Source organism: Polypterus senegalus, chromosome 8, assembly GCF_016835505.1.
Source record: "Polypterus senegalus isolate Bchr_013 chromosome 8, ASM1683550v1, whole genome shotgun sequence".
In the NCBI taxonomy this organism is placed as follows: domain Eukaryota; kingdom Metazoa; phylum Chordata; class Cladistia; order Polypteriformes; family Polypteridae; genus Polypterus; species Polypterus senegalus.
Window position 1 is genome coordinate 176,047,320 of NC_053161.1, and position 138,279 is coordinate 176,185,598.

Consider the following 138,279-nt stretch of genomic DNA (forward strand, 5'->3'; position numbering starts at 1 on the left):
AAAGGGAAGGTCTAAAGGATGGTAGTGAGACCAGCTATGTTATATGGGTTGGAGACGGTGGCACTGACCAAAAAGCAGGAGACAGAACTGGCGGTGGCAGAGTTAAAGATGCTAAGATTTGCACTGGGTGTGACGAGAATGGACAGGATTAGAAATGAGGACATTAGAGGGTCAGCTCAAGATGGACGGTTGGGAGACAAAGTCAGAGAGGCGAGATTGCGTTGGTTTGGACAGGTGCAGAGGAGAGATGCTGGGTATATTGGATGAAGGATGTTAAAGATAGAGCTGCCAGGAAAGAGGAAAAGAGGAAGGCCTAAGAGAAGGTTTATAGATGTGGTGAGAGAGGACATGAAGGTGAGGAGTGTGACAGAGTAAGATGCAGAGAACTGAAAGATATGGAAGAAGATGATCCGCTGTGGCAACCTCTAACGGGAGCAGCCGAAAGAAGAAGAAGAAGATTACAGCCTTTATTTCCAGTTGGTGTACCAAAACTGGTCCAGCTGGGCAACGGAATTTAAAAAGACTGGAACCCAAGAGCAATTTGGAAGATTCCTGGGCAATCTACCTAAACATGGCTTTGTTTTTAGTCATTATTCACCATATACGAAAATAGATGGATGGATATTATTTCTGTTACCTAATATAATTTAGTCTGCTAGTTAATAAATAGTTAATTACTGTAAACTACATCTGATGTTTGACTCTGCTATTGACACTATATTAACGTTGAAAAGGTATAATCCTTTATTTCTACGGTCACACACTGGAAATTCAGCCTCTGAGGTTCACAGACTGAAAACTCATAATTGGCGAGTATTTAGTCTTTGAATTAAATGTAACATATGCTAAGTTAAGCTGCCCAGCCCCTGAGGCTTTCACCTGAAACAGATGGTAACAAATGACACTTAAGCCTCTAAGGTTGCATATGCAATATCGTTCTCGTAGCACTCGCTAAGAGAGATACGTAACTTGTGAAGTTTCATTATCAAGCACACGCTAGTTAAGCAGAGCTTAACCTCCAAGGTTACATATAAAAGGCTATTACCTCGTACTTTCTAAGTGTGAATATCCTAAAGCTTTACAGACAATGGTAGACCAAAACCAATTCAAAAACTACATTAATTTATAATTCATTTTTGACTTACGGCAAAAACAATCTTTAAATATTATTTATAAATTTAAGATAGATTAAGAGCTCTGCCCCCTTATTCCATCATTGAGTAAGTGGTCTTGCAGTTGAAGATTAAACAGTAGGTTGAAAAACAATCATAAATACCTAATTAATAAATGCATACATTAATATTGTGTTAAAAATGCCTACATGTGCATGCAGCAGTTTTCTTGTTTTGGTGTCCACTTTGTGGCCAGTCTATGATTCCAAAGCCAAATGTAAAGGAAAAAGGATTGCCAGTTGATTTACGGCTTCAGTGTTGTTGTGCACCGTTACAGAACTCCTAGAGTTTTCTTTGTTTTCCACATGTTGTGTTTGCCAGCTGTTTGCCGTAGTGCCTTATGATTTAGATCTGTAGAGTTTCATATGCTCTGTAAAGCTTTATGTCAACCATAAAGAAAAAGTTAGTGAATATTTGAGTATTCAGTTGATTTCAAGTGTCAATGTTCAACCCAGGACCGAGGCTATTGAGTATAATGCTTTGTGGGTTGAATGCTATACAGAAAGAGAGTGGCGAGAACGGGTCTCCTTGGAATATTTCTCGTCTGTTATTTTTATCTTGTGATTATGATCCAGCCTTTGTCATGGTGAAGCTGCAAGGTGAGAAGCAAATTATGGAACAGTAGATCTTTGGTGCTTCAGTTCACGCTGATGTTAGAAGAAGGAATATTACTAAAGTGACGAACCATTATGGCCTTATCTTCAGAGGCTTCATGAAAATGTTTTTACACTTTTACATATTCTGGTGGAATTCTGTGTGTTTTTTTGAGATAGAAGTTGGGTACGCCGCTTGGACCGGGAGTCTTCCAGTTAGCAGCCTGGTTGCGGTTTCTTCACTTGAGTCCGTTCCATCCCTGTAATTTCTGTGCTTTCTTTGTCTCTCTGTAATTTAATTAACCAGTCTGCTTCTTTATCGTGTTCTTGACCATCCTCATAGATATATTCCTCTAAAATATTTCCGTTTCTTTTTTGTCGGGTGGTGAGGTTATTTTTAGGTTGACTCCATGTAATATTCAGTAGAATCTTTCAGCGTTATCCTTGAATAATTAGGTTCTGCGTCTTCTCTTTGTGGTTTTGATCATGTTTTTTGACTCTTGACTCATGAAATCTTTATTTTCTTACAGAGTGACTTTTGCACTGCTACTCTACTGTGATTATTCTCTTACATTCCCTGCCTGGGCTCAGCATAGTATTTGTATGGTCCCCAATAGTGTTTCCTTTTGTCATTTGTATGGAGTGATGGTGATTGGTAGGATGTTGAGATGGCCTGATATTAAAATAAATATATATATAAATATATATATATATATAAATATATTATATATATAAATATATTATATATATATATATATATATATATAAGGTCTGATGATCCCAGCACCACAAGCACAATCTAGGTAATTGTATTCTCAGTTTGCATTTCTTGATATCCATTTCTCCATTTTTAGTACAGAGTAATCACTTGGGACTGAGACATCAATGATCCATGCTTTATCTGATGGTTTCTCTTTGACTACTATGTCTGTTTTCCTAGCATTTCTCTTTCTGTCCGCTGGTGTTGGAATGTCCCAAGTGACAAACATCTCATTTTCTGCTATTCAGTCTGGAGTGTGGTCACAGTGCATCTGTGCTACTGGCAAATTGTATTTCTTGCATAGTTTCCAGTACTGTAGTCTAGTAACTTTGTGTCTCTGTGTGTAAAAGCCTTCTGCCATCAACACCTCACAAATGGTAACCAGATGAGTGACTGTCTCCATCTCTGTTTAGCAGAATCTGCACTTCTCTGTTTTTCCATTGTTGCCTTGAACCACCTTGTGTGCAGGCCACTGTCCTGTGCAGCCATTATTAACTACTCAGTCTTTGAGTTTAACTCACTTCTTCTAAACCATCCATGGGTTAGTCGTTGGTCTACATGGGCTGGAGCATGAGGTCTTCGTATTTTCCACTACAGTCTTTCCAATTGCTCTTCCCCTTCTGTTGGTCAATCCTTTTGTATTCTTGTTTTGGTGGTCTAGCCATCTGCACCATTACTATCTGCGCACAAAGTGGCAGTATCTCTGCCATGCCTTTGTTTCTTCTGAATGTTTGGCTCAGCTTATTAATTGAGGTTGTTTTAGGCTTGTTTACTTCATACTGAAGTACCATCTGTATGTAGTAGTCTGGTAAGTAGATGATGTATGTCTGATGTCCGATGACTGTAGCCCTGTATATGTATAAGTAATCTATTTTAATAAGGCCCATGGCTCAATGTATAATCTGGGGATGTACTGATCCTCATATATTGACTGATGTGCATAGAGTAGTTTTCATGTTTTATGTCCAGTATGTGCAAGTTGTTCTATGGCCAGTCAATGAAACCAAAGCTATAAGACAGGATGGGAATTGCTAGCTGGTTTGTCGCCCATGTTTTATTGCATGCTGTTAGGGAAGTTCAGAGCCTTTGTTTGACAAATGTATGCTTTGCCTTTTCTCTGCTGTAATTCCTTGTGGTTAGGTTTTGCACTTTCATTTACTCCTAATTATTACGGCTTCTCCCCAGTGTGAATTCTAATGTGTCTCTGAAGACCACTCCTTTCAGAGAACTGTTTGCCACATTCATTACAGCAATACGGCTTCTCTCCAGTGTGAATTCTTGTGTGTTTCTGCAGAGTACTCCTGTCAGAAAATTGTTTGTCACATTCATTACAGCAATACGGCTTCTCTCCACTGTGAATTCTTTTGTGTTTCTGAAGAGCACTCCCAGCAGAAAATGGTTTGCCACATTCCAAGCAGCAATACGGCTTCTCCCCAGTGTGAACACTTTTGTGGCGCTGAAGAGCACTCCTGTACCAGAACTGTTTGCCACACTCAGAACAGCAGTGTGGCTTTTCTCCTGTGTGAATTTTTTTGTGGCTCTGGAGATGGCTTGCTTGTGAGAATTGTTTGCCACAATCATTACAGCAATAAGGCTTTTCCCTAGTGTGAATTCTTTTATGGCTCTGAAGATGACTCTTGAGAAAAAAGTGTTTACCACATTCAGAACAGCAATATGGTTTCTCTCCAGTGTGAATTCTAATATGGCTCTGAAGATTGCTTCCATCCGAGAATTGCTTGCCACATTTGGTACAGTAATACGGCTTCTCCCCAGTGTGAATTCTAATGTGTCTCTGAAGACCACTCCTTTCAGAGAATTGTTTGCCACATTCAAAACAGCAGTGTGGCTTTTCTCCTGTGTGAGTTCTTTTGTGGCTCTGGAGATGGCTAGTTTGTGAGAACTGTTTGTCACATTCATTACAGCAATACGGCTTCTCTCCACTGTGAATTCTTTTGTGTTTCTGAAGAGCACTCCTGGCAGAAAATTGTTTGTCACATTCCAAGCAGCAATACGGCTTCTCCCCAGTGTGAACACTTTCGTGGCGCTGAAGAGCACTCCTGTACAAGAATTGTTTGCCACACTCAGGACAGCAGTGTGGCTTTTCTCCTGTGTGAATTTGTTTGTGGCTCTGGAGATGGCTTGCTTGTGAGAATTGTTTGCCACAATCATTACAGCAATAAGGCTTTTCCCTAGTGTGAATTCTTTTATGGCTCTGAAGATGACTCTTGAGAAAAAAGTGTTTACCACATTCAGAACAGCAATATGGTTTCTCTCCAGTGTGAATTCTAACATGGCTCTGAAGATTGCTTCCATCCGAGAATTGCTTGCCACATTTGGTACAGTAATACGGCTTCTCCCCAGTGTGAATTCTGTTGTGTCTCTGAAGACCACTCCTTTCAGAGAATTGTTTGCCACATTCAAAACAGCAGTGTGGCTTTTCTCCAGTGTGAGTTCTTTTGTGGCTCTGGAGATGGCTAGTTTGTGAGAACTGTTTGTCACATTCATTACAGCAATATGGCTTCTCTCCACTGTGAATTCTTTTGTGTTTCTGAAGAGCACTCCTGGCAGAAAATTGTTTGTCACATTCCAAGCAGCAATACGGCTTCTCCCCAGTGTGAACACTTTTGTGGCGCTGAAGAGCACTCCTGTACCAGAACTGTTTGCCACACTCAGAACAGCAGTGAGGTTTGTTTCCTGAAAAGTAAAATAAAAGATTACTCTTTCAAACCATAATGTCAGTAATAGGACTAGGTCAAAACATTGAATACTGTAAATGCTGGTTGAAAGTATAGACAAACTTTTTAAAACTATAAGGAACTGCCATACTTAAGTTACATGTAGAAAGACACTCAACTTGTTAATGTTACCTTCTGTATTACAGGTACTCAATGCATGAGCTAAGAAATTGAAACTGTAAACTAAATATAAACATGTCACAGAATCAACTGACAAGACACATTTTTAAAGGATGCATTAAGTATTTAAGTTTGATTTCACATTGTGATACAAGTACCCTTCACCTAAGTCATAAAACTCAGGATCGGGCTAAGTATTTTTTGAAACATATAAAACACTTCACTTTAGAGCACAATTTCATGTGGCAAATTAATATATAGCATAACAGTGAAGAAATAATTTTAATTTGAAACAACTGAACGATAAAGAGATGGTGGACATAGATAGATAGATAGATAGATAGATAGATAGATAGATAGATAGATAGATAGATAGATAGATAGATAGATAGATAGATAGATAGATAGATAGATAGATAGATAGATAGATAGATAGATAGATAGATAGATAGATAGATAGATAGATAGATAGATAGATAGATAGGGCCTTTTCGTACCTAAAAAGGGCACATTTGTAAGCTGTAGGGAACATCTGTAACATGAGTCAGGCACTTTTGTTACATGCCAAAAAAGGGGCATCTTTGTATCCTGAAATGATGACATTTAATCAAATGTTTAGCTTTACAGTTTTGTTGTCAGACCATAATCATACATTTATTTAAGCCCATTGTTCCCACAGTAGGCTGCAGCTCCCAATACCTTCATACTTGACAAAGACGTCTCATGTAATAAATGGATTGGTGCTTAAGGATAAATTCATACAGTATAGAATTACATTAAACCGCTCTAATAACTGACAATATGTATTTTGATTGTTTTTTTTATTCTACTTTTATTATTTCTATTTGATGTATTCTCTATGCCAGTGCTCCGCAACCTTTTCTCACCTACGACACACCAAAGTTCTTCCTAGAATTCCGCGGCACATCAAAAGCTAAAGTATATAGCAGTGGTGTAGCTAGGGCGGGGTGTGGGGGTTTTTGTCCGCTCAGAGCGCCAGCTATTTAGGGGCGTTCAAACTACGGTAGTTTCCTTTTTTTTGTTCCTTGAGGAGGCGCAAAAAAAAATTTCTTTCAGCTTTGGGGCGTCAAATTTTTCACCGCCCCGGACAACATGAACTCCAATTTATTTTTCAGCTTTAGGGCGTCAAATTTTTCACCACCCCGGGCAACATGATCTCCAGATATTACTGCGCTTGTTTCAATGAACACAAAAGTTTTATATTCGGCTCAATATTTGACAGCGCAACCCGAAGTTCTTGGTCAAGATCTTTTAAGCATGACCGCTTATCATTTTTAATTAACACAAGAGTTGAGAAACTTTGCTCACATGAATATGTCGTCGAAAATGGAAGTAGTGTTAGGATGGCCTTGTCGGAAATGCGAGAATATTCTCTTAATGGAAAACCAGAAAACATCTAATGGAACTTCGCCGAAATAAAGTTTTAACGTCCCGTCATTACTTAATTCTAGAAATTCCTCTCGAATTTGCAGTGACAGTGCTTCCGTAGAATTTATTGCATTAGTTGCAAAAGGATTTCGAATCCAATCGTATTGTTCCGTATTAATAAAATAAAAATAGTGATCAAATTTCTGCTGAAGCATAATTAAATGTTGTTGGGCCAAATCCACAATTAATTGCTTGTTTTCAATCATACTATGGTTGGTCCTTTGGTACATTCCTAAACATCCTTTTTGCAACTCTTCCTGCCAAAGTTCGAGTTTTTTTGGGAACCCTTGTAATTTATCGGAGCACGTCAATATATTCTCATTCCATCCTTGCATTTTCTTATTAAGTTCATTCAGATGCTCGAATATATATCAGCCATGTATGCTAGTTTGGCTATCCAGTAATCTTCATCGAGGCGCTGATATATTTCAGACATATTTTGATCTAAAAGAAACTCACGCACCTCGTAGCAAAGCTCAAACAATCTAGCCAAAACTTTGCCTCGGGATAGCCAACGAACTTCAGTATAAAACAATAAGGATTCATATTCGGCTCCCATTTCTGCACAGAGTATTCCAAAGATTCGTGAATTTAGGGCTCTCGATTTAATTATGTTTATGATTTTAATGCATTCATCGTGTTCAAAAGTTCCTCTGGCAAATTCTTGAACATCAGTGCTTCTCGGTGTATGCAGCAGTGTGTAATTTGTATTATCAGATTTTTTTGTTTTACACAAGAGACAAAACCTTTTTTACTACCCGTCATTGCTGCAGCACCTTCCGTGCAAATAGCAATGCAATTGCTCCATTGAATATTATATATTTTGAAGAAATCATTGGTTACTCGGAAAATTTCTTCACCGGTAGTTCACTCTGGAACCTCCTTACAAAATAAATAATGTTCTTTAATAAAGTCCTCATCAACGAAACGTACAATAGCTATCAGTTGTGCTTTATTTTTAATATCGGTTGATTCGTCGATTTGAAGCGCAAATTTTTCAGCCAATATCAGTTTTCTAATCAGTGTTCCTAAAATATCGCTTGACATGTCGTGAATACGTCTTTTAACAGTATCGGCAGACAACGAAACTTTATTCACTTCCTTAACTTCATTGGGCCCAAGCATAAGTCGAACAATTTCCATGCATGCTGGTTTAATAAGTGTTTCGATGATAGTATGTGGTCTTTTCTGACGTGTAATTAATTTTGCAACATGGTAGCTAGCTTCTAAGGCCTTTTCAGAAACCGCAACGGCCGATTTCATAAATTGCTTCTGTTTTTGATTTTGTTCTAAGCGCCTCTGAAAATATTGTTTGTCTTTTTTGGCGTAACTGGGATGGTTTGAATTTAGATGGCGATTTAGTTTACTGGGTGCCATTGCCTCGTTTGATAGCTGATCGCCGCAAATGATGCATTGTGGCTTTGGAGCCGTTTCGTCACCACACCACGAGAACCCATATTGAATGTAGTCTTCGTTGTACTTCCTTTTCACAATCTTCTTTGTTTTTTTTTGTAACACTTGTGGTGGGTTCTTCATCATCTGTACGTGAAGACGAATCTTCTCCATGTAAAAATGTATCCATATTCACAGGGGTATAAACTAAATATGAATCACACGAAGAACGTTAACCATACACAATTCAGCAACACAACTAATAGTAATGAATGATAACTACTGTCGCAAGATGAGTGAATGCGACGTAGCACGACTAATACGTCGGCTTGATTTGAATCTAGGTGAGGGCACGGAGCGCTCTGCCTATCAAAGCATACTACGCAGTTGTCTGGCGACTACGTACGGCCTACGACATAGGCACCAGGTGATGGGATTTATTATTTCAGAGAAATGACACATAAAATTATGAAACCTTTAAAAGGCTATTTATGCAAATATTTCATTGCACGTATTCTCGTTATTGTGTTTCTAAGGAGGACCGTTCAAATATTATTTAGTTAGAAAATTGTCTTATTTGACCATGTCACACCTGTATCGGCTCAAGGCACACCAGTGGCGGAGCACTGCTCTATGCCTGTACAGTACTCTATATGATGTTTGTTCATTTAATGTTTTAATGTTTTTGTTTTTTTATATTGCGCACATTAGTCATTTAGGTCTGTTGTGAAGTTGTACTCAGTCCTGTATTGTTGCTGCATGTTTATTTAGCAGTAGATCATTAATTTTAATCTTTTTCATTGTATTTTAAGGCATAGTGATAGTAGATTAAATGAAAGAACTGCACAGGGTTGCCCAGCTGACATTGGACTGTAAGAAGCAAGCCCCCAGTGAGAGTGGAAGCAGACTTGATGAGGTTCTCACTACCAACTGAGTATTGTTACATGTTACTGCACTTAAAAGAAACTCACAGGCCAAGGCCTTCCTAGTCAATGTGATATTTATTTAGAAAAATCAATAATCAGAAGACAGAAATGCAAGTAGAATATCACAGACCACTGACCAAACACTACTGTTGTGGTCCAGCATTCTGACAGACTGTCAGTGGCCCACTTTGACCATTTATTCCTAAACGTTTGCAGGGATTTGATTGTCTCTGTCACGTTTTCATGTCCCCCATATGTCTGTATGGTTTTTTTTATACCACATTGCTGTGACATGCCGGTCATTTTAAGTGTCCCTTCAAATGGGAACAAGACATCTGACAGCAGGTGTAGTCTTGCCTGCCCTGTCTGTGACTGCTGAATGAACTGATTCTAGTGCTTTTGATGCGGAGTGGGAGGGAATAAACAGGACAAAAATAATTACACTAAATACACTAATAATTATTCACAATGCATTAACTAAAATGCTGAATTTTTCTTGAATTTAAAGTGAGAAGCATCTTTTGATGCGATTTACACATGAAGTGCTGACACACCCAGACCATCTTCCACAAAGATTGTTTTTTTAAAACAGGAACATATTTGCTAGTTTCTAATTCCATATTTTGGGATGAACTTGTCCTGTGTAAATGTTTTTAAAGCAGCTCCACTGCTCCTTGTCTTCACACCTAAAAGCTTATTCCTTTTTATACTCTGTCACATCTGTTTCTTCTCACTCTTCCAGAACACTGAGAATTGTATGATATGCTGGTCACCTGACCCCAGTGGTCCAATCACACCCTCAATTCTATCCTGATTGTTACAAAATTCAAACTGCACACAGGCTCCCCCCTCACTGATGGGTTATTAAACATTCACTAATTACGTAAAAAAACTCCCGTTCTGCAATCTGCTATTTGCAACGTTAGCCCAGTTAATATTTGGATACATAAAGTCTTTCATGACTAGAAAATCCTCCTGTAAACTTGCTATTTTAATTTTAGTATATTAAATTGCTGTCTGCATTGGGGGGTCTATAACACACTCCTAAAATAAGGCCTAATCCCAGAATGCTTTCCAGAGATATCCAGACGACCTCACTAAGGTGGACTCATCGTCCAAATGAACAGGCCTTGAGTTTAATTTCTGTTTGACAAAAGAAGCAACACCCCCCTCCGGCCCCCTTTTCAGCTCTGTCTGCCTTTCCATGTTCTGCTCATCCCCATCACGTTTCTGTTATTGCTGTAATATCATGATTATTTAGCTACATATTATTACAATTTATTGATAGCATTCAAGTAGCATTTTAATGTGCTGCTTATTTGAGTTTTGCACTTTAACCTTGGGTTAGAATTTACGTTACTATGCATTCTTATTTCACTACTGTTTATGTTAGAGAATTTAAATACAATATGACATCATAAACCTTCTGAAATACAACAAACAGATTTCCATGTGCGACACAATCATTTAGATTCCAAGTTAAGGCTGCACACTCTATACAGTAATCCCTCCTCGATCGCGGGGGTTGCGTTCCAGAACCCCCCGCGATAGGTGAAAATCCGCGAAGTAGAGACCATATGTTTGTATGGTTATTTTTATATATTTTAAGCTCTTAGAAACTCTCCCACACGGTTTATAAATATTCTCTTCACAGTTATACAGTAAACCCTCGTTTATAGCGGTTGATCCGCTCCAGCCAGATAAATGGATTTCCAAGAAGTAGGATTCTTTATTTATAAATCTAATATTTTCGCAGTTAGAGCATTGAAAACCTGTTTACGACCTTCTGAATACATTTTTTAACATTATTAGAGCCCTCTAGACATGAAGTAACACCCTTTAGTCAAACGTTTAAACTGTGCTCCATGACAAGACAGAGATGACAGTTCTTTCTCACAGTTAAAAGAATGCAAACATATCTTCCTCTTCAAGGTGCGCATCAGGAGCAAAGAATGTCAGAGAGAGAGAAAAGCAAACAATCAAAAATCAATAGGGCTGTTGCGCTTTTAAGTATGCAAGCACCGCAATAAAGCAGCGCAATGAAGGGATCAATGTGAAGGTAGCCTTTCAGCATTTTTTTTTACAGACGTGTCCGTATCTTCGAAGCAAACAGCCCCTCTGCTCACACCCCCTCCGTCAGAAGCAGATAATGGGGCCAATCATACGTCTCCCTGATGGTACTGCATGATGGATACGTATCTGCCTGTATTTCTCACAGAGAGTGAGAGACAGAGAAAAGCAAACAATGAAAAATCAATACGGGCTGTTAGAGCTTTTAAGTGTGCGAAGCAGCGCGCGGCAAGCATATCGTATATCATTGAGGAGTTTTATTTAATATGTAATACGTGCTCTGATTGGGTAGCTTCTAAGCCATCTGCCAATAGCGTCCCTTGTATGAAATCAACTGGGCAAACAAACTGAGGAAAAGCATGTACCATAAATTAAAAGACCCATTGTCCGCAGAAATCCGCGAACCAGCGAAAAATCCGTAATATTTAGATATGCTTACATTTAAAATGTGAAGCCGCGAAATAGACTTAAACACACCTGTTTGTTATTAAACGAATACAAATCGTTGTAAAGCAGTTTTCAAAATGATCACGTTGTGTACATTGGTAACCTCATTATAAAACAATTATACTAATAACTTAAAAAATGTAAAATGAAATTCAATGCCGGTTGGAAGACTGAAGCATACCAATATTCTGTACAAACTGTGAAAAAAGATCAAAGCAATCGGTTGCGTTGATCACGATATTTTAATATATAATTTAAACACCTCCAAGGAAGTGCACTTTGGGTGACGGGTTGATCAGAAGGCTAAGACCTTGCAGGGCATTTGTTGGAGGAACGCGATCGGCAATTTTAAAGGTTGTTGACTTATTAGATAATTATTTATCATTTAATAATTGCATGCCTTCCACTAGATAATTGCAATTTTTAATAGATAGATAGAAGGAAAAGGCACTATTAGATAGATAGATGGATAGATGGATAGATACCAAAGGATCTCTCAGAGCTATCTAAGTTGTGATGGTGGAAGAAGGGAGAAAGGCTTGCAGGATCACCACGGACACCAAACACCACACTTGTCATAAGGTGCCTCCTGCAACAGAGCAGACCATAAGGGTGAGCTGTAGAATACGTAGAAACAGAAGGACACACTGAGACTCGAGACTTTTTTAAGGAAAGATTCTGACAGACAGACAAACAGATTTACAGATACCAAGCATATTATGAACTGTCTAAGTCAGTAATTTCGTGAAAAACTGTTGCCACTATTAAAAGTATCATACATCACTATAAAGTTTCAAATAAAAATCACACAAGATTACCTCCTTCAATGGCCCACAATTCCAATCCTAAAACTAACAAGTATTTTTACTTCACACTTACTTTCCTCAGACTGCTGTGTAGGTGATGGCTGTTCTTCTTGAGTTCTAACAGATGAAATTTCTTCAGTGCTCTTTGTGCCAGACTGTAATGATTCGGACGTCACCTTGAGCTCAGTACTTTCCATATTTTTTTGTCTGTATGTTCCAATGCTGAAAGACATCTCCCCAGCTTCTTCTTTAATGCCCACAGTTACCAGGTCATAATCCTCATCCTTAATGCAGAGACTCTCCTTGTTAGGATTGACAGACTCCCTTTCACTGTCCTCCTCGGCCTTTATATTTACAGTCATTATCTTCATGGCATTTGTGTCAGCCTCACACGTCTCCTCTTTCACATCCATCTTGGTGTCACAGTAAACAACAGCTCCTCCTTCTATGCTGCTGAAAAAACAAAATTGGAATTCCGTCATAACTGCACCAATTAGGTATACACATATTTCAGTTTCTTTTATGGCACTCTCTCGGTTAGAGATATTGTCAAGTGAGAAATCACAGTGCAGCATATTGAGAGTAACTCCTCACTGTTGTGACAAAACCACTAGGGGGCGTGCCAGCCACCCAAACCCAACACAGACAGATGCAGGAGGCACACATAGAAAACACACACATTTTATTTCTGCTTTCTTCACTTGTGGGCAACACCTTCCCCATTCCAACAAGTGTAAGACACAGTCCCAAGCACAATATTGCTCTTTTCTCCTCCACCCGACTCTGGCTCACCGATCACGGTCTGTTGGCCCCTTACATAAGGCACCCGGCCTGGAAGTGCTTCAAGTGCTCGTTGCCCCACTTCCGGCAGCACCTCTGGGTGTGGCAGAACCACCGCCCACACAGGCTCAGGGACAGCTGCAGTGCCCCCTGGCAGCACCTCTGGATCCCAACAAGGCTGTAGACAACTCCATTTCCCATGAAGCCCTGGGGGACAGTGAGGCACTGCTGCAAGCCACAGGAGCTGCCATCTAGCATCCCAGGGGAGGTAACATCCTGACCAGGCTTTTTCCCCCCCAATCCTTCCCAGGCAGAGGTGTCCCAACAAGGGTCCCAGCCATCCACGATACTGTTTAGATCATATTATTAATAAGTGCAAAGTGAAGGTCCAACCAGCCTGAGAAGGACCATCTCACACAGATGTGACCCACCAGTATTTACTTCTTGGCTTACATGTGTCACGTTTAAAAGTCTATTTGTTGAATGGCAGGCCACAGGATTTGCTTCATGTATTATTTTAGCTTAAGAACCGTGTAATGAATTTCTATGACAATTTAGTGGAAATAAAGTAAGGGATATATTAAGGTAAATTTATACGTGAAAATCAAGCAGATTTTAATGTGAAAGCGCAGCACATCTTACTTTAAATAGCAACACTGACAGCAGGCGCCATTATTAAAGAGTATAATACAGGGTGCAACACAACTGACCAGTACAATAAAATCAAAGCAGCAAATATAAACAACTCAACAAAAGCAGACATGAAGTGAAGTTAAAATTCTACTTCAAAGATTTAAACAACAATCAATCCATTGAGTTTTACATATCAAGCCATTAGAGGAAATGTTGAATGACATTAGATTAGTTCCAGGGCTGCTCACCAGTTACATGAGGTTTCCTGCTACTGTTGTGTGCTCCTGTAATGGAGATCGAGACACCTAGATATGAGTAAAGGGATACACACTTTAATAAACCGACACCGGACTGTACACCCGATCGCTTCTTATCGATGATGTTCTGAGCAAACGTTTTGTATCCTGCATCACTGAACTTATAACAGCAGCTTCTTAAATGTGACATGATTTCATAATACCAAAAATAGGACTTCTATTTATGAATATTTTCCTCCTTAAATCCAAGAACTAAAATATCCAGCATCCTGCTTTGTAAAAGTACAGTAAAATACCCAGAAAAGCAGCATAACTTGAATGGACTTTGAATGAACGTTCTCCAACTCAGTTCAATTATTTTCTACTATGAATGGTTTGTGTTCACAGCCATAACAGGAATTTAGACTGTCTAAAATCACTTTTTTTAGACTCAAGAAAGGTTATGTAAAACAGTGGTATATCAATAGAAGGTATAAAAATAAAACCGAAAAACAAAGAAAAAAGCTTAACGAAGGAGGACTGCAGCTAAATTACAGGAATCTTAATGAATACCGGTAGACATTTCTTTAAAATCTCTAAACAAAAACATCAGCTACATTTTCAACAGTCAACAAAAAATGAGGGATGTCAGTGGAATGGCGAGGGAGGATGGAGGGAGTAGATTTGGCGAAGGTGGAGGAGTTTAAATACTTGGGATCCACAGTATAGAGTAACGGGGATTTTGGAAGAGAGGTGAAATAGAGTGTAACAACAACATTTATTTCTATAGCACATTTGCATACAAATAATGCAGCTCAAAGTGCTTTACATGATGAAAAAATACAAAATAAATAAGAATTAAAATAAGGGAACACTAATTAACATAGAATAAAGGTAAGGGAAGGTCAGGAAGTAAGTAAGTAAATAAAGGTAAATCGTGTCATAAAATGATTTCTTCAAAACGTCAAATGTTATTTATTTGGCACGGACACGCTCAAAAAATACATGTGTAATGCCACAAAAAGTGCATGCAAACATGTCCGTGCCAAATAAATAACATGTGACATTTTGAAGAAATCATTTTATGACACGATTTACCTTTATGTATTTACTTACTTCCTAAAGCCTAAAGTCACAAGTAGTGTGCAGAGGGCATGCTCAAAAATGTGTGTAATGCCACGAAAAGTGCCTGCTGACACTTTAATATGCAAGCAATGGTATGTGCATTCTTGCTCTGATGTAGAAGGGAGCCGATTTTACGTCTGTTACAGCGCGTCTCTGTGAAAACAGCAGTGTCAGATGGGAAATGGGGGGGATGGGAGCTTTGGGAAGGATCCTGAATGCGACTGATAGGATGAAAAGTGAATTAAAAAAACCAAAGCTAACCTTTACAAGTATCATAAATTACACCGGCTGTCTGTTACAGACAGAAATCAAATGTATGTTTTTATTCTAAAATAGTAAGACTAAGAGCAGTTAACTTCTGAAAAAGGAGTGGTGCAGGATCGAACTCGCAACCTTTTGCTTCCCAGGCGGGAGCTGATTCTATTGCACCACAGAGGCATTCATAATAAACACTTGTCAATGTCGCATGTGAAGGCGGCTTTTTGTTTCTGCAGTTATATTTTTGAATAAAAACGCAATTGTTGTGTTAGATTTGTACCTTCTGTGAAAATATTTCTTTGAAATTTGGACTTCAGGCTTCATACATTATATAGTTTATGCCTACATTTTGTCATCTACCACTGTACTGTACTGTACTGTAGAATATAAAAAACATTTCTGTTTTAACAATGTGTTTACACAGATTACTGTAGAAACAGAACAGACATGAAATGTGTGTGTTCCAAACAACGATCTATTATTTCCACTCTATAACTCCACTTCACTCCCAGAAAATCAATCTAAGGCATGAGCTGGGAGAATTTTGTGCACGTTCTAAGTCGATGGGGGGATGGAATAGCCGCTGCTTACAGCCTGATTTTTATCAGCACATTTAGATGACAAAAGACGCTGGTGGAGAGCTGTGAACGATTTTAAGAAGCGATTTAAGGTGGGACGGATTTACGAGTTTTTTCGTAGGCTCTGGTAATTCTAGTGTTAAAGTCACTTCTAAATGACACAGGTAACCAGTGTATTGACGCTTAGACTGGGGTGATGCGCTCGGATTTTCTTTTTCTAGTTAAGATTCTAGCAGCTGCATTCACCACTCATTGCAATCGATTGATGTCTTTTTTGAGGAGTGCGTTACAGTAATCTAGTCGACTGAAAACAAAAGCATGAACTAATTTCTCAGCATCTTGCAACGTTGTAAGAGGTCTAACTTTTGCTGTATTTCTTAAGTGAAAAATGCTGTCCTAGTGATCTGATTAATAAGTGAAAGGGTAGGCCTACAGGACGGTAGTGAGACCAGCTCTGTTATATGGGTTGGAGACGGTGGTACTGACCAGACAGCAGGAGACAGAGCCAGAGATGGCAGAGTTAAAGATGCTAAGATTTGTATTGGATGTGACGAGGATGGACAGGATTAGAAATGAGAACATTAGAGGGTCAGTTCAAGTTGGACGGTTGGGAGACAAAGTCAGAGAGTCAAGGTTGCGTTGGTTTGGATATGTGCAGAGGAGAGATACTGAGCATATTGGGAGAAGAATGTTAACGATGGAGCTGCCAGGCAAAAGGAAAAGAGGAAGGCCTAAGAGGAGGTTTATGGATGTGGTGAGACAGGACATGAAAGTAATGGGTGTAACATAAGATGCAGAGGACAGAAAGATATGGAACAAGAGCAGCTGAAAGAAGAAGAACAAAAAAGGTTTTGTGTTTACCAATTTCATCTTGCACAACTAAATGCCTCACACCATCACAGAAAATCTTAACTCATGTTCTATTTAGGATAGTTATGAACACCCCCTTAATACTGCTATCTAGACATGTGTAATAAACTGGGTGATCTGGTATACCAGCTAACATTCTCCTTGTTCTATCAATTAAAGAAACAACATGTTAAGCTTACTGGCCCAGAGTTGCTTGGATCAGTCAGATCACCGATTTTATAAAACAGGATAACATTTTCCTATCTTTCGGTCTTTATGAATTTCCTCAGTGCAAAGTGACTTTTGAAAAAAATGCACCAAGGGTTTATATACGAGGGATTTTCAAAAATTTTCCGCACTTTTATATTTTTGTTGGAACTGGTGAAGGCGGGAGGGAGGAGTAGTAATTGGTCGTGTTTGAGAGTGTAATGTGAGGAGTTCTGTCTGGCAGAGCCGGCTGCCCTTGCAGTTTAGCATAAGAGTTGTCACCCTGTGGTGAAGATGACTGCGAAACTTACAAATTGCACCAAAGAGGAACAGTGTTCTGTCATACGCTTTATTTGTGGGTAGAAGGTATGCCGAGAGCATATGGAGGAATATTTCGGACAAAATAAAATAAATAAATAAATAAATGCGCAAATAAACAAAAGTACTGTGAAATGAGAGCATAAATAAATAAATGTGTCACAAAATATGTTTTTGTTGCTTATTTATTTCATTTTGTCCGTAACATTCCTCCAAACCATCATGAAATACGACTTGAAATAAAACTGTCACTTTCACTCGTCAATGTTGAGGGGGTGGGCTCTAACACGCCCTCTCGTTACTGATTGGTGAATCGATAGCACAAGAATTAATTAGAAAAATGCTTACTACTGCCGATGAAATGGATTCTGGCGAAGATATTACGTAGTTCAGAGAGAGAATTGAAGATTTATCGGAAGAAATTACAATGTTGGCGGCCCTTTTAGATTCCGATTTAGATTAAACTATTTTTGAAAATATCCAAGAACTGGTGGGACGGACTCGACTACACTCCAGTTCAGGTGACGCAGTTCCCTGCCGTGGACGTCCATCCTTTGACATTCCAGCCGAGTCAATAGAACACCTTCTGTTATGCGGTTTAAAAGTATGACAGATTGCAGATCTATATGGTGTATTGGGGAGGTTCATATTCTCATAATATTGACTTCTAAAATAAACATTGTTATATATGCTTTAGACTAGTAATTCATATTTAATGAAACTTTCGCGATTTTGTTGGCGCATTTTAATCGGCGCCATTTTGTCGGCGCGCATATGTCGGGTCACAATTGGGGAAGACGATCACAAGGCGAATGAGCCAGTTTGATATACGGCTGTATTAGTTTAGGTACTTTGACATGGAATGCCCAAAGCAGCTCCAACTAATATTTTGAACTGAGTATCTGACCCTTGTTTTACGAGTATAAAGTCAGGTGCATATTCGCAGCTACTTTTTCAAAAAACTTTACAACTCTGATCAGTGGCAAACATTGTAACAACATTGCAATTTCTTCCGATAAATCTTCAATTCTCTCTCTGAAATACAAAATATCTTCGGCAGAATCCATTTCATCGGCAGTAGTAAGCATTTTTCAAATTAATTCTTGTGCTATCGATTCACCAATCAGTAACTAGAGGGTGTGTTAGAGCCCACCCCCTCAACTTTGACGAGTGAAAGTGACAGTTTTATTTCAAGTCGAATTTCATGATGGCTTGGAGGAATGTTACGGACAAAATGAAATAAATAAATAAGCAACAAAAAACATTTTGTGACACATTTATTTATTTATGCTCTTATTTCATGACATATTTATTTATTTAGGCACTCATTTCATTACACATTTATTTATTTATGCTCACATTTCACAGTACTTTTATTTATTTGCGCATTTATTTATTTATTTAATTTTGTGCAAAATATTCCTGCATATGAGCAGAAATTCATCTCCGCATGTGTGCTCAGTACGAGGATGAAGTGCTCTCTCGTAGAGTCATCTATGAGTGGATTGAAATGTTCAAAAATGGCCGTATCAGTGCGACTCCGGACGTCCAGCTACTGCCATGATGATGTGAAAACAGCGGTGCATCAGTGGCTACCTGCTCAACCAAAAACACTTTTTAGCTGATAGCATTAAAAAAGTTGGTATGACGCTGGGAAAATGTCATCACAAAGGAAGGAGACTATGTAGAAAAGTGATGGAATTTGTTTTTGAAATTCTTAATAACTGCAGTGGGGTTTGTTTCCTGCCTTGCGCCCTGTGTTGGCTGGGATTGGCTCCAGCAGACCTCCCGTGACTCTGTAGTTAGGATATAGAGGGTTGGATAATGGATGGATGGAAATTCTCAATAAATAGAGTTTTAAAAAGTGTGGAAACTTTTTGAACGTCTCTCGTATGTACTTACTGTATTAAACTCATTAGACACTTGGTGATAAAGGTTATTTGGCAATTTCTTTGATTTTATTATTTCTAAAATAAAGAAAGACTATATTATCTTATTTCCCAATATTTCTCTCCAACTCCTTTTAGTTTCCCTAATATCCTTTTTACACATTTCATTCATGATCTCATATGCCCTACAGTTGTAGATATTTGTCTTACACAACTTGTCTTTTTTTTTTGCAGCATCTTTTTAATATTTTTATTTACCCATTGTGGAGTTTTCTTCAATTCCTTAATGCTTTGACATTTCAGGATGAATGTACCCTGCATGAGATTTAAAACACTTTCACGTCTGCTCCATTGCTGTTCGGCTGTCTCCACGCATACAATCATATCCCAGCTTCTCTCTTTTCATATATCTTTCATCTGCTCAAAATATGCCCTACTAAAGATAAATTTAACAGTTATGTTCTTCCATGGCTTATGGCACGTGATGAAGTTTTGCAAAAAGTGTCTAATACAGCAGTAAAGCTGTCAGTATGCTATGTGCAACACTGGAGAAAAAAATTACACACATTCCTTTGATGGGAGATTTATGGATGCGATTCAAAAATGTGCATCAGCATTTAAACGCAGCTGTAGTCTCTTCATATGGACCCAATATAAAAAAAAAATAAAAGTCTCATTCAGTGCTAAGCTGTACACTCCATCAGTCCTTCCAGCTTCACCATAGAACAATCTTAGATGTGCGTCAGTATCTTCATGTGGCACAAGCAAAGTAAGCAGGCTGTTTATTCTTGCATTCGTATACATCGTCGGGTCTGCCTTGTCCATGCGAACGTTGTGAGTGAGTCGCCTTCTACTGCTGTGCTCATGACTAAATTGCTCCAGCCGTCTGGAGTTTGTTTTTTTTTTTGTCCACCCTGGCCATCAGACCTCACTTATTCCATGTTAATTAATGTTGACTTATTTTATTTTCTTACTGTGTCTTATTTTTCTGTTCTTCATTATGTAAAGCACTTTGAGATGCATTTTTTGTATGAAAATGTGCTATATAAATAAATGTTGTTGTTGCAAAGACTCGCTCCATCCACAACGTGCCATGTGACGTGTTTTCCTTCCACAAGTCAAATTAATGTTGACTGTATATTGTGTATTTTTGGTTGTGTGAAAAACATTGCAACGCCATCTGACGAGAGTTCATATAGGTTTTGCACATGAATTAACGTAACAGGAACACTGGCAGTTTTCCAGATTTGTCAATTACACGTAGTGAAGCAACGTGAGTGATTATAAGCACGGCATGTTTTCAGCGATTATTTTCTAGTTGTCTGCATTAGAAAGACAGCAATTTACACTTGGAAAGCAATGTCCAGAAATATCAAAAACAGTGGTAGGTGATGATGAGGTGAAGAGGATATGCAAGTGTGATCAAGGTTCTTTTTAATTTCATAAAGAACAAGAAGCCTCCAAGTTAAAAAAAAAAAGCGTGCCTAAAAAACAGAATATCAGATGAAGGACTTAATGCCGTTGAATCCCTCACACCCAACCAAACTATTAAAATTAGATTAATAAATAGTAAATGGATCTGCGTACCCAATTTCATTTTTCATAAAGTTGGTAGGTTACCATAACCCTGCAAATCAGTTACTATAAAATGGATTGTTCTATATTAAATAAAGTTTTGATGAGTTGAATTTTACTTTTACAGACACAGTTATTATTCTCCAATTTTTTTTTTTTTTAATCTGAGGCAATGAACATATCAGCCATGAGACAAGATTGCTATTATTAGGTAAATGATTTAATAATAATTTATTGGTTCACCGGTTAAGCTATAAGAATCATCATATGATGGCATATTCCGACTTTTGATAAGAACTTGGAAATCTCACTTTAATAAAAGAGAATGTAATAATTCTTTTATATTTATAGAGCACTTTTCTTACTACTCAAAGCGCTCAGCAATTGCAGGTTAAGGGTCTTGCTCAAGGGCCCTCTTGGCATTTATGGGAGTTGAACCGGAAACCTTCCGATTGCCAGTGCAGATCCCAAACCCAGATGATTTTTGTCTTTTCTTCTTTCTCTTTCTTTCTTAATCACACAACTGGACATTTGTTTGTTAAACAGTTCATCATCTATAAATGCTGCTAACATAATGGAGAAGTAGTATAATAACTTCATAGTTCTTAAAAATGTGTTCATTCTAAAAATGGTTCCTCCAGTAACATTTTAATTGTCAATTTAACAAAGGAAAAACTGCCACTCAATTAGTAGCTTAAACTTATATTTTTATTTGTTCCTTTAAAGAACATAATGAGATAATTGATTTGTAAAACATTACACATGTGTTAATCCGTTAATAAAGAAAAACGTTGCAAGGTCTTTGATGCAAGCAAAGATTGTGTGTTCTCCAAATGCGCTGCAAAATCTGTTGGTTGTTTATTAATTTGTATTATTTATTTGTCAGCTCTTTCTGGAAAGACCCTTCCTTAGAGTTCAATAGATCATTGCTAGCTGGATCCCTCTTAGTTTTACTTCACACTATTATATTTTCACAATGCATCACTTTTAACGATAATACAACATAAAACGTTATAAGGCTTTCACGTGGATGTCATCATTAATGTAGTTTGTGTGCCCCGATTTATTAAGTAACTCAACAACACTAACAAGTCCATGAGGCCACTAAAACACACATTTAAGAAAAGCCGGTAGCTCGTTAAGACTTTTCAAAATGCGTTAAAAAAAAAAACTACATTTAAGAACTATTAGTATCCCATGTTCAATGCTTTTTGATTTTTTTTATACTTTGTGTCAACCCTTGTTACATATTCATGTAATGCGCAAATCTCTCTCTCTCTATATATATATATATATATATATATATATATATATATATATATACACACACTACACCACTACGTGGCTTGTACACAAATTAATCTTGTTTAATTGGAAAAATAAGTATTAATTTTAACTAGGAAAAACATTACATTGCCTTTCCGACGAATGTTTTAACAAAACGGGTGTACTTTAACTTAACTGTGTGTTACTATAGCCGTTTTACTCTGTTAAAAAAGAAATAAAGAACTCCGATGGTTATTTCGGGCTGGTGTTGCCGCCTTGTCAAATCCGAAGTATAAGGCGCTCGCCATAGGACACGACTGAAAGACTTAACGGAATAAAACGAATAGAAATTGGCAGCGGCTTGTCTGGGCGCTTTAAGGTAGAAATGAGAGTCGCAGTCAGTGAGTGGCCAGCCAGACGCGACATATAGACATTCACTCGCCACAAGACGCTTCTTGCCCAGTTCAAAAGTCGCGTAATACTGAATAGAGTGAATACGAATTCCGACTTACCTTATGCCTCTAAGAGATGGGGTAAAGGCCGTACTCCATACTCCCCACATCCACTGCTCAAGTTTCTAAGCACAAAACGCGCGCGCCGACTTCAGTGTTCGTCGCATTTGATTACGTAACAAGCCGTCTTCGTGCTCGCGCATTCGCTGGCTCTCGTATACTGTATACGAGTCTGCGCGTCGCCGCCAGTGCTTTCCCTCTCTGTTTCACTCTAAAACTATGAATTCATGATTGCACTCATCTGTAAAATGTCGTGGGTGGCATAGAGTGTAATCTGTGTGGACATTTTATGTTACTTTAAAATATCGGACTATTTGCAGACCGCCGTAGAATAGGCGGAGTTGAACTGATCTATCTGTGACATCATCTTAGGCGACGAAAACGAAACTTTTAGAATAGTAAAGTAAGCTGGAGGCCGCAGACGAGAAGTTAAGCTGTTGTTGCTCAGTGGATCGAATTTGAAAAAGAATCCTATCGCCCAGTGGCAGAGGTAAGTGATGTACGTTTGAGCTTTATGAACTTGTTATTATTATTAACTTATGAACTTTATGAAAGTTGGATTTTTTTTAAATTAAATTTTGAATCTGTTATCCTATACTTGAGTCTTTCATCTGCAGCTCATTTCACTTCATGTTGTCGTGTCCCGTTCCTACCTCAGTGCTCCCGGGAACCCTTCCATTCCTTGCTGTGTATTTCTTCATTTAGTGTTCCCGTGAAATATATTTCTTATAGTTTTAGGAAGAGGTGATATCGCATAGAAGCTTACTTGAGTCAAAGATGCGCACGTGAAAGCGGTACGACCATTCCGTTCACAAAAAATCCATCCAGTAAAATGAGATCGCACACAACCTCCATGTGCTACTACATCAGAGAGCAACATGACAAATCAAGACAAAACAAGGTAGAACGGGAAATGCGAGTTAGCAGTCAACGTTCCGCTTCCTCGTGTCAGTTAAGACAGCAGTAACAGTCAAGCGGATACCTGGCTGGCTGTTGTACGGTAACATGAATTAATTCCTGTCAAATTCTACAAAACTCTTGAGCAGCTACTCGGAGAGACAATTTCCTATTTTTTTCCCAGTTTCAGATAAGAGATTTCCCCATTAAGGTATGAGATTGATTTCTTCTAATTAAATGAGTATGAGGCATGTATTGTAGGACAGTTTATTTTTTTTTATTACATATGTTGCACTTTTCAGGAATTTATAATATAAACAATGCTATATAGCTACCATCTGAGCATTATTTACAGGATTAAAAAGGAAGGGCATAAGCATAAAATGTTGAACACCTTTTTCCTCAGCAGATCACCTGTCTCTATCAGTCACTGTCCTTTACATCATTTTCTGCCTTCATGTCCTCCCTCACCACCTCCATAAACCTCTTTGGCTTTACTCATGTCCTTTTGCCTGGCGGTTTCATCCGCCATATTCTTTTCCTGATGTACCCCTCATGTCTCTTCTGCACATGCCCAAACCATCTCAATCTCACCCCTGTCATGTGGTTACCAAGCAGTCACACCTGTGTTGTCCCACTAATATACTCATTCCATAATCCCGTCTACCCTCATTACTCTGAGTGAAAATTGTAGCATCTTCAACTTTGCCAGTTTCAGCTCTTCCTCTTATCTTTGCTTAATTACCACCATCTCCAAATCATACAACATTGCTGGTCTCGCTATTGCTTTATAGAACCTTTCATTTCTCTATTGCAGTTACTCTTCTATCGCAACTCATTCCTGTCTCGCTGCTTGTTGAATTCTAATAGTTCTATTAAATTACATTTAAATTAGCTACACTGGATTTGACTTGAAGTATTATTAACTTAACATTTTCTTAGGCTGCGATCACAGACTTAGTTGAGGAATAATCTGAATTATTATGTACAGTATAAATAAAATATCAGTCTTATAGATGTAACATTTAGTTAATACTATATAATTATATTGTGTTTATCAGACCTAAAGGAGGCATTCCTAGAACGTAACATTAAAATGGGATATCCCTAAAATTATTTTCATGCTGTTCAAAAAAAATCTTTCTGTAAAGAGTTGACAAATACAAAATGGGAAAAAATATCAGTACATAGAATAGAAAATTCAGCCCCTTTACAAAACATACAATTATCACAGGACTTGCATAATGTTTTATTAACTTTGTAGTATCTGTGCAATGTATTGCACAGCACCAGTTTCATTTTGATTTTGATAAGGCTTAGATTGAGTTGACGGCAATTCCTTTGTTGAGATGGCCATTGAAATGTCACTGAAGAGTATTTTCTGTTTAATAAGTGCTATATACACTTATTATTACAACTCATATCCAAAATGTTAACTTCATTTCTACATAATAAACTGTCTAACAAAAACATTTCTACAGTGGTGTGGTTGCCTTTACATTTATGGCATACACACAGGTCATTTTGGCCATGTCTGGTGAATGGACCAGAACCAGGCGCTATACAAATTACTATGGTGAAAATGACCAGAAAGTTGGAAGATGCAAAGAGGGGCACCAAGAAAAACTGGACAAAACAAATCAAGGTGGATTTGAAGAGCTGTTGACTAAGCCTCCAGGGCTCCATAGCCATCACTTTGGACTGCCCAGCATGGAGAAACATCATTAGTGAAATTCAAAATCTTGTGCCACCCGCAGCTGTGTACAGTCTACAGAGGAAACCATTACCAGATTGGGGAACAAAGACAAAGAAGAAGGCACACTGTTCACATACAAGTCTGTACACAGACACCACAGTCGAACATTTTCATACAGATAGATAGATATAATAGTCACTTAAAACAAAAAAGGGTTCAAGCTGGCTGGGACGTTACAATACTTTATAGAATTTTACTTTCATTTTCTTTACCTTTCTCTGCATGTGTATCGCTCCATCGTTTCTTTGAGCCTTTCGAAGTCCACTGCTTTCATGATCTCTTATCTGCCTTTTTTCTCTCCAACGCTTTTGGGTCTCTTTCTTCTTTGCTTAGTCGTTGACGTTTCATCTAGAACGTATTGTCCTTATACGCTTTATATGTACTGAGAGCACAGGATCTGTGTGTGCTACGTGCCTTCTGTCTGTCTGTCTGCCTTCTCTCTCTCTCTCTCTCTCTCTCTCTCTCTCTCTCTCTATATATATATATAGATATATATAGTATATATATATATATATATATATAGATATATATATATATATATATATAGATATATATATATAGATATAGATATAGATATATATATATATAGATATATATAGATATATATATAGATATATAGATAGAGATAGATATAATCATCATGTAGCAGATCCCTTGTGAAAGGCGCTTGACGACCGCTGTGTTATAGAAATTCCATTTTCTATGCAATCCTGCAAATTTCTGCCTGACAACCTTGCACTGAGTACTGCTGCAATAAATTATTTCATCGAAGTGAAACATGTTTAATAACGTGCTTTAACTCCTATCATCATGAAAATGACATCACGTATACATCTCAGTATTTTAGTTATTCAGAGAGCTGTAATATCACGAATGTAATGGACTCTGTGTCCAGTTGGAGGAAGAGAGCCGGTTTAAGAAGCAAGTAGTGATTCATACACATAGAGCACATAGAAAATCAAATACAAAACAAAGCATTTAACGTGCTACTTTAATTACGATGTGATTTAAGAAACTGGTTAATTAAACGATTTTAAGATGAATTTTATGATGTTCTACTTTAATGACAAAATAAACTACGTGATTAAAGTGGAAATGTCGAGATTGAAGTTGACATTTCGTGCTTTTTCCCACCGTGTGCCTTTTTTCTCTTTACCCTAATAAACTTTCATATGACACTCAGACAGTGGGCTACAACTCGGCTTTCCACGGCGACTTTGATATGTGACTTCTTTTTTATTTCCGGCACTGTGCGATTTTGTGGATGTGAGCTTTCATGTTTCTCCAACACGCTATGCCACTCGATCAACTTCCTTTTGTTGATTATACCACGGTTTATTTGAACAAATAGTATGTTTTTCCTTTGCTTCCACTTGGTATTCGCTGAAATTCTTATATTTTCCCCGTGCTTTTCCCATTGTCTTTTCACAGAAGGCTGCGCTTAAGGGCGATTTATATTGATTTGCATATTCAAATAGGCGTAATTCTGGGAGGATTTGGGGCGTTACATAATGCGCGTGCACGGCGTTAGTTTTCACGCTGATCGGGATTTATGTAGCGGAAGAACGTGGTAGTTGGAGTACGCACAGATTCCTGCATCTGGATTTTTCTGTGCGTAAACACATTTCGGCTTTTGTGCTTACGCCATGTTATAGTGCGAGTTCTACGCACGGCGTTATACATGAGGCCCCTGGACATCACCAGATGCTGGGTTTCCTCCTTTTTAATGCTCTGCCAGGGCTTTACTGCAGCGGCTCTCATTTGCTGTTTGTTTGTGGGCCTTTCTGTCTGAAGTTTAGTCTTCAACAAGTGAAATGCATGCTCAGTTTGGTTAAGATCAGGTGACTGACTTGGCCATTCAAGAATTTTCCACTTCTTTGCTTTAATAAACTCCTGGGTTGCTTTGTTGTATGTTTTGGGTCATTGTCCATCTGTATCATGAAACGTCGCCCAATCAATTTGACGTCATTTAGCTGGATTTGAGCAGACAGCATGTCTCTGAACACCTCAGAATTAATTCGGCTGCTTCTGTTCTTTGTCACATCATCAATAAGCACTAGTGTCCCAGTGCCACTGGCAGCCATGCACGCCCAAGCCATCACACTGCCTGACTCCACCGTGTTTTACAGATGATGTGCTATGCTTTGGATAATGAGCTGTTCCACGCCTTCTCCATACTTTTTTCTTGCCATCATTCTGGTTGAGGTTGATCTTGGTTTCATCTGTCCAAAGAATGTTTTTCCAGAACTGTGCTGGCTTTTTTAGATGTTCTTTAGCAAAGTCCAATCTAGCCTTTCTATTCTTGAGGCTTATGAGTGGCTTGCACCTTGCAGTGCACCCTCTGTATTTACTTTCATGCAGTCTTCTCTTCATGGTAGACTTGGATATTGATACGCCTACCCCCTGGAGAGTGTTGTCCACTTGGTTGGCTGTTGTGAAGGGGTTTCTCTTGACCATTAGAATGATTCTGCGATCATCCAGCACTGTCGTCTTCCATGGAGATTCAGGTCTTTTTGCGTTGCTGAGTTCACCAGTGCTTGCGTTCTTTCTCAGGATGTACCAAACTGTAGATTTTTGTAGGAATTTCTCAGATGGGTTTTTTCTGTTTTCACAGCTTTAGAATGGCTTGTTTCACCTGCATGGAGAGCTCCTTTGACCGCATGTTGTCTGTTCACAGCAAAATCTTCCACATGCAAGCATCACACCTCAAATCAACTCCAGACCTTTTATCTGCTTAATTAATAATGACATAACAACAGACTTGCCCACACCTGCCCATTAAACAGCCTTTGAGTCAATTGTCCAATTACTTTTGAGCCCCTGAAATGAAGGGATTGTGTTAAAAAAAAATACTTTAGTTCCCTCACATTTTTATGCAATCTTTTTGTTCAACCCACTGAATTAAAGCTGAAAGTCTGCACTTCAACTGCATCTGAGTTGTTTAATTTAAAATTTATTGTGGTAATGTACAGAACCAAAATGAGAAAAGAGTTGTCTCTGTCCAAATATTTATGGATCTAACTGTATATGTATACAGTATGTGTGTGTGTGTGTATATATATATATATATATATATATATATATATATATATATATATATATATATATATATATATAATGTGTTGTGACAGACAGGGTGCGCTATCTCTCCCTTGAACCCTCAGACTTGATTCCAGGCACCAGATAAAAGTCCAATAAGTTGACTTTATTATTAATAACAGTGCACAAAGCACCCTCCTCTCCACAATACTCATAAATCCACACAAATAAACAATAATCAATAATCCTCCACACTCACAGACGCGTTGCCACCCTTCCACCCAGCTCAGCTCAACGCTCTGGTGTTTCTTAGTCTCTTTTATAGTCCCTGACCCAGAAGTGTTTCCAATCCCTTAGTCCATGTGATCTCCTATCACTTCCTGGTCAGATAAAAATCCTCTTCTTCATCCCGGAAGTACGTCATTCCTCTTGTCTATGTGACTCGGACGTACTTCTCGGGCGTAAGGCAAATAATCGCTGTTCCTCCCTGCAGCACCTTCTAGCGGCCTCCACGGTATCCAGCAGGGCTGTGAATAAATCCAGCATATGCAAACTTAATAAGAACTTATTCATAATAAACAAGACTCTACACCCAATAACCGTAAGTTATTGCTATATATTGCCTTTGATTCTTGTAAGTCTAAGCATTATCCTCTGATGAAGACCCCTGGTAGGGGTTGAAAGCTCAGGAATAAAAACTACTTTATGATACGTGATTCATTTTCTCCCTTTGTGGATCTCCTGCTGCAAATATGGAAACCGTACCACAGACCTTCTCTTCTATATATATATATATATATATATATATATGTATGTATATGTGTGTATATATATATATGTATATGTGTGTGTGTGTGTGTATGTGTGTGTGTTTGTGTGTATGTATATGTATCATTCATTGTATTTTGTTTAATTTTTTACAGACTTTTTTTTTTGGTATGGAAATAGAATGGAAAGAGGAAGTATGTTATGTGATTCTGAACATGGCAAGACTTTTAATCTGCTAATGTAAACTAGTAGTGCTAAAAGCACTTTTAACTTGAAGTTTTTTGCTGAGGAATGACGTATCTTGTGAGTTGAAGAGCGTAGGATTTCCTGTATAGTAGCCATTAGAGAAAGAAGCTCCATAAAGAAACGAAGACCTTTTGAAATGTACAGGATATAATGTAGTATAAGAAGTAGAAATATAGTTGGAATTTTGAAATAAGTCTGCATGATAGTATTACAGCTCTACAAGAATTAATAGTGACTGATTACTGTGACTTTTTTCCTCAAGAATTCCGGGAAGTAAATGGGGTGGGGGGAAAGTTCAAAGCAAGCCACGTGGTGTCTAGTGTTTGTACTCACCAACTTTGAGTGAATAGTTAATGATAATCGAGTCAATTCTGCTGTTCTTGTCGTGGAAAAGAGAGTTTTATATTTGAAATGAATGTGTTTTTAATTTACACTTAGTTATTACATTTTTTGCATATTTTCATGAGTATTGATAGTAAAACTTTTTAAATGTGCGTAAAATTTTTTTCCATTATGTGATACCGATTAGAAGTCCAAAGGAAATATAAATGAGAAATGGAAGTACTGATTATTGTAATTGTACTGCAGATAGTGTTTTTTTTTTTTTTTTGTCTGCCTGGATTTCAGCTGGATGCTTCTTTAATTTTGCGTGTCGACTTCGCGTCTGAATTCCGGATCATTCCTGACAGCGAGTTGCTCGACTCATCGGGGAACACCTAAGCGAGAAGGTTGAGCGTTTTAGCTGGTTAAATCATTGTCACATGGTTTTGCACTTTTGTGTTGTAACCGGGTGAATCTCATTGTAACGAAACTCTATGACCATAAAAAATATTTCGTTATACTGAAATTTGGTATTAACGAATATGGAGAAAGTATATTTTAAAAACAGTGCTTCTTTAACTGCAAAAAAAAAAAAAAAAAAACTTTTGTTTGAAAATGAGTAGTCACTTTTTTCTTAAAAACTTTGAGAAGTACTATGAAACAAGCTCAACCTGTATTTTTACAACCGCGCGGACATTGGATGGAGCATTAATTCGGAATTTGCCAATGTGCATGATGTCACGTGTAGAGTTTGACACGGAAATGAAACAAGGCGCTCTCTCTCCCTTTGTTTTATATACATTATACTATTACAATACTGGTAACAAAATATATAAAGTAAAAAACATTCAAAGTATAACATAATGCCAGGGAAATGTTTTCATACATAACATATTTAAGCTCATGTACTATTTACATAAATACATTTATATTTGGAAAACAAATTTAACACCTTGCTTTACTTTTTATATTTTATGATAGAGTATATGTGTGTGTGTGTGTTTGTATGTGTGTATATATATATATATATATATATATACTAGCTAGAATACCCGTGCTTCATGGAGGAGAAGTAGTGTGTTAAAGAAGTTTTGAAAAAGAAAAGCAAACATTTTAAAAATAACGTAAGATGATTGTTAATGTAATTGTTTTGTCATTGATATGAGTGTTGTCATATCTATCTATCTCTATATATATATATATATATATATATATATATATATATATATATATATATATATATATAGCAAAATACCTAAGCTTGCAGCGGAGAAGTAAAAGAAAAGGAAACATTTTAATAATAACGTAACATGATTGACAATGTAATTGTTTTGTCATTGTAATGAGTGTTGCTGGCATATATATATATATATATATATATATATATATATATATATATACACATACTGTATATATACACACACACATATATACATACTGTATATACAACATATATATACAAATCTACATATATATATCTATATATATATATATATATATATATATATATAGGGTGGGACTCGATTAAAAAAATTAATCCAATTAATTAGAGGCTGTGTAAGAATTAATCTTGATTAATCGTATGTAATCGCACACGTAAATTTGCCCCAACTCGCAAATGTTTTTTTTTTTTTTTAATTTAAAAGGGTTTTAGTGGGCGACAGAATCAAATAATAGACATGGACATGAATACTGTAAACTGAAGCTGTTTTAATTTCTGAAAAAAAAAGCACATTTTCAGAATAGTATTGTGTTTAAATAATAATAACCAAAATTTCACCATAAAGTGCAGTTTTTCTTCTTAAAAAATAAGTCAGAAACATAAAAGGTAATTTGACCAGCTTACTCTTTAAACTCTGAGTAACATTAGCCAAAATTATTTTGTACATTAGGCTAAAACAGTGTGATCATTGAACATTTTGTAATTAGATGTAATTAGAATTACTAACGGTCACGGAAGTCCAATGATCCCCAGTAAGAGCCACAAAGTCCGCTTTCTGTAATGCATCTAATTTTGCTTGCTTTTCAGTGTGCACAAAACCATGCTTTTATCAAGGCTTCGCTCGGGTAGTCGAAATGATCAGTCGTAGGAACGCGCTTTATTCCGACTCTAACATTTTTGTAGCTGTGATGTGTGCATCAGTGTAATGGATGTACCAGGAAATCATGCATTGACAAAAGTTCCGTTTGCTTGGAATTGAAAGTGTGATTAAATCGTTATTTTTAGCGCGTTATGGAGTACATGCATCGAAGCTTCTCAGCTGTGCTTGTGCTAAGAAAGGGAAAATTTTAAAAATAGCGTAACATGATTCTGCGTTAACCTAATATTTTTCATACGTCCCAAACCAAGGAGATCGAAGGTAAAATGAATCGGTAGCGCGTACATAGTCAGTACATCCCTCTCGGGAATCGAACCTCGAATGTCGGCGTTAGAGGCTTAAGACTCTACAATTAGCCACAGCGTGTGGCTTGTCTATGCTAAAGTATGTATTGTAGATAGGGGTATATATATACATTTATATATATACCCGTGTATCGCAGTGGAATTAGAAGTTATGAAAAGAAAAGGGAACATTTTAAAAATAACGTAACATGATTGTCAATATACAGTAATTGTTTTGTGAGTGTTATTGAATGTTGCTGTCATCAAGGATTTGATTATCATTATTTCTTTCAATCAGGCTCGTATTTGTAGGATGTGTTCAAGTTACATTCCGTGTTTGTCAATCGTTGTAAAGATAAGAGGTTTCATTCATCGATTAGTTCCTTACTGCATCAATAAACAGCTCGTCTTCCTTTTTCTGTGATGTGACAAACTGCATGCACGGGTTTTTTTACACTGTCTTCCTTTAGCAGGACATTCACTTTTTCCACCGTGTGCTTTGTTTCCGCAGTAGCTGCACTTATGAATATGATTGTATGTATAAGGCGCTTCATATTTTTTGCTGCCTTCTCAATTGTGTAATTCGGTTTTGTTCAGCACTCTTTGGAACTGTTGCTTTTGTCTGTGCACTCGTCAGTTCACGTGAGCAGCTTGGTGTTCTTGCATCGAAGGTTCCCAGCTGTGCTGGTGCCATCTCGTGTAATGTCAGCTAAGACCCGGCACTTAAAAGTTTCTCTCGCAGTTTCAATGAGTTTGTGCCAAACACCACCCTGACCATCTCATCTTCCTCTGCATAAGCACAGTCCTTCACCCGTGAACATTTACCGGCAGTGTTTGTATTGGATTGCGCTGATGGGCGGCCTTATATGGGCAGGCACTAAATTACAAGCGCTAGTGGCAGCCTGTCTATGAACTTAATTTAATATAAACTTACGGTTCACGCCGTGCTTTGTTTCCGCAGTAGCTGTACTTATGAATATGCTTGTATGCATCATTTGCTTCATAATGTTTTTCTGCCTTCTCAATTGTGAAATGGCGTTTTGTGCTCATCGCTGTTTGGAGTTCTTCCTTGTTCTCTACGTACTTACGTAGGAGGCGTGATGATGTCACACGAAACTCCCCCCGCGGCCATCTCCAACTCAAGACTCCATTACATTATATGGGAAAAATAGCTTCCAGTTATGACCCTTATGCGTAGAATTTGAAATGAAACCTGCCCAACTTTTGTAAGTAAGCTGTGAGGAATAAGCCTGCCAAATTTCAGCCTTCTACCTACACGGGAAGTTGGAGAATTAGTGATGAGGAGTGAGTGAGGGAGGGAGGGAGGGAGGGAGGGCTTTGCCTTTTATTAGTATAGATTCTGAAAAGTTTGTTATTTTAGTGTTCGCTAAAAAGAGATTTGACCCGTGTATGTGTGTATATTATATATCTATATATAATATACAGTGTATAATTTTTGTTTTATTTTCAAACATTTTATTTGTTTTATTAAATCCGCCAAACGTTTCGTGGTGAATAGGGGTTGATGTGATGGCAAGAACATCTTGTGTGGCCCTCCTCATCCACTAAGAAATGGCTACACATTCATGGATTGTCAGGTTTTATGATAGATTGTGTTTTCTAATTAAATGTGGCTGCAATTTTTTGTGTACAATAAACATTTTATTTTAAAATGGAGCTAAAGTCTTGCTTTGGAAACTTAACTCTGCCAACGTTAATTAAGACCTTCATCAGGTGGTTGCTGCTGTTCTGTTGTTGCTGTGTTGTTTTTTATTTTTTTCTTCCAAGTTTTATTTGTAAACCTTCTGTAGATGCAGAATCTATGCATGTATGTATGGCCCTCCATGAGACTTCAAACTGTGTGGTTAAAATTTGTGAAATTGCTACGGACAGAAGGTGTTCATATCAGAAAGGACTAGAATTAACAGGGTTGGAAACCATTGCATTTATTAATTAAAAGTCTGCACTGGCACCATGTTTCTGATTATTTTGCAGCACATGTTCACTAAGCAAGAGATTGTATATTGTATTTCTTTGATTTAAGGAACACTAGATGGCTTTGCCCACTGCTCGCTTCGCTCGCCAATGCCTAAAAGACAGACAGCGCTATGCGCCATTTTGAACAGGGGGGTTGAACGCACCGCAAGGTGACGCAGCCGCTCCTCCGAAACCCCCTCTTAAACGGCGATACAATGGGAAACAACTACAATTTTTTTTTACCTCCTCTTTGCTCAATCAGCTACTGGCTTGCTGCTGCTGCCATGCCACGTGATTTGCATTTCATGCAGCGCTTTGAACATTTAAAAGCCTGTACAGCAGATGTCCTTTTGTCTCTCTCTCTTGTCCCCCAGACATACTCAAACAATATGCGATCTCTTTTTAAGTCTTGTCGCAGGAAAAAATTCTCGTTGCAAGGATTTTTTTTTTTTATAATGGAGAGATAATATTTAGAAACGTACAATTTAAAAAAAAATTATTACAACGCTATTTCACTTTTTAAAAGGTCCAGTCAGGCTGTTTGGTGAGGCAGGGCTCCACAGCTTAACAAAAGGCAGCCGGGTGTCAGATTACTAAAGCACATATCCCATTAGTCATATCTAAATATTTTGGACTCCATAACCGCAACACACGCACATATTGTTGAAGCTCTGCAAAGTATCCTACCATCTTAATGGAGTTGAAACCCTACAGTTTTCCAAAATGTCCTCTGAAGTGGTTGATGTGTAAAGCCAATCTTGGTGCTTGCTGTTTAAATTTGTGAGGCAGAATTTCAACTCGCCTTGATGTTTGCCTTTGTTGCTTTTTTCCCCATTTGCTGCTTTAATTTTATTTCAGCCTAAAGCACATTAAGGCTGTCCTCCTAGCATTACAAGCAATCTTTGCTTCCATTTGGGAGACTGGCATCATCCCAACTGACTGGAAAGCAGGACTTGTCGTCCCTATCTGGAAAGGGAAGGGTGATCGCCTGGATTGCAGCAGCTACAGGGGATAACACTGCTCTCGGTGCCAGGTAAGGTCCTTGCTGGGGTTGTCCTCAACAGGATCCGTGATCACTCTCTCACCTTCCAGTGACCGGAGCAGTCTGGTTTTATGCCTAAGAAGTCCACCATCGACCGCATCCTGGCACTGAGGGTTTTCATGGAGTGCAAACGTGAATATTGGCAGAGTTTCTTTGCAGCCTTTGTCAATTTTCATAAAGCGTTTGACTCAGATTTACCAATGTTGTTACTTGTCCTAGTGTGTATATAAACACAGGGAACTCCAGTTTCTGTATTCCATCTTGCCTGAAGAAGGGACCTGAGTTGACTCGAAAGCTTGCGTATTGCAATCTTTTTAGTTAACTAATAAAAGGTGTAATTTTTCTTGATTTCTCGCTACAAACACAATGAGTGTAAGCCAAGTAGTTCTGGTGGGCCAATCTGTGTGAGGATGTCCTACTCAAGTCTGTTGATTCTTCACTCAGCACTTTTGTTTTACGCCTGATAATTTAATTTGTATTAAGAGTGATGATCTGCCATCAGTATGCTGTAGTGTGATTTCTCTAAACTATACAACTTAGCTGTTGGGATGGTATAACAAATCTTTAGACCTGAACTGATGTAGTTTTAATGGATTTAAATTCTGTTCTTTCAACAGCAAGGAAAAAGCAGCAGCCATTTACTTCCATTCCAAGATGGCTGTGAAACAGGAGATGTGTGAGGTTGACCTAAATACCATGGCGCTAACAACTGCAGCTGTTAAGGAGGAGAACTGTGAATGGGAGTCTGTCCACCCTAAGCAGGAGAATCTCACTATTAAGGATGAAGATCATGAAGTGAGGTCAGTGGCCATTAAAGAAGAGGCCGAGGAGAAGTGCGTAAATATTGAGACGCACAAACATGAAAGTGTGGAGCACGACAACCTCAAGGTGAGGGCCGAGTCAGTGCAGTCTGAGACAAACGGGTCTCAGACCCTCCATGAGTCTTCAAACTGTGAGGTCAAGGAGAGGACTGAGGAAACATCAGCTGTTACAACTCCGAAAGATCAACCAGCACCTTCAATCTCTGCTGATATAAGTAAGTGTAAAACAACATTCTATTTTAAGTTTTAGGGCCAGCAGTTATGAGCATTAAAAAGGCAGTCTAGCACTTTTTATGTAAAATTTGTCAATTTAGTAAGGTTTAATATATGAGGGTGAAAAGCGTTGTGCTCCATAAAGTTTGTATGGGTTCAGTCCTAAGTAGTGGAGGTGATGGTTTTGGGCTCTTTTTTAGGTAAATTGGCCTCCATTTTGTTGGTCCTAAACTCTAAGGTGTAATTTTTCAAGTGCTGTTGTGTTCAAGGAGAACACCGCTGGTGACTGTGGGAGCCCTGCCATTTTTATAAAAGCTTCTTTTCTTATATAAAGGCCATGTCCACCCTCTTGTGACGCCAGTAGTCAAGTACATGTGTCCTTATTTTTACGTTCACTCCCACACCCTGAACATTCCAAGATAGGAGTTTAAGGTTAGAGAAGAATCAGAAGAGAGAAGCAATAAAGTTGAGTATGAAGATGTGTAGTCCAAAGAGGATCCAGAGGCACTTGTGAATTGGAAAAGTAGAGCTACCCAAGTTGGCATATTGGGGGAGCTTAGGAAAGTTGGACCGAGCCAATGGACAACGAGGGAAGACGTAAATAGGAGAATGAGTCAAACTGTCGAGAAAAGGACAGGAATCAGTTGGTACACATGCTTGATATTGTCACGATCTGTTTTTGCCCATCAAATTGAAATAACCATTTTTTTCCTGTATGTTTTAATGTAGTTTTAGTGTTCATGGTGGTTCATTTTGTAAGGGTAGGCAATACAACATTGTTGCATTACACAGTCGTCTTGCTCTTTACAAACATAATGCCTTCCTGGAAATCCCCTCATAAGACAAAATTTTATATGGAAAAAAATCATAACCCCATTAGCATGTTCCTCCCATTGTTTTCACCCATATTTCTTAAATGTGAAATTCCATTAAAATCAACACAGTCACTCGTAAAAGAGTCTTACGAGAGGACTTTTCCAAACACTATAATACTATAATACAGCCTCCGTTAAGCTTGTTTGTAGTTGTGGCTAGGGCTGCAATGATTAGTCGACGTAATCGACGTCGTCGACTACAAAAAATCATCGACGCAGATTTTTTATTGTTGACGTGTCATAAACAGAACCTTCAATAGAGGCTTCTGTCACAAAGAATCACATTGGTTTTTGTAACTGCAATGCACTACATGACCGCCTGGGGGCCGTATCTTCTGTTATTGTTGTCAAGACTGCACACAATCCTACCAATGAAGAACAACGTCTGAGGAGAAGAAGAATGTACAGGAAAATAAATGTGGTTGCAATGGCGAGTCGGATAGAGGAGGGGGAGAAGTTGAATGCAGATTATGCAAAGAGGAGGTTTCTTTTCACGGCAGCACCACCGCGATGCATGAGCATCTGAAACGCAAGCATCCTGGAGCTGTGATGCCGCCATCTCTTGAGAATTTATGCTGGCGCTGTTAGTTAGTTAGCGTCAGATCAGGAGGGGAGAGAGAGCGTGAACGAGACTGAGAAAATAAAAGTGAAAAAAGCTAACTATTACAAGTAACAAATTTACACCCGATCTGTTCATTTTCAAATAATACTACATTAGTGTGATGATGTTTTCTGATTGGTACTATTCAGGTCAACTATGATTTTTTCAAAATGTCACATATATTTGTCTCTTTCTTTTTTTTTTCCCCCCCCCGATGCTGCACGCTGACACCAGAAGGCGTGAGCTTATTCAGTGCTAGCAGGAGCATGCAAGTGGCCGGTTGCTTGTGCTATAACAAGCTTGACCTGGTGGCAATCAAAGCACATGTACTTTGCCAGGCATGTACGGGGTCCACTGAGAACAGAAGAGCGTTCATGGCTCACCTTGCAGAGGAACGTTCTTTCCTGTGCATGTCCTGGAGTCCTTTGCAGACTGGGCAAGATCGGGGGAGAAAAAAAAAACGCGGTCACTGTTGCATCCGTGCCACAATGATTTCCGAAATGTACTATAAGGTCATAAAATGAATAATTCCAAATATCATATGTACCTCTGTCTCTGTTTTTTGTCAGTGCGGCTTTGACATCACGGGCCATAAGGCGCATGCTAATTCAGCATAAGCAGGAACACTCAATAAAACTGAGTAAAAAAATCAAGTGACAATGAGATACAAAGAAGGCAGATTCACCAGCGTTTGTGTGTCAGCTTTTATCCCTCCAGATCAGAGAATTTCCAATTCGATTCTCAAAACACCACTCACATCTACAGTTACTCCCAGTTTCAGATAAAAAGTAACCGCATCAAATCCCTAGGGGGGAGGTGGTAGTATGTATCGTGATCGTGACTGAGAGAATAAAAGTAAAAAAAAAAAAACTTAACTTTTACAGGTACTATACATTTACAGTGGCTGTTACAGACGCAAATCAAATGTATTTGTTTATTGTATAATATTAACAACAAGAGCAACTCACTACTCAAAACGGTAAATATAGGAGGCAGTCAGGATTGAACGGGGGACTCTTGATTACAAGTCAGCAATTTCTACCGCTGCACCCTGGAAGCTATTGTATCATCTTGAACCTTTTGTGAAAGTGTTTATTTGGTCTTCACACTTCAGGCTTTACACATTATACAGCAGTTTATGCCTACATCTTGTCATTTATTACTAAAATATGAAACACGTTTCAGTTTTAACAATGTATTTTTTAGTTAAGTTAAATGCAATTTTCTTGTTTAAAGACTACGCGCACTTTAGTTTGTATTGTTTAATGTATTTCTTTTTTATTGTGATGGTCACACTAATATAAAAACATCTGATTATATTCAGATTCATATGTTTCATTGGTTGTTTTAATTTGATTGTTATTAATTTTAATCATGTTAATGCAGAGACATCAGGGTGACATTCACAGGTTGACAGACGTGAGCAGATGAGGTAAGACATGCACTGGAGCCCAGAACAGGATGTGCAACCACAGGTCGCAGGCATCAAAATAGTCAGGCATGAAATAATCGTGACTAATCGAACAATAAATTGAACGATTAGTCGACTACTAAAATAATCATTAGTTGCAGCCCTTGTTGTGGCATTATACATTTTGTCACATGCATGCAACTCAAGAGCGTAGATAATTGTAATCTTCCACCAGAACACCAGAGGACACTGTTGACTGATGCCTTTTATCATTCCTGTCTTTGCAGATCGGGAAGATTGATAACTATATCTCTGGTGTCACTTCCGGTGTTCTCCTGCCTGGGATGACAGAGAGACTATAAATCTTTGGGGCAACAGAAGTCAATCCCTATATGTTATAAACCCTATATAGGCCCTTAACCTGTAGTTGCTCCGTCCTGGGTATGACGTTAATCTGCATCCAGCCCTGCATGTAGGCCCTTCAACCTGCAGGGAGAACTTGGGGGTTGGTGGCAGAATCGGCACTCCGGCCACCATAAAAAAACCTCACACTATTCCCACTCCATGTGAACTGGTGTGGTGCTGATGTGTCACCCATTGCATGGCTGCACTCGTGTCCTAATCTGGATCCTGAGTTGGTTTATCATGTGGTGGGTGCAGCAATGCGCTGTATCAGCACCTGCTCCTAACCTCCTCCTCATAGAATGAAGAAAACAGGAGTTCACATACATTGAAAAAACAAATGTTGTAAAGACGTGAGTCTGTAAAACAGACTGCACAAGATGGCGGAATATCTGGTCCTACGGACTCCTGGGAAGAAGAGGAAGGTCTAGGCAGGGGGACAGCAGAAATGACGTTAGATGTTCTGGTCATCAGTCTTCCAATTTGCGGAGAAGGGAAGAGAAAATCATCAGTCAACCGTGTTCTGAGAGGAAATTACATTTATCTAAACCCTTATGCCAAGGGTATAAAACTCTGGTACTGGAGGACCGCAGTGGCTGCAGGTTTTCATTCTAACCATCTTCTTCATTAGTGACCAGTTTTTGCTGCTAATTAATGTCTTTTGCCTTAGTTTTAATTGACTTGACTCAGCCCCCTTAATTAGCAGCCAAACAATAATGAGACACAAAACAAGCCGCCATGTGACCAGCTCTCCTGTGCCCATCATACAATATCTGAAATTAAAGAAAGGTGAAGGTCTCAATAAGGATGATCTCTCAATTCAGTCTTTTGACAGTGTTCTTAGAAACAAAAACAGAAAATCAACAGCTTTGGAAATGTCTGCTGTGGTAGAATGAGAGCAGCAACAAGCTGTGGAATTCAACTTGTTATTTAACAGGAAGAATTGGCTTCTAATTAAGAAACTGGTTGATGTTTGAAGCCCCAGTTTAGCTGATCATCTGTCAGCTTCTTTCACGTCTCATTTCTGTTTGGCTGTCATTTAACGATGAAAAGAATCAATTCAGAGGACTGAATCCTTACAAGCAGGGCTATTAAAATGACGGGAAAAGGGGTAAATTAGCAGTGAAAACTGGTCACTAATCAGGAAAAGGGTTAGAATGAAAACCTGCAGCCACTGTGGCCCACCAGGCCCGGAGTTCGACACCCCTGCCTTAAACTGCCCTGCATGTGTGTGACAGTGTACACTTGAATTGCAAACTAAACACACACATAAAACTCATTGCTTATGTGCGCAATGTTTTCACTTTCAACAAAACAGTAACTGTGCAGTCTAGACTACTAAGAAATAGCTCTGTCAATATATCAGTCACTGAGCAAACTGAGAAACAGTTTGGGACAGTTTATTATTGTGACAATGAGTGAGAAGGGGAAGAGTGAAAATGAAGATGCATTGAGTTCTTCAGACTTAGTTTCTAGATCATCCATATCTTCTGCCTTGTTGGCTGCATTCCCCAACCAAGAATAACGCTGTGCAGCATCTGTCCCAAACAAGAATAATACGTAGATGTCCAAATGAGAATGGTGACACGTTGCATCCAACATAGAAAATTACTGTGCTAAAATACCACACTGATTCTTGTAACTGTGAAGATGATGGCACGTAACTTGAAAGAACATGTTAAATTAAACACTGTCACAAAAACTCTCTTAAGGTTGAACTGTTCTATTTTTGAACGTCCATAATTGTGACTTTGTGCAAGACGTTTTAGTTATTTCACCTGAAATTTACTAGTAATCTTACTTGTAGGTCTAAGGGCCGGTTTATGCTTCACGCTCTGAACACGTACGTACTTGCAATCATGGCCACCACGCAATCCCAGTGTTTATTTGACGCGTCCTCTGAGCTCGTGCTCAGAAATTAATGCAGCGCCTGCATCAGTTGCAGTACCAGCAAAACGTCGAGGGCACAGTGCGATAAAAGTCGGACTGTGACATCAGACTCACAGCGACAGAAAGCCGTTTTGTGGATCATACGGGATTATTGTGCGTGCTTCGATGTTTGATGAATGGTCCGATGTGGTGAAGCAAAATGCCGACATACAGATGCATTCGTGGTGCTTTTATATTTAAGCGTCGTATATTCCCCATCATAATGACACGATGCCGTCTTTTTTTTTTTTTTTCTTCTCAAACCTTCACAACGGCATCAGAATGTACGGCGGCTAATTTGAGCCAGAGATAAAAAAAAAAAAGGGACACAGTGAAAAGGTGTATTTTGTGATTAAAGTGGAAATTTCGGCATAAATCTCGAAATGTCCACTTCAGTCCTGTAGTTTATGATGGTCTACTTCATTGATAATATAAACGTCCTTTGAAAACCGACTCCGTTGTTAATCGCTATGAGATTCTGGGGCTTCCTCCTCAACGGACGGCAGCAATCGCCACACAGAACGAGTTACATTTATGATATTCCAGCTCTCTGCACATTTAAAATCCTTAGATTTATACTGGATATCACTTTCATGATGAAATGCATTAAAGTATGTATGTTACATTTTACAGATAAGTAATTAACCTCATTTAAATAAAAAATATTGTTAATAATTACACATGTGGGGGGCGGTACGGTGGCAGAGTGGTAGCGCTGCAGCCTCGCAGGAAATCGCGTCCTTGGTGTTCCCTGCCTGGAGTTTGCATGTTTTCCTGGTGGGTTTCCACAGTGTGCTTTGGTTATCTTCCAAAGACATGAAGCTTTGGGGATTTGGTGACGCTAAAATGACACCTGTGTGAGTGCTTGTATTCATCTTGCAATGAGCTGATGTCGCGTCAGGGGTTTGTTTCTGTCTCTCGCCCCTGATGCTTGCCGGAATGGGCGCATTCCTGGATTGATGGATGTAATTATTAAACATCCTTTTCAGTGATATTGTGGCAAGGTGTCCTCGGAATTTAGCCGAATGTTTTGTCACCGTGATGATATCTCGCACTGCCACCTAGTGGAGTCTTACAGATTTCTGTAAAGTGTGCACGTAAGTATAAACAGTGCAACACTTGTGTAGCAGTAGCATCTACTGGTGGCATAAAGTACAAACCCGGCCTAACACTGTTGTAGCCGCAGCCTTGTAGAGTTTGGTGTCATGTCTGGTCTACTTGCTATTATTGTTCATTATCAGGATACAATTGCAATTACAAATCTAATCTCAATCCCTCTGATTTTCAGTAATCTAAGTCTCCTCTCTCTCTATAAACTACCATTCCTAGCTAAAATTTTAGAAAAGATAGTCAAATCACAGCCAACTGCTTTTCTTAATAAATATCAGATTTTAGATTCATTTCAGTGTGGCATTTCGGAAACAACCTTCTACAGAAACAGTGGTTCTTAAGGTGGCTAATGACCTTCTGATGCCTGCTGATGTGCGGGAGTGTTCAGTCCTTGTTTTTTATGACCTTAGTGCAGCATTTGATACTGCAAGATCAGTGTTTCCCAACCTCGGTCCTGTGGCCCCCTGTGATTGCAGGTTTTTGTTCCAACCAGATTCCTAATTAGTGACCACACCTGATAGCACTCATCTCATTTAATTTACTCGTACTTTTTTTTCTCTTATTCTACATTCAGAAAAGCACAGCAGGATGAATTTTACATTTATAAGACATTTAGAAATATTGCTGGTTTTGCTCTAGATTTAAATGTTTCTCTCTTTTGTTCATTTCGTTATACTTTACCCTTTCCCTCTGCAGTTTTCCCCTTTGTTGTATCTTATTAATGACAATTAAAAATGAGCAGAGCAGACACCCAGGCAAACAACATGGAATAATTAAAGGCTGCAACTACAACTAGTGTCAGACCCACTAATTAGTAAGTAATGGATTAATGAAACAATTAGAACAGCTAGAAAAGTAGAATGAAAATCAAGATGAAAATATTGTTAAAAACAAAAAAAATACATTATTCCCATATAACTTCTTGGTAGATTTATATACTCGGCAAAAAAAGAAACGTCCTCTGACTTTCAACTGTTTTTACTTTTAGTAAACTTAATGTGTAAATATTTTGTATGAACACTAAAAGAGTCAACACCATAAGACATAAACTAAAAATGTTTCACAATGTGTCCCTGAATGAAGGGAGGCTCAAAATCAAAAGTACCAGTCAGTATCTGGTGTGGCCACCAGCTGCTTGAAGTACTGCAGTGCATCTCCTCCTCATGGACTGGACCAGATTTGTCAGTTCTTGCTGTGAGATGTTACCCCACTCTTCCACCAAGGAGGGAATGGCCCTAGCCCTCACCCTGCGATCCAACAGGTCCCAGACGTGCTCAATTCCTTCGACGATAAACACAAATCCGTCCATCACCCCTGGTGAGACAAAACCGTGACTCATCAGTGAAGAGCACTTTTTGCCACTCCTGTCTGGTCCAGCGAAGGTGGGTTTGTGCCCATAGGCGGCGTTTTTGCTGGTGATGTCTGGTAAGGACCATGCCTTACAACAGGCCTACAAGCCCTCAGTCCAGCCTCTCTCAGCCTATTGCGGACAGTCTGAGCACTGATGGAGGGATTGTGTGTTCCTGGTGTGACTCGGGCAGTTGTTGTGGCCATCCTGTACCTGTCACGCAGGTGTGATATTCGGATGTACCGATCCTGTGCAGGTGTTGTTACACGTGGTCTTCCACTGCGAGGATGATCAGCTGTCCTTCCTGTCTCCTGTAGCGCTGTCTTAGGCGTCTCACAGTGCGGACATGGCAATTTATTGCCGTAGCCACATCAGCAGTCCTCATGCCTCCTGCAGCATGCCTAATGCACGTTCACGCAGATGAGCAGGGACCCTGGGCATCTTTCACAGTCGGTAGACAAGTCTCTTTAGTGTCCTGCGTTTTTAGAACTGTGACCTTAAATGCCTACTTTCTGTAAGCTGTTAAGGTCTTAACGACCATTCCACAGGTGCATGTTAATTAATTGATTATGGTTAATTGAACATGCATGGAAAACATTGTTTAAACCCTTTACAATGAAGATCTGTAAAGTTATTTGGATTTTAAAACATTATTGTTGAAATACACAGTCCTGAAAAGAGACGTTTTTTTTTTGCTGAGTGTGTATATATATATATATATATATATATATATATATATATATATATATATATATATATATATATATATATATATATATATATATATATATATATATATATATATTTCTAATGTCTATATTGTTCCCAAAACACAGAATTTGGGAAGTAACGGTTCACATAATTAGCCAAGGGGTCCAATTAAAAACTGAAGCTGCTTGGAATAAAAACCTGCAGCCACAGGGGAGCCACAGGACCGAGGTTGGGAAGCACTGCTCTAGACCATACTGTATGTTTTTGAGATTAAATCATTGCTCGAGTATCTCTAGGACTGCCTTAGGTTGGTTTACTTCTTATTTGGCAGAAAGGAGATTCTCGGTTAACGTGGGCGAATACGTCAGCCCCAGTATGTTTGTCGTGTGGAGTGCCGCAGGATATTTGTTTTTGGGCCAGTGTTATCTTCTTTGTACATTTTTCCTTTTGCTCTTATTTTAAGCTCATTTAAAGATATTTCATATCACATTTATGTTAACAACATTCAGCGTTCATGCTCTTCAAAAACCACAACTCCACCATAAGTTTAACTGTTCTGGTCGAAGGCCTGAGCGAAATTAATAAATAGCTAGCTGCTAATTTTTTGCAACTCAGTTCTTTAAAAACTGACGTTTTTGTTATTGCCCTTTTAAATTTAAACGCAGAGATCAGCCCTCAAGTTTTCGGCTGTTTCACTCAACTTTAAATCTTCTTGTGCCCAGAACCTGGGTGTTCTGTTTGACCCATCACTAAATCTTCATGCTTATCTCGTTCTTGTTGTTATCATCTGAGGATTAGATCAAACCTAAGAACAATATCGAGGGCTCAAATGGACATAATAATGCATGCTTTTATTTTTTCATGTCCGGATGAATGTATTTCTTATTTAAATGTTTAAACAATATGCCACTGCTGCATCTTCAGTCTACCGTATATACTCACGGATAAGTCGGGACTTGATTTTACAGTATAATTTCTTGTATTTTATAATGTCGCTCGTATAAGTCGAATGCGGAAAACTCGTACTATTGGTCCAAGCAATTACGATATGCTAATTCCCACTTGAGAGAGTAACCACGGAGCACACAGCCTTTATTTCTATGGGGGTGCGGCAATGTGCTGTATCAGCGTGTGCTCCTAACTTCTCTCTATCGTGCCTACATGATCACACGGTAATACCCAAACTTTTCCAAAGCAACGTTTGCACTGATTTGTGTTTTTTGTATCTCACATCCTCATACACCTTTATCGTAAGAGCATCCCTTATCTATGATGGAGCGTCTGATCAGAAGAAAATATGAAACTGGTTTTAAATTAAACGTTGAAGTAGCGAAAGAAATTGGTAACTGCTCTGCTGCAACAAAATTCGATGTGTCTGAGAAAGTGATTGGAGGAAGTAAGAAGATGTAAAAAAATAAAAAAAATTAAATGTATTTTTGAACGGGCATACAAGTCGGGGTCTGATTTTATGATTGATTTTTTTTTGGATTTCAAGACCCGACTTATACGTGAGTATATGCAATATTCAAAATGCTACTGCAAGATTGTTAACCCGCTCCAATACGTTTTCTTGCATTCCTTCGATTTTACTTTCTCTTTTTTGGAATTTAGAATCTGTTTTATAATTTTAGTAATCTCACCTATAGAGCAGAGCATGGTCAAACATCAGAATATATTTCAGATTTTTTTACATTATATTACAAGTCACCCATTTAGGTCATCAAACCAGGGCTTCCTTATTGTTCCACTTACTCGGCTGTTTGTAACTCTGCATCTTAATTGTTTTTATGGTGTTACAGCACTTTGCGACCATGTCTGCGAAAGGTGCTTTTTAAATAAAAAAAAAAAAAAAACGAAAAAATTCTCCAAAATGGAACTTTGTAGGGAAATAATAAAATTTGTTAAGCAGGTGACAAATAATTAAAGTGTAAATTTCACACTTCTCCCCTTTTTTGAATGCATAAGACAATAAAATTAATTAACAGTGTTTTGAGATGAAAATCATGAGAGACTCTAGTCCAGGTTGAGGTTGCTTATCAGACGTTCGACATCCCTGTGCCCTTTTCAGTTCAGTCCTCCGTGGCATTCTTTGCACGGAAATGCTTTCTCTTAGAAGCTTTTATTTTAAAGTGATTTGTTTGGCAGTCATGCCTTTGTAATGATGTTACACATTTTAGGTTCTATTTATGTGTAGTCTGTCTCCTGACTCCTTATACTGTGTCCATCTAACAACATGATGTAGGGGATACAAGAAATGGCCAATGTTCCTTTGAGTTTTGAATTGTTGCAGTGTCGTGGGGTCCCCTTTTTTTTTTTTCTTTTTTGCTAGTTTCTGTTCCTGATGTCCATCTCTTTTAACTAACTGCAATATAGTTTGGAGCCAATTGGGGCAGGCCTCTTATTGGTCAGTGGACCTCAGGTGTTGCTCCCCTTTTTTTAGAGTAGCCCCCATTGAACTTCTCCTAACTATTCCTCTAGTTCCGATATCGCCGGCAGTGACATTTCTGGAAATGACTTCAAGTCGACCAAAACTCACTTTGAGTGAGGTTTTGCAGGCTATCTCTGAAGACAGTGATAAAGACCTGGCTGATTTTGAGTCCAACACAGACAGCAATTCAGAAGACCGTGATAAAGAGCTGGCTGGTTTAGAGTCTGACACAGACAACACTTCAGAAGAAGAGCTTCCTGAGTAAGTAAACTTGCTAAACTGTTACTCGGTGCAATTCTTATTTAGTTTCATTTGATCGGTATAGATCGTTGCTACTTGAAATTATTATACAATAAGTAATGTTATATTGACAATGGCACCAATCAATCAGCCATAATGTACATTTTATAATATATAATTCATTCACTTCCTGGCCATTTTATTAGGCACACCTTACTAGTACTGGGTTGGACCCCCTTTTGTATTTAGAAGTGCCATAATTCCTCATGGCATAGATTCAACAAGGTGCTGGAAACATTCCTCAGGGGTTTTAGTTCATATTGACAATATGGCAGTTGCTGCAGATTTGATACGAATCTCCCATTCCACCACATCCCAAAGGTGCTTTGTTGTATTGAGGTCTGGGCTGTCATGTATAACGCCATGTGTAGAATTCACACTATAACATGGCGTACAAACAAAAACAGAAATGTGAGCATGCACAAATAAATTCAGATGGGTAAAGCTCCACACAGTTTCCCTTTTATAAATCCCCATTGATGCTAATTTTAACTAACATGCATGCACCTACAGCCCCACCCCGACTCCTCCCAGAATTTTACCTATTTGAATATGCAAATAAATATAAATAGCCCCTTCTGTTCAGTGTGTTGCTAAAAGACAATAGCAAAAGCACCTGTAAAAAAAAAAAAATTTCAGCGAATGCGAAATGGAAGTCCTGCTCAGTGAAGTGGAGACAATGAAAAACATACTATTTTGGTGGCTTAAGAAGTGGTATAAGCAACAAAAGGAAACTGATGGAATGGCACAACTAGGTGCAAGCACTCATATGTTTAAGTTCAGAAAGTTGCACAATGCCTGAAATAATAAATAGTAATCACATGTCAAAGATGATGTGAAAAGGTGAGTTGCAGCCCACTGTCTTGGGGGTTTGGAAGGTCTATGTTGAGATTAAAGTCGAAATGCCGACTTTAATCTCAATGTTTCCACTTTAATTTTGGGCTTTATTTTGTCGTTAAAGTGGAACATTGTAAACTTTATTTTATAAATGATGTTTAATTTACTGGAGTTTCTCACACCCCATTGTATCTAAAGTAGCATGTGAAATGCTTCATATTCTAAGTGTTTCCCGTCCCAGTCGTTAATTACTATATGCTTCTTAAACAGGCTTTCTCTTATGCTGATAGGAGCACATAGGCAGTAATCACCACACAGAATACATTACATTCATGATATTACAGCTCTCTGAAAATTTTTAGAATACGAAGATGTATAATTTTCATGATGAAATCCACTAAAGCATGTATTAAGCATGTGGAGGCACTATGGTGCAGTGGTGCCAATGAGCTAGGGATTGTTCCTGCCTCAAGTACTATGCTTGCTGGCACTGGAACGATCCTGGATGAATGGAATAATTAAACATGTATAACAAAGATTTTTCAGTGTTCCTTAAAAGTTTTGAAGAATCGGCATTCTAAGCCTACGGCTGGTTTTATATTTGTTACAGACTCTTATTTTGTGGAATTTGGTTATGTGCTGAAAGAAAGTGGAAGGACAGGAATTGGGGGTTGGTACATGTGACAGAGACAGTACTTCTACTCTAAATTATTCCATCTAGGGTCGCACCCATCCCAGCAAGCATTGTCTGCAAGGCAGGAACAATCCTTAGACGGGGTACTAGCTCATCGGTACTACTGTGCCACCCCGCCCCTACATATTTGTTTAGTACCATACATTATTTAAATAAAGTTAATAAGTTATCTTTTAAAATGTAATGTACATACTTTAATGCTTTTTTATCATAGAAATGATATCAAGTATACATCCTAGTATTCTCACAGCACACAGCTGTAAGAGGATAGCTCTAAATCGACTTAGAAGCCAGTCATCATCACCTCTAAATATGCACTCTTTTCTAATTCTTCCATTTGTGATGTCTTCTAACAATGCTACAGCAGCCATGGTTGTTATAACAGTTTGGCCATTTAATGCACCATTACATTGTTACAGAATGATTACAATCAAGTGCCTTAAATTTGTAAGCAATATACAATTAAATTTGGTGTATTTGATAAAGCCGCGTCATGGTTGTGAATCTAAAAAAGAAAGGGAAACAGCACAGAATCAGTAAAGTTGCCTTGACGTGTGGTGCCGCCAGTTTGCAAAACTGAGCAGAAATGTGTGTACGCAAGGTGGATGGCTGCCGTGAAAATGTAAGTGACTTTCCCCCAAGTTTAGTTTTTATACATCTCGAAAGGAGCGTGGAAACGGGCATATGCAACATTTTTGTGCATGCACACCGTTTACACATGAGGCCACTGGTGACCATGGAGGTCATTTCAGTAAAGTGAACCCGTTGTTATGCTCAAGAAACCAGTTTGAGATAATCTGAGCTTTATGACATCATATGTTATCCTGTGGAAGTCGCCATCAGAAGGTGTGTACACTGCATACATGATCAGCAACAATACTCGGGTAGGCTGAGGCATTTAAACAATGCTCAGTTGGCACTAAGGGGCCCAAAGTGTGTCATAAAAAAGTCACATAATTAATAACATAAGAACCCACTGTGACACAGGTGTCACCTTGACTTTAAATGTCCTGGAAACTTTCTCACACAACATTATCCTTGATTTTACCTCATTAGGCCCCAAAGTGACAAGTTCGTAACTTCCTGGTGCAGTCACATGACACTCTGTGAATTTGGGTACATGTAACACCATTTTCAAGATGGCCGTGTGCAGGGCAACCACACCTGACCAAATCATCGAATTTCAAACATCTTATTCTTGGTAACTAAAGGTATGTTTCAATCAATTTAACAATTCTCATACTTAAGTAAGACATCAAATATTACATTTAATATGTTCTGACAACATTTTCTGAAGAAAGTGTGATATAAAACAAGTTACGACAACATTGTGGTAACACTAATGTCACATTGGGCATTTAACCTTAACATAGTCGTGGAAAATATGATGTGATGTATTTGTCACAATAAGAAAAATTTTTCAATTCAAAGCATATTTAAACAAATATAGCAAAGTCAAATGTATAAAATAATTAATAATATATGTTACAAAATAATTTTTAAATATCTGTAAGCAAAACAAACAATTTTACGGTAGTCCTAATTTAATTCAATGTAATTCTATTAATTTGTTTGTAGTATGGCTAAACGCTGCAGCGTTCGGAATTCACTAGACATCATCTTTGGAGATGACAGTGACTTTGAGGGATTTGAAGATAGCTCAGATGAAGACCCAGATTACACTCTCAGCAAAAAAGACTTGGAGAGTGATGAGTCAAGTTAGTGTGGTGATTCAAACAGTCAGTCAAATGATTTAGATGAAGTACCACAAACAAACATGAACCCAGGGCAGCAAAATACTGACCAAGGAACTGTACAAGAAACTGACCAAGGAAAAAGACTATTTTCTTGGAGAAAAAAAACTTTTGAAACCCCTGAGTGCACATTCAAAGGCCAAAGTGTCACACCTCCAGATGATCTTTCCACTCCCCTGGAGTATTTCAGAAAGTTCATAACACCAGAAATGCTTGACTTACTGAAGGAGCAAACAAATTTGTACAGTGTACAAAAATCAGATCACCACAACAACATTACCACTGTGAAAGAACTGGAAATACTGATTGGCATCTACCTGCGAATGGGTCTATGGCCAACTACCAGGAAATCGTGCATACTGGGAGAATGACACAAGGTGTCCCACGTGGCTGACAACATGTCACGTAACCGTTTTGAGACCCTGGTGAGAACTCTACATTTCACTGACAACACTGATCATTCAAACAGGCAAGATGAGGATAAGTGTTGGGAGATCCGTCCATGGCTAGATATGTTTCGCAAACAATGCCTGGATATCACCCCAGAGGAGTACAACTCTGTTGGTAAACAAATTGTGCCCTTCAGAGGGACACGCAGCCCAATAAGGCAGTATGTGAAGGACAAACTCTACCCATGGGGACTGAAAATTTTCGTCCGCTGCTCTTCGTCAGGAATCCTCTGTGATTTTGTGGTTTATGAAGGTGGCACTGGGAAAAAAACTGTTCTGGGCATGGGAGGTGACGTTGTGGTCAAGCTGTGTGAAACTCTCCCACCAAACCAAAACTACAAAGTCTTTGCAGACATTTTTTTTTCTCAGAACCACTGGTTCTTAAACTCCTTGAGCAACAGATCTGCTTTATAGGGACACTCCGTAGCAATCGCTTGGCTGGTTGTATGCTTGAGGATGACAAAAGGCTTGCCAAGAGAGGCAGAGGATCTGTTGATGCCAGGGTGGAGAAAGGGGGAGGTATGGTCATTGTGAAGTGGTACGACAACAAATCTGTTACCCTGATCTCATCCAACTGTGCAACTGAGCCTCAGGACAAAGCTCGACGCTGGAGCAAATCTGACAAAGCATTTGTGGAGGTCAACAGGCCTCGCATTGTGAAGGAGTACAACACATTCAAGGAGGTGGATAGACCTCCTTGATGCATGTGTTGCAAGGTACAAGTACCACATGAGGTCACGGAGCATGTGTGATTTGTAGCCTCAGTGGCCACTTCTTAGCTGACAGGAGTGGCACCCGGTGTGGTCTCCTGGTGCTGTAGCCCATCTGCTTCAAGGTTTGACATGTTGTGTGTTCAGAAATACTCTTCGGCATTCCTCGGTTGTAACGAGTGCTTATTTGAGTTACTGTTGCCTTTCTTTCAGCTCAGACCACTCTGGCCATTCTCCTCAGACATATGGCATCAACAAGGTGTTCTCGCAAAGAGAACTGCCACTCACTGGCACTGCTTGTGCATGAAAATTCCAGTAGATCAGCAGTGTCTTTAATATTCGGACCAGCCCATCTGGCGCACACAACCATGCCACGTTCAAAGTAACTTAAATCACCTCTTGTCCCCATTTTGATGCTTCGGCAGATCGTCTTTGAAAATGTCTACACATTGAAATGAATTGAGTTGCTGCCATGTGATTTACTGGTTAGTTATTTGCATTAACAAGCAGTTGAACAGGTGTACCAAATAGAGTGACCGATGAGTGTATAAATCATATGTAATGTGTATGTGTATTGAAATGTATATACTGTAACTGCATCTCTGTTTTGTTAGTGTTACATGAAATATCTACAGAAAGGCATTTATTTATTTATTTATATATATATATATATATATATATATATATATATATATATATATATATATATATATATATAAACTATATATATAAACTATATATACAGTGGGTATAGGAAAGAATCGCCCCTTCAAAATATTCCTCTTTTTTTTTTTTGCTTTACAGACTTAAATGCAAACACACAAACCAATATTTTTTCCAGTTTTACTTGCTCAATGCAATCTATAAATCAAAGTGAAAGATATCACAGCTACAGTTCAGAAGAATTTGAAAAAATTAAAAACAAGAAATACTGAGACTAATAAAGGATCCCCCCCCAAACAATATTTGTAAACTCAATCAGGTTTAAGTACCCACCATTTCCATTGCAAACCATGTGATCAATTGTAATCCGTGTGATTTGTGAAGCTGTTCCTAGAGCATTCATTCCCTTGCTTGGTAGTGCAACTGACAGCAAACAGCTGACTATGGGTGTCAAGCCACTTTCAAAAGATCTCAGGGATAGAGTTGTGGACAGACATATGGCAGGAGACAGAGACAAAGCAATCTCAAAGGCTTTATCAATCCCAAGGAGCACAGTAAAGTCCATCATAAAGAAGTGGCGAGTGTTTGGTACTACTAGGACCCTCCGTGGATCCGGCCGTCTCTCCAAACTGGTTGGATGAGCAAAGAGGAAACTGGTAAGAGAGGCTACCTAGAGACCAATGGCATCTTTGAAGGAGTTACAGGATTTGATGGAACAGAGTGGTCATTAATGGTGTGAATGTGACAACAATTTCATAAGCACTCAACAATTGTGGCTTGTTCGGGAGGGTTGCAAGGAAAAAGCCACTTTTCAAGAAAGGCCACATTAAGTCTCGTTTTTAGCTTTGCCAGAATGCACCTTGAAGATTCCGGTGCTAAGTGGGAAAAAGTCTTATGGTCAGATGAGACCAAAATCGAATAGTACACCTGGCGGTAAACCAATGCAGCTCACTATCCATAACACACCATACCTACAGTAAAAGCATGGAGTGGGCAGCATCCTGTGGTGGAGGTGTTTCTCTGCCACAGTACCTGGGGCACTCATTTGGGTAGAAGGAAAAATGGATCGCGCAGAATACCGTCAAATTCTTGAAGAAAACCTGCTACGTTCTGCCAGTAAGTTGAAGATGGGCAGAATATTCACCTTTCAACACGACAACAACCCCGAAGCACACAGCAAAATTGACCACACAGTGGCTGAAGGAGAAAAAAGTGAATGTCCTGGTGTGGCCAGTCAGAGCTCAGACCTAAATCCCATTGAAAATCTGTGGAAAGATTTGAAGATAGCAGACCACCAACGCTCACCATCCAATGTGACCGAACTTGAACAGTTCAACTGTAAGGAATAGTGGGAGGCAAATATTAAGTAGGCTCAATCTAGGTGTGCAAAGCTGATAGAGAAGACTCAACAGACTCAAGGCTGTCATTGCCACTAGAATTACCAGAGCCTACGAGAAAACTCGTAAGTCTGGCCCACCTTAAATCTGTTCACACCTCTCCATCAGCGTCTTTTGTCCTGTACATGTGCCGATTAAGACAACCAGAAAGCAGCCTGCTATTCCATCCCCCACCGTCGCAGAACGTTCACTAACTTCTCCCAGCTCATGCCTTGTTTGATTATCTGGGAGTGAACTGCTGGAGTTTTAGAGTGGAAATAGATCGTTATTTGGAACACATGAATTTCATGTGTGTTCCGCTTCTGCAGTAATCTGTGTAAATACATTGTTAAAACAGAAACTTTTTCATATTTTAGTAATAAATGTTAAAAAAATGTAAGCATAAAACTATAGAATGTGTGAAGCCTGAAGTCCAAAGATCAAATAAACACTTTCACAAAAGGTTCAAGGACGATACAACAGCTTCCGTGGCATAGCAGTGAGATTTGCTGACTTTTAATGAAGAGTCCCCGATTCGATCCTAACTGTCTCCTATATTTACTATTTTCAGTAGTGAGCTGCTCTTATTGTTAATATTATACAGTACAGGCAGAGTGGTGGCTCTGTGGCTAAGGATCTGCACTGGCAATTGGAAGGTTGCCGGTTCGAATCCCGTAAATGCCATTAGGGACTCTGTTCTGTTGGGCCCTTGAGCAAGGCCCTTAACCTACAAATGCTGAGCACTTTGAGTAGTGAGAAAAGCGCTATATAAATGCAAAGAATTATATATTTTTTTTTTTACACATATACATTTGGTTTGCGTCTGTAACAGACCATGTACATTTATAGTACTGTACTTGTAAAAGTTACCTTTTTTTCCCACTTTTATTCTCTCATTCACGATCACGATGCATACTTCCGCCCTAGGGATCGGACGATGTTAGTTTTTATTTGAAACTGGGAATAACTGTAGATGTGAGTAGTGCTTTTAGGCAGTGGAACTGGACATTCTCTGATCTGGAGGGATAAAAGCTGACACACAAACGCTGGTGAATCTGCCTTCTTCGTATCGCACCGTCATTTTATTTTTTTATATTCAGTTTTATTGAGTGTTCCTGCTCACGCAGAATTAGTATGGACCTAATGGTGCATGATTCAAAAAAAAAAAACCAGAGACATAGGTATATATGATATTTGGAATTATTCATTTTATGACCGTTTATGAGGTCAGTTCAGCGCTATATGCAATCATCAAATTCAAATGTTAACAGTTCACACACACACAAGGACATTCCCCCCTACATTTACGTGTACCTGTTGCAATGCGCACACTTCTGTCAATGCTGTGGTTTCTATTACACACCTGAAAGAAAGAGACAATATATGTGACATTTTGAAGAAATCATTTTATGACCTAAATAGTACCAATCAGAAAACATTACTAATGTAATATTATTTGAAAACGTACAGCGTCTGATCGGGTGTGAATTTATGTTGGCGCTGTTACTTAGAGTCATATCTGGAAAGGCGCCCTTTGTTGGGCAGTGGGGTGTTCGATTTTGATCATGATTTACAGAATAAAATAAAACCAAGTCCAGCTTTTACAAGTACTATAAATTTATACCCAATGTCCCATATATTTGTTTCTTTCTTTGTTTTCCTGTGTGCTGCAAGAACCGTCTTTACTACATTTACGACGTGTGTACCTTTTGCAATGCGCACACTTTTCTCTATGTTGTGGTTTCTATTATATTGCAAGGGCACTTGACACTGACTCAGTTTACTTTCCTGGGGAAGCGGCTATCTTGGAACAGAAGCTTGTCGATGTTTTCTTTTTCCATCGTCTTTTCTAGTAAGATGCAACAACAAAGTTCCTCTGCAATATGAGCCATGAACACTCTTCTTTTCCCATGGCAACCATGCATGCCTTACACAGTACATGTGCGTTGATCCTGCTGCACTGAATAAGCTCACACCTTCTGGTGCACGATGTCGACACAGCACGGAGAAAAAAAAAAAAGAGACAAATATATGGGACATTGGGTATAAATTTATGGTACTTGTAAAAGTTAGCTTTTTTCAGTTTTATTCTCTCAATGACGATCACGCCCTAACACCCCCAATCCTCTCCTGATCTAAGTAACAGCGCCAGTGTAGATTCACACCTGATCTGACGCTGTTCGTTTTCAAATAATATTGCATTAGTTCGATGATGTTTTCTGATTGGTACTATTCAGGTCATAAAATTATTTCTCCAAAATATCATATATACCTACGTCTTTTTTACCATAAGGTGCATACTAATTGTGCGTGAGCAGGAACACTGAATAAAAAAAATAAAGTGACGGTGAGATACGAAGAAGGCAGATTCACCAGCTTTTGTGTGTGTTTTTATCCGTCGAGATCAGAGAATTTCCAGTTCCATTGTCTCAAAACACTACTCACATCTACAGTTATTCCCAGTTTCAAATAAAAACTAACAGCGTCAGATCCCTAGGGTGGTAGAATGTATCGTGATCGTGAGTGAGAGAATAAAAGTGAAAAAAAAAAAAGTTAACTTTTACAAGTACAGTACTATAAATGTACATGGTCCGTTACAAACACAAACCAAATGTATGTGTGTTCTGTAAAATATTAACAATAAGAGCAGCTCACTACTGAAAACAGTAAATATAGGAGGCAGTCAGGATCGAACCCGGGGCCTCTGTTGTATCGTCCTTGAACCTTTTCCACACAGGGAGGAACTGGGAAGCGAGCCCACAATCTCCTTACTGCAAAGCAGCAGCACTACCACTGCGCCACCTGTGAGGACGTATCAATGTAACTTCTTATCACCCAGGCCAATTGGATTGCTTGCAGCTCCCAGGTATCATGCTAGATGAATATGATTAAACTGGACATCTTTTACATACAGTACACGAACACACAAATTAAAGCGTATTTCAGTTTGATTGACCTAAATAACGATAGCACATCCATGACCGTAATAATGGAGAGTGTCTATGAGACTAACGTGTCACAGAGCTGAGCCGTCCTCGCTATGCCTGCCTCTCCCAGACCTCCAGAGTGGACCCAAATAACGGCGCCAAGACTTCGTTTCTGCTCCTTTTTTCTCCCAGACCCCTGGAGCTCCTCTATGCCCGTACACTGACGTTACTTTTGTTATTTTTTTTGTTTCGCTTTGATGATTAAATAAGCCATTATCACTAATGCTTTGGATTTCAGTGGCTTTACTCCAAGGTCCCATTCACTGTTGAGCTTTTTCAAGCTTTTCAATTCTTTTTTTTCCCCCTCACACAATTTTCAAGTGTTATTTTTTTAAGGCTTTTTTGCAGACATATTTCGGAAGTTTTTCATTTCATTGAAGTCACACAACATTCCATACAAATGAATCAATTTTTACAAAATTAAGATCGAAAACAAATCAACCCCCACCCCTGAGAAAGACAGCATGGACAGCAGAGTAAAACTAAAAGCTAGTAAAAATAAGTAAATAGATGAATAAATAAGTGAATAAAGATAAACGGAGAAGAAAAGAAAAAGGAAAGGGGAGAGAATCTGCTTCCTCAGTGCTTTAAAAGCTTTTTCTAAAATGTTATTGATCAGATCCTGCCAGGTTTTGAAAAAGTTCTGCACAGATCCTCTGACTGAGAATTTGATTTTTTTCTAATTTCATTATAATATATAACAGTCTTGCCCAGAGGAGACTGGGCGGTCTCGTGGTCTGGAACCCCTGCAGATTTTATTTTCTTTTCTCCAGCTTTTGGAGTTTTTTTTTTGTTTTTTCTGTCCACCCTGGCCATCGGACCTTACTTATTCTATGTTAATTAATGTTGACTTATTTTTATTTTTTATTGTGTCTTCTATTTTTCTATTCTTCATTTTGTAAAGCACTTTGAGCTACATTTTGTTGTATGAATATGTGCTATATAAATAAATGTTGATTGATTGAACATCAGTTACTCGCTGACTTAAAAGAGCAGAGTTAGGATTCTTCCAGTATTTTAGAAGTTTTTTTTTCAGCCGATTTTCAAACAAGTGTTTTGCGTGGAGAAATATGATTGACATTTGCATTTTGTAGGTTGTGTGATGTTGTCATTTTGTGAGGCGATTGTTGTGTTTCTCCAGGATGTCTTTGATGACTTTAACGCCTGACGATCACGGTATTGAAAAGCAGTCGTGATCGTGCATATCGGGTTCACCCTGTTCCGCAGCAAAGGGAGCTGAGAGGACGATGCTGGACTCTCTGTGAAGCAGGCAGCATTGTGAATAATTCCAGGATTACACACAAGTAGTGATGTTTGGCACAAAAAAAACAAAAAAACAAACTGCGTTACCTCACAAAAAAGCAGTTGTCTGCCGTTGTCGGTTCAACATCATGCAAGTGTGTGATTTGGTCGTCTGGTAACTACAAGTGAGGAAAAGGTTAGGCAGTAGTCAACTCAAAAGAACTGAACAAAAGATCATATTTAAATAACCATATTTACTTAATCCTGTGTGTACTGAGAGGTACGTTTCATCTGTAAGTGAATTTTGCAGGAGCATTGGGTCAGTCAGTTATTCTCTAATCCGTTTATTGTTGAACAAGTTCACGGGAACCTGCTGGAGCCCATCCCAGTTAGCATAGGGTGAAAGGCCTGGAACAAACCCTGGACAGGGTGCCGGTCCATCACAGAGTGAACACACCCACACACAGGCCACTTCAGAATCGGCAGTTCACCTAACCAGCAAGTTTTTGGACTGTGGAAGGAAACCAGAGCACCTGGAGGAAGCCCCCAGACACACACCTGGAGAACATGCCAACTCCACGTAGGGAGCCTCCTTACCGTGACGCGGCAGCGCAACTACTGCACTATTGTGCCACTCAGCAGCATTGTGTGAAACGTAAAAAGCAAATTTGCATTAAGGTGCACCAGTCCTTGTCAGGGATTAGTCGCACCGCCAAGCAGACAAGAGTGTGCTGCTTTCAATCCAGCAACAGAATCCTAAGTATCTGTTATTTTCAGTTCACTTATTTGCTAAATATTTTTTTTGAAACAATGATTTGTGGGTGCAGCAGTTACTCTTCAGCCAGGGTTTCAGATTCGGGATGGAAAAAGGGGGCAGATGTTATTCACTACGTAAAGGACTAAACATATTATCTTAACTGAAAAATATTACTGACACATTTCCAGTATTTATTGTTATAACAGGTAATAGTACTCTGTTAAACACTCCTAAAGTAGCGATCAATACACCAATAGTTTGGTATTTGGTACACTGTATTAATCCCCGAGGGGAAATGATTTTGTCTTTTTCATGTGGCTTTTTGTAGGGTCAGGGAACAGGGTGAGCCATTTTCAGGTCAAGTGCCCAACAGAGTAGGATCCCTCCTAGCAATAGGAGAATTTGAACTGGCAACCTTCCAGGTACCATCACAGATCCTTAGCTTCAAAGCCATCACTCCACTCAAGGAGAGAACATGCAAAGCCCATACAGCTGGACCCGTAAAGAAGGCATTTTAGCAGTCTGCTGCTTTATGTGCCGAACTTCAACATGATTAAAATTAAATGTATACTTTGGACTATTGTTGAGTTCCTGTTGCCTGATTTCAAGATACTTGACCTCTTCCCTCATTTGCTGTACCTTCCATGATGACACTTGCTTTTTGTCAGTGATCTGCTTCTCTTCTGGCTTATCCAGTAGAGGCAGCGACTTCCTGTAAAAATGCTTCAAAAATGTGTTTTTTAAAGCCAGTGTTTTATTGGAACACTGGAACAAATGTTTGGTTAAAAATGGTTGAAAACTGTTGCGTGTAGAAATTTTTCTAAACCCTGTGCTGCGAAAATGCTTTGGTGTGAATAGTGTCATTGAAAATAATGACAAGTAACTTTTCAAGCAGTTAAGAGTTGTTCTGGTGCAGCGCTGAAATGCTAGGAAAACACTTAGGCGTGAGTGGGCCCTAAATGGAGGAACGTCAGGGCACATTCTGATTATTGAAAAAAGCGTTTCACATTTGGACATGGCGCTGTGTTTTACAAATGAAATGCTCTTCTTTACACCATTTTTCCTCCTTAATTGAATAAACTATGAGCAACATGTAATTTTCAATAATATTTTGAGACTATGATGGTAAAATGATTATACAGTTCTGTAATATAGCTATCAAAATGGGGCCTATTGGGTCTATCACACGTGATCTATGCTTTTTACAATTTCAACTTATCTATGGTAATTGTGTTAATATGTTACTGTTTCAGTGATATACAGTCATATGAAAATGTTTGAGAACCCCTCTCAGCCTGCATAATAATTTACTCTACTTTGAACAAAAAAGATAACAGTGGTATGTCTTTCATTTCCTAGGAACATCTGAGCACTGCGGTGTTTTCTGAACAAAGATTTTTAGTGAAGCAGTATTTAGTTGTATGAAATTAAATCAAATGTGAAAAACTGGCTGTGCACAAATGTGGGTCCCCTTGTCACTGTGCTGATTTGAATGCCTGCCACTGCTCAATGCTGATTACTTTGCTGGATGAGCTCATTAAACTTGAACTTCATAGGCCGGTGTGTCCAATCACGACTGGTAAAAGGTATTTAAGTTGGTCAATCGCAAGTTGTGCTTCCCTTTGACTCTCCTCTGAAGAGTGACAGACAGCATGGGATCCTCAAAGCAACTCTCAAAAGATCTGAAAACAAAGATTGTTGAGTCTCCTGGTTTAGGGGAAGGCTACAAAATGCTCTCTCAGAGGTTTAAACTGTCAGTTTCAACTGTAAGGAATGGAATCAGGAAATGGAAGGCCACAGGCACAGTTGCTGTTAAACCCAGCAGGTCTGGCAGGCCAAGAAAAATACAGGAGCGGCATATGCGCAGGATTGTGAGAATGGTGACAGACAACCCACAGATCACCTCCAAAGACCTGCAAGAACATCTCGCTGCAGATGGTGCATCTGTAAATTGTTCTACAATTTAGTGCAATTTGCACAAAGAACATCTGTATGGCAGGGTGATGAGAAAGAAACCCTTTCTGCACTCACACCACAAACAGAGTCGCTTGTTGTATGCAAATGCTCATTTATACAAGCCAGATTCACTTTGGAACAAAGTGCTTTGGACTGATGAGGCGAAAATGGAGTTATTTGGTCAAAACAAAAAGCACTTTGCATGGCGGAAGAAGAACACCTGCTACCTACTGTCAAATTTGTGGAGGTTACGTCATGCTGAGGGGCTGTGTGGCCAGTTCATGGACTGGGGCCCTTGTGAAAGTCGAGGGTCGGATGAATTCACCCAATATCAACAAATTCTTCAGGATAATGTTCAAGAATCAGTCACAAAGATGAAGTCAGGGGTTGGATATTCCAACAAGACAATGACCCAAAACACAGTTGGAAATCTACAAAGGCCTTCATGCAGAGGGAGAAGTAGAATGTTCTGGAATGGCCATCACAGTCCCCTGACTTAAATATCATTGAAAATCTATGAGATGATTTGAAGCAGGCTGTCCATGCTCGGCAGCCATCAAATTGAACTGAACAGGAGAGATTTTGTATGGAAGAATGGTCAAAAATCCCTCCATCCAGAATCCAGACACTCTATAGGAGGCTATAGGAGGACAGCGTCTAGAGGCTGTTATATTTGTAAAAGGAGGCTCAACTAAGTATTGATGTCATATCTCTGTTGGGGTGCCCACATTTATTAACCTGTCTAATTTTGTTATGATGCATATTGCATATTTTCTGTTTTAATGTCACTGCTGAAATCCTACTGTTTCCATAAGGCATGTCAGATATTAAAAGGAAGTTGCTACTCGGACCGTACTCTTATTCTATGTTAATTAGTGTTGTCTTATTCTAATTCTTACTTTGTATTTTATTTCTCTTTTCTTCATCATGTAAAGCACTTTGAGCTGCATTATTTGTATGAAAATGTGCTATAGAAAGAAATGTTGTTGTTGTACTTTGAAAGCTCAGCCAATGATAAACCAAAATCCAAAGAATTAAGAGGGGTTCCCAAACTTTTTCATATGACTGTATGTGATTATTTATAGTTCAGATTTTATGTATGATGTTAATCTTAATTTTTATAGTAGTATGTGAATGCCATATTTGTTAACTTCTTCTGTAAAAAGTTTATCTGGAACAAATATAGCTTAAATTAAAAAAAAGTGCCCATGCGTAATTGTAATACAGAAGGCTGAATTATCACTTGAGTGTTTTCTCACATGTGTATTATTTGTGCTATGAAAAATGTTGTTGTTTGTGTTGTTGCTGAATATCAATTATAGGGCATTGGATTGACAATAAGATTTTTTTTCCCCTTTTCAACTTTATACAGGAGATAAACCTTTCTGTTGTTCTGAATGTGGCAGACGATTTTCGCATTTAAGGAAGCTTCGACGTCACATGAGAATTCACACTGGGAAGAGTCCATACCGCTGTTCTGAATGTGGGAAACAATTCTGTAGCGGGAAAAGTCTCAACAAACACACTAGACTGCACACCGGAGAGAAGCTGCATTGCTGTTCTGAATGTGGCAAAAGATTCTTAGATAGCGCAGATCTTCAAAAACATGCAAGAACTCACACTGGAGAGAAGCCGTATTGCTGTTCAGAATGTGGGAAACACTTTTCCTGGAAGAGCAGCCTTCAGATCCATACAAGGATTCACACCGGAGAGAGGCCGTATTCCTGTTCTGAATGTGGCAAACGATATCGGGACAGGGGTTCCCTCAGGCACCACGCAAAGAGTCACACCCAAAGGGAGATGTATTGCTGTTCTGAGTGTGGCAAACAGTTTTCAAAAAGAAACACTCTTCAGAGCCACAAACGAATTCACACTGCAGAGAAGTCCCATTGCTGTTCTGATTGTGGCAAAGAGTTTTCACAAAAGAGCAATCTTCAAAACCACAAAAGAATTCACACAGGAGAGAAGCCGTATTGCTGTTCTGAGTGTGGCAAGCAGTTCTCACAAAAGAACAATCTTAGGAGGCACAAAAGAATTCATACGGGAGAAAAGCCATATTGCTGTTCAGAATGTGGGAAGCAGTTTTCACTGAAGTTTAATCTGCGGAGCCACGAAAAGATTCACACAAAAGAGAAGTCATGCTGACTTACTTGACAACGGACACGGTTATGCTTTTTAATGTTCTGTGTTTAAGTTCCCTTTTCATGTCTTAATTTGTTTTAATTTCAAGTATTTTTTATGTGTTATTATACAGTATGTATGTTAGGTGTATAATTTTTCATTTATTATGTAGTTTTATTTCTGTGTGTGTGTTTCTGTTCTGATATGTCCCTTGTATTTTTTGGGCAGTTCCCCCGGCAGGCAGGGCCACCTCTCTTCCTCCATGTTGAATTGCACTAGCTCTGTTAATCCAGAGGAGACCCACTGGTCAAATGTGGTCCGTCCATTTGTTCCTGTTGTTGGCGAGTTCTCTTATGTTTTTTTTAGAATAGTATTGTTTTATGTGATTCACTAGATTTCTGATGTCTGGACTGTTTTTGACCATGTGTCAAAATCATATAATGTATATATGTATGTATATGTGTATACAGTACATATAATATATGGGGATATCCATTTGTGCTTTTGAGCATTTTATATTTGCAGAACATTTTTAAAATAAATATTTTACTGTTATACAGATTCTCTGACTGCCCTTTATCATGGTTTACAGGTGTCCCTCTCCCTCTAAGGGCATTTGCTAGTGCATTTTGGGAGTTGCAGTTTTTGTGACTAGTTTCCCATTTTAAGGGCCTGATCCTCCCCTTTAGAAGCCAGCAAGTCTCCCCTGGTTACTGGCCGAGTCAAGTGCTTTCACTGGTGCCCTCTACACAAGACATACAACCATGATAACAAACAAAAAAGTTCTAACATTTAAATCATTATTGTACAAAAGTGATGGCAGTTACCCTTATCTGTGGGTAAATGGCAGAACTGAGTTTTGTACAACCTGGATAGACTTCTGGTAAGACCACAAATACAGGAGGTGCCTTACCGCTGCCTCCCCACAAAGACCTGGAGCTTAGTGTTTGTGTTTTCCATCAATCCATCCATTATCCGACCTGGTATATCCTAACTACAGGGTCACGGGGGTTTGCTGGAGACAATCCCAGCCAGGGGGCACATGGCGGAAGGCAGGAAACGAACCCCGGGCAGGGCGCCAGCCCACTGCAGTCTGAGTAGACATGCCAGTAAGAATTTCATTGTTCTGACGCACCCTGTATAGTCATAGAGTGATTGGGACTCGCTTGATTCCTTATTGGTGGGCCTGCTGGTGCACACCTAAGGCTTATCTCGCACATACAAGCTCACTTAAGCCCTGACTACGAGTCTCTAGCAGAGGTAAAGCAAACCAAGCAGGTGTCCACAAGACAATGGAGGCCGGTGTGCTTTACTGTCACTTACCAGCAGTGACGTTCTCTTTCCTGCACTGCTCATTGTCGGAGGTGTCCCTCCTCAGCCACTTACCCTTTAGAAGAGAAGTGAAGACAGTCTGCCCACACCAGGGGCCTCATGTATAACGCCGTGCGTAGAACTCACATTATAACATGGCGTACGCACAAAAGCCGAAACGTGCTAACGCACAGAAAAATCCAGATGCAAGAATCTGTGCGTACTCCACCTTCCACGTTCTTCTGCTACATAAATCCTGATCAGTGTGAAAAGTAACGCTCGTGCATGCGCTTTATGTAACGCGCCAAATCCTCCCAGAATTACGCCTCTTTGAATATGCAAATCAATATAAATCGCCCTTAAGCTCAGCCTTCTGTGAAAAGACAATGGAAAAAGCACGGGGGAAAATATAAGAATTTCAGCGAATACCAAGTGGAGGCAAAGGAAAAACATACTATTTGTTCAAATAAACCGTGGTATAATCAACAAAAGGAAGTTGATCGAGTGACATAGCGTGTTGGAGAAACTTGAGAGCTCACGTTCACAAAATCGCACAGTGCCGGAAATAAAAAAGAAGTCACATATCAAAGTCGCTGTGAAAAGGCAAGTTGTAAGCCCACTGTTTGAGTGTCATATGAAAGCTTATTAGGGTACAGAGAAAAAAAGGCACACAGTGGGGAAAAAGCACGAAATGTCCACTTCAATCTCGACATTTCCACTTTAATCACGTAGTTTATTTTGTCATTAAAGTAGAACATCATAAACTTCATCTTAAAATCGTTTAATTAACCAGTTTCCTAAATCACATCGTAATTAAAGTAGCACGTTAAATGCTTTGTTTTGTATTTGATCTTCTACTCGTATGTGATCTATGTGTGTGAATCACTACTTGGTTCTTAAACCGGCTCTCTTCCTCCAACTGGACACAGAGTCCATTACATTCGTGATATTACAGCTCTCTGAATAACTAAAATACTGAGATGTATACGTGATGTCATTTTCATGATGATAGTTAAAGCACGTTATTAAACATGAGCTTCCTGGTGGCGCAGTGATTATGTGCGACCTTCGATGAAATAATTTATTGCAGCAGTACTCGAGGGCGGCTCTAGGCTTGTGGTGGCACTGGGCAGAGGAAGAATCGGTGGCTCCTTCGCCCGCCAATGTCAGTGAGGTAGCTTATGCACGGCGGATGGCCACGTCCGTTGCAGACACTGCATAGCCGCCTCGTGCTCATGACACAAGCATTTCACTTTTGCTGAAATTTGTCGCTGTGTTTTTAGCTGTTTTGTTATTTTCTCTTTCTGTTTTATATTCAATATATATTGGAGTAGCCGCCACTACAGTCCTTGCTTTTCTTTCTCCAAGTAACCGATCGCCACACAATCAGCTCTGTAATGGACGTTAAGCCATCTGTAAGCTTACAGCGCCGATTCTTCAAATCGTTTAAGGAACATTGAAATATCTTCGTAGTACATGTTTAATTATTCTATCCTTCATGACAGTCCCAGTGAAGAATATAGATTATTTAAATGAAGTTAAAGTTTTATCTGTATAATTTAATAAACATATTTTGCTGCATTTCATCTTATAAATGATATCGTCATCATATGTAAATACGCGCTTTATAAAGTGGCTCAGGTTGTGAGATATTATAACTGTAGTGCAAGTTTACAGTGGGGTGATTGTACTTATAAGTACAAACCGTTCTACAAGGAGCAATTGATTGAGTGCATTTAAAGCTCTTGGGATGAAACTGTGTCTGAACCGCGAGGTCCGTACAGGAAAGGCTTTGAAATGTTTTGCAGTGGCAGAGACAGCGTGTCCTTGAAGCTGTATACCAATAATTCTCTTTCCGATCAGCTGCTGCTGTGATTCACACTCAGATACAGTGATATAAATACTCTGAGTGGTGCAGTGAGAGTAAAGAAGGTGCAGTGAAAGTAACAACGCTAAAGCAGTTATGGTATTTGGAATACTATGGCTGTTCCCTGGACCATTATATTGTTACAAGTTAATTACAATCAGATGCATTACACTAATAAACAATATGCGGTTAGTTTCAGTGTATTTATAAAGCCGCATCAGGAAAATAAGGTGTAACCACACAGGAATAGTAGCATTGCTTTGACGCTGGGTGCCGCCAGTTTGCAAAACTGAGCGGAGAACTTGCGTACGACAAGACATGAGGTACCGTGGAAAAGTCGTGGCTTTACGCCAAGTGTAGGTTTTATACATGCGATTTGAACGTGGAAAAGTTCTTACGCAACATTTCTGTGCGTACGCACCGTTTATACATGAGGCCCCTGGTGCCCTGTGCTTATTTCAGTCACGCAAGATGTTCAGTCAATGTGTGGAGGTTTTTAAAATGTGACAAGATGACTGGGGCCCTTACCTGCCCTGGATGCCATTGTGAAGGAAAGACTGGGGGAGCATGTGCACAAGACATTGCCTCCCCAGGAACACTAGATGGCTACCCCCGGGTTTCAGCTGCATCTTGGATTAACACAGGACCGCAATGGGAGTTGGAGTTTGGCGCAGCCCTTTTGGATTCTGTGGAGGCCACCAGGGGAAGCGGCAGAGTGTTGGGCTTCCACCACACCTGGGCATGCTTCCAGACCTCGCCAATGAGCCACCTGCAGTACTCCCAGGTGTGGCATAAAAGGAGCCGTCCGCCTTCATGCGGGGAGCCAGAGTCAGGAGGAGGACAAAGCTTGCCAGAGCAGGAGTGTAGGTGGAAGGACAGACAGAGCGAGAGAGAGAAAGAAGACAAAAAAGTGCTGTGCTTGGTGGGAAACAAAAAGAAAAGCTTTTCCCACTGAAATAAAACCTTGCGTGCTGCTGGACCTATGCCTGGTGTCTGTCAGTTTAGATTTGGGGAGCTGGGGCGCCCCCTAGCCGTTACAAATGCTAAGTAAAATGTATTGAAAAAAATAAATCGGTAACTCTTAAAGTGAAATATTTCATAAAAATGCGGCAATTGTCTCAAAGTCTAAAACTTTCACACCAGTCGGGCAGAATCAGAGTTCACTTGATTGGCCAGGCACACCAATGTGCATTAGGAACTTGTCTTGATTGTACTGGTGCAACATACAAGAGCGACACAGAGTGAAAAGATAAATATAAGAAGATAAAATATAAAATGATAAGATATGAGGCAGCATACAAGGGCAACACAAACAAAGAGTTAGTAGGATTAAAATGTTGAGTGTGCAGATCAACACAGATGCTGACTCGAAGCTCAGACCTGATTAGTCAGAAGGACTGCACGTGTTTAGGCGGCGCGTTGTTTTAACTTTCACTGCACAAAGACATTTGCTGGTGGGAGGGAAGTCTTTGGGACAGGTGATGTCCTGGGTGAGTCAGGTCAGCGGTGATCTCTACAGCCCTTTCCTTACCCTGGACTCATACAGGACTTCAATGTGCAGTCAGTTACAGCCTATGGTCTTCTCACAGGCCCTGATGATGCGCTGCAGATTGGCCTGAGCCTGAGCAGAGGAAGCACCAAACCAGACAGTTATAGATGAGGTCAGAATGGACTCGATGATGGCTGTGCAGAATTGGACCAATATTACTTGAGGGAGATTGAAGTTCATTCAGTTGATGCAAAAAGAACATTCTCTGATGGGCTTTCTTAATAATGCATGTGATGGTATTGTCCCTCTTAAGGTTTTGTGATAGCACAGTGCCCAGAAACTTGAATGATTCTGTCATCCCAGCGGCTGTGCCATTTAAAGCAAGGTGACTGTTTTCTGAAATCCGTGGTCATCATTTGAGTTTTTTGAATGTTAAGGTCCAAATTATTATGGCTGCACCATAATGCCCGATGTTCCACCTCTTGCCTGTATATGGTCTCATGAGGCCTATTAGTGTGATGTCATCTGTAAATTTAAGAAGTTTAAGAAGTCCGGTCATTTGTATAAAGTGAAAAGAGGAGTGGGGCGAGGACACATCCCTGCGGCCCACCAGTACTGAGGGTTAATAAATCAGACATGTTGTGTGCACCTGTAGTGTGTAACGGCTGTCTTGGATATGTGTGGGTGTCACTGGCAGTTTACACCTTTCCCCATTCCTGTTAAGGGCAGAATGAGTGGCTGAAGGTACAGGGTGGTCCAGATCTAATTATGCAGATCCAGATCATCTGGATGACTTTGAAATACGTGGGGACGATTCCAGTTCGGCACGAAGACGATTCTTCATGTCGTCGGTTCGCACACTTCTCGATGGTCCGGGATTTTTCGGGTGATTTTCTATGTAATAAACTTTAAGTTATAGCGTAATGAAAATTGCATAATTAGATCTGGACCACCTTATATAAGGCCGCCCAATGTTACATGTTGAGGGGAGCACATGGCCTGGAGGGCCAAACAAACTGTACGGAGAGGAGCCAACCTTATGGAAATGTGTGGCGGGAGAAAGGCGGAGCCAAAGGAGAAGCAGACACCACCAAAACGACAGGAGGGAAAGCTACTTCAGTTGAACCCGGGTTAATTTCTCTAAGAATCATTTTTCTTTTCATATAAATGAGGTGAAGTCATTCGGGAGAGGACCTGATGGGCAAGCGAAAGGGATTGCGTAGCATTACGTTTCCCCGAACAGCAGGTACGGCTCGGCGCATACTTCGCCATCACAGACTGTAAATGTAAATAATCAGGTTTAACGGAATATTTAAAGGACTGGTTGCATTAGTTTGTTTTTCACATTTGTGTATTAGTGGTGTATGTTGTTAATTGTTTTGTTCCGTAATTCGTGGGGGGGGGGGCGGAAGCGCTACAGTGCCATATTATGCATATAGGAGTTTGTTTGTTGTGTCCAATGCTTCATTTTACGGTACAATGACAATTCTTTTATAACTCCACTTTGCCTTCGCTGGTGTGTTTCTGTACTTGTGGTGGTGCAGTCGAGAAGTAGTGTTGGTCGCTCACGCCACGGATCATTTCTTTATTTTTCCTGCTGCTCTAGGATGGTAGCACACATGTGCTGGCTCAGACAGTGGTACAACCATTTCCTATCTGTAAGAAAGTCTGTGTGTAGCGGGGCCACATAAGTGTTGTTGTTTAGTGTGTTTGCACCCTGTCACGTCTCGTCTCATCACCCCGTTTAAACTAGTATGTGTTTGATTAAATGTCGTGCCCGTAAGAAGAAACGGTGAAGGCTGTTGCGGGGAGGCAGCGACCCCCTGGAAACGTCAGAACCGGAGGTTTTTCCATTACATCAGGCTCATTAATATTTAAATGGGAAGGAGGGAAAGACGAAGAAGAGGAGAGAGAAGGAGATTCGCCTAATCACAACTGATCATCATTTTCTGCCTTCATTCACATTGCAAACTTTTTCCAGTTTGCTTCTCACTCAGCCGGATTTACTGCAACGCATTCATTGCCAGAAAACACCGGGTTGGACATTATTTTCCACCATCGCCGAGGAATCGCGGTGAGATTGTTCCGGTATTCATTAGGGGGAATCAAACAGACATAGAATTACTAGACGCTGCATGACCAGCAGCATCGTACGTCAACATCGCCGCCATATTGTGAGTGGCACTGCTGTGGAGTATTATTCTGGCAGCAGAATTTTGAATAAGTTGTAAGTGATGGATACGTTTTTGTGGGACACCAGATAGCATTACAATAATCTATACGTGAGGCGACTCAGGCATTAACCAATACTTCAGTACTGTGCTGCGTAAGAACAGGACGGAGTCTAGAAATGTTTCAGAGATGGAAGAAGGCAGTCCAAGAAATGTTACTTATATGGGAGGAGTTATTTAATAATAATAATAATAATCTATACTAATAAAAGGCAAAGCCCTCACTCACTCACTCACTCACTCACTAATTCTCCAACTTCCCGTGTAGGTAGAAGGCTGAAATTTGTCAGGCTTATTCCTTACAGCTTACTTACAAAAGTTGGGCAGGTTTCATTTCGAAATTCTACGCGTAATGGTCATAACTGGAACCTATTTTTCTCCATATAATGTAATGGAGTTGAGCTTGATGGCCGTGGGGGGCGGAGTTTCGTGTGACATCATCACGCCTCCCACATAATCACGTGAAGTGACTGTCAACGCATTACGTAGAAAACAACGAAGAGCTCCAAAACACGCTGAAGAAAACATGCATTATACAATTGAGAAGGCAGCGAAACAATAAGAAGCGAGCGAGTGACATATACTACCATATTCATGAGTGCTGCTACCTCGTAAAGAAAGCACGATGTAAACCTAAACTTTAAATTAAGTTCATAGACAGGCTACCGCTGGCGTTTCACATGCCCACAGGTAATGCGGGATACAAGTTTAATGAGAGGACGCAGATTATAAACGAGAGTTTTGATCACTTTGTAACTAAGTTAGAATTGCAGGTGAAGGGTGTGCTTATGCAAATTCGAGACTGTGTTTGTGGGGATTGACAGTTAAGGCGGTGGGAGTCACGCCATCATCTCCTCCCATTCACCTCATTTCGCTCTGAGCTGAGCTCCGCGGCTAACGCAGTGTTACAGAAGCGACTTTGTGACGCTGCCACCAAATACTCACAGAAAAATCTACAAGTTAATACACACGCTGTCTCTAGAGTTTCTCCACATTGAATCCTCCAGGCACTACTTACAAAAGGTTATATTGACAATCGTGTTACGTTATTTTTAAAATGTTTCCTTTTCTTTTTCTTTCCTTCTTTAACACACTACTTCTCCACTGCGAAGCACGGGTATTTTGCTAGTAATTTAATAATTGCCATTATTAGTGTATAAATGGATATAAATAATTGCATTTAAACGATTTGCCAAAATCTGTTGTATGTAAACGATACTGTTTTAAACGTTATTGTTTTTTCATCAGAAAACCTGGTTTCCACGTCTTCCACTTTTGCCACTTGCAATATGGCGGACGCGCTGATGTATTGTGTCGACTGGGAAACACAGTGAATGCGGCGTCTACCTATATATGTCTATCGGATCGAACACCAACATTTTGGACAGCTATCAGTAATTTGTACAGTTATTTACCCGGACTTATTTTCATGTTCATTATCATTTCAGTAATCATTTGTTGTCATTATTTACATTGTGGTTTTGTTATTTTTATGCAGGGACAAGGAAGGATTTATTATTGTATACAGTGGTGTGAAAAACTATTTGCCCCCTTCCTGATTTCTTATTCTTTTGCATGTTTGTCACACAAAATGTTTCTGATCATCAAACACATTTAACCATTAGTCAAATATAACACCAGTAAACACAAAGTGCAGTTTTTAAATGATGGTTTTTATTATTTAGGGAGAAAAAAAAATCCAAACCTACATGGCCCTGTGTGAAAAGTAATTGCCCCCTGAACCTAATAACTGGTTGGGCCACCCTTAGCAGCAATAACTGCAATCAAGCGTTTGCGATAACTTGCAATGAGTCTTTTCAGCGCTCTGGAGGAATTTTGGCCCACTCATCTTTGCAGAATTGTTGTAATTCAGCTTTATTTGAGGGTTTTCTAGCATGAACTGCCTTTTTAAGGTCATGCCATAGCATCTCAATTGGATTCAGGTCAGGACTTTGACTAGGCCACTCCAAAGTCTTCATTTTGTTTTTCTTCAGCCATTCAGAGGTGGATTTGCTGGTGTGTTTTGGGTCATTGTCCTGTTGCAGCACCCAAGATCGCTTCAGCTTGAGTTGACAAACAGATGGCCAGACATTCTTCAGGATTTTTTGGTAGACAGTAGAATTCATGGTTCCATCTATAACAGCAAGCCTTCCAGGTCCTGAAGCAGCAAAACAACCCCAGACCATCACACTACCACCAACTTATTTTACTGTTGGTATGATGTTCTTTTTCTGAAATGCCGTGTTCCTTTTACGCCAGATGTAACGGGACATTTGCCTTCCAAAAAGTCTCCTCAGTCCACAAGGTATTTTCCCAAAAGTCTTGGTAATCATTGAGATGTTTCTTAGCAAAATTGAGACGAGCCCTGATGTTCTTTGTGCTTAACAGTGGTTTGAGTCTTAGAAATCTGCCATACCTGGCCGTCTTTGCCCAGTCTCTTTCTTATGGTGGAGTCGTGAACACTGACCTTAATTGAGGCAAGTGAGGCCTGCAGTTCTTTAGACGTTGTCCTGGGGTCTTTTGTGACCTCTCGGATGAGTTGTCTCTGCGCTCTTGGGGTAATTTTGGTCGGCCGGCCACTCCTGGGAAGGTTCACCACTGTTCCATGTTTTTGCCATTTGTGGATAATGGCTCTCACTGTGGTTCGCTGGAGTCCCAAAGCTTTAGAAATGGCTTTATAACCTTTACCAGACTGATAGATCTCAATTACTTCTGTTCTCATTTGTCCCTGAATTTCTTTGGATCTTGGCATGATGTCTAGCTTTTGAGGTGCTTTTGGTCTACTTCTCTGTGTCAGGCAGCTCCTATTGAAGTGATTTCTTGATTGAAACAGGTGTGGCAGTAATCAGGCCTGGGGGTGGCTATGGAAATTGAACTCAGGTGTGATACACCACAGTTAGGTTATTTTTGAACAAGGGGGCAATTACTTTTTCACACAGGGCCATGTAGGTTTGGATTTTTTCTCCCTAAATAATAAAACCATCATTTAAAACTGCATTTTGTGTTTACTTGTGTTATATTTGACTAATGGTTAAATGTGTTTGATGATCAGAAACATTTTGTGTGACAAACATGCAAAAGAATAAGAAATCAGGAAGGGGGCAAATAGTTTTTCACACCACTGTATATATGACAGCAACACTCATATCAATGACAAAACAATTACATTAACAATCATGTTACGTTATTTCTCAACGTTTTCCTTTTCTTTTTCATAACTTCTTTAACACACTACTTCTCTGCTGCGAAGCATGGGTATTCTGCTAGTGTGTATATATATATATATATATACAGTAATCCCTCCTCGATCGCGGGGGTTGCGTTCCAGAAACCCCGCGATAGGTGAAAATCCGCGAAGTAGAAACCATATGTTTGTATGATTATTTTTATATATTTTAAGCCCTTAGAAACTCTCCCACACTGTTTATAAATATTCTCCGCACAGTTATACAGTAAACCCTTGTTTATCGCGGTTAATCCGCTCCAGACAGATAAATGAATTTCCACGAAGTAGGATTCTTTATTTATAAATCTAATATCTTCGCAGTTAGAGCATAGAAAACCTGTTTACAACAATCTAAATACGTTTTTTAACATTATTAGAGCCCTCTAGACATGAAATAACACCCTTTAGTCAAAAGTTTAAACTGTGCTCCATGACAAGACAGAGATGACAGTTCTTTCTCACAATTAAAAGAATGCAAACATATCTTCCTCTTCAAAGTGCGCGTAAGGAGCAGAGAATGTCAGAGAGAGAGTAAAGTAAACAATGAAAAATCAATAGGGCTGTTGCGCTTTTAAGTATGCAAGCACCGCGATAAAGCAGCGGCAATGAAGGGATCAATGCGAAGGTAGCCTTTCAGCATTTTTTACAGGAGCGTCTGTATCTTCTAAGCAAACAGCCTCTGTGCAAAAAGCCCCTCTGCTCACATCTCCTCCGTCAAGCGCAGAGAACGTCAGAGAGAGAGAGAGCGTGAGATTAAAGCAAACAATCAAAAAATCAATAAGTGTGCTTTTGGACGCACCTCGATAAAGCGGCATTTCTTAGAGGAGCGTCCGTATCCACTAGGCAAACAGCTTCTGTGCAAACAACACCTCAGCACACACCCTCTCCGTCAGGTCAGGCGCAGAGAATGTCAGAGAGGGTGAGAGAGAGGCAGAGACAAGCAAACAATCGAGCACCACGCAGGAGGCATATCTTATAGCATTGAGGAGTTTTAGTTAATATGTAATACGTGCTCTGATTGGGTAGCTTTTAAGCCATCCGCCAATAGCGTCCCTTGTATGAAATCAACTGGGCAAACAAACTGAGGAAGCATGTACCATAAATTAAAAGACCCAATGTCCGCAGAATTCCGTGAATCAGCGAAAAATCCGCAATATACATTTACATATGCTTACATATAAAATCCGCGATAGAGCAAAACCGCGAAAGTCAAAGCGCGATACAGCAAGGGATCACTGTATATATATATATATATATATATATATATATATATTTTATGCCAGGGTTTTGTGTTATTGTATTTTTCATTTTATATCATCTAATACAGAGGTGGGCAAAGTCAGTCCTGGAGGGCTGCAGGTTTTTGTTCTAACCCAGTTGCTTAATAAGAAAGCAATTCTTGCCAATAATTTAATTTCATGGCATGTTAGTGCTTTAACTCTGCCATGTCAGGTAATTCTCATATCCTAGACCTTTTTCCCCTTTCTAAGGATATCATCCAAATGATCTGAAGGCTAAAATGGAGGACTAATTCTCAGTCCTTCACTTTTCTCTCTTCACTTTCCTTCCAAGTATTTAATTAAACCCAATAGTGCATGATAAATACACACAGAGGTGTAAATGGTAACAAGCTAAATGGAGAAATGCTGGTCTCTTTTGTCATTTGCATGTTATTGCTAATATGGAACAATTAAAAACAAAGACTACAGCTGTTTAAGACTAAAATAAGCAATAAGGGTTCAAAATCTTAACAAGTGAGACAACTAAAGTGAAGCAGAAGTGTTACTTGAGCAATAAGTGCCTCTTGTTAAGAAATTGAGTTGGAGCAAAAACCTGCAGCCACTGCGGCCCTCCAGGACTGACTTTGCCCACCCTGATCTAATATATAACTGCGCTTGATGTACATTAGGACAGCGTTTCTCAACCTTTAAGTATTTGCGACCCGAGTTTTCATAACAGTTTTAATCGCGCCCCCCCTAACAGTTTTTTGAAATGTAGATGCATATTTTATTATACCTACTTAACTTTTATCGACATTTATCTAACTCTATACAGTATTTATTGTTCTAGTATCAGAATGTAGTTTAAGTTAATTTGTTTTGGTTTCAACAGATGTTTTTTTTTTTCATTTTTTTGATTCTTGTTTTTTTTTTTTTCCACATCTTCGCGCCCCCCTTTTTGTTACTTCGCACCCCTCTAGGGGGGCCCGCCCCACAGGTTTAGAACCACTGCCTTAGGATATTTTTTGCTTGTGTTTAACCATCGATTGGGGGAAAATATTATTTGTCAGAGGTAGAATTAGGCTTACCTCAGTAATTTATCCAGGACACGGGACCTGGTAGTGTGGCTGGCTGCCGGCCGGGTAAGGGGTCGGCCATTACATGTGTTCCAATGGCAGGCTGAACTGGGTGAGGTTCTTATTTAGTAGCTCTGAGGTGATTGTATTGAAAGCAGAGCTAAAGTCCACAAACAAGATCCTCCCATGTGCTTATAAAAGTGTTGGTAAATGAAGCGCAGACCGAAATTCACTGCATCATCCACAGACGGGTGGGCTCTGTATGGAAACTGAAAAGGGTCCAAGAAATCTTTTGTATTATTCATGAGGTTAATCAGAATAAGGCATTTAAAAGTCTTCATTACCATCAAAGTTAAAGCTACTGGTCACGTCTGTCACCTTTGAGTTTTAGGCTGCTGGAATGATGGTGAAAGTTTTGAAGCAGTCAGGAACATGGATTGAAAATGTCTGCAAATACTTTAGACAGTCTAATCTGCATGGTGCCTAACTATGGAAGGGGAAATAATGTCCGGGCCTGTGACTTGTTTAGGATTTAGCATTTTAAATAAGCTGCAGACATCCTAGGCAGTGATGACAACACAGAAGAGTACTACCTATGGAGGCTGAAGAGCAATGCTCTCAAAACATGTACCTGTGAAGAGGAGAGTGTTAGCAGATCGAGAAGTCACGTCTGTGGACTCTCTGCATGTTCTCCCCACTTTCATAGCTTTTCCTCCGGATACTCGAGTTTTCCTCCCACATTGCTGAAGATACACAAGTCAGGCTCTGTATGTATTTCCCTTCCTTTATCTAGGTGTAAGTGTACTCGCCAAGTTCGGTACCGGGTCGGTCTACTGTTCAAGTTTAAGATTACCTCACATATGCATATGAGGTGTGATCAAAAAATACGGTGAATGTTTTAAAAAAGAAACGTTTATTGCGGTAAAAGATTTACAACTACTAGCCACCCTCAAAATATTCTCCTTTATTTCGAATGCAATACAATATACAATTTATTTTTTGTATAGTCCAAAATCACACAAGAAGTGCCGCAATGGGCTTTAACAGGCCCTGCCTCTTGACAGCCCCCCTAGCCTTGACTCTCTAAGAAGACAAGGAAAAACTCCCAAAAAAACCCCAGTAGGGAAAAAAATGGAAGAAACCTCAGGAAAGGCAGTTCAGAGAGAGACCCCTTACCAGGTAGGTTGGGAATGCAGTGGGTGTCAAAAAGAAGGGGGGGTCAATACAATACAATACACAGAACAGAACAAATCCTCAATACAGTATTAAAATAAAAATGTTACAAGTACGGAGCAGAATTTAACAGTAGATGATATCCCATAATATGATTTGGATTTGTTTAGAGTCCTGGAGACCTCATCCATCAAGCTGCCTCCCCATTTGGCCATTCCACAGCTGAAACAGTGCTGGGCCAGCAAATCCAATGGAAGGACCCCTCTACCTCACAATTCCTGCGATCCTCCATCAGGGATGACTTTACCTTAGGCAGGCAAAACAACTTGGCAGGTGGGCCGTGGCACCAAGTGCCACATTTGAGTACAGAGAAGAGAAACAGAATAGGTGAGGGTTAGTAACAAATTATAACGATCATGTTACTTTGTTCTAAATTGTCCCTAGTGTGTGCTTGGTGTGTGGGTGTGTGTGTGTGTGTGTGCGTCCTGCGGTGGGCTGGCACCCTGCCCGGGGTTTGTTTCCTGTCTTGCACCCTGTGTTTGCTGGGATTGGCTCCAGCAGACCCCCGTGACCCTGTAGTTAGGATATAGCGGGTTAGATGAATGGATGGATGTTACTTATGTTTTAGTGCTAATGACTGACAACAGAGATGCAGTCTGTACAGTTAATCAGCAGCTCTAGTCAGGGTGTGCTAAACTGAAGTAGTGAGTCTTCAGCCTGAGAGTGAAGGGGCATCTCTTATAGGAGTAGGCAGACCAGTCCACAGTTTAGGGGCCCTGTAACTAAAAGCTCGACCTCCCACTGTTATTTTATTAATCCTTAGAATCCTAAGCAGACCAGCATCTTGAGATCTTAATGTGCGCTCAGGTTTGTAAGTCATGATAAGTTCAGACAAGTAAGCCGGACCTTGGCCATTTAATGCTTTATATCTTAAAAAGAGGATTTTGAAATCTGCCCTAAACCTAACCAGGAGCCAGTGTAAGGATTGAAGAACTGGAGTTATGTGTTCATATTTTCTTGTTCTTGTAATAATTATTGCAGCAGCATTTTGGATTAACTGGAGGCTGTATGGAGAACAGTTTGAACATGCAGTGAACACCGCATTGCAGTCGTCAATCCTACTAGAAATAAATGCATGAATTAATTACTCAGAATCCTGTTCATTTAGAAAGTGTCTTACTTTTCCAACATTTTTAAGATGGAAGAAACATGATTTGGACAACTTTGTAATATGCGCTTTAAATGACACGCTAGAGTCAAAGATAACTCCAAGATTTTGGGCTGATTCAGTAAAATTAATGGGGATTCCAACTGAGTTAAATGATGACAAAATATTGCACTTATCCCAACGCTCCTGCCACTTTGCAAAGCAGTTCTGGAAGTTTTCTTTTGAGAGTGTCTTTAGTTGGGCAGTCGTGGCTTCCTGGATGTCCTCAGTGGATTGAAATTGTTTGCCATTCATGGTCATTTTCAATTTAGGAAACAGCGGGAAGTTGCATGGTGCCAGGTGTAAGGTGGATGCGGACACAGCATAAGGTTTTCATCCAACAGAAATTGTCGTACTAGAAGGGATGTGTGACAAGGAGCGTTGTCATGATGAAGAATGAAACCGTTTCAACATTTTCCTCGGTTATTGATGTCGAGGGGCGTCCTGATCTTTTCTCATCTTCAACCGAGTCAGATCCATTACGAAATCGATCAAACCACTTGTAAACAGCCTTAATGTTTGTGCAGTGTCACCATAAACCGATTTTAACATCTGATGGGTTTCCCGAGCTTTTTACAGTTTGAAACAAAATTTCTTGTTAATGTGTTGCTCTCTATCCATTATTCAGGTCAAACTTGAAAAACACAGTTGAACTCAACAGTGGCTCACAAACGACTGACAGTATCAAAGACGATGAAACTCGTCACAAACTCGGCTCTAGGATGGACCTGTCAGAACCGGCATTGACTTGTTTTGCGTTGCTCTTGGATGGTGCTCTGCATCAACATTCACCGTACTTTTTGATCACACCTCATAGCTATACACATACACACAGAAACTCAACAGTGCACTACAAATGACAAACACACAGCTGGTTAACCTCTAGCACTTTAAACGACACAAGTGCCTTATGAATAACACAGCCTGTCCCTCTCTCAGCACTTCAACATCCATCCGTCCATTACCCAACCTGCTATATCCTAACTACAGGGTCACGGGGATCTGCTGGAGCCAATCCCTGCCAGCACAGGGCGCATGGCAGGAAACAAACCCCAGGCAGGGCCGGCACACCGCAGGGCACACCCACACACCAAGCACACACGGGACAATTTAGGATCGCCAATGCACCTAACCTGTATGTCTTTGAACTGTGGGAGGAAACCCACGCAGACACGGGGAGAACATGCAAACTCCACGCCGGGAGGACCTGGGAAGCGAATGCAGGTTAGGTGCATTGACGCTCCTAAATTGTCCTTGGGGTGTGTGTGTGTGCCCTGCGGTGGGCTGGCGCCGTGCCCAGGGTTTTTTCCTGCCTTGCGCCCTGTGCTGGCTAAGATTGACTCCAGCAGACCCCCGTGACCCTGTAGTTTGGATATAGCGGGCTGGATAACGGATGGATGGATGGACAACTGGAATAAGTCAAGTCATTATTCTCCGCACTTACTTTTTTGCACTGACGTGCAGTGATGTTCATGGCTGGTGACTCCGTCAGAGTCTGATTTACAAATCTATGAACCCCAAAGAGTAGCTTATTGACTATTGAATTGGCAGCCAGCATGCACAGTGACTACTGGTTCCGTTTCATATCTCATCAGCATTCTTAACACACACAGGGAAGGCACGTATACGTCACATTTATAGCGGCGAGAGAGAGCAGAGAGAGTGCGTTTGCTCCTCACCCTCCATGTGTTCTAAATTTGCTGTTGCAATTCCACAATTCATACTCATTCAATATAAATTAAAATATAGAGTGGTGTACACAAAAATAAAACAGATTTCAATTTTGACCTTAATTGAAATATTTACTTGTTTATATAAAATTTTACTGTAATTCTGATACTTCAATTAATTTTAATACAGACCGTTCAACAAAAGGATAATACGAAAAACAAAAGAATATTTTATTTAAGGTCAAAATTTAGTTTTTAAATATCGGATAGTTTTTATCTTAGTCTGATCCCATTTTTATAAAACTGAAAACTGTTTATGGTCTCACCTTTATTTGTAAATGACGTCCATGCGCCTGTCCTTCCCCACATTAATCTCCCTCACTTTCTTGTAAAAGTCCTCCTTATTTTCCTTTAGTTTTAAAAATCTTAATCTTCCATTTTGGCAGTCAGTCGGAACACAAAATAAAAATAAACGGACCGCTGCAGCAGGCCCGCCGCCAGAAATATTTGGGCCCCAGACAACTGGGTATGTGTGGGCCCCTCTGCCTTCCCCCGGGTCCCCACATGTCAAAACCTTCAAATAATTATAGAAAATGATCGAAATGTCCCCTTTGACAAGCGTGCTTCACACGACACGAGCACGATATCTACTTGCGTGGAGCGTGCGGCTATTAAAACACTCACTTGTATTGTTGCATGCTGAATGATTTAACTTTTCTGTTACATGTAACTTGAATAATTGCCCGAATATAAATCTACGCGCACAACATCCGTTAGGGTCCCGGACCAGAGTCCCATTCTGGCGGCAGGCCTGACTGCAGTGCACTTGACTTTCTGTTATCGCTAATTCATCGGCGCCAAGAGCCTCTGCGTAGAAGAACAGCAGCAACGAGCAGCTGCTGGACTCACATGCGCCCCCTTCAGGCTGGCACGGTACTGTCTGCTCACCTTGGGTCTTTTCACTGGGTTTTTATGTCTGATCAGCAAGACTAAATATGTCACACACATTCATTAAAGATATTAGCCAGACTGTGGAAAGTCAGGGAGTATAACAAACGTGTCTGCAAACATTAGATTGGCGACATACAGAGAGACAGCAACAGACACGCGCCAACTGCACACATCAACCCCGAACTTTACCAGACTTTAGGAGAGTTCATGAGCTACCAGAAGATGATGATCAGGCAGAGACTGGCACACGCATGCTGGGTGGAAACGCTGGAAAACAATGAACTTAGAATCAGTTTCACAGAAATATTTGTTACAAATCTTGCATGTTACATTCTTGCCCACTTAGGTCTGCTGGGGAACAACGTCTGGTGATGCCATCTCTGCGTGGTATCAAGTCTCAACCCAGACTCTCTTTCCCAGTTGGTGGAATGAGCTGCCAACCTCCAGCTGCACTGCTGACTCCCTAAATGTATTTAAGAACAGATTGAAGACCCATTTGTTCTGTGAATATCTGTCTACTTGATTGGAAAAAAACTTTGTGATACTTTATTTTGTTGGTTAATTTATTGTTATATTAACTCTAATCGCTTTATCCATTGTAATCTATGCCTGTAAATTATTAGTTGTTATATCTCTTCAGTTGTGACAATCAACTTTTCTTACCTGTCCTACTACACTTGCTGAACAAACAGGCCCAGGCCTAATGTTGCTCGATTATGTTTACCTCTTTTTGTAAGTCGATTTGGATAAAAGAGTCCGCCAGGAAAATAAACGTAAATGTACAGTCGGTTCTCTCCGCAACAGGAGGCTCCCGTTCTATTAGTTCTCAAGTTTACTATGGCAGGCCGTTTTAACAATTAATCCATTTTCCTAGATATCAACTGTTACAACGCTTATACCGTCGTTTTTAAAAGTTGATATCAACATCCTCAAACTTGATATCAGATATTACAAGCCTGCTATCAAATTTCATAAACGTGATATCAAAATGACAAAAATATGACATGAGAGTTTAAAATGCATATATATATATATATATATATATATATATATATATATATATATATATATATATTAGCATTTAAGCTCTCATATGATATTTAAAAAGTGTGATATCCAATTTCAAAAGCACGATGTAAAATTTTAAAAGTTTAATGACAAACTTGATAGCAAATTTTAAAAGCACGATATCAAATTGCAACAGTTCCATATCAAAATTTTAATTTGATATGACATTTTTAAAGCGTGATATCATATTAAAAGAGGTGAATCTTAAAACGGCTTGCCATAGTTTACTGCGGGCTAGTGATGGGCCGCTCGATACTGAGGTTTCGACACTGTGTCGAGCTTTCGAAGCACTGGAGCTCGAAGCGCCGGTTCGCGGCTTGTTTCAAATGCACCCGTCACGTGATTTTAAGTCACGCTAGCGTAATGACGTCATTGATATCTGCGCAGTCAGCACTCGATTTGGTTACACACGCGGCTGCTGAACTGTTTTGGCTCAAAGCGTAAAAGCAGTTGTCTCTGTTACAGCGATAAGGTGCGCTAACGCGAGTTCAAATTCTAATTGGGGCTCGCGTCTGTTGAAATAAGGATTTTGTATAAAACAGTTAAGTAGTACTTGTCTGTAAGTTAACAAATATATTTTGGAGATTTTGGAGACATTATGAACGATTTACATGGAGCAACTTTTTCCTTGGTGTGGAATCGTGTCCATCTAGAATGTGTAACAAATTGATGAGCATATTTTGCGTAAGGTAGCACGTATTATAACAATCCAGAATCTATTCTACCCCATGTCGATTATATCAGAGAGGCTAAGAAACGTTTCACTAAAGCCGACGTGCTCATTAAACGTTTTTACTATTCAGTGATTCCCAGATCTGTTGCTGATTTGTATTATTGATTTCCAAAAAGCAATGCGAGTAAAAGCGTGTTCTGCATAACTAATCACAACTGTCTTTAAAACAGAATCAGCGCCATCAACAGTGTCTTCTGCAATTTTAGTAAAGCCTCGGGATTTCTGCGTTAATGAGACAAAAAAAGTTGTAAAGAAACTTTGCGAATTCATCCAGAGGTGAACATAAAGGTCACTCAAGTGCCGAGAAGAAGGAGCAGCTGGATAAGCACATCTGGAGCCAAACTTTCAAAAAAGCATCTGACTTTGTCAGCAACATCCTTTACTTGTGAATTCATCTTATCAAAGGCTGCGCTGGGGGTAAATAAGTAATCTTACGAACTGCAACACAACAGAGTAAAGAATTGACGTAAATAGAATTACTGAAAGACTAAGGTTTTTGTCGTTTCTGTATTTTTAAACCATCTTCCAGTTCCACAATCCCCCGCAGTCACTGACACATTTAACGTTCTCTGCTCCTTAACCTGTCTTGTTAACCAAAGCATCAACACTCAGTTTCATTCAAGGCTTTACCGTCCTTCCTTTCATAGACATAAAATAAGACACACATTTCCTCTACATACGTGGTCAATAATAATAGTAAACTGGCAAGAACGAGACAAAGCACAAGATGGGAATATTCATGACAAGAGCCTGGGCATCAGGATGAGAATGTTCCTTGTCACCCATTATGTGAGCTCGTCTGCCATCCCTCGGTTACACTGGCACACGTTACACTCGGGGGCAAATGCAATGGAGAATACCGACAATGTACACCCTCAGAAGTGGAATAAATCGACTGTATCAGTAGAACATTTCAGATAAACGATGAATTTTGTTAATCATAAACAATGCAACATAACTATTATATGTGTTGTTACTTTTTTATTTATTCTCACCAAACGTTACATATCTACGAAATGAACATAGGTAATATGTTTATAATCATTCTCACTAAAATACACTGTCAAAATATATTAATGAGCAAATTGAGACAGATTGGCCTTTAGGAAATATTACAAAGCGTGTGTGCTGTCATTTAGGACAGAATGCATTGTTAACGTGACGCACTCTCTACTGACGCGATGTCACGAAAAAAAAGAAACAGCGCAGTCCATGCAAACTCAAATCCTCCTTGATGTTTGACCTTATGATTAATTGTCAATATAAAATCAATAAAGTCATTTTAAAAAGATGACAAGTCTACTATAGTCAGTTCAATTAACGCTCCTTTTAAAAAGTTTCCTTATACAGAATATAAAACAGAATCTCAATGATACGGGACTCGCGAGTAGTAACGAATAATATGTGACACTGAGAAATTATAATTCCTAATAACGGGAACAAGTAAAACCTACGACTTCCTAAAACGGACACAGTAAATGTAGGCAGTTCAATAAATAATTTATGAGACTTGTGTGTGCATTTCAATATCGATTTAAGAACTACGTAGGCTACCTGTTGTACTATAAACGGCAGCTCAAGCAGCACTTAACAGTAAATAGTCTAACAGGACAATGACTGACTTAAACGAAGATGCTGCGCCGCTACAATAAAGGATCACACTGTCGTTCTGCATGTTTAGAAGGCGCTGATTGGCTGAAACTGTTTATAGCGAATCGTCCCAAGTTGGAAGTGCCGTATAGCGATCAGACACGAAAAGACACCATTTAGGCATGCTGCACAGTAGTTTGTTTTTCTACAATACAAATTCAGTACGACACCAGGGTCTCCAAACACACAAATATGAAGCTTATTACGTTTTACAGTGAAACTCTTTACATACACAATATAATTAGGGGCGTGTGCCCCTGCCCGACTACGGTGGCCCAACCTTCCCTCGATAGCTCGATTCACTCGCTATCCGTCCAAATTTGTTAAATGGAGGAATAGAAAAAAAACGTTCACAAGAGGAGGATCAGCGACGTGAACCTGAATGACAACACCACTGAGCCACCTAATCCGGATAATTAACGAGCTCTGCACAACTGAACTACTACTACTGTTCTTACTGCGGCGGATGTAGAAATAGGTTGTTTGACATTTGAACATTAAATTGGTTTAATTGACACGAGAGTATCATTGTTGTATTCTCCTAATGAAGATGAAAAATTATATTTATAGATGTATACTATATGACGTACGGTTTTGAACAAAATTAAGCGTTTCATAAAAGGTTGCACGATTTACCTAATCTTTATATATATATATATATATATATATATATATATATATATATATATATATATATATATATATATATATATATATATATATAAGTTGATATATGACAATATATCTTTGACACTATGTATCAGACAAAGGAAATCACAGCAATTCACAAGAACAATAATTCATTCTCATTAACTACCTGAATTGTAGTTTAATTATATCAACTGAAGTGTGTAATGTCAATACGAATTACAAAATATAACTAGAGAGTTAAGTGTCAGATAGACTCTCAAAATATAGAGGTCAATGCCTGTCAGTGTGTTGAGGCTTTACAAAGATTCAGTAACCAGTGCGCATGTCTGCTCGAGGCTTTGAAGCCCCGTCATGATTTCAGTACTACTCATGTCTGCTAGAAGCTTCGACTCATTATTTATTCATCGAGCTCACGTTTGAAGCATCAACAGAGTTCAAAAGCGCAACAGAATTCCCATTGAAATGAATGTTTGTAGATGATCAATACATGTTAAATGATTGTGTCCGATAATACTTTGTGGCAAAAAATAACATTATAAATTATACATCATACAAACGCCGACTTGTTGAATGCATAATGCTGCAAAGAAGAGCTTTAGCAATACGGGTGACGACACATCTCTCACTATAATACTCTCATAAATATCCATTCTTCGCCTTGTGCAACGTTTTCATGCAAATCTAAACGTATGTCATACAGTATACATCTATATATAATTGTTTTCGTCTTCATTCCATACATACATACATACATACATACATACATACATAAAAACATACATTATATACATCTACTCTGCTGAAAACAGTAGCGGTGCAGCGTCCACCCCCTGTGAATTGTCACCCAAAGAAGTCTGTTTTTTTTTTTTTTTTAATTTAACAGCAAATTCCACTGTGGAACGAGAGCGAGCAAGGCGAGAACACTAGTAAAGATATATCAAATGGAAACGTGCATCTTGTTTTATGTCTATAACAAAAAAAATCTATTTGAGTAACGATTTCAACTGTTATTGTAGTTGTTGATGGCGGGTTTAGCGGTTTAAATTTTTAAATATTAAATTGATAAGGTGGAATGTGTTTTTACTTTGAGTGTTGGGTGGCGGAGCTACACGGTAACTGTGTTAGTAACTGGGATTGCGCCTCTATAACTGGAAGATTGCTTAGGAATGATACAGACTGGACAACTATATGTTTTAGGAAATGTTTTATTATTGCACTGTGCTGTGACTAAAAAACTTTTTACTGATCGCCTGTCCGGACCTTGAAGATGTGTTCACGAGGGAGGGATGCTGTTGTTAAAAGCAAATGTTTTTTCAACATCAGGTCCAGATGTGTTTATCCCGCTGCTTTTTGTTGCCTCAGCACTCAATCTTTAATGCCGACCTTGATATGTGCGCTGCTCACATTGGAGTGTCCCGTGTGTGTCTGTGTGCCGGTGACTGATCTGCGCCGTGTCTCTCAGCCTCTCTGATGTGCTCCGGATTGACGCCTTTGAATGTTTGGTGCAGCAGAGCAAATTCAACCTGATCTACCACAGTGGGTTTGTTATCACCTTATTCAATGGAGGGGTTCATGGACGTCAAATGGCAATGAATAGAAGATGAATTAATGTAAATACGTGAGCTGCCGTCCACAATTAGACATCGTATTTTGATGGCGATTTTGGTGATTCCCGAACAAATCTCTTATGCGATCCTTCCACAGTATCTCTCAAAATTATTTTGTTCAAATTGGCTATAAAGATTTCACTCCTGATCATTTTTTTATTATTGTTAATTTTAATGAGTCTTTAATTCGGATCGAACTCGGGTTAACACTACGCTCAGAATTTAAAACGCAACCACCTTAGTTAGTTGAGCCACTGACGGCGTCTTTGTAGCGAACACGTTACTTTTGTGCTTCACAAAATATTGTAAAGTATTAATAAATGAAATATTTCAATACTTGATCGAATAATAACAACTGATTTAAGGATTTCACCTTTTCTTTCTCAAATGTGCTTACCTATATCATGGCAAAGTACAGGGATAATCCTTTATTTTCCGTCTACTCCATTTTAATTAAGTCAAACCAAAGAAAACATTTAAGGCTATTAAATGTGATCTCAATAAAAGATGAAGGTTAATTCTAATACTAATAACAGGAGCGATTATAATGATACAGTGCAAAGGTAAAAACTAATTGAAAGAGCCGGGAATCCATGAGTGAGGCGTCTTATTTTGTTTAACTTTTGCTATCGTATAGTGCATTCTGCCTGTCGGAGTTAGTTATATATATATATATATATATATATATATATATATACAGTGGTGTGAAAAACTATTTGCCCCCTTCCTGATTTCTTATTCTTTTGCATGTTTGTCACACAAAATGTTTCTGATCATCAAACACATTTAACCATTAGTCAAATATAACACAAGTAAACACAAAGTGCAGTTTTTAAATGATGGTTTTTATTATTTAGGGAGAAAAAATAATCCAATTCTACATGGCCCTGTGTGAAAAAGTAATTGCCCCCTGAACCTAATAACTGGTTGGGCCACCCTTAGCAGCAATAACTGCAATCAAGCATTCGTGATAACTTGCAATGAGTCTTTTCCAGCGCTCTGGAGGAATTTTGGCCCACTCATCTTTGCAGAATTGTTGTAATTCAGCTTTATTTGAGGGTTTTCTAGCATGAACCGCCTTTTTAAGGTCATGCCATAGCATCTCAATTGGATTCAGGTCAGGACTTTGACTAGGCCACTCCAAAGTCTTCATTTTGTTTTCTTCAGCCATTCAGAGGTGGATTTGCTGGTGTGTTTTGGTCATTGTCCTGTTGCAGCACCCAAGATCGCTTCAGCTTGAGTTGACGAACAGATGGCGGACATTCTCCTTCAGGATTTTTGGTAGACAGTAGAATTCATGGTTCCATCTATCACAGCAAGCCTTCCAGGTCCTGAAGCAGCAAAACAACCCCAGACCATCACACTACCACCACCATATTTTACTGTTGGTATGATGTTCTTTTTCTGAAATGCTGTGTTCCTTTAACAACAGATGTAACGGGACATTTGCCTTCCAAAAAGTTCAACTTTGGCTCATCAGTCCACAAGGTATTTTCCCAAACATCTTGGCAATCATCAAGATGTTTCTTAGCAAAATTGAGATGAGCCCTAATGTTCTTTTTGCTTAACAGTGGTTTGCGTCTTGGAAATCTGCCATGCAGGCCGTTTTTGCCCAGTCTCTTTCTTATGGTGGAGTCGTGAACAATGACCTTAATTGAGGCAAGTGAGGCCTGCAGTTCTTTAGACGTTGTCCTGGGGTCTTTTGTGACCTCTCGGATGAGTCGTTCTCGCTCTTGGGGTAATTTTGGTCGGCCGGCCACTCCTGGGAAGGTTCACCACTGTTCCATGTTTTTGCCATTTGTGGATAATGGCTCTCACTGTGGCTCGCTGGAGTCCCAAAGCTTTAGAAATGGCTTTATAACCTTTACCAGACTGATAGATCTCAATTACTTCTGTTCTCATTTGTTCCTGAATTTCTTTGGATCTTGGCATGATGTCTAGCTTTTGAGGTGCTTTTGGTCTACTTCTCTGTGTCAGGCAGCTCCTATTGAAGTGATTTCTTGATTGAAACAGGTGTGGCAGTAATCAGGCCTGGGGTGGCTACGGAAATTGAACTCAGGTGTGATATACCACAGTTAGGTTATTTTTAACAAGGGGCAATTACTTTTTCACACAGGGCCATGTAGGTTTGGATTTTTTTTCTTCCTAAATAATAAAAACCGTCATTTAAAAACTGCATTTTGTGTTTACTTGTGTTATATTTGACTAATGGTTAAATGTGTTTGATGATCAGAAACATTTTGTGTGACAAACATGCAAAAGAATAAGAAATCAGGAAGGGGGCAAATAGTTTTTCACACCACTGTATTTATATATATATATATACACACTCACCTAAAGGATTATTAGGAACACCTGTTCAATTTCTCATTAATGCAATTCTCTAATCAACCAATCACATGGCAGTTGCTTCAATGCATTTAGGGGTGTGGTCCTGGTCAAGACAATCTCCTGAACTCCAAACTGAATGTCAGAATGGCAAAGAAAGGTGATTTAAGCAATTTCGAGCGTGGCATGGTTGTTGGTGCCAGACGGGCCGGTCTGAGTATTTCACAATCTGCTCAGTTACTGGGATTTTCACGCACAACCATTTCTAGGGTTTACAAAGAATGGTGTGAAAAGGGAAAAACATCCAGTATGCGGCAGTCCTGTGGGCGAAAATGCCTTGTTGATGCTAGAGGTCAGAGGAGAATGGGCCGACTGATTCAAGCTGATAGAAGAGCAACTTTGACTGAAATAACCACTCGTTACAACCGAGGTATGCAGCAAAGCATTTGTGAAGCCACAACACATGAGGCGGATGGGCTACAACAGTAGAAGACCCCACCGGGTACCACTCATCTCCACTACAAATAGGAAAAAGAGGCTACAATTTGCATGAGCTCACCAAAATTGGACAGTTGAAGACTGGAAAAATGTGGCCTGGTCTGATGAGTCTCGATTTCTGTTGAGACATTCAAATGGTAGAGTCAGAATTTGGCGTAAACAGAATGAGAACATGGATCCATCATGCCTTGTTACCACTGTGCAGGCTGGTGGTGGTGGTGTAATGGTGTGGGGGATGTTTTCTTGGCACACTTTAGGCCCCTTAGTGCCAATTGGGCATCGTTTAAATGCCACAGGCTACCTGAGCATTGTTTCTGACCATGTCCATCCCTTCATGACCACCATGTACCCATCCTCTGATAGCTACTTCCAGCAGGATAATGCACCATGTCACAAAGCTCGAATCATTTCAAATTGGTTTCTTGAACATGACAATGAGTTCACTGTACTAAAATGGCCCCCACAGTCACCAGATCTCAACCCAATAGAGCATCGTTGGGATGTGGTGGAACGGGAGCTTCGTGCCCTGGATGTGCATCCCACAAATCTCCATCAACTGCAAGATGCTATCCTACCAATATGGGCCAACATTTCTAAAGAATGCTTTCAGCACCTTGTTGAATCAATGCCACGTAGAATTAAGGCAGTTCTGAAGGCGAAAGGGGGTCAAACACCGTATTAGTATGGTGGTCCTAATAATCCTTTAGGTGAGTGTACATATTAGACATCAGACACTAGAAGCTGCTAATGAACCCTTCTCTTCGTTGTCAGTCTGTAGCAGCGAAAAAGTAAAAGCTGTAAGAGTTTTAACAGACGTCATTGAAGTGGATCGTGAGTTTGTGTAACGTTAATGAAAATGGCCAGGAGGGGTCACTAGAGAGGTGCGTGTCAAATGCTTTGAAGCTTTTATACGATTTCCGACACCATTGCTTCGAACGTTTTGATGCTTCGTGAGGCTTCACTCCGCCCATCACTATAGCGGGCAAGATTCGAGAGGCTCGTGCGCCTGTTTATTCGTCGCCTATTGATGACGTCAGAGGCCGCTTACGAGAATGTGCGAACGCTCTGATTCGTATACCAGAAGCGGCGTGAAGGTCGACTTTAGTTGGCAGTGCGAATTGTAGGCTTAACTTAGCGGAGACCCGTTAGGAGGACAAAGGAGGGCGACACTGTCATATTTAGTAGATCAATGCTTCTCAGGCTCCAAGACTAATCCATTAAGCAGTTACAAACCTGGAAGTATGTTTTGGTCAGTGTTGAAATTACACAACTAAGTCTGATAAGTTTTTATTAGAATGTATTAAGTATTTAAATATGTTAATATGGGCATAACTGACTGCCTTTAACATTCATATCACATTTTTTGATGTGCTGGTTAATTAATTCACAGGTCTGAAAAATTAAATACATAAAAAAATATACATTTTACTTGTAAACAGTTATTTTTTTTGTATTCATGAACACAATAAAAACAGATCGTTTCCATCATGACACAATTTATTCATGCATATCATATTGTACTTAATTTAACATTATACATCCTTGGTGTCGAGATAACGTTTCTAGCTGTTGTCACTCATTAGATTTTTGTCTGGTGGATTGTCCTTTGTCCATTTTTTTAAAAATCATTCAGCAGTAGTCCACCATCATACTGAATCCACCAAGTCCTGAATTACTTCTTCCCAGGCCCTTGGTGTCCTGATTAAATCTTTCACCCTGCTCTTCACTCACCGCTCTAAGATTTTCAGGGGAAATTCCAAATGCAAACTTTGAAGCTCATGTTGTAACTGAATTCCCTTAAAAGTTAACTAATGCATTGTTCACAATTTCTTTATAATTTAGACCTTTACGTAAAAACATCGAAATAACGTCTCTGAATGACAGATAAGCCTCTTGCTTCATGTCGTTCATTGCAGCATTAAATTCTGCATTAGAAAACAGTTTTCTAAAATCATTTTCAGCAAAAATGTCCTCTTTCAGTTTAGCCGCAGACAAACGCGCAGACGTTTGGCACAAATACATCAATCGGGCTCCATCTTGTGTCAGGACGCATTACGTCATTAAAGCGGCACTTTATCTGCAAACACCAATAGAGGTCGGGTGATGTGTTTTTGTCACCAAGTTCATTTTCGCAGTTGACGTCGTTCTTTTTTTTATCCAAATGCACAGAATGAGCAACCGGTAATGACGTCAAATTTCGTACTCCCACAATGCACACTGTTTTATAGAAAGTGTAGCGCGAAGTACGGCGAGGCAGCTGCTGGCCATTTTTCTTTTTAAGCAACATCAGATGAAGCCGCCTGCAACTTACATTGACACCACAAGAGGGCGCCAAGAAGTCAATACAGGTATTCACATCTGTTTATCGTCTGTTCTTTCTTGACATTATTTTAATTTCTGTTCTTTCTTTACATCATATAGAGCATTTCATACTGTTCATTATTATACACCACTTACTGATTATTATTTCGTTTTTTTGTTCATATAGCACCTTTCAGTATAAACACCTGAACACTTAATGACTATCCTTTCTTTCTTTCTATACATTATTATGTACCTTAATAAATTATCTTTCTTTCTTTAACGTAGCAACATTCATTATAAACACTAGAAGACTGATAGAACTTTTTTCTCCCCAGGAGAAAATTTGGCTTATTTGGGAAGATCTTTAAAAAAAAAAATCAATGCATAAACAGACAGATAATACACACACACCCCCCAGAATGACTAAAAAGAAAGAAAATTTAAAACAAAATAAAGCGTCTGACTTGGCCGTCCCAGTACCAGTGAGGTGTTCATCAAACAGACGTATTGCTGTTAGTGTAAGAAGCCCCAGTCGCGTTTCTTGACACGGATCCATGGTGTTCATATTTTGGATGCCACACAATACCAAAGTCTTTTAAGATATTCCAGTCTGACTGTTTCCTCTGAACAAATTGTTTAATATACAGAAATTTATTGTGACAGTATTTCAGCATACGGCAAAGTCAGGACTTCACTGACAAACAGCAAGCTGACTTACAAGCAGAGCAGCACAGCAGGGAAGGTGAGAGAGAGGCGACAACACAGCAAGAGTCCAGTAGAAAGCTTTAGGGTCCCAGTACACAGAAACAGGCAGTCAGCAGGTGTGATCCCCCTAATGTCACAAACCCCCAAGTAAAGCCAATGACAAATCGTCAACAATCCACGCAAAAACATCATGAAACACGGACAGAAGTACACAAAGAAAAATAAAACTAATTGGCCAGCAGGACCACCACAACCAGAAAAGACTAACAGGTCGGAGAAAGAATAATGGCTTTTTTTTGATCCAGCTGGATACAAAAAAAAAAAACAGGAAACTTAGTACTAAAAAAAAATGGTCACGCCATAAATATAACATTTTCCCTTAAAGGGGTAATATAAAATAACAAGAAATACATGTATCATAGTGAATAATAAAATACCAGCATCAGCTTTTAATCATAAGCTCAGAAGGATATGAGACTTGGACACATGCCAGGTGCACACACAGAGCAGGGTTCAAATTCAACTCTTACACCTGACCATGTCCACTGTCCATTTGGACTGACACCACATTTGGAGGTCTTCAGTTCATCTGAAGATGTTGCACTATCGCTACAACCATCACCTACCATGTTGCAGACACAGGGGGTGGACACCTTTCATTGAGGGAGATGGACGGCCACCTTGAATTAATTTAAGGTTCCTTTTTAAAATAGTTTTACCTTGAGGAGGTGTGGTATGCAACAAAGCCCACAATATGAAGATATTCACCAAGCTTTGAACAGTATGGACACTTACATTTCTCTCCTCCCTGTTCTTCCTTCATTCTTCACCCTCCAGCTTACCACTTTAGGGCTTCTATCGAAGTTAAATTCTCAGCAATGGATTTGTTTGAGTAGTTTTAAGGCAGACGTGAACCTCACTCTTGAATCATGAAGTGATCTTTTCACTGCTACAGCTATAGGACTTGTCACCTGTATGAATATTTACATGTTTACGAGGTTTGCCAGTGTGAATTATTCTGTGTTTTTTTAGATGGCTCATTTGACTGAACATCTTGCCACAGTCAGAACACTCATATGGCTCCTGTTGTGTCTGACACAGATTACCATTCCTGGACTTACATTTGCTTTTAACCAATTCCCTCTGTGTCTGGTAGACTTTGGTTAAGTCCGTATTGGGTATCTGAGTTTGAGTGGTGATCACACTTACCGTGTTTAGTTTCATCACCGGCTGAGAATCATCCTGCAAAGAGGCGGGTATCCCACTCTCTGATGCTAACGTCACGTTCTTCATATTCTTATCATCCACTGTCTGTTCAGATCTGCACTGAGGAGATGTCTGAGCCAATGGAGATAAGAAGAAGCTGCCATGGGCTTGTAAAGCTAGAGAAAAAAAAATATGGAGATAAAGGTGAGCTTTCAAAAGAGATCTGTCAAGAGACAACCATTTTCTGTCAGTATAGACCCTGCTTCATTTTACTGATTCTGATTTGACTGCAAACACGACCACAAAAAAAAAGAAGAAGAAGTTGAGTCCCAAACGGATAGTAAAGAGGATGGACATTAATTATTTTAGTTTTTAGCCATCCCTGATTATTATATTTAAGTGAAACTTAAGCAATTGAATTAGTTTGGTAAAACATTTGTTATAGCAATGCTGTAAATGCTTTTTGGACCTGTACAAACTTTAGAAAACATAAATAAATCAGACAAATAAATAATTCCAATAAATAAATCTGCTCCGAGCAGGTTTGAGGATTTGGATTTGCTGCTATGACAACACATCCAGCAAGAGTTTCGAAAAACCGACAGATCCAGGATCATGCGAAATTGTCTACAATTACATCTGGCTAAACGAGTAATCCACGTACGAAGAATACCCCCCAGGTTTGTTCTATGATGTAAACAAGAATTAGCTCACACACTTAATCAGTGTCCGTGCATGGAATTCATTCAGTCATTGCATCGCCATTCATGAATGAGCGACCACTTGATATCGGTGCTCAAATTATATGAAGAGAATTTCATATAGAGAGGGTTTTGCGTGATCGGCAAGATCCTTTATTGCTCCAGGAGGAAATTCTTTTCGAAAAATACCGCTTTTTTATTGTATATTGTACCTCAAAGATTTATTAGCACCTTATATTTGAAGTCAAACTCGGTGAAGTCGGGCTCTCACAATCACACAGGCAGTATACATTGTTTTGAGGTTTTTTGCAAGCGGCACTTATATATATATATATATATATATATATATATATATATATATATATATATATATATATACACTGTGTGAACAATTATTAGGCAAGTTGTATTTTTGAGGATTAATTTTAATATGGAACAAACACAGTGCTATCAGTCAATCCAAAATGTTAATAAACCTGAAACCTGAATGTTTCACAACGGAAATGTGAGTGTGAACATCATCAGGGGAATACATATGTGCGCACAATTATTAGGCAACTATTAGTGTGCAGATTTATTATGCAACTAAAGGAAAAATGAAAATTTTCCCATCTCACTTGTTTATTTTCATCTGTTATAGTGAGAATAATAAACAAACACCTCAAAATTTACAAATAAACATCTCTGACATTTCAAAAAATCAATCAATCAATCAATGACCAATATAGCCACCCTTCTTTCCAATAACAGTCATAAGCCTTTCCATTCATGGAGTCTGTCAGTTTCTTGATCTGTTGACGATCAGCTTTTTGTGGAGCAGTGACTACAGCCTCCCAGACACTCTTCAGAGAGGTGTATTGTTTTTCTCCCCCGTAAATCTAGCGTTTAAGAAGTGCCCACAAGTTCTCAATAGGGTTTAGGTCAGATGAGGAAGGGGGGCCATGTCATTATTCCTTCATCTTTAAGGCCTTTACTGGCTGGCCACACAGTGGAGAACTTCGATGCAAGTGATGGAGCATTGGCCTGCATAAAAATCATGGTCTTCTTCCTGTATCACTGTTTGAAGAAAGTGTCTTCGAAAAACTGGCAGTAGGTTTGGGAGTTGATTTTGAGTTCATCTTCAATGCAAAAAGGTCCAACTAGCTCATCTTTAAAAATACCAGCTCATACCATCTTAATCTCGCCCCATCTTATATATCGGAATGTCTGACACCTTATATTCCAAATCGTAACCTCAGATCCTCAAATGAGTGTCTCCTTAGAATTCCAAGAACAAAACTTAAAAGAAGTGGTGAGGCGGCCTTCTGCTGTTATGCACCTAAAATCTGGAATAGCCTGCCAATAGGAATTCATCAGGCTGATACAGTAGAGCACTTTAAAACACTGCTGAAAACACATTACTTTAACATGGCCTTTTTATAACTTCATTTTAATCGTAATTTAACTTAATCCTGATACTCTGTATGTTCAATTCATCATAACAACTATTCATGGTGGCTCTAAAATCGGTACTGACCCTACTCTCTTTTCTGTTTCTTTTCCGGTTTCTTTGTGGTGGTGGCCTGCGCCACCTCCACCTACTCAAAGCTTCATGATGCTCCAACAATGATGGACGGATTAAAAGGAAGAAGTCTACGTGACCATCATCATCATCAAGCCCTTCCGTGAGAACCCTAAATCCAAAGAGGACTGTTTCATTTATGTTAGGTAGAATGCCCAGAGGGGACTGGGCGGTATCATGGTCTGGAATCCCTACAGATTTTATTTTTCTCCAGCCGTCTGGAGTTTTTGTTTTTCTGTCCCCTGGCCATTGAACCTTACTCTTATTCGATGTTAATGTTGATTTATTTTTTATAATTATGTCTTTCATTTTTCTATTCTTTAATATGTAAAGCACTTTGAGCTACTGTTTGTATGAAAATGTGCTATATAAATAAATGTTGTTGTTGTTGTTGATACCAGTACCCCACCTCCACGTTGGAGTGGAGCTCTGTGCCCATTACTGATCCACAGGTCCATCCATCTGGTCCATCAAGAGTCACTCTCATCTCATCGGTCCATAAAACCTTTGAAAAAAATCTGTCTTCAGATATTTCTTGGCCCAGTTTTGACGTTTCAAATTATGTTTCTTGTTCAGTGGTGGTTGGGTTTCAGCCCTCCTTACCTTGGCCATGTCTTTGAGCACTGAACACCTTGTACTTCTGGGCACTCCAGGTAGGTTGCAGCTCTGGAATATGAAAGTACTGGAGGATAATGGGTTCCTGGTAGCTTCACGTTTGATTCTTCTCAAATCTTTGGCAGCTAATTTGCGTCTTTTGTTCTCAACACGTTTCTTGCGACCCTGTTGACTATTTGCAACAAAATGTTTGATGGTTCTGTGATCACACACCAATATCTTAGCAATTCCAAAAGTGCTGCATCCCTCTGAAAGACTTTTTACAATTTTTGACTTTTCAGAGTCAGTTAAATCTCTTTTTTGGCCCATTTTGCCCGAGGAAAACTAGCTGCCTAATAATTCTGCACACCTTGATATAGGGTGTTGATCTCCTTAGGCCACACCCTCCGTCATTACACAAATACACATCACCTGACGTGCTTAAATCCAATAAGCATTCAAGTTAATACAGCTTGGAGTTGGAATATACGCATTAAAAATGATGATATGGTCAAAATACTCACTTGCCTAATAATTGTGCACACAGTGTATATATAAAATTGTAGACAATGCGGAAAATCTATCTAAAAGTGCAGTTTTCCAGGCAATTCATAAAGTCTGTTTGGCTCTGAAATGTTTCCTTCGGGTTTTCATAGTGTTTCCTGGACACCTGCGTGTGCAGACAATAAAAGAGGCGTTTCATGCCATTGAAGGTACACAGGCAAAAACACCCACAGTTCCGTAACGAATCTCACAATCTGCCTAACATTCTCATTACCCAGGATTTCCAAATGTAATTGGGGCACATGGGACTGATCAGAGTGGAGTTTGATCAAACATTTGGAAAATGTACCTCTCCTCCTGATGAATAATCAGACACTGTGTCTTCATCAAATATTTGACCTTCATCAATATCTCGTTGGTCAGACACAAGTTCTAGGGATATGACATTCCCTGCAACTGACCCAACAAAAAAGAGGGCTATATGGAACTTACCTATGGCACACATTGAGGACAAATATATGCAATGACCATCCTTTACCTGAAATGAAGTGACCACTGCACCCTGCCACTGGTTCTGAAGAGGAGTTTCCCCCTGGAATGCCCTCAGAAACAGGGCGATGAGCATTTTGCTGGAGAGCTAACTCTTATGCAGGGGTTAGGTTTGGACCGCGTGGACCTCCATCTGTTTTTTGTTTGTATGCCTTCTTATTAGCTTTAAAATTCATGTTTTTTATATGTGATTCTTTATGTCAACAATTCTTTAAATAGTTATATATCAATGTTTACCAGTTTGAAGTATATTCTTGTTCTTCACTTTAACCTGTTCCCATGTTCTCCTTGTGTTCACATTTGATCTGGAATTATGACATATTAAATAATAATTAATCTGACACATAGGAAATGAAACGCTGCATTCAGTAAATACAATGCACACTACTTAGCGTTTAATTTGTCGGCCACTTTTTGCCAGCTGTCATTTCTGGTTCGAGCTACTTTTGCAGTGTTACCGCTTGTGCATATTAAATCTTGAAATTCTTTATGTCCTTCAAATGAAAGGTCCTGTGAAAAAAAAAAAGCCCCCGTTCTTTCGTCATTTTGTCACAGCCTATCAAAGACTTGCTGATCATCTTTTCTAGACTCAATATACTGTATATGGGCTTTTCGATCAGCGCGGCCACGCATTCATCTCTGATGATTAGATCCAGCTAGACTAATCTACTACACCGCTGCGTCTGAAAGACCGAATGAGTTTCACTGGCATTAACTCATCCAAGATGAAGCATCTGATCTCGGATGATTTAAGCGACGTACGGAAAATACCCCCCAGAGCGCCTTAACAAAGAGCTGATCAGACTGTAAACAATGCAGTGCGCGGTCACCCAGTCATTGAATACAACGCGGCAAAGTTTACAAAGCGCCATCTTTATACAGGGGTGAGCAATGTCGGCCCTGGAGAGTCGCAGTGGCTGCAGGTTTTTCTTCCATCCCCAGTTTCTTAATGAGAAGTCATTCATTGCTGATGAAGAACTTACTACTTAAGTGACATTTTGATGCTTCATTTCAGTGGTCTCGCTTGTTATGGTTCCCCATCCTTCATTGCTTGTTTCAATCTTAGACAGCTGCATTCACTGTGTTTTAATGGTTTCTTATTAGCAATAAGATGTAAATGACAAAGCAGCCAGCAATTCTCCATCTAACTTGTTTCCATTTACATCTGTGTGTGTTCATCATGCTCTGTTTGATTTAATAAAGCACTTACCAGAAAATGCAACAGACTGAAAATGAGCCGCTTTAGGCTTCAAATCATTTGGATGATATCCCTGGAAAAGAAAAAAAAACAAGCCATAAAATGAAATAAGGTCTCCAATTGGTAAGGGATTGATTTTTAATTAAGCAATTAGGTTGAAACAAAAACCTGTAGCCACTGTGGCTCTCCAGGAGCGACACTGCCCACCCCTGAAGACCAAGGATGGCGACAAGAACCGGGCAGTTCAGTGAACACTTGAGTATTCTGAAACAGTAAAGAGGGGGGAAAAAATGAAACATCAAGTGTTACTTTGCTAAACTCATATACTATCGATCAAAACAGATTCATGTCATTTTAAATTTAATAAATTTCACCCATGCAAATCCTGTCCAATTTTTCGGAAATGCACGTGTTAGTTAACATTTTTTTAGTCACAATAGTCAAATTAATAACAGACAGATCTAATGATGCATCTAAACACATACACACTCCTATATTAAATTAGATTTAGCCTGTTAACTTTTCATAACATAATTCCAAATTTATGTAAAAGGTGGGAGAGGAGGATGCCATCATCTACATGCTACACCGACCCCTCTCCCACTTGGACAGAGGCAGTGGTGCTGTTAGAATTATGTTTCTGGACTTCTCTATGCCTTCAACACCATCCAACCTCTGCTCCTTAGGGACAAGCTGATAGAGATGGGAGTAGACTCACACCTGGTGGCATGGATCATGGACTATCTTACAGACAGTCCTCAGTATGAGCGTCTTGGGAACTGCAGGTCTGATATTGTGGACAGCAACACAGGAGCGCCACGGGAGACTGTACTTTCTCCGGTCCTTTTCAGCCAACATACATCAGACTTCCAATATGACTCAGAGTCCTGCCACATGCAAAAGTTCGCTGACGACACTGCTATCGTGGGCTGCATCAGGGGTGGGCAGGAGGAGGAGTATAGGAACCTAATCAAGGACTTTGCTAAATAGTGCGACTCAAACCACCTTCAACTGAACAACAGTAAAATCAAGGAGCTGGTGGTGGATTTTAGGAGGCCCAGACACCTCATGGATCCTGTGATCATCAGAGGTGACTGTGCAGAGGGTGCAGACCTATAAATACCTGGGAGTGCAGCTGGATGATAAATTGGACTGGACTGCCAATACTGATGCTCTGTGCAAGAAAGGTCAGAGCTGACTATACTTCCTTAGAAGGCTGGCGTCCTTCAACATCTGCAATAAGATACTGCAGATGTTCTATCAGACGGTTGTGGCGAGCACCCTATTCTATGCGGTGGTGTGCTGGGGAGGCAGCATTAAGAAGAGGGACGCCTCACGCCTGGACAAACTGGTGATGAAGGAAGGCTCTATTGTAGGCACAGAGATGGACAGTTTGACATCTGTGGAAGAGCGATGGGCGCTGAGCAGGCTCCTGTCAATCATGGGGAATCCACTGCATCCACTGAACAGGATCATCTCCAGACAGAGGAGCAGCTTCAGCGACAGACTGCTGTCACCATCCTGCTCCACTGACAGACTGAGGAGACCCCACACTATGCAACTCTTTGGGGTGCGAGCAGCTGTTGCTGGGGATGCCAGAATCCAATGAGGAAGAAAAATGAAAAACATTATTTGTACAAAATCTTAATTTATCTATCCATTCCTAATTAATTAAATGGGCAGGCTATTTCGTATCAGTGCAATACGCTGCTTGTTAAAACAGATTACTCCTGTTCTTACGTGCACTTAGTGCTGCGTGGGTATTATAAACTATCATATCTGTTCAAGATCTATTTAAATTTTAAATAGAAGTAATTTTTATTTGGTCGACAGAAATATCTTTGGTAGGAATGGAAGTTAAATTTAGTCATCATTGCATAAATTTTTCTTCACCATAGAAATTTAAAGACTAAATTTCAACTTCCATTCCTACCAAAGATATTTCTGTTGACTAAATAGAACCTACTTATATCCAAATAGAACTTGAAAAGATATATTTTTTCAAATCTGATTGTGCATTTTAGATCGACTTGACGCACACCACATCGAGCTATTGTGCTCTCGCCTGCCTGCCTCAATAAGTCACCGTCGCTTTGCTCTTAGTTTTTTACCGTTCATTTAATCATGGCTAGTCACGAAAAAATTAGAAAATGGAAGGAGGATCACACTGAGTAAGGCTTTACCAGAACAATTATTGATGGCGAATAAAGTATCCATTATTCATAAAGCTTCAATTGGTGATCTGTTTTTCTGTGTTAACCTCATATTTTTTCATACTTTTTCTCAAACCAAGGGGGTGCGAAATCAGGATCGTCCGTCACAGGGGGTGGGAGGGTAAAATGAATCGGGATATCGCTGATATATATATATGTATGTGTGTGCGTGTGTGTATATATACAGTGCATCCGGAAAGTATTCACAGCGCATCACTTTTTCCATATTTTGTTATGTTACAGCCTTATCCCAAAATGGATTAAATTCATTTTTTTCCTCAGAATTCTACACACAACACCCCATAATGACAACGTGAAAAAAGTTTACTTGAGGTTTTTGCAAATTTATTAAAAATAAAAAAAACTGAGAAATCACTTGTACATAAGTATTTACAGCCTTAGCCATGATGCTCAAAATTGAGCTCAGATGCATCCTGTTTCCCCTGATCATCCTTGAGATGTTTTTTTCAGCTTAATTGAAGTCCACCTGTGGTAAATTCAGTTAATGTGACATGATTTGGAAAGGCACACACCTCTCTATAGAAGGTCCCACAGTTGACAGTTCATATCAGAGCACAAACCAAGCATGAAGTCAAAGGAATTGTCTGTAGACCTCCGAGACAGGATTGTCTTGAGGCACAAATCTGGGGAAGGTTACAGAAAAATTTCTGCTGCTTTGAAGGTCGCAATGAGCACAGTGGCCTCCGTAACCCGTAAATGGAAGAAGTTCGAAACCACCAGGACTCTTCCTAGAACTGGCTGGCCATCTAAACTGAGTGATCGGGGGAGAAGGGCCTTACTCAGGGAGGTGACCAAGAACCCAATGGTGACTCCCGCCTGGAGTTTGCCAAAAGGCACCTGAAGGACTCAGACCATGAGAAACAAAATTCTCTGGTCTGTTGAGACAAAGATTTAACTCTTTGGTGTGAATGCCAGGCGTCACGTTTGGAGGAAACCAGGCACCGCTCATCACCAGGCCAATACCATCCCTACAGTGAAGCATGGTGGTGACAGCATCATGCTGTGGGGATGTTTTTCAGTGGCAGGAACTGGGAGACTAGTCAGGATAAAGAGAATGATGACTGCAGCAATGTACAGAGACATCCTGGATGAAAACCTGCTCCAGAGCGCTTTTGACCTCAGACTGGGGCGACGGTTCATCTTTCAGCAGGACAACGACCCTAAGCACACAGCCAAGATATCAAAGGAGTGGCTTCAGGACAACTCTGTGAATGTCCTTGAGTGGCCCACCCAGAGCCCAGACCTGAATCCGATTGAACATCTCTGGAGAGATCTTAAAATGGCTGTGCACCGACGCTTCCCATCCAACCTGATGGAGCTTGAGAGGTGCTGCAAAGAGGAATGGACGAAACTGGCCAAGGATAGGTGTGCCAAGCTTGTGGCATCATATTCAAAAAGACTTGAGGCTGTAATTGCTGCCAAAGGTGCATCGACAAAGTATTGAGCAAAGGCTGTGAATACTTATGTACATGTGATTTCACAGTTTTTATTTTTAATAAATTTGCAAAACCTCAAGTAAACTTTTTTCATGTTGTCATTATGGGGTGTTGTGCGTAGAATTCTGAGGAAAAAAATGAATTTAATCCATTTTGGAATAAGGCTGTAACATAACAAAATGTGGAAAAAGTCATGCGCTGTGAATACTTTCAAGGTGCCCTGTATGTTACATTTTACAGGTAAGTCGTTAACTTCATTAAAATAAAAAATACTGTTAATAATTACACGTGGGGGCGGCACGGTGGCAGAGCAGTAGCGCTGCTGTCTCGCAGGGAGTCTTGTCCCTTGTGTTCCCTGCCTGGAGTTTGTGTTTTCCTGCTGGGTTTCCACAGTGTGCTCCGGTTTTCTTCCAAAGACATGAAGGTTTCGGGATTTGGTGATGCTAAAATGATGCTAATATGTGTGTGCATGTGAGTGTAATTGTGTTCACCTTGCGATGAACTGATGCCCCGTCCAGGGATTGTGTTTCTGTCTCGTGCCTGATGCTTCCTGGAATGGATGCATCCCCGGATTGAGGGATGTAATCATTAAACATCCTTTTCAGAGATATTGTGGCAAGGCATCCTCAGAACTTAATGGATGTTTCAGGCAGTGGCGTAGCTAGAATTCGTGCTCGGGGCGGGACAGTGCTTTAATATGCCACCCTTCAACATATCTGAATATGTTAACCTATTTAAATAGAAAATTAAAATGACATATAGAGAAAATTTAACATAAATGTTTAATAGATTTATTCATATTTAGAGAAACAGTAATAATTTTTCGCATATAATTATTTATAAGCATCAACTAAACAAGAATATCATATAGACGCACTGATAAGCCGTGTTCTAATCATTAGTTTAAATAGCAAAATACCCGTGCTTACATGGCAGGTAGTGTGTTAAAGAAGTTATGAATAAGAAAAGGAAACATTTTAGAAATAACATAACATGATTGTCAATGTAATTGTTTTGTGACTGTTTTGAGTTTTTTTATTTTTAATAAATTTGCAAAAGCCTCAAGTAAACTTTTTTCACGTTGTCATTATGGGGTGTTGTGTGTAGAATTCTGGGGAAAAAAATGAATTTAATCCATTTTGGGATAAGGCTGTAACATAACAAAATGTGGAATATGTGATGCGCTGTGAATACTTTCTGGATGCACTGTATAATATATGTGTGTGTGTATATATATATATATATATATATATATATATATATTGAAATAGTTTTACTGACAAATAATGCAAAGAGTACGCGTAGGCTAATTCTGGGCTCAACAGGCATCCACACTCACTGCACCCCCTCTCGGGAATCGAACCTCAGACATCAGCGCTAGAGGCAAAGCCTCTTGTGTTGCGCCACGGCGTGTGTTTCATTTATTTGACAGTATGTAGATCGAGGTATATGTATATATATATATATATATATATATATATATATATATATATATATATATATATATATATATATATATATATATATATATATATATATATACACACACAGTGGAACCTCGGTTCACGTACAACTTGGTTCATGACCAAAAAGTTCGCCAAACTTTTGCCTCAGTTCATGACCACACACTTGGTATACGAACAAGCCAGTTTTTCCTTTCGGTTTGTGCTCGCCAATGATTTCCGCACGTGTTGCATTGTTCTCGGTCAGACGTGCCTACCTGCTGCTGAGAGAGAGAGAGAGAGAGAGAGCGAGAGAGCGAGCCGCGTGCCTGCCTGGCTGGTTCATTTAAGCAGAGCCGCTCCCTGTTCGTTCTCAGTCAGACGTGCGTGCTTTACTTGTGCTCTCTTTGTGTTCTACAGTATTTTGTGTGTTTTTGCAGTTAACTATGGCTTCTAAGCAAGTAAAGTGTGGTGAGAAGAAAGTTTTGAAGAAAATTGAAATCGAAGTAAAGAAAGAAATTATTGAAAAGCTTGAGCGTGGCGTTCGTGTTACTGATCTTGCTGCCGAGTACAAGAAGGCAAAATCTACGATTTTGACTATTCTAAAGCAGAAAGAATCTATTAAAGCAGCTGATATTGCAAAAGGAGTTACAGCATTAATCAGGCAGAGGCTTCAAGTGCTGGAAGAGGTGGAAAAACTGTTTACCAGTGTACTCATTTACCAATTTGAGAACCTTCGTGCTTTCAAGCAGCACAATGTAAACAAAGCCAAACTGCTAGTAATGTGGAGGGCAAACATGAAGGGTTGGGTCACAAGGACTTTGTTTTTGGAATGGCTGCATGAGGCTTTCGCTCCCACCAGCTAAACAGGTAAAAACACCAGAAACCCAAGAAATCACAAGAGAGAAAACACCTGAAGGAAAACATCCCTCCATTGCGGAGCCAGACTCTTCCTCCTCACTTCATGCCAGAACTGGACTCATACAAGGTTAGTTTTCTTGGTGGTTTTTGTATTACGGATTTTTCAAAAGTTAATTTTGTTAGTTCGTAGCATGAATTGTTGCAATGTTACTTTTCTCTTTTTTCAAATGTTCCTTTTTTTCCGCTGTGCTTAAAAGAGAGAGAGAGAGAGCGCGAGTGAGCCTGCTCGTGTAGCTGAGCAGGGAGCGTGGGTGTTTTCTGTCAGTGCTTTTCAATGTTTTTACATTAGTTTACTATTACACTGTGCATTCTATGGTGTAATTAGCTCTATTTGTGCTTAATCTTTACATATATTTACAAATTTACATACAGTTTGTACGGTCTGGAACGGATTAATTTAATTTACATACAATCCTATGGGGGAAATTGCTTCGGTTCACGACCAGAGTTTTGGAATGAATTATGGTTGTGAACCGAGGTTAAACTGTACCGGGAATGCCTGTTAAACATCTTAGATTCAAGACTAGCGATTTGGGTGGTGAGCTGTCTATCGAAGTGATGACTGTAATATTTATATGTCATTGAAATGTATTATTATCAGGCATGGTTTAGGCACCTATGTCATCAGGAAGGCACTAGAAAAAGGGACCTCAAGGTTACTATTATGGAAGTTAATTTAGAGCACGGAGGCTGTGAATGTCAGAGCTGTAATAAATAAAGTTCCCCAGCATACTTTAAAAGAATGTCTCGCCATCATTTCATTTTTCACAATTTGTGAAAACAAGACAAGGTGTCAGAATAGAGGACAGTCATGGATTTTGTTGGAGTTCAATCACCACAAATTGACTGGGATTCTCTTAACCTGCAGGGAGAATGGAAAAAGTTCCGACAGCACGTGGAGCTGATGTTTTCTGGCCCGCTAAAAGGCAAAGACGAGAGTGAGAAATGCAGATAAATACTCCAGTGGACTGGGGAAAAAGGAAGAGACATTTTTAACGCATTGACTCTCACCCAGGAGGCCAAGGTACTGAAAACTTATTATGACCATTTTGAGGCGTTTCTCATGCCTAAGACGAATATGATATTCGCGAAATCTAAGTTTAATGAGAAGACGTAGGGTATAAATGAGACTTTTGATCACTTTATAACGGAGTTAAAATTGCTGGTGAAGGACTGTGCTTATGCAAACGAAGATGAGATGGTCAGGGATAGAATAGTGTTTGGCACAAACTCAGCAAAAGTGTGAGAGAAACTTTTAAGTGCCGGGTCTGAGCTAACATTAAATAAAGCCGTGGACATCGCAAGATCGCACAAGATAGCACAAGCACAGCGAGAACCTTTGATGCATGTACTCCGAGCGGCTCACGTGAACTGACTGTGAACGCAGTACGCAGACAACAAGTAAAACCTCCAAAGAGTGCTGAACGAAAAACGCATTACACAATTGAGAAGGCAGCAAAAGAATATGAAGCGAGTGACGCATACAAGCATATTCATAAGTGCAGCTACTGTGGAAACAAAGCACACGGTGGAAAAAGTCAATGTCCAGCTAAAGGAAGACAGTGTAACAAATGTGGTAAGTTGAACCACTTCGCTAAAGTTTGCAGGACTGGGAAAGGTAAACCCGTGCATGCAGTGTGTGATGTCTCAGATAAAGAGGAAGACGAGCTGTTTATTGATGCAGTAAGAAAGGAACAACCCTCTGAATCTGAACAAGCCTTTGTAGACATATCAATAGGAAAGCAAGGTGTAAAGCTTAAGTTTAAATTAAGTTCATAGACACGCTGCCGCAAATATTCGCAGGCAAATCCACAACTTAATACCAGGAATGCATGTTAAACATCTTAGATTCACGAGTACCGATTTGGGTAGTTAACACTTCGATGAATGAAACCTGTTATCTTTACAACGATTGACAAACACGGAATGTAACTTGAACACAACACGTCCTCCAAATACGAACCTGATTGAAAGAAATAATGATAATCAAATCCTTGATGACAGCAACACTCATAACAGTCACAAAACAATTACATTGACAATCATGTTATTTCTAAAATGTTTCCTTTTCTTATTCATAACTTCTTTAACACACTACTTCTCCGCTGCGAAGCACGGGTATTTTGCTATTTAAACTAATGATTAGAACACGGCTTATCAGTGCGTCTATATGATATTCTTGTTTAGTTGATGCTTATAAATAATTATATGCGAAAAATTATTACTGTTTCTCTAAATATGAATAAATCTATTAAACATTTATCTTAAATTTTCTCTATATGTCATTTTAATTTTCTATTTAAATAGGTTAACATATTCAGATATGTTGAAGGGTGGCATATTAAAGCACTGTCCCGCCCCGAGCACGAATTCTAGCTACGCCACTGCCCGAAACTTCCATTAAGTTCTGAGGATGCCTTGCCACAATATCTCTGAAAAGGATGTTTAATGATTACATCCCTCAATCCGGGGATGCATCCATTCCAGGAAGCATCAGGCACGAGACAGAAACACAATCCCTGGACGGGGCATCAGTTCATCGCAAGGTGAACACAATTACACTCACATGCACACACATATTAGCATCATTTTAGCATCACCAAATCCCGAAACCTTCATGTCTTTGGAAGAAAACCGGAGCACACTGTGGAAACCCAGCAGGAAAACACAAAAACTCCAGGCAGGGAACACAAGGGACAAGACTCTCTGCGAGACAGCAGCGCTACTGCTCTGCCACCGTGCCGCCCCCACATGTGTAATTATTAACAGTATTTTTTATTTAAATGAAGTTAACGACTTACCTGTAAAATGTAACATACAGGGCACCTTGAAAGTATTCACAGCGCATCACTTTTTCCACATTTTGTTATGTTACAGCCTTATTCCAAAATGGATTAAATTCATTTTTTTCCTCAGAATTCTACGCACAACACCCCATAATGACAACATGAAAAAAGTTTACTTGAGGTTTTTGCAAATTTATTAAAAATAAAAAACTGTGAAATCACATGTACATAAGTATTCACAGCCTTTGCTCAATACTTTGTCGATGCACCTTTGGCAGCAATTACAGCCTCAAGTCTTTTTGAATATGATGCCACAAGCTTGGCACACCTATCCTTGGCCAGTTTCGTCCATTCCTCTTTGCAGCACCTCTCAAGCTCCATCAGGTTGGATGGGAAGCGTCGGTGCACAGCCATTTTAAGATCTCTCCAGAGATGTTCAATCGGATTCAAGTCTGGGCTCTGGCTGGGCCACTCAAGGACATTCACAGAGTTGTCCTGAAGTCACTCCTTTGATATCTTGGCTGTGTGCTTAGGGTCGTTGTCCTGCTGAAAGATGAACCGTCGCCCCAGTCTGAGGTCAAGAGCGCTCTGGAGCAGGTTTTCATCCAGCATATCTGTGTACATTGCTGCAGTCATCTTGCCCTTTATCCTGACTAGTCTCCCAGTTCCATCCCCACAGCATGATGCTGCCACCACCATGTTTCACTGTAGTGATGGTATTGGCCTGGTGATGAGCGGTGCCTGGTTTCCTCCAAACGTGATGCCTGGCGTTCACACCAAAGAGTTCAATCTTTGTCTCATCAGACCAGAGAATTTTGTTTCTCATGGTCTGAGAGTCCTTCAGGTGCCTTTTGGCAAACTCCAGGCGGGCTGCCATGTGCCTTTTATTAAGGAGTGGCTTCTGTCTGGCCACTCTACCATACAGGCCTGATTGGTGAATTGCTGCAGAAATGGTTGTCCTTCTGGAAGATTCTCCTCTCTCCACAGAGGACCTCTGGAGCTCTGACAGAGTGACCATCAGGTTCTTGGTCACCTCCCTGACTAAGGCCCTTCTCCCCCGATCACACAGTTTAGATGGCCGGCCAGCTCTAGAAATAGTCCTGGTGGTTTCGAACTTCTTCAACTTACGGATGATGGAGGCCACTGTGCTCATTGGGACCTTCAAAGCAGCAGACAATTTTCTGTAACCTTCCCCAGATTTGTGCCTCGAGACAGTCCTGTCTCAGAGGTCTACAGACAATTCCTTTGACTTCATGCTTGGTTTGTGCTCTGACATGAACTGTCAACTGTGGGACCTTCTATAGACAGGTGTGTGCCTTTCCAAATCATGTCCAATCACCTGAATTTACCACAGGTGGACTCCAATGAAGCTGCAGAAACATCTCAAGGATGATCAGGGGAAACAGGATGCACCTGACCTCAATTTGGAGCTTCATAGCAATGGCTGTGAATACTTATGTACATGTGCTTTCTCAGTTTTTTTATTTTTAATAAATTTGCAAAAACCTCAAGTAAACTTTTTTCACATTGTCATTATGGGGTGTTGTGTGTAGGATTCTGAGGAAAAAAACGAATTTAATCCATTTTGGAATAAGCCTGTAACATAACAAAATGTGGAAAAAGTGATGCGCTGTGAATACTTTCTGGATGCACTGTACATACTTTAATGCACTTCAACGTGAAAGTAACATCAAGAATAAATCTAGGGATTCTAAATGTGCAGAGAGCTGGAATATCATAAATGTAATGTGTGGCGATTGCTGCTGCCCGTTCAGAAGGAAGCCAAATAAACACTTAGTGATTAACAACTGGGTCGGTTTTAAGATGACGTGTATGATGGTAAACTTTAATGATAAAGTAAACTACGAGACTAAAGTGAACATTGAGGTTAAAGCCAAAATATCCGCTTTAATCTCCATATTAGACCTTTTCACCATGTCCTTAATTTTTTTCCTCTGTGGCTCAAATACGCTGCTGTGGAATATGCGATGCTTGAATAAAAAAGCACCATGAATGCATTTTTGTGTCGGCATTGTGCTTCAGCACATCAAACCATTCAGCAAACATCGCAGCAGGCACATCGATCCCGAAGGATCCAAAAAGTGGCTTTCTGGCACCTGTAGATAGTAAACAGAGACTGTGACGTCACATTCAGACATCTAGTGACCAACTTCAGTATTGTAACTTTGTGATTAGTGTATGTGTAAGATTTTGCAATGTTATCTGTTTTCCTTTATGTGTAATTTTTATTGTCGACCACACACACTTGTAAGTATGTCTAAATCTGCAAATTAAACATTGCATTTGAAATCTACTTTCCAAGTGTTTTAATCGACACCCTGCTGTGAATGCCAACTATTCCTGCACAACAAGAAGCCCTTTAGTTGTTCCTCTCTTACAGTTCATGTCCGCACACTCAACTCTATGTGTTTCTTTAAGATCGAAAAGGTGAATTTTGAACGCCATCACTCTTGTTTTTATGGCTTGGACAAAAGGCGACTCATTCACCAAGGCTCGTTTTTGTGCCAGCCACTTGTCAGGGGCACATTTTCTGACCTCCTTGTATCTTCAATATCATTAATAAAGCCCAGCGTTGCTACACATTGGCTTGACAATATCTTCGCTGTTTAAATCACCACAGTTTGTTCCTTTCACTTCTCTCCTGTACGTGTAATGTTTTATATATGCAGAAATCAAAGACATACAATGTGCAAATAAATATTATGTGATAGTACCTTAATTTCACATATACATGTGAATAATTTATTACAATTATCTGACCTGCTGTATTTTGCCATATTTTTCGGGCACAGAAAATTTTTTGGTAACATTGTAAGTTATGGATGTTTGTTTATTTTTTAATTGTTGGGACTACAGGTTCAAGTAAGAAGTCTCAAACAAATAAAACACACAAGATACAGATAAATTATGTGAAAAATTCTACTTAAGCACAGTAACGAAGTTGTTTTAATTTGTTACTTCCACATCTGATCCACTGTATCATCGATAACAAATTCTTTATCTTTATTCTGTGGACATTTTTCCCCTTCAAGGTTTTTCTGATAAGCTGTTTTTCATACCATCTTAGGTATCAATTTGACTTTCGCTCCTGTTACACTGCACAACAATTATTTTTTAAAAAGTCCTGCTTCCTGAAATGTTTTTGATGATTGTGACAGGTACCTACTGGTTATGCACAAATATAGTTTTAGTTTTATTGCATCACGAACTCTGAGAAATAGACATTTATATGTTTACTGACAATAACGTATTTAGTCACGTTTATGTTTCGCATAAGCTATTAAATTCAACAGATTTAAAAGTGTTTTGCTCCTGATTTTCTTTTGTATTCAATGTCTGGTGCATCTCATTGCAGTGTTGAACAGTAGTCAGCAAACATTGATGGATTCCACTTGCCCTGGTATCGTTTCTCCATCGTAGCAATGTCCTGTTCTTCACTGACAGCACTGAGATTTGTGGGAAAGAAGTCCAAGTGTGAGTGAAATGAATCTTGAGTGACATGTTGCACTTCATTGTCTTGTATGATTTGAGAAGTTTGTTTACCAGCTGAATGCAGTTTGAGGCTCTGTAACTGCCCGGAAAATTGTCAACAACATCTTTGAAGGCTTTCCAGGCAATTTTTTCCTGCCCAACTAACAGATCTTCAAACCACTTGTCACTCATATCATGTCTGATCTGGGGCCAACAAAAATGCCCTCTTTGATTTTGGGGTCAGTTATTCTTGGGAACACCCGTCTTAAATAACGAAAACCTTTGCCTTCCTTGTTCAGTGCTTTCACGAAATTCTTTGAGTCACAGTTTTATGTGAAGATGAGGCAAAAATATCTTTGCGGGGTCAACAAGCGATTCATGTGCCTCATTTTTCTGTCCTGGAACTAACTTTTTATGGAGTGACCAGTTCTGTCGAGAATACTGCGACTCTTTGGCACGGCTGTCCCATTCACAGATGAAGCAAAGGTGCAGTGGAACCTCGGGCCACGACCATAATTCGTTCCAAATCTTTGGTCGTAACGTGATTTGTTCATGACCCGAAGTAATTTCACCCATAGGATTGTAAGTAAATACAATTAATGTGTTCCAGACCGTACGAACTGTATATAAATATATTTTCTTTAAAGATTTTTAAGCACAGAAATAGTTAATTATACCATAGAATGCACAGTGTAATAGTAAACTAAATGTAAAAACATGAAATAACACAGAAAAACACCCAGGCTCCCTGCTCAGCTGCTCTCTCTCTCTCTCCTCTGCACCGGCTTTCTTCTCCTGCTCCCTGCCTTCCCCTGCAACCTCCCATTCTTTCCTGTTCTCTTCCTTTTCCTTTTAGCCGACTCGCACTTCTATTTATAAAGTGGCGTGGTAGTCGTGGCAATCAGCAGCTCCTGGGAACAATTAGAGATGCGGACCGCTTCTCACCTGTGCATTTATATGAGAAACGCCCACATCACAAACTCCTCTGGAACCACTTTGGCCACACGTCACCACGCCCCCTCACTAAGCCGCAAGTGCAGCGATTATTAAAACTGGCCTTTTTGACGGGAGCCGTGGACCTGCTATGGCACAGGAGGAAGCTGGGTTGAGAGGAGGTTACAGTTTTGAGGGAGAGTCCCTCTGCGTGATGCACCGAGAACAATGTTCAGTACAGAGAGAGACTGAACACGTGTAAAAATCAGTTTGGTGAACTTTTTGGTCGTAACCCGATTTGTATGTGTTCAGAGACGTTCGTGAACCGAGGTTCCACTGTACTTTGTATAGCTGAGCTGCAGTCCTAGTAATAGAGCAACAACTTTAAGATCTCCACAGATATTCCAGTTGTTCCTGCTATACTGGACGTGCTTCAGCAACAGTTCCATATTCTCATACATTTCTTTCTTGTGTGCTGCATAGCCAACAGGTACTGAAGAATAAACCTTGCCATTGTGTACCAGAACAGCTTTCAGGCTTAAAATTGATGAATCAATAAAGAGATGACACTCTTCCGGGTTGTGATCAAAACCCAAGGCCGAGAACAATCCTTCAATGTCACAACAAAAACAGAGAGTGTCGACATGTGTAAAAAATTTGTTTATATCATGAAGTTGGCCTCAAAACACAGAAATTTTCGCACCTGGTGACAGCAAACACCATTCCTGCAGTCTCGAACCCAGCAGCTTGGCTTTTGCTTTTGACAGACCCAAATCGTTCAGATCGGACTGTGTTATCAGATGTGAATCGCCTGATAAGGATGGTTCAAAATCCGGGTCAATGTCACTGTCGGTACCCTGCATTGCAGTTTCTTCATCTGGTTTGTCTAAGATCCAATCCTCTGGTGGTTTCGGAATTGGAAAACTGTTGTCATGTGGCATGGGTCTCATTACTGAAGCCAGATTAGGATATTCAACTGACTTCTTGTTTTTGGCAGAAAAACCAGACACATTAGTCAAACAGATGTAACAGTCCGTCACAGGGTCTTTCTGTTCTCGCCATATCATCGGAGCAACAAACGGCATCGTCTTTCAAGTGCCTCTGAGCCAGGCTCTTAGACTGATAGCACATGTCGCAAAGCAAATGTGAGGCGTCCATTTCCTTGCCAAAAAACAGATGATAAGCTTTCTGCACAAGAGCAGTCATCCAACGTCTCTGAGGCGCAAGTGTATATTCGCCACACATCTAGCAGAATGAATTGCGACTGTTACGACATTGACGAGACATATCGCCTGACACCAAAACGTCTATAGCATCAAACTTACTTACTTTTATATTGCTACAGATACTATAGTGATACTATACATACACACTGACTATCTATATAAACCAAATGAGCAGGATCGGTGTATGCAATCTACCTTTATAGAATCCTGAGACAGCATCAACCTCATTCAGACCTGCCCACGCATGCCCAGGAACAGCTTCCAATCTGGCCTGATTCCATGCCTGGACATGCCTAGGCTGCACAAACAGTTGTTAAGTCACTTATGGAAGGGAGCAAAAATGTTTGGATACAAATAGGAGAAAAAATCATGACAAAACTAAAAATGGTACGTGATGGGTAAATTTTGATGTGATATTCGTTATCAGCACCCAAAAATCTATAAGAAACACCCAACAGTGTTCAAGAAGCAAAAAACTTTGTTGTGCAGTGTTATTTTCCTCCTGACTCTCAGTGAGTCTTCCCGTCATACATGTCAGTAGACGTCACTCATTGCGCGACACGACTGCTTAACGATAATCATTGATTTTGAATCAATGATTACCCCACAAACACAAGCCAAAGCTTTCCTGCTACTGCAGTGAGTTTTGTTTTAATCAGATGTTTGATTTTAAACATATAAGTGCTTCATTAAACACGATTTGCTTAGCTGGCTACAAACAGACAGGTAATGTTCATACTCCCCAAATATAATGAGGGTGAACTTGCAGCTTGGGGGGAGGGGCCCTTAGTGGCTTCGATGGCCCTCCGCTTCCATAGAGTCTTCATAGAGCAAGAAACGGCTCTGTATTTTGTACACTTTTTTATGGTTTTCATCATTTGTAATGGCTCCAAATTATGGGTTTGCATGAGGACAACTGATTAAAAAGTTCAATTGTAATTAATCGCTTAGTTCAAATTTGTAATCGAAAGTCACTGTGTATTAATTGCAATTTGTCGTATTTCCTACAAGCAATTAATATTTTTCTGTAAAGCAACATAACTCAGTGATTATTTTCTAATACAAAACAGTTTTAATAACCAGTTGCCTATGTATATTAAATTACAGGTAAAATTCTGTTACAGCAAATATATATACAATAAAATTTTCATTACAATGAAGTATTTTTATGGTTCCCACAGTTTCCCCATATGACACGAGTCCAAAGAAATCTTGTTACTATGAAGTACATTCAACAGATACTTACATTACAACGAATTGCACAAAAGACCTTGAAAGGCCTGAATGAATCATCCAAAGAGCTTTTAGTTCTGTGGTCGCAGCTCAGTTGTGTACAATGATCCCCAAACAGAAACACTAAGTTTTTTTTCTTTCTTTGAACTTTCCTCATACTGTGTTGTTTTTTGTTTTTTTATTTTGCTGTTTTGTTTCCTGCGGTTTTCAGTGATACCTTTTGCTTATTGCTCGTCAACACTTGAAAACCATCCACTGGATTTTAACTCACTGTCACCCTCCTATAGTAACGGCAGACATGAAAAAACGATAACAGTTCATATTAGAAAAAGAAAAAAAAAAAACTTTACATTTTTGCAGATCTTGATTCTGGCAAAAAGAAAAAAGATGTTACCAGTGAATTCAGAATATCGCCATCGACACTGTCAACTTTCTTGAAAGACCGAGCAAAAAAGAAGAAAAATCTCGTGTTGCAAACCTATGTGAACTGCTGCATTTGAAGATGTCGAAAAAGACATTGTTATGTGCTTCAGTGAGGATCGTTCAAGAAACATTCCTATTAATGTGGCACTCATTCAAGAAAATGTGAGGTTTCTAAACATTCTTGGGACCTCCCCCAACTACATAGCACGCCGAAGACCGTCCCAAAGTGCGATCTCCACGTCTGTGGAAGACAGTTTATCAGTTGCCTGGGTAACAGCAGGTTCACTGCTATGCTGCGTCTCTCCGCCAAAGTAAACAGAAAAAATCTCGATGGGTGATTCAAGGTTAGGAGCAGGTACATTGTAAATGCAGATAACAGGATTACTTGGTCACTGACCTGGCCACGACCCTGCCTGACCACTGTGTCTGCTTATAGCAGAGTGGCAGATCATACAATAAATAAGTATGATGTTCCTGTTTCAAGATGAGTAAAGCTGGTTTTGCTAAAGTACTGAGACTAAGCTTCATGTTTTGGGACTTATATCGCGACCCCAATCTTTTATGATTTGCTTCTGTGGCGCTTCACTGCACAGCTGTGAGTCTGCTGTTGCCCTGCCCCAGCAACGGACAAACAATCTTCCACAGACGCGGTAATCGCAATTAGGGTCGCACTTCAGTATTCTGAAGTCGTTCCTGTTGGGTGGGGAGGAAATCCCAAAATATGAAGAAAAGGATGATTCGGCTTCTGATTGATAGCTGTACTGCCCACAACATGCTTCCACATTTAAATAATGTTTACGTTGAATTTCTCCCACCCAATTGCACAGCAGTGCTTCAGCATCATTCGCACCCTGAAAGTGTATTATCGCAAGGAAATGCTGAGAAAAATTCTTGTCAGCATAAGTTGTAGGCAGAAGGAGATTAAAATTCATGCGAAAGAAGCTATTCAAATGATTTCAAATGCCTGGACACAAGTTAAAGAAAGCACTATAGTAACAAAAACAGAATCTCATTACAACTAAATATTTTTAGGTACAGTTACCTGTACACTTTGTGTAACAGAAAAAAATGAACAAACACTGAAACACTAATCAGTCAATGGTTTAAAGTAGGATTTTTATTTATTTTTAATTTTGAGTCGCACATCAATGCAAATTAGTCGGCACTTTGATTGGTTATGTCAATAATTCTGTCTTTAAAACGATATGAAAAAGAAAAATACAGCATTATTGCGTCTCTGACTATTTATTTAGCCAGTTGCTTAGGCAGACAGTGTATTTCCATCATTCATTCCAGAGATGATATCCCAAATACAAAAACAAATGCTCGCAAGCGGTCAATCCTGCGAACTGTTACTTAAATTAAATTCACTACCTTGCTCATCTATACTAATAAAAGGCAAAGCCCTCACTGACTGACTCACTGACTCACTCACTGACTGACTCATCACTAATTCTCCAACTTCCCGTGTAGGTAGAAAGCTAAAATTTGACAGGCTCATTCCTTACAGCTTACTTACAAAAGTTGGGCAGGCTTCATTTTGAAATTCTACGTGTAATGGTCATAACTGGAACCTATTTTTCTGCATATACTGTAATGGAGTTCAGCTGGATGGCCATGTGGGACGGAGTATCGTGTGACATCATCACGCCTCCCACGTAATCACGTGAACTGACTGTGAACGCAGGACGTACAAAACAATGAAGAGCTCCAAAAAGCACTGAAGAAAACATGCATTATACAATTGAGAAGGCAGCGAAACAATAAGAAGCGAGCGAGTGAAGCATATTCATGAGTGCAGCTACTCCGGAAACAAAGCACGGTGTAAACCGTAAGCTTAAATTAAGTTTATAGACATGCTCCCACTGCCGTTTCTCATGCGCAGTGATACATACAAGCATATTCATGACTGCACCTACTTCGGAAACAAAGCACAGTGTAAACCTAAAGTTTAAATTAAGTTCACAGACAGGCTGCCGCTGGCGTTTGTCATGCCCATGACTAATCACGGGATACAAGTTTAATGAGAGCCGCAGGGTATAAACGAGTTTTGATCACTTTGTAACAAAGTTAAAATTGCTGGTGAGGGGCTGTGCACCAATACTCACAGAAAAATCCACAAGTTAATACACGCTGTCTCTAGAGTTTCTCCACACTCTGAATTCTCCAGGCACTACTTATAAAAGGTTACATTGACAATCATGTTACATTATTTTTAAAATGTTTCCTTTTCTTAGCACAAGCACAGCTGAGAAGCTTCGATGCATGTGCTCTATAACGCGTTAAAAAATAACGCATTTAATCACACTATGCATTCCAAGCAAAGGGGAAGTTCTCTCAATGCATGATACTGCGGAAACAAAACACGGCGTGAACCGTAACTTTACATTAAGTTTATAGACACACTCCCGCTGCCGTTTGTCATGCCTACCACGAATGACGGTATTCACGAGATACAAGTTTACTGAGAAGACACGAGGTATCAACGAGACTTTGGATCACTTTGAAACAGAGTTAAAATTGCTGTAGCAAGAAACTGAATGAAACGTTAATGTTTTACTTTTAATAACTTATAGACTACATTTTATTTTTTTACCTTGCACTCAGTGAGCGAGGCCAATGGGTGATCAGTGATACTGTATATATATACTAGCAAAATACCCGCGCTTCGCAGCGGAGAAGTAGTGTATTAAAGAAGTAATGAAAAAGAAAAGGAAACATTTTGAAAATAACGTAACATGATTGTCAATGTAATTGTTTTGTCACTGTTATGAGTGTTGCTGTCATATTTATATATATATATATATATATATATATATATATATATATATATATTTATATATATATATATATATATATATACACACACACACACATACACACATATATATATATATATATATATATCTATATATATATATATATATATATATATATATATATATATATATATATATATATATTGCAAAATACCCGCGCTTGCCTTAAAAGTTTTATTAAGAAGAAAATTAAACCTTTTTAACCCCAGGGAAAATATACCAATAATTATTTGTTAAAGATCTCTTTGTATACTACGTTGTCAGTTCGGCCCTCCGGTTGTAACATGACCAAGCTGTGCGCTGAGCTTACTCTTGAGCATGAAACGTACAGTTGGCCATGTGAACAGTAATCTTGTCTCAAATCTCACAGCTTGGATTGCTGCTGTCAAAATCGGTTTGAGTTTCATGGTTTGTTTCAATTATGACAGTATTTGTAGGACTTGTGTTGAAGAGACATTCGGCATCTGTCAAGCGTTGTAATTATACAACCAGTTTCATCGATAACTTCACATCCAGCTTTTGAGAGTTTAAACATTCATAAACATCAAAGTGTCCACTGCTGAAATCGTCACCTGTCAATCTAAGATGTTTAAGAGGCATTGGCCGTTGTCGAAAGGTGTAAAATATTTGGCCATTTCGGTACACTTGAAAGCGACAACCGAACAATTCAGCAGCAGCCATCAACTCACATGCAGAACCATAGATGAAGGGCTTAAGCATTTCACTCTTATAGTGCTCCTGTGTAGTATAATTTTCTTCTGTACCGTCATCAGTCCACACCTTGAACCTGCCCCAGTCATTCAATACATAAGGCACAATGTTCCTCCAGATATCAAGAGTGAGCCTGATATGGCCGTGCAATATGTAACAAAGAGAATGGAAAAGGCAGGTGCTATCTCTGGCCATGGAAACCACTCGGTAAGTGACAGTTCTTTGATCGATAGTGATCATCTTGATAGACATGGTAATGGGGGTTGGAATGATAAAGGAAATGGGTACCTGAACAATGTAAAGTAAGTCTAAAATACCTATACAATAACTATAATTGTAATAAACAAACAATAAAACAGCGGAGAAGCCGTGGATTAAACAAAAAGGCTGTAGTTATCAGTAGGGAGACGTGAATCCCCTAGCGAAGCAAGGAAGGGAAAGTAGAGACGGAGCGACGGACGGTCTTATATAGGCAGGCAGCCAGCCAACAACGTGGGAGGCGTTGGGATGGGGGACCCAACGCCGTCTCACACGGTGACCGAGGTGCAGGCTATGGACGTATATATGTACTTAAGTAGGATTCAGTTAGCGTTGGGAACCCGTGTACCAAATTTCTTGAAGATGGGCCTGTAAGTAACAAAGACTGTTGAAAAGTTCAATATGGAGGCCGACAGTGGCATCATACCACCGAAATAAGTATGAACATTGGTTTCGGTTAGTGCAGGGAAGCCGCCTACCAAATTTCGAGAAGATGGGGCCGTAAATAAGAAAGTTCAACATGGTGGACGTTGTTGACTGTTATGACCGTTACGCGTAGAATTTCGAAATGAAACCTGCTTAACTTTTGTAAGTAAGCTGTAAGGAATAAGCCTGCCAAATTTCAGCCTTCTACCTACACGGGAAGTTGGAGAATTAGTGACGTTTGTTAAGTTCAATATCGCGGCTGAGAGTGGCGTCATACCACCGAAATAAGTATGTACATTGGTTTCGGTTAGCGCAGGGAAGCCGAATACCAAATTTCGTGAAGATGGGGCCATGAATAAGAAAGTTCAATATGGCGGACGTTGTCGACCGTTATGACCGTTACGCATAGAATTTTGAAATGAAACCTGCTTAACTTTTATAAGTAAGCTGTAAGGAATGAGCCTGCCAAATTTTAGCCTTCTACCTACACGGGAAGTTTGAAAATTGGTGACGTTGGAAAATTCAATATGGCGGCCGACAATGGCGTCATACCACCGAAATAAGTACGTACATCGGTTTTGGTTAGCGTAGGGAAGCCACCTACCAAATTTCGTGAAGATTGGGCCATAAATAAGAAAGTTCAACATGGCGGACGTTGTCGACCATTATGACCGTTACGTGTAGAATTTCGAAATGAAACCTGCTTAACTTTTGTAGGTGAGCTGTAAGGAAAGAAGCCTGCCAAATTTCAGCTTTCTACCTACACGGGAAGTTGGAGAATTAGTGATGAGTCTGTCAGTGAGGGCTTTGCCTTTTATTATTATAGATTCATTCATTTATATATGAATGACCTCCAAAGAGCGCAGAGACTTTTGATCACGTCAACGTGTCTGCAAAAAGTGGCGTCTCCTCACCTGCAAAAATACTATTAAAGTCAAGCAGCCTGCGTTGCACGTATACTCTTAACACTGCCGAGAACACAAAACTAATTTTCTTTAATTGCTGGTGATTACCGTCTTTAAAATGTAGCTTACCCGAAATCACTCCAGTGGTGCTCAATGTATCTTTACTCCTTAAAACATTAATGTTTTACTTTTAATAACTAATAGACTACATTTTGTTTTTTCCCTTCCACTCTGTGAGTGAGGCCAATGGGTGATCAGTTATATATATATACATGTATATATATATATATATACATGTGTATATATATATATATATACATGTATGTATATATATATACATGTATGTATATATATATACATGTATGTATATATATATATATATATATATATATATATATATAAATATATAAATAATAAAAGCCCAGCGCGGTGTCCGTGTCCAGGACCGGGACCGCGTTCCTTTTGGCTGTATAGCCGACCCGTAGAAAAACCCCAGTCCGTCCCTTCTCAGAATTCCTGCTTACCCCCCTCCGTTCTTTCTGCTTTGCTTTTATTTTTCCTGTTCCTGAAAATCTTTTCAAAACAAAAGTAAAGAAACAGACAGAGCGTCACATTAACGTCTTCTCCCCTCTGCCTATTAAATAATCAATAAAATTAAAGAAAAAAATTACGAAAGAAACAGAAACCACAACCTACCCTTACAGCGTCCACCTCGCTTCTGGCGTTACAGCCAAACATGTGGTGTATGCAGATTATGAGGTGTGACGCTAATTAACACCCGTACTACACCAGATTATATTGTTCATATACTATTACAGGGATCAACTCCTTTGGGGAAGTTCATAACAAAAAAAAAATTAAATTATAAATAACATGTGCACTTGAGTATTTCGAGCCCCGCGTCTGAGTCGGATGGTTCCCCTGGTCACCAATACTTGTGTTTCACTATGCCTTTCCGTCTTCAGCTACCCATGTGCACTTGTACGGAGGAGACCTTACAGAACAATGCCGAAACGAAGCGCAACTAAACCTCCTGCTGTGAGAGACGAAACATTACAGCGTGATCACGAATTAAAGAGGCAAAGGCATGACAGTCGCTCGCAAGAAACGGACACTCAGCATTCACACAGATTAGCTCAATGACGCGTTTCTGCCGCACAACGAAAGGCAACTGAAACCCCTACAGAGAGAGAAGACACATTACGCCGTGATCGCCAAAGAAAGAGGCAAAAGCGTGCCAATAAGACACCCGACGACAGGTCCTTACGATTGCAAAACAACCGTAATATACAGAAATGTACGGTCTCGCAAGAAACTCCGAGTGAACGCTCTCAAACTGACACTCTCCACTCACAGACATTACCGCAACGACGCGTCTCCACGGTACATCGTTCAGGGATTGCACTCCGTCCATTTCAGGAAGTTCATGTACTGGAACACTTCTGTGGTGAAATGACTGAACGATGTCAATTTTGTGGTTCGAAAAATTTCCGTGATGAGAAACCGAAAGACGGCAGATTTAATTAATGTTGTCACAAAGGGAAGGTAGTGTTACCACCTGTGCGTACACACCCTCTCATACAACGTTTACTTTCTAATACACATCAGCATTCCCAAAACTTTAAAGATCACATACGTTCCTATAATAGCGCCTTAGCCTTTGCCTCGATGGGGGCAAAAGTTGACAAGGTACCTGGACGTGGACCATATTGCTACAAAATACATGGTCAAATCTATCACAAGACGTCAAGTTTACACCCAACAAATGGTCATCAATGAAAATTTACCCAAATTTATATACTTGACTCGGACGGCGCATTGCGCCAACGAATGGGTATGTTGGAAAACTTTGGCTGTCTTCCTTCCCTAATGAATGATTTGGCCTCATTGCTACATGAAATCAATCCGTATGTAGCAGCGTACAGAATGATGCGAGATTTCGAAAGCGAAGAAACTCAGTCAGCTGCACTTGCCGGGAGAGTTCCTCAAGACGTTCACATGTGGATTCATCAAGATAAAAGAACTGATAAACGGCGATATAATGCACCTATAGCAAACGAAGTAGCGATTGTCTTCAAGACCCGTGATGGTGAACCACCATTCGAATGAGACATATGTGTTCATCCGAAAGACGGACACATGCATAACATTTCTTTCCTCAGTCAACATGCTGATCCAATGACATACCCACTTTTATTCCCTTACGGGAATAGAGGATGGGTAAAGGACACTCCACTACAAGGTCATGGGAAACGTAAACACATAACTCACTTACAATACTATTCATATAGACTTGCAACTCGAGATGATTTTCATCCAATACTAAGCGCCGGAAAGCTCTTTCAGCAATATTCCGTAGATGCGTACGTAAAAATCGAAGGAAATATACTGCAGTACCATAGACAAAATCAGACACAATTACGAAGTGACCTATACTCAGGTCTAATGGACCACCTTAACAACCTCACAGCGAACAAGGGCGTAAAGCCTGGTACTATATGCATACTGCCATCGACTTTTCAAGGAAGCCCCAGAGCTCAACAACAAAATTTCCAGGATGCCATGGCTATTGTGTGGAAGTTTGGGAAACCAGATATCTTCCTGACATTCACATGCAATTCTCGATAGACAGAGATACAGAGTAATCTCAAGAATGGCGAAAAGGCACATGATCGGCCAGACCTAGTAGCCAGAGTATTTCAGCTAAAATTGAAAGAGTTAAATCGAGACTTATTGGTAAACAAAGTACTTGGATGTGCAGTAGCCCATGTATATGTCATTGAATTTCAGAAACGTGGTTTACCACATTGTCATTTACTCCTCATCCTTGCTAATTACGACAAGCCAAAAACCGCTGATGTCATAGATAACATCGTTTGTGCTGAAATACATGACCCACATTCCAATCCCAGATTATACCAAATAGTAAAAAACAACATGGTCTATGGCCCATGTGGGATAGACTTCAATATGGAAAGTCCATGCATGAATGAGAAGCATGAATGCACTAAAGGATACCCAAAGGATTTCTCAGTTGCAACTCGCAACAACGTCAGTGGATATCCAATTTACCGACGACGTCAAGATGGCACAAATATGAATGTTGGTAATTACCAAATAGACAACCGATGGATTGTTCCGTATAATAAGTACTTATTGTTGAAATACAATGCACATATTAATGTTGAAATATGCTCCACTATAAAGAGTGTAAAGTACCTCTTCAAATATGTGTATAAGGGCCAAGATCGTGCTACATTAACGTTTAAGAACACAACAAATGATTATTGTTGGGACGAACCATCAATGTTCATTGACAGCAGGTATATTAGTGCTCCAGAAGCGATATGGCGAATCAGAGAACACAAAATGCACGACCAATCGCATTCAATCATTCGTCTCGCAGTTCACCTACCTAATCAGCAACGTGTGGTATTCGAAGAAGGAAAGGAAATGGACGCATGTGCTAGAGCAAGTGCCAGAAATACAACACTAACAGCGGGGTTTCAGTTAAACAAAACTATTCTTGCTGCACGCGATTACCTTTACCAAGACATACCAAGTCATTATGTATTTAACTCCAAATCGACAACGTGGACTCCAAGACAAAAAGGACATGCAACTATCATCAGCCGAATGTACGCTGTCAGCCCTTCCGATACGGAAAGGTATTGCCTTAGACTCCTTCTACTCCACATACTAGGGGCAGAATCATTTGACACCATTAGATCCGTTAATGGTGTTCTCTGTAGCACCTTCAAAGGAGCAGCGCAAAAGTGCGACCTCCTTCGAGATGACACAGCGTGGCAACGATGTTTGCAAGAGGCGACTCTTTTACAAATGCCACACCAATTGAGACAATTATTTGCCATCATTTGTGCATTATGCAACCCGATGGACCCACCAAAACTGTGGGATTTGCACAAGGAAGCAATGATTGAAGATTTCATGCGAAGTTATGACCAGGAAGACAGCGAAAATAGAGCAATTAATCAAATTGAACAAGTGCTACGATTACACAATAAAAGTTGCGTAGACATGGGACTTCCACAACCCTCAGCAGTTCAACAGCAAGTTACATTCAATCTACAAGAAGAAATGCGTATAGGTAACGACCTGTACAACCAGTTAAATGAACAACAATGCGATGCCTTTCATCTCATCAAGTTCGCAGTTGACAATGTAGAAGCCACTCAGCGATGTTTCTTCTTAGATGGACCTGGAGGAAGTGGAAAATCCTTTACATATAACGCCCTAATTCACACGTTCCGCGCCGAAGGTGTCAAATACAAATCTGTCGCATTGACTGGAATAGCTGCTGAACTATTACCTGATGGTAGAACTGTTCACTCCACATTTGGAGCTCCATTGAAGCTCACGGAAGATTCCACGTCAAGTATTACAGCCACTTCTTATAAAGGAAAAGAGCTGATAGATACCTAAATCATAATATGGGACGAGTGCACCATGGCTTCTACGCATCTCCTCCATTTAGTTGATAGGTTGTTGCGAGACCTCATGAACAACACAGACTTTCCCTTTGGCGGCAAAGTCATGGTATTAGGTGGCCACTTCTGCCAAACACTACCCGTTGTCAAACGAGGTGACAGGACTTCTATTGTAAGCGTGTCTGAAAACAAGCCCACTATGGAAGCATTTCAAAACATTACGGCTACACACAAACATGCATGCAGATGTTTTTTCAGGAAGAATTCGCAAATTGGGTACTCCAGCTTGACCGTGGGTCCCTACTAAATACAGACAATCTTGGTGATGACGTCATTCACATCCCTGCTGAATGTATTGTTGACGGAGATCTCATTGATGCAGTCTTTGGTACAAGCATTGAGCTTCACCAAGTCGAAGCTATAAGCCAAAGAACAATACTTATGCCTAAAAATAAGGACACTATGATTTTGAATGATCTTATTATTCAGAGATTAGAAGGTGTACAGAAAACCTCTCTCAGTGTTGATGAGATTAAGGTTACACATGATGGGAATGACAAACTATCCTGTAGAATTCCTACACTCATTATGTCCATCAGGTTTACCACCACATTCACTAAGTCTGAAGGTAGGTGCACCAGTGATGCTACTACGAAACCTAGATACGAAACAAGGCCTGTGCAATGGCACTAGACTCATTATAAACAAAATGCATAACCACTTACTTGAAGCAAACATAATCACTGGTAAACACTCTGGTAAACACGTCTTCATCCCCAGAATAGGTCTCGATACTATGGATGACTCTGACCTGCCATTTGACATGCACAGAAGGCAATTCCCACTCCGATTGGCATACGCTATTACAAAAAATAAAGTGCAGGGTCAAACACTAGATCTTGTAGGTATATTCTTACCGGAGCCTGTCTTCACACATGGCCAGCTCTATGTCGCCTTCTCCAGAGGAAAAGGTTTTCCAAAAGTGAAAGTAAAAATATTGCCTTCCAAAAGTCAAGGGAAATTACTACAAGATACTAATAAATACTTCACACAGAACGTTGTTTACCAAGAAGTACTTTCGACTCTGTCCACTCGAATGCCACGGATTTTGTGACTCCACAGACATTACTATGTGCAATGAAGGTGATGGACGCGATGACACACTGCTGCATGTCACTGACGAAGTTAATGAAGACCACTCAAATGACCTACATCACTTTGCTCTTCAGAATGAACTTCCACTACATGCTCCCTCAACAAGCACAGGACGTCCTCAACGGTATCATCCTCCTCTTCCTTACAACCTTTTACACAATGTATACGATTCTCATTAGTCTGTGCCCCAAACTTCGTAAATCATGGGTTTTGTTTTGAAATTTTGTTTCCCATGCAAAAATCAAATGTGGTGCGATGAAGGACCCAGTTCACAACTGGCAGCCGCGTTTAAACAGGGAGTCCTTCAACTGTGGTCATCCAACGCGCAGCGTAGCGCACGCCAAGTTGCTAGTATATATATACATAGCACGAGGTGATACCTGGACCCTACAGAGGTTGCACAGGTAGTCCAACTTCTCCAGGATGGCACATCAATACGTGTCATTGCCAGAAGGTTTGCTGTGTCTCCCTGCACAGTCTCAAGGGCATGGAGGAGATTCTAGGAGACAAGCAGTTACTCTAGGAGAGCTGGAGAGGGCCATAGAAGGTCCATAACCCATCAGCAGGACCAGTATCTGCTCCTTTGGGCAAGGAGGAACAGGATGAGCACTGCCAGAGCCCTACAAAATGACCTCCAGCAGGCCACTGGAGTGAATGTCTCTGACCAAACAATCAGAAACAGACTTCATGAGGGTTGCCTGAGGGCCCAAATGTCTACTGCGCCCTGTGCTCACTGCACAGCACCAGGGAGCTCAATTGGCATTTGCCATAGAATACCAGAATTGGCAGGTCCACCACTGGCATCCTGTGCTTTTCACAGATGAGAGCAGGTTCACCCTGAGTATATGTGAAAGACGTGAAAGGGTCAGGAGAAGCCGTGGAGAATATTTTGCTGCCTGTAACATCGTTTAGCATGACTGGTTTGGTGGTGGGTCAGTGATGATCTTGGAGACATATCCATGGAGCGACTCACAGACTTTTGCGGGTTAGACAACGGCATCTTGACTGCCATTAGGTATCAGGATGAAATCCTTGGACCCATTGTCAGACCCTACACTGGTGCAGTAGGTCCTGGTTTCCTCCTACTGCACGACAATGCCCGGCCTCATGTGGCAAGAGTATGCAGGCAGTACCTGGAGGATGAAAGAATTGAAACAATTGAATGGCCTTCACGATCCCTGACTTAAACCCAATAGAACATCTGTGGGACATTATGTTTCGGTCCATTAGGTGCCGCCAGGTTGCTCCTCAGACTGTACAACAGCTAAGGGATGCCCTCATACAGAACCGGGAGGAAATGCCACAAGACACCATCCGTCGTCTCATTAGGAGCATGCCCCGACGTTGTCAAGCATGCATACAAGCTCGTGGGGACCACACAAGATACTGAAAAGCATTTTGAGTAGCAGAAATTAAGTTTTTGAAAAAATGGACTAGCCTGCCACATCTTCATTTCACTCTGATTTTAGGGTGTCTACACAATCAAGCCCTCTGTAGGCAGAAAACTTTTACTTCCATTAAAAGACTTGGCATCCTTTTGTTCCTAAGACATTGCCCTGTCGTTATTTGTATAGATATCCAACTTCATATTGAGATCTGATGTATCTAATGTGTTTCTTTAAAGTGTTCCTTTAATTTTTGTGAGCAGTGTATATATATATATATATATATATATATATATATATATATATATATATATATATATATATATATGAATAACCTCCAAACAGCGCGGAGACTTTTGATCACGTGAATGTGTCTGCAAAAAGTGGCGTCTCCTGCCTTGGAAAAATACTATTAAAGTCAAGCAGCCGGCGTTGCACATATACACAACACTGCAGAGGACACAAAACTAATTTTCTTTAATTGCTGGTGATGCCGGTAAGGCACATTACCAGATGCAGAAATTTGGACGTTCACATAGAAAATGTGATTTCCTTTTCTTTCTCATTACTTCTTTAACACTCTACTTCTCCGCTGCAAAGTCTTGGGTATTTTGCTATAGCTATATATATATATATATATATATATATATATATATATATATATATATATATATATACACAGTTGTGTGAAAAACTATTTGCCCCTTCCTGATTTCTTATTCTTTTGCATGTTTGTCACACAAAATGTTTCTGATCATCAAACACATTTAACCATTAGTCAAATATAACACAAGTAAACACAAAATGCAGTTTTAAATGATGGTTTTATTATTTAGGGAGAAAAAATCCAAACCTACATGGCCCTGTGTGAAAAAGTAATTGCCCCTTGTTAAAAATCACCTAACTGTGGTGTATCACACCTGAGTTCAATTTCGTAGCCACCCCAGGCCTGATTACTGCCACACCTGTTTCAATCAAGAAATCACTTAAATAGGAGCTGCCTGACACAGAGAAGTAGACCAAAAGCACCTCAAAAGCTAGACATCATGCCAAGATCCAAAGAAATTCAGGAACAAATGAGAACAGAAGTAATTGAGATCTATCAGTCTGGTAAAGGTTATAAAGCCATTTCTAAAGCTTTGGGACTCCAGCGAACCACAGTGAGAGCCATTATCCACAAATGGCAAAACATGGAACAGTGGTGAACCTTCCCAGGAGTGGCGGCCGACCAAAATTACCCCAAGGCGCAGAGGCGACTCATCCGAGAGGTCACAAAGACCCCAGGACAGCGTCTAAAGAACTGCAGGCCTCACTTGCCTCAATTAAGGTCAGTGTTCACGACTCCACCATAAGAAAGAGACTGGGCAAAACGGCCTGCATGGCAGATTTCCAAGGCGCAAACCACTGTTAAGCAAAAGAACATTAGGGCTCGTCTCAATTTTGCTAAGAAACATCTCAATGATTGCCAAGACTTTTGGGAAAATACCTTGTGGACTGATGAGACAAAAGTTGAACTTTTGGAAGGCAAATGTCCGTTACATCTGGCGTAAAAGGAACACAGCATTTCAGAAAAAGAACATCATACCAACAGTAAAATATGGTGGTGGTAGTGTGATGGTCTGGGGTTGTTTTGCTGCTTCAGGACCTGGAAGGCTTGCTGTGATAGATGGAACCATGAATTCTACTGTCTACCAAAAAATCCTGAAGGAGAATGTCCGGCCATCTGTTCGTCAACTCAAGCTGAAGCGATCTTGGGTGCTGCAACAGGACAATGACCCAAAACACACCAGCAAATCCACCTCTGAATGGCTGAAGAAAAACAAAATGAAGACTTTGGAGTGGCCTAGTCAAAGTCCTGACCTGAATCCAATTGAGAAGCTATGGCATGACCTTAAAAAGGCAGTTCATGCTAGAAAACCCTCAAATAAAGCTGAATTACAACAATTCTGCAAAGATGAGTGGGCCAAAATTCCTCCAGGCTGTAAAGACTCATTGCAAGTTATCACAAGCAGCTTGATTGCTGTTATTGCTGCTAAGGGTGGCCCAACCAGTTATTAGGTTCAGGAGGCAATTACTTTTTCACACAGGGCCATGTAGGTTTGGATTTTTTTTTCTCCCTAAATAATAAAAACCATCATTTAAAAACTGCATTTTGTGTTTACTTGTGTTATATTTGACTAATGGTTAAATGTGTTTGATGATCAGAAACATTTTGTGTGACAAACATGCAAAAGAATAAGAAATCAGGAAGGGGGCAAATAGTTTTTCACACCACTGTATATGACAGCAACACTCATATCCATGACAAAACAATTACATTAACAATCATGTTAAGTTATTTTTCAAATTTTTCCTTTTCTTTTTCATAATTTCTTTAACACACTACTTCTCCACTATGAAGCGCGGGTATTCTGCTAGTTAAATATAAAATCCTAATCTCCTCCAGTTCAGCGCATTTCTTTTCCTCACTTTTCTCGATGGGGGAAAAACAGAGAGTAGGATTAAAGCTTTACATCCACTGTATCTGTTGCTGCTGATTTAACTGATCGGTTACTTAACTGCACTTCTCGGTTTGCTACCAGCGCTTTGCTTGGAGCTCATGTTGGAGAGCATATCACTTCTCTAAGGACAGTATCTCACACCCCAGTCTGAATGGTGAGATTCAATTTTCGTCTCTCAGCAGCCTCGGCCAAGTTCTGCAAGCTTAGAGCACGGAGCCCGTTGTTTGAAAGGCCGTAGCAGCACCCACAGATGGGTTGTCTGCAGTGTGTGAGTTGGTGCTTGGCTGAATGTGGAGATATCAGCTCAGGTGTTCTCTTCTGCATCGATGCCCAGTTCACTAGAGATGAGGTCAGGCTCCTCCGCACAAACTGCCTTGGCCATTTTGGTTTCAGTTAGTCTGCTCAACTTCCGACTCGAAAGACCATATAAAAGAGGGTTTCACGGACCTCTGATAAATGTCCTAATTCACAGGGTTTGGCCAAAAGAAAGTCATAATAACAGATCAGGAATTAACGATTTAAAAACAAAAAGGGGGAATTTCAGAACATTTTAATTTTTTGAGGTGGTACGCCAAGACAAAGGGGTTGATGCTCCTGGTGTAGATCTTCTCCAACTAAGCCCACTTCTGAAGGTGGCACCCTATCTGAATTCTTTTGTGGCCCAGAAGACTCCGGTTTGTGAGACTCGTTGGCTACATCCAGTACAGCAATATGGCTCCTCGAGATTAATTCCTCCAAATTTTGTTGGTGTGTGTATGTGTAGCAAAGTGTATTCTGATTTTTATTTTTTTGTAGCTTTTAGTTATGAATTTCCACCAAAAGCAAAAGTTTGTGTGTACTTAGTTTCATACCAATGGTATTTTGTAGTACAAATGCTAACTAATGTGACTCCCCACAAACTTCAGGCACCCTCAGGTGATGGTGGATGCTGTACAAGGCTCCCCAAGCCTTTTCTGATTGTATTCCATTTATTTGATATGAATTTTATTTGGTAATTCTCAAGTTTTAAATAACAAATGTGCCCCCGAATTCTTATATACAGTCTTTGTATGTTTTATTATCAAAAGCAAACAAGCAAAAACAAAACTAAATTTAAAAAAACAGCATTGCTTCTTTAAGTGCGCTGCCACAGTGTTTTAATATAATTCAGCATGGTGTTCAACATGACCATATGGATACTTTGGATTTTCATTTTTATTTTACATTTTATTTATTTTGTATTAATAGTTTGTATTATTAGTAACTGATTTATTATTTCATAAGCATTGGCGAGAAGCGGTTTGTATGGCACCATTTTTTTGTTTTTGGAAAGGTATGTTATTTTATTTTTTGTTATATAAAAATATATATTATATAGCTGAACTATGATTTATTATGTGAGGTTATGTATATTGTAAACAGTTCTATTCTGATGAAACGTGTATAATACATTGTAAATAGTTTTATATATAATACACAGTTTATGAAAACAGAGCTAGGCGCATGGTGGAGGATGTAGGGTTTGGTGAGAAGCGGTTTGTATGACGCCCTGTTCTTTATTTTATTTCTGGAAAAGGAAAAAGGATATAAACTTCTAATTGTCGTCTGTGTTGATTTTTTTGACACAACACTAAGTAGGATGGATTCCAGTGAGTTACATGTGCTTACTGTCCAGGAAGAAGTGAACCTCACTCTTTAGTCAGGACAGTTCAGTTGTACTTCTCTCCAGTGTGAATTCTGGGGCGTCTCTTTAGAGAACTCCTTTGACAGCTTTGATTGCCACATTCCAATCAGCAATATGGCTTCTCTCAGAGATTAATATGTCAACAATAGTTCAGTTTGCTTACTTTCAAGACAGGAGTGAACCTCCTGAAGGGTGCTTGTTTTTCTGGACTGATTTTTGAACTGCTACCCTCTTTATTCTGTTGTGAACTCTAGTGTGTCTCTGAAGACAGATCACCTGTGAAAACTGTTTACCACATTCAGTACAGCAATATGGCTTCTCTCCCGTGTGAACTCTAGTGTGTATCTGAAGACTGTTTATACGTGAAAACTGTTTACCACATTCATTACAGCAATATGGCTTCTCTCCCGTGTGAACTCTAGTGTGGTTCTTCAGACTGAGCATTTTTGAAAACTGTTTACCACATTCATTACAGCAATATGGCTTCTCACCGGTGTGAACTCGAGTGTGTGTCTGAAGATGGCCCATCCGTGAAAACTGCTTACCACATTTATTACAGCAATATGGCTTCTCTCCTGTGTGAACTCTACTGTGTTTCTTAAGATCGCTCATTAGTGAAAACTGTTTACCACATTCATTACAGCAATATGGCTTCTCTCCCGTGTGAACTCTAGTGTGGTTCTTCAGACTGAGCATTTGTAAAAACTGTTTACCACATTCATTACAGCAATATGGCTTCTCTCCTGTGTGAATTCTAGTGTGGTCATTCAGATTGCTCATACGTGTAAACTGTTTACCACATTCAGAACAGCAATATGGCTTCTCTCCCGTGTGAACTCTAGTGTGGATCTGTTGAGCACTCCTGCCAGGGAATTCTTTTCCAGATTCCAAACTGCACTGATCTTTGTTTCCTGTACAAAGTTTAAAAGAAAGATGAAAAAACAGCTTATTATCAATCCACTGTCTTATTAAAATTAACTTACATTAAATACATGATGGCATAAATTAAGGAACAACCTTTGATAAGCATAAACAATTATAAGTCTTTAGTCGCACATGGAAAGCATACACAATTTGTTAATTTTACATTTTCTATTACAACTACTTAGCAGGGTCACATGTATAAAACTTTGTTATGCTCGGCAACATGTGTAAGCCATTTCTCACACACAAGTTCGGATTTTAAAAACTAGAACTTGGCGTTTAAATTGGCTTAAAGTTAGGGCAAGTTTTGGACATTTGTAAGTCCAATGCAGACTTTGTTTGTGTTAGCAACACCTGGTGGAAAAACGAACTGAACAGAAAATCTCATTTCTTTGAACATTTCACATTCAGATGTTTGGCAGGCTATATAAGAAGTTAGTTTAGATAAATCACAATTGTGATGACTTAATTATAAGCCGATATAGACTCCTTACTGTCATCCTCTTTGAAATGTGTGCTGAACATGTGCCTTTATTACAGAGACCATCACGCCGAAATCACACAATCTCAGTTCTCTTACTGGTCTTAACAGCTGTGGGTTATTTGGCGATGGTGGCTTTTTTTTCTTTATTTCGCCTTATACAATTTCTTGTATTAGAATTTGTTATTTTTTCGCATGCCCTTTGGGGTCAGAGCGCAGGGTCAGCCATTGCACTGCGCCCCTGGAGCAATTACAGGTTAAGGGTCTTGCTCAAGGGCCCAGCAAAGTAGGATCGCTTTTGGCAGCGACAGGGATTTGAGCTAGCAACTTTCTGGATACCAGCACAGATCCTTAGCCTCAGAGCCACCACTCCGTGTGAACTGCCTGACTCGTGAGGAATCTCTGTCACCCTGAGCCACATCATGCCATCTGTATGGGGTGGTACATTTAAGATGTTACAGAGATACACGCAATATCCTTACTATAAGGATGTGCAAGTTGTAATCAAAATGCAATCTGCAGTAACATCTTCTGTCATCAGCACTGGTGGTCTTCCTTGACCTATCTGTCCTTTTGTGATTACTGAGCTCAGCTGTGCATTCTTTCTTCTTATTGATATCCCACACAGTTGATTTAGGTCATCCTAACATTTTACTGATGTCTCTAATGTTTTTATTATTCCAGCCTCATAATGGATTTATTGACTATCATTGGCACAGCTGTTGTCCTCATGTTGAACAATGGCCACTACAAACTCCAAAGGGTAGAAGCGAGCCGTGGTTTCTTAGGCCTACAAGACTTCTTTTTCTTCTTCTTTAAGCTGCTCCCAATAGGGGTCGCCACAGTGGATCATCTTCCATATCTTTCTGTCCTCTGCATCTTGTTCTGTTACACCCATCACCACACATCCATAAACCTTCGCTCAGGCCTTCCTCTTTTCCTCTTCCCTGGCATCTCTATTCTTAGCATCCTTCTCCCAATATACTATCTCTCCTCTGCACATGTCCAAACCAACACAATCTCGCCTCTCAGACTTTGTCTCCAAACCGTCCAACTTGAGCTGACCCTCTAATGTATTCATTTCTAATCCTATCCATCCTCGTCACACCCAGTGCAAATCTTAGCTTCTTTAACTCTGCTACCTCCAGCTCTGTCTTCTATTTTTTGATCAGTGCCACCATCTCCAACCCATAAAACATAGCAGGTCTCACTACCGTCTTCTAGAACCTTCCCTTTCACTTTTGCTGATACCTGCCTGTCACAAATTACTTCTGAAACTCTTCTCCACCCATTCCACCCTGCCTGCACTCTTTTTTTTACTTCTCTTCCACAATCCCCATTACTCTGTACTGTTGATCCCAAGTATTTAAACTCATCCACCTTCGCTAACTCTACTCCTTCATCCTCACCATTCCACTGACCTCCGTCTCATTTACACACATGTATTCTGTCTTGTTCCTACTGACCTTCATTCCCCTCCTCTCTAGAGCATCTCCACCTCTCCATGGTCTCCTCAACCTGCTTCCTACTATCGCTATTAGATCACAATGTCACCAGCAAACATCATAGTCCACGGGGACTCCTGTCTAATCTTGTCTGTCAACCTGTCCATCACCATTACGAATAAGAAAGGGCTCTGAGCCAATCCCTGATGTAATCCCACCACCACGCTGAATGCATCCGTCACTCCTACAGAAGACTTCACCACTATCACACTTCCCTCGTACATATTCTGTACAACTCTTACATACTTCTCTGCCACTCCCAACTTGCTCATACAATACCAGAGCTCCTCTCGAGGTACCCTGTCATATGCTTTCTTCAGGTCCACAAAGACACAATGCAACTCCTTCTGGCCTTCTCTAAACTTCTCCATCAACATCTTCAGAGCAAACATTGCATCTGTGGTGGTCTTTCTTGGCATGAAACCATACCGCTGCTCAGTAATCATCACCTCACTTCTTAACCTAGCTTCCACTATGCTTTCCCATAACTTAATAATGTGGGTCATCAATTTTATTCTGCTGTAGTTACTGCAGTACTGCACATCCCCCTTATTCTTAAATATCGGCACCAGTACACAATTTTCTCCCCAGAAATTTCTTCCAGCCGGGTGGCAGGAAAAAGTAACCGGGTAGGGCGGGATGGGGAAATTTGGTGGTAGGGAAAATTAAATGTGCACTATTTTTATTTGTTAATTATTAATAATTATTTTCCAAAGCTCAATATGACTTCTTTTTTAAGGTTTGACACTTGTGAAAGAATATTTTTACTAAATTTAAGAAGTATCCAATTCAGGATCCTGCAAACCTAACAAATATTTTAAGTAACAATTGTTATGACATAAACCAACAGGCACAGGTATTGTCGCTGTCGGGAAGAAAAATAAAAACATTGGAAAAAGTATAGAAAACCTAATGAAGAAAATTTAAAAAATATTATTCAAAGCCAACTTGCATATGCAGAAGGTGTCTTCAGTTAAATATTTATTCTTCTTTTCTTCCTAGAGGCCCAGTTGTCTGCAGCTTTCCCATAGTCAAAGTCCCCAGGATCTGGGCACTCCAAGGAGATCAGCATGAGATTATTTAGCGTGCTTTGATTCATGCGATTTCTCAAACATGTCTTGATCCTTTTAAGGGCAGAAAACCCCCTTTCCCATTCAGCTGTGCTCACTGGGATCACTAGCCCAATATCAGCTAGTTTGGCTAAATTTGGAAACGACTGTGAGCTCTGATGTCATTGTCATTTTTAGTAAAATCTGTTTTGGACTGAAGTCTTTGTATTATTGACTTCTGATCATTTTTGACACAACTGTCCATTCTTGCCTGCTACTTTCAAATTTGAAAATTGGAGGGCTAACACTTTGGAGTAATGATCGAAAAGAATTTCAGCAGACTTACTTCAATGTTGAGTTTCTGCATTGAAAACTTTTGAAAAGTTGGAAATAATTGGCATGTCAGGGAATCTTGCATCTAGGTTCTTGACAACTGTCTCTAGGTACAGTGGAACCTCGGTTCACGAACGTCCCGGTTCACGTATTAAACTTCGGTTCACGACCAAAAGATCGCCAAACTTTTGCCTCGGTTCACAACCACACACTCGGTATCTGAACAAGCCAGGTTCCCTTGCCTGCCTGCAAGCTGAGCTGAAGAGAGAGAGAGAGAGAGAGAGAAAGGCGCGAGCGTGCCTGCTAGGGAGGTGGAGGAGGAGATTGCTGCACGTGTTTGCTGAACAAGCCAGTTTCCCTTGCGTCCTCAGTTGAGAGAGAGAGAGAGAGAGAAAGGGCGAGCTAGCACGTGCCTGCTGGGAAGGGGGAGGAGGAGATTGCTGCACGTGTTTGCCTGCCTATCTGTAGGCTGTAGTGCAAGTGAAAACATCCCCCTCCCCCCACAGGCAGCCTGAGAGAGAAAGAGAGCGGCCATGCTTTTTCATTTAAGCAAAGCCGCTCCTTGTTCATTGTTTTCAATAAGGCGTGCACTCTCTTTGTGCTCTACAGTATTTCGTGTGCTTTTGCAGTTAACTATGGCTTCTAAGCAAGTGGAGAGTTGTCAGAAGAAAGTTTTGAAGAAAATTGAAATCGAAGTAAAGAAAGAAATTACAAAAGGTGGAAAAAATGTTTACCAGTTTACTCATTTACCAATCGGAGAACCCTCGTGCTTTCAAGCAGCATAATGTAAACAAAGCCAGACTGCCAGTAATGTGGAGGGTCACAAGAGCGTTCTTTTGGAATGGCTGCATGAGGCTTTCACTCCCACCAGCTAAACAGCTAAAAGCACCCAGAAACCCAAGAAATCACAAGAGAGAAAACACCTGGAGGAAAACACTTCATGCCAGAACTCGTTTCATGCAAGGTTAGTTTTCTTGGTGGTTTTGTATTACGGATTTTTCAAAAGTAATTTTTTTAGTTCATAATGCGATTTGTTGCAATGTTATTTTTCTCTTTTTTCAAATGTTCGCTTTTTTCCTTGTGCTTAAAACTCATGAAAGGTTTACAGATGGAGTTTTTCATAGCGCGATTAGGTGCGATGTTACATTTCTCTTTTTCAAATGTTCGCTTTTTTCCTTGTGCTTAAAACTCATTAAAAATTGTTTACATGGAGGACTTCATCGTGTGATTTGTTGCAATGTTACTTTTTGGTTGCTTGCGAGTTGGTTTTAAATGAAGTTCGGATTTGTGCGATGTTTTTCTGCTGTGCTTAAAACTCATTTTAAAACATTGTTTACAGCGATCAGGCTTTAGGTTTAATAGCGTGATCTCCTGCAATCTCGCTTTCTTGTTTGCTTGTGAGTTGGTTTTTGCAAGCGCTTTGGAATTTTTTTTCTGCTGTGCTTAAAAGTCATTTAAAAAAATGCTGCTGAGCACATGCTACAGAGAGATTAGAGAGCGGGCAGCTGACAGGGAAGGGATTGGGGGGACGGATAGGTGTGTGTGTGTGTGTGTGTGTGTGTGTGTGTTTGTGCTCGCTACACAGAGAGAGAGCGTGGCGAGCCAGCTCCTGTAGCTGATCAGGGAGCCTGGGTGTTTTGTGTCAGTGTTATTCAATGTTTTTACATTAGTTTACTATTACACTGTGGATTCTATGGTGTAATTAACTATATTTGTGCTTAATCTGTACATATTTTTACATATTTACATACAGTTTGTACGGTCTGGAACGGATTAATTGTATTTACATACAATCCTATGGGGGAAACTGCTTCGGTTCATGACCAACTCGGTTTACGACCAAAGTTCTGGAACGAATTATGGTCGTGAACCGAGGTTCCACTGTATTTATCATATACAGTGATCCCTCACTATATCGCACTTCGACTTTTGCGGCTTCACTCCATCGTGGATTTTAAATGTAAGCATATCTATACTAATAAAAGGCAAAGCCCTCACTGACTGACTCACTCATCACTAATTCTCCAACTTCCCGTATTGGTAGAAGGCTGAAATTTGGCAGGCTCATTCTTTACAGCTTCCTTAGAAAAGTTGGGCAGGTTTCATTTTGAAATTCTACGTGTAATGGCCATAACTAGAAGCTATTTTTCTCCATTTACTGTAATGGAGTTCAGCTGGAAAGCCGTGAGGGGCGGAGTTTCGTTTGACATCATCATGCCTCTCACGTAATCACGCATTCACGTGAAAACCAGGAAGAGCTACAAAACGCGCTGAAGAAAACATGCATTATATAATTAAGAAGGCAGCGAAACAATTAGAAGCGAGCGAGTGACATATAAAACCATATTCAGCGGCTCACGTGAACTGACGCAGTGTGCAGACAAAAAGCAACAGTTCCAAAGAGTGCTGAACAAAAACCGAATTACACTGCTACGCTCAAATAGACAAACCACAGCGCGTGCGCTAATAGTAGAGCCTTCGCCTGTAGCGCAGACGTCCGAGGTTTGATTCCGAGAGGGGATGCACTAAGTATGTACGCGCTGCTTCTCGATTCATTTTAACATCGCATCCCCTTTTTTTGAGACGTATGAAAACACATGCGGTTAATGCAGAAAGACAGATCACCTATTGAAGCTTCATTAATAATGGATACTTTATTCGCGATCAATGATTGTTTTGGTAAAGCCATACTCAGTGTATTCATTAGATGAACGGTAAAAAAGTGAGAGCGAGGGGACGGTAACTTACTGAGGCACACAAGCAAAACTTGTACTCGATGTACTGTAGTCAGGGATGCACGGAAATGAAATTCTTGGCCGAAGCCGAAGCTGAATAATAATGAAATGCTTGGCCGAAGGCCGAATACCGAACACAGTGTTTCGCATTTTTTTCCATTTATTTTGCCAATTTTTTCACCATTACAATAATTAAATAGTAAAATTTGCTTTTACTATTTTGTGTTGCTTTTCAGAGAAATAAATCAAATAACAAAATACAATTTCAAAATATTTATTTAACACTGAACATTTTTTTTAACATTCCAGCAGATATTATACAAACAAAGCACAATATAACTTAAAATAAATAAATTAGTAAAATAAAAAAATATTTTTATTTGGCCATCTTTGAAGCCCCCCTTCTTGAATAGCCTATGTTAGGCCTATAACTGACTGCTGAAAGAATGTAACTCTGTATGTCTACAACAACAAATGTGCATTGAATAGTGCAAAAAATGTGGATGAACCCACAACAAATGAATAACTGTCCTAGACATAAGCCTACTTAGCCTACTTCTTCAGGAAAAGTGGCAGGTTCTTCTTTATGAAAAGTAGCTTCTCTGCTTTCTCACATGAAAGTCGGTTCCTCTTCTCATCGATGACATGAGATGCAGCACTAAACAGTCTCGCTGTCGGTGCTTGTGCATGGAGCAGACAAGTACCTGCAGAATAGTTGAAATTTTTATTGCAGTTTTCTGACAGTTGCTCATTTCAA

General features: G+C 39.7%; 3 protein-coding genes across 7 annotated transcripts in view; 1 reads left to right on the forward strand and 2 right to left on the reverse strand.

Moving 5' to 3' along the window:
• Window positions 1-406: 406 nt before the first annotated feature.
• LOC120533392 (gastrula zinc finger protein XlCGF26.1-like) lies at window positions 407-22,823 on the reverse strand. Of its 2 annotated transcripts, none has more exons than XM_039760243.1 (3): window positions 22,697-22,823; window positions 12,544-12,920; window positions 407-5,219 (listed from the first exon to the last, which is right to left on the reverse strand). In XM_039760243.1, exons 1-3 carry the CDS (start codon window positions 22,744-22,746, stop codon window positions 3,694-3,696), a joined length of 1,953 nt encoding a protein of 650 aa, XP_039616177.1. In that variant the 5' UTR covers window positions 22,747-22,823; the 3' UTR covers window positions 407-3,693. The 2 variants fall into 2 exon arrangements, with proteins under 2 accessions (XP_039616177.1, XP_039616176.1); XM_039760242.1 differs by having other exon boundaries at window positions 12,544-12,923.
• An 89-nt stretch (window positions 22,824-22,912) lies between these two features.
• On the forward strand, window positions 22,913-63,363 carry LOC120533442 (zinc finger protein 239-like). 2 transcript variants are annotated; one of them, XM_039760341.1, is made up of 3 exons: window positions 22,913-23,195; window positions 35,743-36,161; window positions 62,072-63,363. In XM_039760341.1, exons 2-3 carry the CDS (start codon window positions 35,780-35,782, stop codon window positions 62,842-62,844), a joined length of 1,155 nt encoding a protein of 384 aa, XP_039616275.1. In that variant the 5' UTR covers window positions 22,913-23,195; window positions 35,743-35,779; the 3' UTR covers window positions 62,845-63,363. The 2 variants fall into 2 exon arrangements, with proteins under 2 accessions (XP_039616275.1, XP_039616274.1); XM_039760340.1 differs by having other exon boundaries at window positions 22,914-23,186; window positions 62,072-63,362.
• A 66,038-nt stretch (window positions 63,364-129,401) lies between these two features.
• LOC120533443 (zinc finger protein 239-like) overlaps window positions 129,402-138,279 on the reverse strand; it is a 48,702-nt gene continuing 39,824 nt past the window's right edge. For all 3 annotated transcript variants that reach the window (XM_039760344.1, XM_039760343.1, XM_039760342.1), the window contains one exon: window positions 129,402-131,406. In XM_039760344.1, the coding sequence (XP_039616278.1) occupies window positions 130,661-131,406 (746 nt within the window). In that variant the 3' untranslated portion in view covers window positions 129,402-130,660. The remainder of the gene's footprint in view (window positions 131,407-138,279) is intronic.

Excerpts from the sequence above, each read along its gene's own strand:
- LOC120533392 (XM_039760242.1), bottom strand. The coding sequence starts at position 22,746 with ATGTGGGGAGTATGGAGTACGGCCTTTACCCCATCTCTTAGAGGCATA. Across the intron at positions 12,924-22,696 it reads CCATCTCTTAGAGGCATAAG|CAGCATAGAAGGAGGAGCTG; the intron begins GTAAGTCGGAAT and ends TTGTTTTTTCAG. Across the intron at positions 5,220-12,543 it reads TACACAGCAGTCTGAGGAAA|GAAACAAACCTCACTGCTGT; the intron begins GTAAGTGTGAAG and ends TTTACTTTTCAG.
- LOC120533442 (XM_039760341.1), top strand. The coding sequence starts at position 35,780 with ATGGCTGTGAAACAGGAGATGTGTGAGGTTGACCTAAATACCATGGCG. Across the intron at positions 36,162-62,071 it reads TTCAATCTCTGCTGATATAA|GAGATAAACCTTTCTGTTGT; the intron begins GTAAGTGTAAAA and ends AACTTTATACAG.